Below are 144,179 nucleotides of genomic sequence, written 5' to 3' on the forward strand. Positions count from 1 at the left end.
TATGAATGGGTGAATGTGACCTGCAGTGTCAAGAGCTTTGAGTGGTGGCTCGATAAATGCAGAATCTTTTTTTACTCCTTTTTTCCGGCTGGATGAAATTCCTTTAAACCTGGAAACATGTGATCGGACTTTGCCATCATTTTTGACATTTCACAAAATAAATGATTAATCGGAAGAAGCAGCAGATTTGGTGATAAAGAAAATGGCTGCTTTTCTTACGGACCTGCGGCTCTACTAATCTGAATGGATTTGTGTAGGAAGGAGATGAGTTTCAATCTTCCCGGCTCCTGGTACTATCAACAGTTGTTCTTCTTTTTCACACCACTAATGAACACCTCTAGATGGTGTTCTCTGGAGATGGTAAGGTGTGTGCTCGGGTGGGGGGGGGGGGGGGGGGTTTGAAGCAAACAGCTCCAGCTGCAGCCTCTCTCCGCCACCCCATCACTCCCCATCTTCCTCCTGTCCTGTCCTTCATCCTCCCTCCTCCTCTCGTTTTTCTCTGTCCTAGGTGGTGTCGCTACTGAACATGAGTAATGATGTTGTCATCGCTGTAAGTCTCCATTTATCAATGTCAGATGGAAGAGCAGGAGTGTAGTGGATGTGTGTGTGTGGTGATGGTGGAGAGGAGAAACAAGGCACCTAAGGATCGGGGGGGAGGAACGATACAGCAGGAATATGAAGAGAAGAAGAGGAAGGTGGAGAGGAGGGATGAAGAAAAGGGGTGTGGCAGACGGAGGATGAGGAGGAGTGGGTTTGAAAGGGGTGGATTGTGAAAGAGATGAATTACAGTCAAAAGGTCTGGGCCCTGCGTGTGTCCTGTCTGTGTGTCTGTCTGCTGCCACCAACAGGCAGCCTGTGATTCATCATGGCGACGACTGCCAGACAGAATTAAGGCTCTGCTCTTTAGCATATGCAAGTCTAATTATGCAAATCAGGTCTGTTAGACAAAACATTACTGCAGCAGTTAGTCAGTCTGGTTTTCGGCGCTACATGAATGTTTGTGCATTCGTCTCTTACACTTCCATGACCCTGAAATGAAATGACGGCTTGTCTGCTAACTGGGTGAGTATCGATGTTGTTGTGTGTGGAGGCCTGAAACAGACGATAGACTACCAGCTAATACAATAGGTTGAAACTCCTTTATTTATCCTTCGCTAGCTCCTATTCGTCCTCAATCCAGGTTTTGTTGGTTGTGTTTAACGCCAGCCGAGAATGCTGTGGGGCTAGCTTGCTTAACTGAGCTGGTGGCTCAACACGGTGATCTTTCAGCGAGCTTTCTTGCTGAAGCTAACTTTCGTCTCAAAGAGACACCAGCCCTTTCAGGTCATGCCATGCATCCATATAATATATTACACAGATCTAAAACCCTTGTATAAAGTCAGCGAACAGCATTTTAGCAATGTTCGCTAGCTACTGACACTTAGCATGGTCAACAAAAACAGGTTGGAGAAAACTGTTAAACTTTGTCAAAACTATTGGCACAAATAGGAACGATTTCGGCCATGTTTACCCAGTTAGGGCCACTAGGAGGGCAAAGCTCATCTTTGTCATCGCGTGTTTCCTCATCAAGGACAATGGTGGAAATTGATCTTGAACATGGACATTTTGTGGGTGTGAGTGGTTTAAGGTTCTTGTGTGTGATTTAATTAAAACAATACTTAATGTTAGTTTGCTAACTTTGTCAGCCTATATCTTCTTTTATTAAGTGATTTATTTTTTAATAGTTTCTATGCATTCAGTTCTATTTAGCATTTAATCAGTTCTAGTTTGACATAGTTATATTAGAAATATGTTTTTTCAGTTTGGGGACTCCATAGGTGTGGTGTATTGACCGTACTTACAAATAAACCCAATGAACAACAAACGTTCATTTAATATGATCAGCGAGAACATTCTCTCTTTATTGTATCTTTTTGAAAAACAAACAAACAAAAAGTCCTTTGTAACTCTCTTTTGTTAACATTTCAGAATTCTGTACAGGATAAAAAGAAATAAGCACTGCTCAAGAACAGAGTCGATCTCAAACTAGAAAAAAAACAAAAAACGAATGAAAACAAATTCCAATAAAGAGAGGAGGTTTACAATACAAATTAGTAGTAAGACATTGTCTGAAGTGCAATGGCATAGCTCAGATGGGTTAAAAGTGGAAACAAAAAAACTTCAAAATAAAAATACTTCTCTATTTTTCCAACAAACAGTAAATTCTTTACAGAGTAGAGACTGTATTATCTGATGTATTTAAACCTGTAAAAACATATTTACAAATAGCCATTATCTTTTATATAGTTTTCTCATAATCACATATATGTCAGCACCAGTAAAAAAACAAAAAAAAAACAGAATAAAACAAACAACATCAACAACAACAACTTTGTTAAAATGTTGTCTACAGACTTGGTCCCGGTACATAAAGATTTTTGGAGGAAGCTTCCTCTCTTCCTGAAGGGATTTCAAACCATATCACGAATCCTCACTCTGAAGAAATACAAAAGGGTCGCAGCAGCTGTGACCTTTACTCTAACCCAGAAGTTTTTGTCTACCTTCTTGCCTCTTGGTCGGAGTGGTTAACCTCAGGTGTTTTCCTACACACCACCTCCTTTTCATCTGAATTTATACACGAGCCTGCCTGTGGTGCTGCAGTACTATCAAAGTTTTGGAAGTATAAGCAGTGGAGCCACGTTGAAGGCTCAAACATTCAAAGAGTTTATCCAGACACTGACACAGGGTTTCACTTGCTTTTTACCATTCTCCCCTGATAGAACCTGGGAACGCTGCAACCTATACTTCTGTCTGTCATTGACCTTCAACTCCACACAGTGAGACGGAGCACTTCTACCCCACCGAGCATGACAAAAAAAAAAGTACAGAACCTCATTCGGGGGTGCTACCAAACGCAGCAACACCTACGGGACAAACGGGCATGGTGGTTAGAGTTTGTATTTAAAGGGTTGATTTGTACATCGGTAACAACCATGAGAACAGATGCGTTGATGGCAAGGAGAGTTAGTTTACAGAGAAGAAGGCTTTTTGGTTCGTTGATTACAGCATCATCCTCCAAACGTTCACTCTGATGAACTAAATACAAAGTAATGCACGCGCAGACTCATTTTCATTCATCTTTTAACCAAGATTGCAAAACAGCGAGAGGAGTAAGGTGTTATCTCACCAACGACTACTGTATTAAAACCTATCCAACAGATATTTATGACTCAACCATGAGGGCGAAGGAGTGGACAGACTACAGTTTACTGAGAGGAGGGGATACACTGACTTCAGTGGAAGCACTGCTTGGTTTAATGCTAACTGGCGCTAACTGTAGTCACCCTATAAGCCCTGATCAGCTGTCTGAAGCTTCTCTACTTCCTCTAAAACTTTCTGCAGTGATTCGTTTTCTTAGTAAAGCGCTGCAAGGGGACAACTCGTATTTCTTCACAGTAGTGTTACAGTATAGCACAGTTATGTTCTAGTCTGGAGCGAGGGTGTTTTATAGCTGCGGTAAGAGAAGCCGTGATGCAAAGCAGGGCCACGGTGACTTGACAACCAGCTGCGCCACGATCGGAAGAGAAGGCTGAGGTGCGAGGGGAGGACAAACAGATATTAAAAGGACAACACAAACTAAAAGAGGGCTAATTTCAACTTCTTTTTTTTGGTGCTTTTTAAGCAAAAAAGACACAACCAGCATCGTTGTTAGAGATAAAACACAGCAACGAACAAAACGATATGTAGGTGGTTTTTTTTGATGAGCATTTTTTTCCCTTAAAAAGAAGAAGTCACTTGTGGTGCTTGAATACATTCAGTGCCCAGCGAATCATTCTGCTTCGTGTCAGCCTGATGCATGTGATGTGGTTTGTGTCACACAGGGAGAGGGTTTCATGTTATATTAGCTCTGTTAGCTGCCTCTCACACATCTGCTCATCCTCCCGGGCTGATGTTTGTTTGTTGGGTGATTGGTGTGTGTTTGTGTGTGTGTGTGTGTGTGTGTGTGAGAGCTTTTGAGACCAAATGCTTGCTTTAGCTGCCTATCCTCTTTGTCTTCCTTTATGTGCATACCCGTCATCCACAGCCACACACAGGAAATGAACCCCCTCATCAAAAATAAAAGGAAAAAAATAGACAAATAACGCCACCCAGGTCGGTTGCCTAGCAAAAACACTAGAGGGCAGAGTGTGCTTGTCTGGCACAATAGAGGAACATCATTTGTTCTGTTGTGATGTTCACAATTTAAACAGAGAAAGGAGTGTTGAGAGTGAGGAACGAGTCTCCGGAGAGAGGGTGGGAAAGACGGGAGGAAAGAGAGAAGTAATGAGGATGAGAGAGAGACAGAGAGATCAAGTGAAAAGAAGAGAGAGTGTGTGGGAGAGAGATTTGTGTATGTTGTGTGTGTGTGTGTGTGTGTATATATGGGGGACACAAATCTAAGAGAGGAAATGGGAGCATTGAGAGTGCTTTCTACTCCCTTCAGCTCCTCACACAGTTGAGAGATCTGAGCAGCACTGAGCTGGGTGGCACAAACACACAAACACAAATAAATTGCTGTCTTGAGAACAAGTCTTCCTTCCCCTTCATCAGTCCGTGGTGTTCAATCAGCCTCTGCTGAATCTCGGGCTCAAGGCGCTGCTGTGTAAACGGGGCTCGCTTTCAAACACTGGAACATGAGAAAAAATTCATTCCGCGAAAAAAAAGAAGGAAACTAATGAAACACACCTCTTAATCTCTATATTGGTTTTTCATTAATATGCACAAGACATAATGATTGCTCTCTCTCCATCACACAATCGCACACATACACATACACGAAATGGAACACAAGAACCCATTTATAACCTTGCCCATGTTTTACAAAACAAAAACATGCCAGTCTACGTCGTGTCGCCTTTTTTTACTTTCTCAGGTTTTAACTTTTGTCCTACTTTAATGTTTAGTTCATCCAGTAAAAACTCTTCTCCACTTTCCCCGATGGCTATTGGCTCGGGAAAAACTCCTCCATCCACCCATCGCTTGAGTCCAGCTCCGCCCCTGAGCCATCGCCCATTCCGAAGGCTGCGCCACCTGAGGGCCCGCCCCCATATCCATAAGATGACATGTCCTGATTGGCTGTCCTCTGGTAGCCCTGCGGCTGACCTCCAACCCCAACTCCTGCGGGTCCATAGGGTCCACCTCCCCCTGTCCCGATTCCTGGTCCCCCCGGTCCTGGCCCGAAACTCCCCATCCCAGTCATCCCCTGGCCCATCACCCCCGGGTTCATTCCCTGGTTCATGACCATGGGCCGGGGCTGGTTGGTCCTGGGCTGACCGCCCATGTGAGGGCCCATCATGGGTCCACCCATACCTGCAGCTGGGTTGCCCACCCTTGGGTCCATCCCCTGGCTCATCCCCTGTCCCGGGCCCTGAAAGTGTTGCTTGGCCATGCGAGGGGGTTGACCTGGCTGCATCCCATAACCCTGGGCTGAGTTGAACCCAACCATGTCTCCACCACTTCCTGTAGTCCTTCCGACTCCTCCCCCCATGGCCTGCAGACTCTGTCCTTGCTGCTGCGGCCAGCCGCCCGCTCCCATCACCCCGCCACCTCCTCCTGCTCCAAGCATGCTTTGCAGTCTCTGTGCCTGAGCTTTGGCATTGGGAGGAGGGCCTTTGAGGGGTTGCTGGGTCATGGAGTTCATTAACATGCCCTGTCCCCCGTACCCTCCAGCTCCACCACCTCCGGGGCCTCCTGGCATACCTCCTACCCCAGGACCTGCACCTGCTTGCCTTGGAGGCCCTCCAGCAGGGTTGTGCTGTGGTTGAAGACCAATTGAGGCTTGGACGCTTTGGCTCTGGTGCTGCTGCTGGTGGATCATTTGGCTCATGGAGGGGTTGAGCCCATACAGGGAACCCTGGTTAGACCCCTGGTTGCCATAGGGTAGGCCCATGTCAGCTTGGGGTCCCACAGAGCCACCCTGGCTCTGAACAGAACTCATCTGGACCATCTGCTGCTGGCTCTGCTGTTGCTGCTGTAAGAGTCGGGCAGCTCGGATGTTCTGGAGAGCCTGGCTCCTGGATGCCAGATCCTGAGGAGGACCTGGTAATGGAGAACAAGATGCGTTAAAACAAGAGAACAGACACTATGGAGTTAGGAAATAATTAAGCCATTTTCAGAAATGAACTCTGGAGGATCTTAGCATAGTTGGGTCTGGACCTTCTCCAGATTTTGCCTTCACACATGGACAACGCAGCAATAGATCCTCTGCTCAGACACATTCAAAACAACACAGACATTTCATGGAGAGTTCAGGTGAGGGGTGTTGCCGCAGGCAGAGGCAGGATGTAGCGTATCAATTCTGCTGCGGAAATCATATGCTTTTGTTTACAGCACATAGACACTGGCGTCGGCCCTTATCACCAAAAGTTCTCCTGTCATTGGTGGGGGGCTAGGGGTCTGGTCCAGGAAACTCCACATAAACTCCAGAGGCTCTCACTTTGACGTTTAAGTTCTCACATAGAGCCCCTACGGGGAATGTCCGGAGATTCTCCAGAGTTCAGTGCGTGTCTAAAACAGCTTTACAGAGACAGAGCTCATCGAGAAACAGGACTTTGTGAAATAGCTTTGGTGCCTGTTTACCAGACCCACTAAATGGCACATAAGACCGATAAAATAAGTCAGGATAAGATTTATGTTCCCTGACAACCCGTTTACTCTGAAAACAATGGTTGTCTCCCTGTTTATTTCAAATCCTGCCACAGGAAAATAAAACTTAACACACTTAAGCACAAACACTTTACTTTCCTGCTTTTTCCTATTAGTGACTCGCGAGTGGCAGAGCTGAGGAGGTCTGCTAGCGTGGAAATGGCTCTCTAATAAATCCACTTCTGTACACTAATCCCTAACCTCACAGCTCGGACTGTAACTGTAACAGCGGAGTGAGAGTGAAGAGGATCACACACTCCTGACTTGTATAAGTAAGCAGGTGGAGGTAGCATAACACAGCAAAACAGCTATGCATATTCTATGTATCGCTTCATAGAAATATGAGTATGTTCTCATTGCAGGTGGCACTGATACACTACAGGACAGCTGAACTAATATATATATATATCCGGGCCAGGGTTTCATGCTGGAGTCCCGTCTTCCTCTCCACATTATCTCCCAGACTTGCAGAGAGTCTCTCTGATGGCTATAAAAGGCTTTTAACTTGACTCTCCTCCTCCCTCCCTGCATTTTCTTTATCCCTCAATCATACACTCACCCACTCGTCTCTTTCTCTCGTCTTTCTTCCCTCCTTCTACCTACCAGACTATCTATCTATTCTGCTTGTTGCCAGCCCCCCCCCCTCTCTCTTTCCCACTTCTCTCCTCTCATCCATCTCTCTGACTTCACCGGAACTCTAGGGGGATCCAGGACAGACAAGTTGCCGTGGTAACAGGCAGAGAAGGAATATTCTATATTTTTTTGGGGGGAGAGGGGGAGAGAGTGAAAAAGGGAGCGAGAGAGAGGAAGAGAGAAGCTGAGGAGTGTCTGAGTGCCAACTGATGTATCTGACAGAGACAGACAGTGAAGACGAGGTTTGGTTTCAGGGCGACTGCTGTTTGCTTCATGTTTTCATGAGTCTATCTGTCTGTGAATATGTCACAGAGTGAACTGTAAAATCTGTCTTGGCACTTGACCATCTATACCATACTTCTTGCAGACCGAGTACACATATGTGATTTTATTTTGTTTAACCATCTGGATAATCTGCAAAGAAATGGAAAATGTTTGGCCAAAAATCCATTTACTAATGTGGACATCAATAGAAATGCTGAAGAATTTAGGTCAGTCTTGCCTCCTTCATTAGAAAATCTATTGAGGTGCTGCCATTCTTTTGTTTTTGCATACATTGTGTGCATTGTGTTGCACAGATAGAGTAAATGCAAGCATTTGTGTCTCTCACCTTGGTATTGATTGACTTGGGGGTATGGATTCCTCTGGCCTTGGCCCATCTGTCTGGGGAGGTGCTGCTGCTGTTGGAGCTACAGACACAGACATATACCCATTTTTAATTCCAGTGCCCCAGGTATTTGGTGTATTAAGGATTTAGTATCATCATAGGAGACACACAGAAACAGCAGATTTCCTTAAAAGAGTGGAGAAGCATTCCAACATGCAGACAGAGGAAAATAAGGCTACAATACAATAATTGAAGGATACATAAAAGCTTTCAGTCTCTAGATTTCAATTTGATACAGATGTTGCATACAGCTGAGGCAGGGCAGATGTTTGTATACATATCACCAAGGCACCCAGAAAAACCTGAGAGCACATTGTTTGGAGCTATCAAATTGCAAATGCAGGCATGCCAAAGACTCCAGTTGTATATAGTATTTTTTTAATGTGCAGGTGTCGAGTATTGAGTGATCCTCTAATTCAGTGCCAGTGACAACAGGATAATCCCTTCGTATCCACACCATGTAAACACAACACAAAGTGTAGTGTCTCTCTGCTGCTCATTGCTGAAAAGTTCAGACTTGACTCAACTGAAGTCAGTATTTTTCAAGAAACGCAAAATATCAAGCCACTTTAACATAACTATGATGTTTCATTGAAAATAAAAACCCAAATGGGTAATGGATGGACGGACCAGTGGACATACTGAGCACTACATCCTCATATGTTATGTTTTGGTACAGCAGAAGTGAGACAGATGTTTACTCAAGGTGAGACAGGTGTTTTTGGTACAGCAGATGTGGGTCGGATGTTTTGGTACTGGAGAAGCAAGACAGATGTTTTTTGTATAGCTGTGGTGAGACAGAAGTTTTTGGTACACCAGGGGTTAGACAAGTATATTTGGTATTGGATGAGTCAAACAGGTGTGTGCTGGTGGGAATAAACAAATAAACCAAATTCAGCCTAGACACTCTTGTATTGCTGATACAGTAAACGATTGGAGAAAACTTTAAGGTTTTTAATTTGTAGTAAAGAATCTGGGTCTTGTAGCATAAAAAACAACTGCTGATTGTGAGCTTGGACAGGAGAGGGTGTTGCTTGTTTAAAGAGAGGTATTATATCCAGTTAACAGTTTACACTAAACCCCAGCAGGATGTGTTTCCCTTCAGACACCTATATATTGTGTGTCTGTGTATGTTTTAGCAGATCCAATTAAAGCCAACATGGTGGGTGGTGACTTCAGAGTTCAGAACTCTTTAGTATTTGATTCCCTCACAGAGAGAGGAATGAGAAGAAAACACCACATTATCACAGCAGGCAGCCACACACACACACACACACATGCGCAAGCGCACACAAACGCAAATGCACACACACACACACACACACACACACACACACATAGATGAAAAGGAAGTAGGAAAGAGGGGGCTGGTAGAGGGTAATTATACATGCAACCAGACAACAGTAAAGAAGACAAGAGGATGGGGATGCTCTTGTTAGAGCTGCAGACACATACAAATATACAGGGCTGTATGAACAAACCATGTTCACACACAAATTATAATTTAATGAGCAACAGATGAATCACTCTGCTTTTTAATCCCCACACATACACACTGACATATAAAAGCCTCACCTGCTCAGCCAGTAGCTGCTGCTGCTGCTGCTGCCTCTGTTCTCTGAAGAGCTGCTGTTTCTGTTGCTCCATCATGAGCATCTGCACCCGCTTCTCCTGCTCCATCGCCATCATCTGTTTCATCATGGCCGCCTGCTGCTGATTGCCCGCATAGCCCGGAGGTGGTCCTGACCCCTGGTTGGGTCCAACCCCTGAGGCCACACCTCCACCAGGATGAGGAGGAGGGATAGCGCCAGGTGGTCGTGACATTCCCACCACACCTTGCTCCTGCACAGACAGAAAGAAGGGCACAGTTGGTAAGACGGAGGGTTGGCCAATCACCTCTCAATCATTAATAATGAAAATAATATTTCAAGATTGTGTCATATAGGCCGATTTGCTTTCTAGTGACAGTACATCCGTACTACTTTTTGTCTGATAATGCATCAACTCTGCTACTGATGTCCTACGCCTGATGTCCACACTACTGGCTACACTAGCCGCTAAAAAACACTGCTGACCCCTATTTAGTTTGAAAACTCAGAGGCCGCACTTCAGTTTGGAGGGCAGAAACGGAGATGCTTCAAATGATGACATAGACACTCACAACCGCTAGCTGATTAGGGCTTTCAGTCACGACATAGCCTTCGCATTATCAGTCAGGCTCATATCACATGAACCTCATGAAAAGAACTGGCATCAGCCTCGGCTACCAGTATAGAATGCTGCAGGGATAATCAATTACAAGCATTGCTGACTATTTTATTTGCTTACAGCTTGACTATTTTATTTGCGTACAGCTTTTGTGCACTTAAATTCAGCATTTTACAATGATACAACTACTTACATAGAAGACAAGCTATCCTTCGCACAATTTGCGTAGACCGGCACGTGCATGTCCAGTGTAAATGAGTGGTCGAAAACGCCGTTTTCAAACATAGCAGTATGGATGTAGCCTTAGAGAAGATTAATAGTAAATAAATAATAAATAATAATAATAAAGAGGCTTAGCTTCTAAAAACTACTAGAAAACCTAAAAACTAGAAACAGCCATCTTAGATCTAATAAAAGATAACAAAAACTACTCAGCAGCAGTCCAACTAACTTAACTACTTTATTTTAAGAGACTTGCGTTTTTGAGTGGATTAAACAAGATACAATTAGCTAACTAGTGGGGTTTTGGGGTGCTGGCAAGCAGAATTAGTGTCTTTGTGCTAGGCTAACCTGCAGTGAGGGATTGCTTCATTCGTACCAGACAGATATCAGAGTGGTTCTTTTCTTCTCATATGACTCTTTGCAAGAAAGCAAACAAATGTATTTCCAAACTATCCAACTCTTGCTTGAAAGTCTATTTAAGTCAAAAACTAAACCAAAAAAGGCCAAATTATCTTTTACACGACAAAACAAAGACTCTTCAATTCCTCTTCACTGTCATTGTTACAGCTCTGTATCACAAGTGAAGGTAACATCATTACAGGTCCAGAGGGTTTGCATATTCAACACACTCCCAGCATTGTAGGCATCTACATCTCTTCAGGCACTACACTGCAGTCAAGCTTTTTGCTTTAAAGGAGCTCACAAAGACACAGTCCAGGTGTCTGTGAATGAGACTGAGGAGCCAGATAAAGACAGGACTGCTTCAAGATTCCGCACATCAGGCCACCCTGAGTCCTCCAAACAGAGCTTTGGTGGCTCGGTGCTGCATACATTATCTCCTCATTAGCATATAAAGAGCACTTCCTGCTCCACTCAGCCTTATGCAAATCTTTAATAGGATGAAATGGCCTGCTCTGGCCAATGGGAGAGGAGCGTTTATGAATCCATTAAAGGTTAGACAGCTGAACGAGAGTGGACATTGTTTAGGAAATAAGAGAGGGAGAATGACTGAGAGGAGCGGAGAGGACGAGTCAGGCCTGTACAGTGTTTGCACATATAAAAATAGTACCACACGCTGCCACGCAGAGCACACAAACTACAACAAAACACAGTTTCTAACTGCAGGGAGAGAATCAAAACATCAATAGCAGGATTGTGAATCGTGGCGTTGGCTATAGTCTGCAACACACCTCTATACTCGATATGTTTTGAAAGAGCCAAAGCCTCATAATCCGTACTGAGGCTCCGCTTCTTAGAAAGGAGTTAGGTGGAGATAAACCTCATATATTAGAGCACAAGGAAAACCCTGTGGAGCAAACAGAATTGGCTGCTTAAGACTGGCTCACCAGACAGCCAGACGAGACTGATCGATGTTCAGAGCTACGTGGTTCATCTCTGGTTGGCATGTTCCTGCTGGATGGTAGCAGAGCACGGAGACGGGTAGGAACGGAGCTTGGTAGGAGAGGAGTAGTGTAAGGATTTGACCAACGGGTGGCAGTGGTGATCTTTAAGTGTGTGTGTGTGTGTGTGTGTGGGTCTCTCTCTTTCTTCTCAGCAGATGGCTCAATCATGACGGTTCTGATCTACGATCTCTCCCTCTCCCCCACTCACTCTCTCTACGTCTTTTCTTCCTCTCCCTCTAAACACCCCATCATCAAACTCCTTTCTTCACTCTTTCTCCCTTCTCTCACTCAGTAGGTGTGTGTGTGCGTGTGTTTTCTGGGGGGGGGGGTCCTGAGTCATGTCCACACATTTTCCAGAGAACAAGGAATGAGGAAAGGAAAGGTGTGAGACAATTAAAGATTTTGGTGAAGGTGGTGTGTGTTAAAGTGTCAGTTGGTGAAATGACAGAGAGTATAGTGTATAAATTAATACTGTGTTTTCGTTAATAAAGATACATAAAGACAGTAAAGATGAAAAAAGAGCAAGTGCATTAGCAGAAGTATAACTGTAGTGTTGCTAATATACAATGAATTGAATGTCATGCCAATAATGCTCATTGAATACAGAGCAGGTATCCTCTTTAGAAGGAAAAAAGCTAATTAAATTAACAGAAGAGAAAAGAAAAGAGCATGTGTGAACAAATAAGGAACAGACGAGAGCAGACAAGAGGAGGAGAGGAGCAAAGCCGGGCAGGTCTTCTTAAAGAAGGGGAAGCTGTTGGGGGGGGGGGGTTCCAGCCAAAAGAGGAGGATTAAAAGGTGGGACTGGGGAGATAGGAGGAGAGAAGAGTGCAGGTACCCTGGCAACAGTTGCTGCGGCGAGGAGCAGATGGCCCTTGGAGGAGCAGTTATGGCCGCCACGCCTGGTCACCCTCAGCAACGCCGGGCTGACCCGGATGAGGCATACTCTTACACACAAACACATTTTTACTACTTCTTCCTTTCTTTCCATCCGCTTTGTCCTTATTCATGATCGTGGTCGAATAATGTAACAAAGAGCATCCACACTGTCTGCTCTGCTGTGTCCTTCACCCCTGTCCCTCCAACTCAATCTTTCGTTTCCTCTAAATCCCTGACACTCCTCTCACGCTTCATTCTGGCACCTTGGTTTTGGGAACTGGCTCGCGCCAGTTCCCCAAAACTCTGCGAGATTTGACATGGATGGGTCAGTGACTAATACTTAACTAATAACAACACAAACTCCAGAAGCTAGGGTTTAAAACTCTAACAGCTGCTGTGGTCCGTCTCAAAGTAACTTTGCAGGAAAGACAGAAAGGCAGAGGAAAGGAAAAAGAGGATGAAATGAAAGGAGAGGTATTGGTATCACATGGTGTTCCGGAGGATGTGTGTGTCTGTTTTTCAGTGTGTGTGTGTGTGTGTGTGTGTGTGTGTGTGTGTGTGTGTGTGTGTGTGTGTGTGTATCAGAGGCTGTCAGCTTTATTGGGTTAGGAGGCATGGAGAGCCTAGGTGATTACATTACATGTGAGGTAAGCGGAAATGTGCGTGTGCATGTTTGTAAGTGGGGTTGACCATTTTATTCCTGCATCTCATGGGGCAGAAATGTATGTCTACTCTGTGTGTCTAAAATGTTCTGTTCAAACTAATGTTATTTTTGATGATATTTTTCTCTAGGTTTGGTCTCCTCCACACTTTTTACAAAAACTCTTCTGTGAGTGTTTGGGGGTAAAAAAAGTGTTTTCTTACTGTGTTTCTCTCTCTGTTTGGTTAGCACTTCTAGCTAAACATAACATTACTGCACCAAATTATCGACATTCACAGGCCTCTGCCTCACCCAATTTATAATCAGAGATAGTAAGTATAAAAATGATGAGCAGCTATTGGTTTTGACCTAATGCTGCCAAAGGAAGAATACTGAGCATGCTCAGAAATTCTTCTCTTGGATTTGACCGACTGTTGATGTAGACTTTATCGCCCCCAATTGGCCCGGCATGCTTGTTTGAGTGTTTGTAGTCGTTCTGGGCGATATTTAATGAAAACAAAGGTCGTGTCGACAGAGGTTTAAAAAAATTAAATAAAAAAAATGACTGGAAAATATTCATTCAAAAAGTATACACAGTTATGTAGACAAGGCCAAAATGTGTATCTGCAAACCCAACACACTCTTAAAGACAAATATAGCATCACTTGATGCCTGCCTTACAGTTCTTGCATGAGGGCATCACAACTACACATCAACACGGACACACACTGCCAATGAGAGCAGTGGTGCCTGACAGCAGAGCACTAGCTGTCTGTGTGCTCTCCAAAGTAGCTCACATCTGTCACCCACTTGTATAAGAGAAAGGAGGGAGGACGTGTGAAGAGGAGGAGAGCAGCCATGGTGTAAGATAGAAAGCAGAGTGATGGATGAATGGATGGATGGATGGAATGGTTCATTAGACTCTCACATAAACTACGGGTGCAGTTAGACTGAGGAGGTGACCAGGAAGTGAATCTGCCCACATTATCTCTGGATTGTGTGTTCAGACAAAGGTCGTAGTTGCAGCAATTGATAGTTTACGTTGCGGATGCTCTGAGGGTGTTGAAGCTGCGTCTGGTTCATGTGTCCAGCTTGAAGGTCACAGGCCTGATCTCTTTTAACAGCTGGAGCTTATCAATGTCTGAATGTCCTTGAGTTTCACACTGGCTGACCTTGCTCTCTGACCCCTGTGATGTCTGAGATGTGGAGAAATATGCTAATGAAATAAGATCTAAAAATATTGGTAGTAACATGATGAGATGCAACAGAAGTGGTGTGTCTACAAGTTTAAAGGTGCCAGCATGAATGAATCAACACATTGATAGCAAAAAATTTGCCATTGTGATATGAACTTCAGGGCCACCGTATGAAAAAAGCAAGCTTTAATGTGAAGCTCATAATACCAAACCCAGAGATTTAAATTACCTACATTATAATCCCAATTAAAGGTGGCATGAAAATAATATTTCCAAGTTATTAAGTGTTTACAAATCATTTTTTTCTACGTATATTTAACAATACCAAAAGTTGTATCATAGTATTTTCCCATCTTAATTTCTGTCTTTCCTGTTAAACAGCTTCAACTCATGTCTCATCCTTTTTTCTATACATTTTTGCGAAGAATGATATGATTTCAAATTGGAACTCCCTCTCGCTACTAAGTCTTACAGAGAGTGACTTGTGCACAGGGTCCTACGCCGTCCAATTCGTTGGTTAAATCTGCAGGAGTAGGCGAGGGTGTCGGTTTAAAGTCCTCGTCATGATTTTCCCTGCTGAACAGCTGGATACTGTCAACTCAGAGCGGGGGAGTAACGCTTCAACGCTACTCACTGGAGTAAACTCCAATCAATATCTCTGACACCTTCTCCATAACGTTGTGTTTTCCGCCTGACGCGTAAACACATGGAATCGAATAGTGCTCTGACATAGGTATCACGGCTTCTTTTAGCAACAACCGCTGACATTTCAAGAATTTTGACAGTTAGCTAACTTTGCCAACTGATGGTGACTGAAGATGACCAGAAACTGGAAGGTTTTCAAAACATTTTAGAGAAGGAAGGAAGAAAAGTACACCAGATAAACAATCCAAATTAAAATGATCCCCTAAAAATAGGAAAAACCCCAGAATTTTTTTCGTAAAACTTAAAAAATAAAACTTGAAAAAATTACCAGAAAAACCCACATTGATTAAACTAATGAATCTACAGCCCCTGTACAATGTTGTAAAGCCAGTCTTACTAACTATTCGGGATTCTATGTGATTGTACAAGAAGGTAACCATAAAGAAGAGAAACACAACCTGCTGCATGTTTTTAGTTTCTTACTGCTGAACATGGTCAACGTAAAGTGGAGGAATCAAGTAAGTGTACTGAAAAACTCACAGGTGTAATGTGCATTAGAGCACATGGTTAAGATATTATTATGCAGCACCAGCTGACTGATCCATAACGACACATGCACATACGAAAACACACATGCACACTAACCCCGAGCAGATGGTGGAGCCAGACCTCATAGTATTAAACTATCCCCACGGCACCAAAGGTAAAAGAAGACATCACTTTGACACACACACACGCGCATAGTAACAATGAAACGTGGAAGTATGAAGCCAGTGGTTTTGATTCATAGCCATCAGGTTTTCATTTGTACAAGAACACAACCACTCTACCTATCTTAACCCCTCCCTCTCTCTCTCTCTGACACACACACACACACACACACACACACACACACACACACACACACACACACACACACACACACACACACACACACACACACACACACACACACACACACACACACACACACACACACACACACACACACACACACACACACACACACACACACACACACACACACACTCCCTGAAGAGAGTTATATTTAAACTGCTGGAGAGGAGTCTTGCTCCCCACAGAGGTCTGTTTAATCTCTAACATCTCTCTGCTCTAAACCCTAACTGGCCTATTTCTGAATCTTCTCTCTACACACACACGAACAAGCCACACACACATACATACAGCAAAATCCCCCCACATCGGCTCAAAAACAATGGTGTGGGTTAACAGGGTTTCTTGAGATCATCCTTTCACCATAACTGAACCAACTCGATGCCATACAGCGCTGCTGTGAAATGCATGTAGGCATGCAGGAGTGGATCAATTTAAGTAAATGAATCCCTGCAGGATGAATACTGTTTGGAAGCACTGTGCTTAACCAAGGGATTTGCATACACAGGATTGCCACCCACAGACAGCACAGAGCCTGCGATGTCAGTTCATGCTTGTTTGCAATAGCATAGCATGGAATTCTTTAAATTACAGTTAACCCAACAAAAACGTTGAATCATTTAATTCAATTCAATTCGTTCAATTCATTTGTTTACTTTCATTCTTAGGGATAAGATACTTTATCGTAATACAGACTATACTGTTGAAGCATTTAAAGCTAAAGCTGATTTTTACCACTTGTTCCATAAATCCATGTTCCATTAGCAGGATATTATAGCTTGTAACTGCCTCGCCCGACTGTTCTCATTGACGACACATTTAGTTGTGCTGGTTTCACCATCCTGACTTCACTACTGCTCCACCCAAGCTCCAACACCTACTGTAAATTATGATTATACAGCAGACACAGTGGCAGGATGTGGAAAACAGGCTTCAACATGTACTCTCAGAAATCTAAAGACTGAATTAACTCCACAGACATTGAATGGACTACAATGAAATGTTGTACAAGCATTCACAGCCTGTGGAGGATGATGCTTGCTGACCTTGGTGTTACACCAGGGGGGTTTTGGTGAAATGTCTGGATGAATTGTCATTTTGTACAGACTTTCATGTTTTGTTCCCTTATAGATGAAATGGTGAACCTTTGAGGTCCCAACCATATTTAACACCGTTTTGATGCCCATAATAATATAGATTTGTAAAATTTCCTCAAGCAAAGGTCTGAAACATCATAATGCACATGTGTTATGATTCACTGCCTTACATTTTGAAGAAGCCTGGTAGTTGTGTCAAGGTCTGTATGAAGTCAAAAACAAATCAAATAAAGAAAGTACAATTCAATAGTATTTTAACAATGTTTGTTATTAATTATCAAGTTGAACTGGAGGGTACTGTAATGCAGCTTTAAGCTTTTCTCTTTGTTACCACTTTCTCTTGTTAACTCTCCTGTGTGCTGCCAGGATTTACTACTGTAGAGAAAAAAAAGCTGCACAGGTTGAAATAAGTCTACTGTAAATGTGAGAAAAGTTGCGCAGGTTAAAAAAGAAACGCTCCGTCAAAATCTAATAATAGGTGAGGGTCCAAATAGAGCGGCGCCTGGATCCGGATCCTGACTAATAGGTGACGTCAATTAAGTAGACTCGTCGCTCCAGCCCTATCCAGTGGTAGTTAACATCATCTAGTGGGGTCAAAACAACTTCTACTATGCAAACCATATTCACAACAGAACTTCAGGTGGAAGCTCCTTGGTTCATTTTGTATCGTCAGTCTTTCTCTGGTTCCCAATTACACAGTTGTACTTTCTTTTCATGTCAATATATTTAGTCCTCTAATATTAGATAATGTTAAAAAAACACTTTCTTAAAGCACAAAGTGACAACTTCAAATTGTTTTATTTCTCAGGCACCAAAAGTATTTAACTAATAATGATTAAGACGATAGTGTAAAAAATGTTGTGCATACATTTTAGGACAAACAGCTCATGACTGAAACGACTGTTTGAGCACGACTATACAATAATGTTTGATGGATCTCAGACAGCAGTTTACAAGCTTTTCTTAAGAGCTGCTTCATTCTCATATCCGCACAAGTTGCCTCTTGTGAATACCATTAGTGAGGAGGATAAATGGCCACAGACGGCAGACTATGACGTGCAGTGAGAGGACAGAAGACAGGAGTAAATCATGTTCATGACAACAAGCCAGGAGGAGGAAGACGAGGAGGAGGAGGGAGCGAAGGCATGAGATCACTGGTGGCCGGGGAGTGATTGTGGCGAGCAGACGAGTGTACCACCCTGAGAGGGACCAGGTGCTACAGTGAATCACCTTGGAAACGGTAGCCATGGTGACCTTAAAGACACACGTGCAGACACTCGCAAGCGAGAAAGAGAGAGGCCATTGCGGCGAGTGTGTGAGAAATAAATGTGTGTATTCTACATAAAAAAAAGGAAAAATAGTGTGTGAGAGAGAGAAGGGGGGAGGTTGATGGGCTTCCATATAATCTCATCATGGCGGCTGAGAATGGTGAGTCTGAGTGACAAGCTGGAATCACAGAGGGCGGACCATACGCTTTCTCTTCCTCTCTCTATCTTTTCTCTCAGGTCTCCATTACTCTCTCTTGTGCACTTTATATCACACACTCCTTTATTACCACTGTGTGTACTTGCACACACAAGTATGTGTATTGACGGTAATATACAAAGCTTGTAGCTGAGAAGTAGCAATAAACAGAGGGGGCCAGGAAATCAAACTCTTTTGTAAGAGCGTCCTGTTGTGTGTGTGTGTGTGTGCGTGCGTGAGAGGTTATCACATTCGGGTTCTTCCCGGAGAGAATTCCCAACTAGAGGTTTGAATTATTCACAGCTGCGATCAGTGCTATTACACGGCTGTTAACGGAGGTAAAGATATGTTCCACACATCCGTCCAACCGTGCATCTCTGTTTACCTCCCTCCCTCTCTCACGTCATATGACAGTAAACTGCCTTTTCCTATCATCCTCCACCTCTGTGAACATCCTCTTCTCCAGCTTCCTCTTGCCTCACTCTGCGCTCACTCAAAATATCCCTCCATCTCCTCCTCACCTCATTCAATCTCTTTTCACCATTCATTCATCTCTATTTCCCTCCCTATCTTTTTTAAGATTCCTCCATCAGCCACTCCTCTTCTGCCTGCCCTCCCTCCCTCTTTCTCCATCCACCCTTCCACTCCATCCATCTTCCCCCTCATTCCTCTCTTCTTTGTTCACCTCAAGGGCTGATCCCTCCTCTTCTCGCCCGCCTCATTTCGCCCGCGGCACCTCTCGCTCTGCTCCTCCTCACTTCACCCCTGCTTTATTTGTTTTTCTACCTGTTTCACATTTGTTTTTCTGCGTCCACCCTCATCCATCTTTATTGTCGCTGCTAAGCATTTAACGTCTGGATCCATCCATGCCTCAGCAGCTATCATTCTGCCCCCTACCCTATATCTCTCCATTTACCGTTTTTCACTCTCCCCCCGTTGTCTTTGACACCGTCTTTACAGAATGGCCATGCAACCTCCACCTCTCTTTGTCTCTCCCTCAATCCACCTCTCTAAATCTATCTCTGCCTCTGTCATAGCCCCCTCATTATGCCTTGTCGTCCTCTGCACTCCCTTCCTCTCCTTCTCTCCAGAGAAGCCATTAGGTGCTGCTGTAGGGCTATCACTCTTTTGCACTCTCCCTCTCTTTTTCTCTCTCTGCCGTAGTCTCATGGCAATAGGCTCCCCCCTTCCCTGTGCCGTTCCTCCACGGTCTCTCCATCTTCCTGTATTTCTTCAGGCACTCTTTTCTCTGCTCTCCCCTCGCCTTCATATCATCTCACTCCCTTCCTCTTTGCCCTCCCTCCATCTTGATTTCTCCACCCCTCTAACTACCCCCACCTTTTCCTCTATACCCTATCATATTCCAGTGAGATACAGAAGTGGATCTGCTGCCACATATCCAGCTGCTTCACATTTACATACTGAAGCTACAATTGGGCAGGGTAACAACTAAATAATGATCAACTAAGAATTCTCTCACAAGTCCTCCCAAATGAAGGACAAAATGTGACATTGCTATGGTAAATGTTTGATTAGGTTTATGAACAATGATAAATTGGTTATGGTTTGGGTTAAAATGTGTACTTTCTTGTACACATTTTGTTCAGGTTTATCATGATGTATCTTAATGTTGTGGTACCTTTGCTATCATAGTCAGAATAATAATACTTGAGCCCCTTTTCTACTAATATCTGGCCTTTGTCGACAATGTAAATTGCTACAATCAGCATTCACTACCAGGTCAAATTACTGTGCAGTAGATACAGTTTTTTTATCATCACACCTAAGGTCCTGGGTTTAAAAAACCTGCATATACCTGCTAATTTTGGTGTTGAAGATGCATTGGTTACAATTATGGCACATATATCCATGACTCGCTCTCGGGAAGAAATGGGAAGTAAACAAGTGTCGCCCTTGTTTAAGTCTGTCTTGTTGTTCAACCATCCACTCCAACCTCTATTACAACAATACAGTATTTCCTCCTTTGATTCGGATGGACAAGAGTCATGGTAACTATGACTGTTAACCATATGTTGTTTTAGGGGACTTGCTGCAATAACTGGTGCTGTCATATACCTTGAGAAGACTGAACCTGAAGGTGACTCCTTCAAATTGTTTGTTTGGTTTAACTCCAAAATCCAAATTTACTCACGTAAAAGACAAAGTAAACACAACTGAGAAGTTGAAACTGATAAATTTGGGTTATTTTTGCTTAAAAACACTAGAATTATAAACAGTTTTTAAAATTAGTCCTGTTACTATCAGCTTATTTATTAATTTGTTTATAAACCATTAAATAATATGCTGTTTTGATAATCTATTAAATGTGGATTTTTGCTGCCTTTTTTGTCTTACATTCAAATTTAATTTTCCAAGGTTTTAGATTAAAGGACTGCTTATGAAATGCAAATTCTCATCAAGTCTTTCATTTAATTTTCATTCTCTCTATTTAAGAAATATTTGTAAAAAAAAATTGTTGGAACAAGAGTTAACAAAAAGATCGACTCATCTTCGCCGCTCAAAATCTAAGAGTTTCTGTAGATATGATCAACAAAAGAAAGCTGTGGTTGTTTTTTCAGACACAATGCAGGGTTTCAGGAATACAGCTGCTGTAGAGTTCTGGCTGGTTCATTCCCTCTGGAGAATTGATATAATGATGCAGAAATCCAATTTTCTTATCCACTTATTGTAATAGAAGCAAACATTCACAAATCAGTAAGCACACACATGCAGACAAAACACTAGCTGCAGAGCACAACCTATCCTAACTTCCTTTTGTCTTACACATTTTCGCTGCCTCTCTATGGGCTGCACCTTCAGCTATCTCCATCGCCCCAACTCTGCCCATCTTTGTATGCCATTAATCTCTCCTCCTCCTCCTTTAACTCCTCTGCCTCAGCTCTCCCTCGCTAACGCAGGGGAGAGACTGAGCGAGGGAGAGAGATATGGAGACGGAGAGAAAGAGAATGACCATTATCTAAGCCAGCATCTCCAATAATTCCACAGCAGCCTATTATCCACAAAAGAGCCAAAATGGCCTTTAGTAATATGATGAAATCTGCAGTAAAAAGTAGAAATGGGACTAAAAGCGTCAGAGTGTAGAAAAACCTCCATTCCTCAGCTGCTTTATCACATTATTGCATTCTACTCATCTCTTCCTCTGACTGCCTCCCTCCCTCCCACATTCGGTGCATTACTCTGTCATTCTCTAAATTCTCTCTCTCTCCTCTGTTTGTCGCTTTCTCTCTGCTTGTTTGGTTATACCCTTCATTCCATCAATCACACACTCAGCTCCTATCTATTGCTTTCCTCGTCTTTCACTTTTTCTCTCAGTCTCCTTATCACTGTCTCTCTTTCTCTCTCTCTGTGTATGTGACTCTTGATGGGTGTGAGTCGATCCGTCGTCAGATAAGACCATGTTCTAAAAAAGGAGAAAATGGAAATTCCATTAAACTAAGTGTTGGTCTCAGACTCTTCCTGATGCGCGCACGCACACGCACGCACACACACCCTCCACAGAACGGACCTTCCAATCAGTAGGGTACCACAAATAAGCACAGGAAAAACAATTTGCAGTTATTGCTAACAGCTGCTGCTGCTTGTGGTGTGTGTTTGTGTTAAAGAGAGTGAGAGAACACCAGGCCGATCTACCCCCTCCCCTTCCTTTTCTCCCGTCCTCCACTGCGTTGTCCCAAGGGAAGTGGAGAGGTGATGTATAGACCCTTTCCTGATCGCACGACTCAGCAGAACAGATGGACAGAGAGAAAGACAGACAGAGAGAGAGAGAGAGAGAGAGAGAGAGAGAGAGAGAGGGGGGGGGGGGGGGGGGACAGAGAAAGAGAGGTATACAGTGGTAGACAGAACACAAAGGCTATGAGATCGTGTGTGTAGGTGTGCAAATGCAGACAGACTATGGAAAAAGCTTTTGTACTGTTTCAGTCATCTCTAAAGCCGGTGTTTATCTATGTGGTGGCAATGGTCACACCTTTACTGTATCTGAAGAGGTTCTCTACACCAGTGATTTTCAACCAGTGTGCCGCGGCACACTAGTGTGCCGTGAGAGATCGTCAGGTGTGCCGTGGGAAATTATCTAATATCTAGTGTTGCACCGAAGTATCGGCCGAACATCGGTAGCGGCAGATATTTGCCTCGTTTACCGACATCTGCACATCGGTAATAAACTTGACTTCACCGATATCATTGGTATTTGTGGTTAAACCGCTGGGCAGGTGCCGCGGCTGGGGGAGCAGTCGCCCTCCTCTCCACGCCGCCGGAGACTCGGCGTGCGGCACGCCTCAACGTTTTTTTTGGGGGGGAGGTCCTATTCCGCTGTGCCTCACGGCGTCAGTGGTGCGGGGTGCTTTCTTTCTCTTGGACCGTGGGGCGGTGTCCGTCGCCGGTGCGGAAGGCGGGCCGTTGGAGGGGACCGGGTACGGCGGTCGGCGGCAGCGACTCTGGACGCGTGTCGGGCCCTTCTCGCGGATCACCTCAGCTACGGCGCCCGCTGGGGGAACCCTCCGTTCGCGCGGGGGGCCCCTTCCGGCGGTGCGCCTCGGCTGGCGCCTAGCAGCCAGAACCGGTGCGGACCAGGGGAATCCGACTGTTTAATTAAAACAAAGCATCGCGAAGGCCCACGGTGGGTGTTGACGCGATGTGATTTCTGCCCAGTGCTCTGAATGTCAAAGTGAAGAAATTCAATGAAGCGCGGGTAAACGGCGGGAGTAACTATTGGCACTCAAAACAGGTCAATCTGTTTTAGACAGGGTTAAAAGGTCCTGTTTTAAATGATCCTTGTGGTATTTTGACCAAAATATGTTACAGACATTTCAATAAGACCCCAAGGAACCATATCAAATGTGATAAAATGGGTATAATATGTCTCCGTTAAATAAAGTTTAGTTAAATCAAAGATTGTTGCATAAATCTGATTCAATTTGTGCTCATTAAAAGGTAAGAGTAATAAAGGGCTGAAATAATTTAAAATAGTGCTTTTAAATACATTTAGAAATTATATTACAAACTATATGTATTATATGTACTGTGTTCGTCCATAGAGTGTCATTTTGGTTGGTGGTGTGCCCCAGGATTTTGTAAATGTAAAAAATGTGCCGCGGCTCAAAAAAGGTTGAAATTCACTGCTCTACACAACCCTCCAGAAAAATATAGATTCAGCTTGTCAGGTCGGTCGTTTCCTGGTGGACAAACCAGAGTGCTTGTTCTTTTCTCTATGCTCATGTTTTCCTGCAGCACTAACAGACAGAGTATAGGCATTATGGTATCGCACCTAACTTCTACAGAGGCTGTTTCAGAGAAATAACTGTTTACGACCAGTAGCATGACCCTATTCGCAGCAGTTTCAAAAAAATCTTTTCAATTACTGTACCGCCACTGAAAAGGACAGATCACCTATGGATTTGATATTCCTTATCTGCGGCAGTGTTACATTCAAGCTAGGGTGGATAGTAAAGGTGTTCACGTGTGTGAAATAAATATAAAAGAGACCAGAAACCATTCAACCTATCCCTCGACTGAGACCAGAGGATTTATAAGACCAGATCCTAAACAAAGACACAAGATATTTGATGCAGTTATTACAATGACTTGCAATTGTGACGAGCTAATATTGGCCTGGTAGATTTTCATTCTAGCCATTACCAAAGAGGCCAAATAATCTACAAAGGCATTAGCATTACGAATCACTGCTAGACAAGTGGTCAAAACAAAAAAATCCACTATTGCCGATTGCCTTTCCTTGTTACCTTTAACTCTATCTGACATTTGAAGACCTGTGGATCAAAAGGCTTCTGAAAAGACGTTTATTTAAGAGGACACAAGACTCTTCTGAAATATAAGATAACTTTGCTGATGCTAACATAATGCTAATATTGCTTTTCAAAAAGCTGCTAGTAACACAAATTCCATATAAGATACCTTGATACTAATCATGAGTTTCAATAACAAGCTGCTAGTAACAAACACCTTGCCATCGAACATACCATCATAAATATATTTTAAAGCTACATTAATTGGGTTCTTTACTACTCGAGGGCAGCGTAACAAGCTGTAAACACAACGCTGACATTTTCCCTCATAAAGTTGCTAGGGCAGATGTGTTACTAAACAATCACCGATCTATATGTCCAGAAAATGAAGGACAAAATCCGCACTAATTTGGCTCAATGCAGTATCTAGCTCTTTAGAGTTTAGATGTGATATTCACCAGCTAGTTACTACCTGCAAACATATTGTGAGCTGCTGCAGATGAAGTCGATGAGAGCAGAGTATGAGCAGACAGTAGACACAGAACTGGTCTTTCAAAGAGTGTCATTCTATTCATGTAAGCTCTCACTTTACGTCTTTGAAAGTCTACCCCTGTAGATAATGGCAGAGCTTCACTGTGGTTCAGCTCCCATGATGTTGTGGGGCTTCGGCACTGAGACTGCTAAGCCAGACTAAACCGGAGCGCTCTCGGCACAAAACTGAGCCATAAAGAGCCAATTACCTCGGCTGTGACCAGAGACCCTTCTTCCCGCCACCTTATCATTTCTACAAAACAAGAGCAATTGAGGAGTGGTTAAGAGGGAGGGAGCAAGCGGAGTGATGGGTGGGTAGAGGAATGACACAAGGAGGGGTAGAAAGGAAAGTTGTAGATAAGAGAAGGGAGCAAACAGTCATCCAGAGGAGATGAAGAGAAACAGCCAAGGGAGGGAGAGAGGGATATATAGGGGAAATCGTTTTTTGAAGGAGTAGACTGTCGACTAACCTAGAGGGAGAAAAAGATGTGTAAACAAACACTGGCTATAGGGACAAACAAGAGTGAGCTGGAGAGAGAGAGGGAGAGAGAGAAGAGAAAAGAGGGCGGGGAAGATGGAAGCAGAGTGGGAGGAAGACACAGAGTGAGAAAACAAGCTCGACCATGTGTTTAAGTCAACAACAGCAAGAGAAACCTCAATAGAGAAAAAGGTGTGGGCGGGAAACACTCCACGGGGAGAGAGGAGACAGATGTAGAGGGGACGCAGGCACTGTGAGATGTAGAGGGGAAGAAGATACTTCAGAAAGATTCAGAGAGAGGAATAAAGAGAGGGTGAGACGTTGGAGTGAAAGAAGCAACAAGAACGTGCCAATAACTCAGTGACAGTGGTGACTCTTGACAGCAGAATAACTAAGCAGAGGTGGGAGGAGAGGGATGGGGTGATGGGGGGCGGTGGGAATTAAACGACAAGAAGGAAAACTAATTATTCTGTGATTCTGCTAATTAGCTCTGGCTTTATTGACAAGCTCTGCAAGGCACCAGACGTTTACCAGAGGATTCACACTACACTGGCGGCCCAGGTGGGAGGGACCGGAGGACAGCCGGAAGGAGGGAGGGAAACGACAGAGGGAAGAAGAGGTGGAGAAGAAAGAAGGGAGAGGGAGGAAGTGATGGAGGTGGACGGATGCAATGAGAGATGGATGAACGGAGACGGACAGAAGAGGAGACTGGAAGGGGCGGAGGAAGGAGGTGGCAGTAATGTGGGTCTGAAGTTATCTGAAACCACTCCATCAAAAAAGAGAGAGAGAGAGAGAGAGAGAGAGAGAGAAAGAGAGAGAGAGAGAGAGGAAGAAAGAAAGAGCAAAATCCCAGAAGAGGAGCTTGTGACGTCTGTTTACCCATGCAATGAGTAGCTTTTACATAAACTAATAATTAAAATGCCTCATTTAGGCTCTTACCATTGCAGATAATGCACATGCTGGCATGTTAATGAGGGGAAGTCAACTTTAACACAGACTTATTTCAATAATTTGTACCAGACAAAAGCATGGAAGGTGTGTGTGTGTGTGTGTGTGTGTGTGTTTGTGTGTGTGTGTGTGTCTGTCTGTCTGTCTGTCTGTCTGTCTGTCTGTCTGTCTGTCTGTCTGTCTGTCTGTCTGTCTGTCTGTCTGTCTGTCTGTCTGTCTGTCTGTCGTAACAATGACAAGTGCACCACAATTCCCAAGTTTCGTTTTTCTGGGATTTCTTGTATTAAAAAGACTGTGTATAACCACTGATCTTGGCCTTTGATTAGGCAACGAGAGTTGTGACATATTTAGGGTTTGAAGAAAGCCTCTTTGTTGCAGTACACATATGATAGTCTTCGGTATGTGAGCACACGTAAATATCCATGGTTACTATATTTTAACCTGGAAAACATGAGAACATTTTTGGAAAGAATTCACAGATTCAGACATCCCTCTTCAAACTGTGCACAACTGGACTTGCTTACGTACATGTTTGCTGAAGACTTATATTCTATACTGTTTTACATTTACGTGTGCGAGAGAAGAAGAAGTAGATGTAAGTGTGTGTGTGTGTCTGTTTGTGCGCGTGTTAGTGCTGAAAGCTCATTTGTAGTTCCTATGTTTCACTCTGTGTGCAGTGATGTACGCCACGCGCCGGGAACGTGGCACTTAAGAAAGCATTAGTTTACTGATCACATACACACACATACACACACACACAGACATGCTGCAGCTAATGGTTACTGGTAGATCCAAGCACGAGTGAAGGGGGCGAAATGAAAGTGAGGGGTTAAGTCGCTGAGTATGGTGGGATTTAGATCTCAAACAGTTAGAGGAAAAGAGGGAGAGAGAGAGAGAGAGAGAGAGAGAGAAAGAAGGGGGGTTGGGGGAGTAGAAGAGTGCAGTAAATGACTCACTGAGCATGTAAGTGTTTAACTGTGCCATACTGGTGTTAGTAAGTGATAGAGAAACCTACAGGGACCAACAGTGAATGTAATGCTACCACAGCGCCTGTAACATCTTTCTTTCTCTTAATTTTCCTCCTCTGTTTCCAATTTTTCTGCCTCTTTCTGTGCCTCAAGAGAAAGAGGAAGAGAAAAACATGCTGTGGAAGAAAGGCTGGAAATCTCTGCATCTTATACTGCCTCTCCCAGAATCTCACATTGTATCCTTCCCTCCATCCTGTGGCAAAAACGGATGCTTCTTTAAACAGATGAGATATCCAAGATTATTGACCCTGTATATTGATATGTTCCACATTACTTTGTGAGCATGCACGTGTGTGTTTTTGTCCAGCGAGTCTAATGTTATGCCTCCAGTTTCTGCTGCAGAGAAATCAATAAGAACACAGCCCCTCCACCTTGGAAAACCAATGATGGGGTGGTTAGCAACACAAGTGTGCGTATGTGTACTTATAAATGTTTATGGGAAGTTGTTAGTGGATATTTGCACATGCTCTTCACCGATGCAACACTGTGGGGATAACAAGAAGATTCATTGCTACAGCTATAAAATATGCTCACCTACCCTCTAATCCTCAATAGTGACAGTTTCTTTTAAAGCTGGAGGTGTTCATTAGCACTAGCTAATGGCGGCTGAAGTGGGCTAATGCGTCAGGTTCTCCGAGAGACCAGGGAGGGCCATTTGTGCCGTGGCTGCCGGGATTGATCGAGGGTGGGCTAGAACGGCATATTGTAGTGTCGTTAGCCTTGCTTATTGACCATATGGAGATCAATACTTAGAGCAGCCCGAGGACAGTCAAAAACACACACACACGCAGGTATTGCAAAGCTTGACACACAGGAACACACACACACACAAGTGTATTTAAAGACATGATTGCACAAACATTCCACCAACAGCCTGTGGTCAAAAAGTTCTGAAAAAATGATTTGAGCATTTTGGAAGAAACAAAGATTAGTCATGTTCTGCCACTTTGAGACCCCAATCAGCAGCTGGTTTGAGTAAAGCTACAGCTAAAAACATATTTGAATGGACAGCACTGTGCATTACCAAAATGTATCTGTGAAGATTCTCTGTCATCCAGGTCAAGGTATCTTCAGGAGTTGTAGGAGAGTCCATATAGTCAACTGGACTTACTGATGTATTCATATTTTATTAATCTATAATTTTATATGAATCTGTTTAGTATTTTGATCTTTTGACACCCCCCTTTTCGCGCTTTGGTACGTGCGCACAGGAATTGCTCTCTCATTCTGTAATTGGAGCAGTGAGAGACAGTGGACTGACAAGAGGATGTAAACTGATGTAGTCCTTGTTATATCATTACAATAAAAACTATCTAAAGATGAAAATGAAAATGAAATGTTCCTTGTAGGAGCTTTAAGCTGAGAACTTCTGTTTTCAAGGTCGACATGAACATCAGATTTCCACTGTTTAGCCTAGCTTAGCATAAAGACTAGGAGCAAGGGGAAACAGCTAGCAGAGTAGGACCAAAGGGAAAATACACCCTCAGGTACTAAGAATTCACAGTCACATGAATATGACGAGGCTGCAAAGTCAGTATCAGTGCCAAGCTCTCTGGTACAGAAGTTGCCCGGCTGAGGGGAGGTAGAGAACGACAGGAGCGTTTAGGGCCTGTATTCCCAGGTGTGTCTCAAGACACAACGCCGGCTATTTCAGTCTCATCTGAAAAGAGGGAGAAAAGGAGGAGCAGGAGAGGAGGAGAAGGAAGAACGGAAACTAAGCCTCTAAATTTAGCCTGATGCGACATTCCAGTGAAGAATAACAACGCTTCCTCCTAGTGCTGCTGCTAGTGACGGAGTACAGAGAGAGAGAGAGAGGGATCAGAGGTGGGGTTATGTGAAGGGGCGCCGATGAGGCGGACATTTTTAAACATATGCCTAAAAGTACTAAACTTAAGACAAGGAAACAGTGTTACAGTGTGATAAAGAGTCCACTTGTTGGTTTGCTGGTGAATGTCAGAGTCTTTGGAGTCTGAATACTCAGGGAAACTATCATGTGATTCCACGCTCGTCCTCATATCCCTGACCTTCTGCAGAGGGAGGAGAGAGACGAGAGGTTAGTGAGGGGAGGAAGAAGGAAGAAGGAGATGGGGGAGGCATACCGAGAGGGAGTAGAGCTATTGGAAGAAAAGAGGCACAGAGAACAGTGAAGGGAAGATGAGAGGGAGGATAGTTGAGGGGAAAAAAAACCCTAACCGGAATAAAAACAAAACCCTCACCCCAAACTGCATTCTGCGGACGCACACAAGACATTAGTTGATGATGTGGCTCCCAAAGTTTGTTTGCTTTGTGTGTGTGCATGCCTGCGTGTTTTAGACTCATAGATTACACACACAGCTTATGGCTGGTTTATGGTCGCCATAGTGTCTCATGTCATCTAAGGAAGACTGTGCCATGGTGTTTATATACACCAATACCAATAAACTCTATCTGGTATAGACCAATATCAGGCCCTATGAGACATACAACCAAATGTGACAGTGTGGGTCTGTGAGTAAATTAGCATGTTTGTTTATTACCCTTTTGTTTAAAGGATAATTCCAGTTTAATGCAAAACATCTAAATCAGCAAGGTAGGTGCATGTTGTTGTGTTCTTCTACAGTGTATACAAATGAGACAAGAAACACAAGCAATACAATGACTGTGCAGGTTACAAGCCAAAGGTTATGCCAGATTATTCTCATTAATTAACATCAATATCATATGTTTAATATGAAAAAAAGGGGCAAATTGTGGCTCTAGAGGGTCACAGTTTATCAATCAACTCAGTACTCCTGTGCAGCTAGATTTCAACTATCAACTATTCAACTACCTATTGAATAGTAGTTCTTCTATTAACACACCTTAAGTGAGCTGGAGTGGTCGGGTGACAGAATGATACATCAGACCACTGCAGTGTTGACTCCACTACTGAGCAGAGTATCAGTGTATGAGAAGGTAAGGGGGAGGAAAGAAAGTGACAGAGAGAGGATGAGAGAACGGTCCAGAGAACTGGGAAGGGGAGGGCAGGTTTGTGCAATTTCAGCAGGAACTGTTCGTGCCATTCCAGACCGGGGTGACACAATGTCGACATGCATCAACAAACGATCAGAAGCTCCAGAAAAATCTAACCTGGGATCAATTTAAGTCATGTTACGAAAGTTGACTCAAGGTTCGGCGAAGGAATGACTGGCGAATGGGTTCAAGTGTGTGTATACCAGTGACCCCTTTTTACATGTAGACAAACAACCCCACCCAAACAATCACACTCGGAGGTGGAGCGACGGCAGGGCCCACCCACAGCGAGGTCAAAGAGAGATTTACTTCTTTATCAACTGGACGAGACAGCTGCCTGTCAGAGGAAAGCGAGACAGAAAGATGGGCGAGATGACAGGTGGAAGCACGGGCGAGATGGAGGGCTGCGGTGGGCAAGGTCACGTTACTATGGAGATTTTTACAGCAGCATGACGTCGAAGGCAACTGTTAAGACTATCTGACACAGACGCACACATCAAGGTCTCAAGTCCAGAGTGCAAAAGATAGACAGGAGGAAAAAAGAGGAGGGGCGTGATAGATGGAAAATAAGACAGATTTCGTCTCAGCTACGACCGTGATGGCGAGAGTTCAGTGTGTGTATGTGAGTGAGTGTGTTTGTCAGTGTGTGTGTGTGTGCTGCTGCAGCCCTCCTCTGCCAGATTACAGAGTGACGTAGTGTTATCATTTCTCTGATACGAGCTCTGCCACAAGAGGAGGATGAAGAGGAGGGAGGGGGAGGACAGAAAGGGGGAGGGGTGACGAGCCTCATTGCTGGAAAAATGGTCTGATAGCCAAGAAAAAGGCAGGGAGGGAGGGAGGGTGCGAGGGAGGGAGGGAAAAGGAAAAGAAGCAGAGAGAGCAGAGATAGAGACATAGTGCCACACAAAGGAACAGAGCAGACACAAAGAAAGGGAGACAGGCAGAGGAAAAAGAGGGCAAGACGGAAAGAGAGAGAGCAGGAGAAAAAATGAAAGAAGAGGTGAAAAAAGGCAGGGAGCTTGAGCAGCAAGAGTTCTTTGTGTACAAGGGGGTGACAGAGAGGTGAAAAGACTACAGAAGAGTGAAATGCACAAAAGAAAGAAAGAGCGAGGGAAAGACAGAAAGAAAGAAAGAAAGAAAGAAAGAAAGAAAGAAAGAAAGAAAGAAAGATAGAAAGAAGAGGGCAAGACACGATGAGGTGCCCTGAGTGACTGGTGGGTCACAGAAAGTGTGTGTGTTCCGTTCATGCGTCCACATGGCAGCAGCAAGCAACATTTACAAAGAGGCAGCTGTTCCATTAGCTACTGCCATTGTGTCTAATTACATCCTGGTCTCCTTAGACACACACTCACACTCAACCCCCCCACACACACAAACAGCATATGTGCATAAAATACACAATCGCTGCTCTCCAGCCAACCAAGAAACCCCTACCATGCACACTAACAAGGAGAGGAACTTGGAGCAACAGAGCCACAGTGTGTGTGTGCGTGTGTGTGTTAATCACAGTGTCAGGCACGCTCCCTTTCAACCCCACCCCCCTCAACACAAGAACAGGAGGCAGTGAAATGACACTTAAGATCCATGAGTGTCTGTGCCTGTGTGTGTGTATTTGTGCTAGCCAGCATCTTTCACTTGCTCAAATTGCCCCCCCCCCCCCCCCACACACGCACACGCACACACACACACACACACACACACACACCCCTCCCCCAGCCTTTGAGGAGAGGAGGATCTGAGGCTTTGTGAAATACCAAACATACCAGAGAAGCCACATGAGAGAAAAAAAGGCAGCTTTTGAGGAGCCTCAAAAGGCACACACACACACACACACACACGCGCGCACACGCACGCACACGCACACGCACTCACTCTCTCTCTCACTAACTGAGACACAGGGCGTGCAGTTGTTACAAGAAAGAAGCAGACTAAGAAACACACATTAAACTAATATGATATAAACGTTGATAGAATGGTGCGGTAACATACAAATATACTCTCGCTCACACAGACGTACACACAGAAACGCGTACACACACAGACTTCCTCACTAATCAGCTCAGTGGTGTAGCATTTGGATAAGAAGCATTCCTAAAGCTCCTTGACAATAGTGAGACAGGAGAGCTTACATTGTATTAAAGCAGACAAACCGTACACAAGCATCCTTCAAGCTAAGCACTGACTAACCTGCTGTCTGAGGAACACAACAGCACAGAGAGAGAGAGAGAGAGAGAGAGAGAGAGAGAGAGAGAGAGAGAGAGAGAACATTTAGATATTGACAATGTAGTTGTAACAATATGTCCAGAGAAATGGACTGAAAAAGGTTGTTGACGTTTTTTGTATTTGTTAATATGTGACAATATCAAATGTCATGGAAGAGCAACAAACAGCTAGTCTTTTCTGCTCTGTGCACTCTGCCCCTACTTCATAGGCATAGAGCTATAAACAGCTTTCAACATATGTAGCCACAAACAAAGCAGGTATTAAGTGAGACAGACATTTTCTGCCATAACAAAACTGTTGTGATCATAGAGTGCATCCAAAGATGGCCGACATGACTGCTTCAAAAAAGTAAAGCCAAACCATACTGATGGCATGAGGTCTGCAATCAGGGTAATACAAGCCTATGTTAGGGGATGGGGCATGGTCCAAACTATAAAATAATTTCCCCAAAGATGGTTTATGAAATTTCAGGTATAAATATTAATTTATTAATTTAATTATTCACTTCTCAGATTGGTTTGGTTTAACTCATTGGGATTAATGTAATAATTGACAGCTGATACTAACTGGTGATTGGTCGAGTTCGTGCATTGGTACATTCCACACCAAATTCACAAATGGTTGTAACTATCACTCTCAAAACAAGTTCAGAAGATGCCCAAAGAAAAACTTGTTTTATCTGCTAGACAATCCGAGCCATTATGAAACAAGTCACAGAGTTTTACATCATCAATTCCCGCCCACCTCAAATGTCAAACTGTGTGTTTTCATATCTGAAGCACAAAGTCAACAGGATGAGAGCAGGACAGGGAGAGACAGAAAGAGAGAGGAGGATGAGACAGGTCACCTAACTGAGCGTGTTATCAACTAATCCAGACAATGTTCGCTCTCCTTCACTCATACACACAAACACACACACACACACTACATGTTTCTCTCCTCTCACACTTAAGTCCGGCGCATGCTTCTGCAACTGCATCTGCGCCTTTTTCACGCAGCTGTGTCGAAGAACACTAGGCGGAGTAACGTTTTTTTGTTGAAGACGGCCTTACAGACGCCTTCTTTGTGTGTGGCAGTTGTCGTCGACTGTTTAATTACATCGCCACTGCGGGTCCTCATAGCCTTTTTCTGGCGGACAAATCCACCAGTCAGTGACGGGATATACAAGTGATCATACTTTCGGATCTCTTCTGCCTTCTAAATCTTCCGTTGTTTCTGCCGGTATTTTGTGGCATGAAACTGGAAATGCGACTCCGGAAAGGATGTAGTTAGCAGACCAATCACAGCCTTGCGGGCTGCGTGAGGTTCGCAGAGCTTTGCCGTATAGTTAGAAAAATTGGGCAACGCATGTAAGCACGTAAGAAGGGATACATAAGCACGTAAGGGGCCCGGAAGGGCTCTTGCGCTTGCGGGCCCGTGAAAATGCAGAAGCATGCGCCGGCCTTTAGGAGGGAAATGGGAGGAGTTTGCCTCATGAGTGACTGCATTACCGTTACCTCTGAGGACAGCTTATTAGTTTCCCAAATCACTATTCATTTTGAACGTTGTTCTCTGTGGTCTTATCCCGCCATGAGGAGGAAAAAGGAGGCCACACAGGAAGGGAAGAGAACGGTCATATCATGGACAAAGAGGCTGACCTGTCTACATCAGGCAAAGCAAACATTACATCTGAGGAGATGCGCATACCTCCACCAGTGCCCCTGCCCCAGCCCCACCGATTGCAGGTACGAGCTTGTTGATAAAGTCACATATTCACACACTCACAAAAGCCCTTTTCAGACATGACTGAAGGAATGGGCTACGGAGTAGTACCTACCCTGAGTCTGACTTTCACACATGCAAGAAAGAGCGGGAGGTTCTCTACACACACACGTTCACAACAGCAACAATTCCTCCGCATTATTGAGGCGAGAGGTGCAGCAGCCGGGTGCAGCTGACGTCAGGAAGTGACGTATTAACTGTGCTGTGTAGATCACATGATCTTGTTTACGTCATCAGCTCTTATCATCACAAACTCTCTTGACATCGTCGTCTGTGTCTTCTATGTGGTTGACTTCACTTTTTTTACTGGGAGATATTCACTTTTTTTTCTTTTTTTTCCCACTTTTGCAACGTCGTTTGTTACAAGCATCATCAACCGACCTGTTATGGAAATTTTCTGGAAGCTGGTGAAAGGGGAACTCAGGCAGCAGCTGATGTCTTATGCAGAATGTTTTAATTTAGACTTGATGCATCAAGGAGATCAGAAGATGAAATAATATACAAACGCTAACAGAGTAACATGACCTATTGTCACCCCCCCCAAGTCTAAAGATGTCTCCTACAGCATCCCAGTACATCTTCCTCTACTTGTATTACCCATTCTAACAGCACATCCATGAATGGCTAGAATTGCTGTCACTCTCTTTGTAACATTTGGCTTTACATATTTTATTGGATGGTTAAGTCTAAAGTATGAATCCTAAATAACATTGTGTCCAATCCTGCCACTTGTGAAATATGTAAAAGAGTTAAAGATGTTGCCTCTCTGTCTGGAGCCTCTTAGTTAGATATGAAAGTCCATGAGCGTAGGCACTACAATGTACTGTTGGCTGGTCCTTTATCTATAAGCTGACCTTGGGTACTGCTTGGAGTAAGGGAGTATCTATGGAGTTAGACAGGCTCTATTCTCCTTTACAAATATAGTGTAATATACAGTGGCATATGCGGTAATGTGTGAGGCTGGTCAAAAGTTCCTTAACAACCTCCACCCGCTTGCGGTGAATCCAGGGGGATCCCCCGCTGGTTTCTCACATCGAATTCTCCTGGATTTCAACGAACATTCTACTAAGCGGCCAGGTTAAAGTCAAAAGAAACAGCAGGGCGTATCACTCGGAAATTTGCCTTCACACATGCCCCTCCTCTCGAGAAAATACAGAGGAACTGCAGAGTCCAGTGCATGTCTGAAAGCAGCTAAAGTCTTCATCCCCATTTCCATCCCCCACCTTGATTTATGAGCTCAACCTGGGAGATTGCTTTTCACAAGAGAACGGAGAAGAAGCCTGCCTTTAGAAAGACGCACATGCGCGCTGGCACACGCACACGCACACGCACACACACAATGTCATAAACCCACGGCTGCCATCCATGTCAAGGTGCAATGGAGTGGGAAAACAAATAGATGTGCTAGTGGCAAACCATTGGTCCGGTGAGTAGTGACTCTGGAGTAACTGTCTGAGACACACACACACACACACAGTAACACTATTCATTATTTATTTTCCCCATCTACATCCAGCAATAAGCAAGTCAATAGGGATATAGAGGTGTGCTGATCTGCAGACTGTACTGGATTTTTACCTATAAAATACAAAAGTTCCTTAATTCTTGAAAAAGTAAATTCGTTCTGGGAAAATATCCCTCTGGTGGAGAAAGACTAATTTAAATCACTGTGGCAGGCAAGTATGTCACTACCCCAAACTTAAGCTAGCTAATGCTCCTGGTGTGTTGATTAATGGCTACAGTGAGATGGCTCATCCTCAGGAGCAGGATGGGGAAACAATGATGAGGTTGCTAGGGTTTGCAATATTTTGTGCTTACTGGTCCATGCACAGTTCAAGAGACATGGAACTTAATGACATGAGATGAAATTTGGTGTCTACATGTCCATTTACTGTGTGTGTGTGTGTGCATATGTATGTCGACACGTGGACAGCAGTTGCTACTGCAATATTTCTATTTCAGGCCTTTAAGGATGACGGGTGTGATATATACCAGGATGAGTGCCTGCGTGTGTGTGTGTGTGTTTATGCGATGTGACATTGTCCAGAACAGGTCAAAAGAGACACAAATGCCCTTGTGTGTGACACAAAATAGCAGCCAGCCAAGAGCAAATGAAGCAGCTACTGAAGACTGATGGATGGTTGTTTGTGTTTCTTTCTATTTGTGCCTGTGTGTGTGTGTTGTCGGTCCTAATACAGAAACATATAACCTCAAATGCCCAGAAATAGTCTTCTGAATAATTCTGTCAGCATGATCTGCAGTCTATTATCACCCTACCAGCTGGCTGGCAGAGCTACGATCTGTACCAATGGACTGTGCTGATGTGGATTAGCCTACATAACTGTATGTGTGTAATGCAGGTATTTAGCATTTCTGGAATTACCTCTGCTTCTCTGCTGTCAACTACATTTCGCTCTCTCTGGATTCTAAAATTCCAGACACAAAACAGGGTATCCAGATGTCCTCCTACATTTGCCATCATGCAGGAAATACATTTAGTGCCCCTAATACCACATGCACAGAAACTATATAGGACAGTGTTCAGTGTGATCATAATCGCTGTTTTTCTACCTGAGTAGGTTTACACAACATTGTTATGAATTAATTATCATAATTTCGACTAAAGTTAAAGTTGATCAACAGATAATAATTGAACCCAAACACTTCTAATGAGTTGATTTTAAACAGTTAGAGAGCTGGTTGTATGTTTTTAATATAACACGGACACTTAAAGGCTCAGTGTGTAGAATATAGCGGTGAAGTTACATCTCAGCTGAATACCCCTCACCTCAGCCTCCCCTTCCAAACATGAAGGAGAACCTGTGTCTGAACAGGATTTGAGTTTGTCCTGTTCCAGAAAAACTGTAAAAACATGGTGGCCTCCGTAGAGAGGACCCGCTCAAGATGTAAATATATAGTATTTAAATATAAAGGGCCCCCTCTAGGGTAAAGAAAACAACAAAACTTACAATTTAGATGGAACACACTAGTGAAAACATCACAAGGATTAATTTATAGTCAATTTCTGCCAATAGATCCCTTTCACCTAAATCTTACACACTGGATCTTTCACTATTTCGTCGTTGCAGATTATATTTTTAGCAGGTCACGGACATGGGTCCATGTTTATGTGACTCTGGCAAATTGAAAACTCTCCTGACGTTCAGCTGTGATGTGGTTGTGCGTACAGATCAGGCTGCAGTCTGCCTCTTTCTCACCTTACGGCTCTCCAGCTCAGCTCAGGTGCATCATTTATAATATTGTGAGTCACCACCGCTGTCCGGGGTGCTGATCACGGGACCACCAGGGATGTGGGAGCTGTCCCGGGTGCTCGCCATCATCAATTTGGCGAAAGGGGCATTTCAATGACCAAATACTAACGCGTAGGTGATTTGCTGTTCTACACACTTTTGGAAGCGTGGCGATAAACTCTGCTCCTCTATCATGACTAATTTTGGTCAGTTCCCTGGTGCTTGATCTGTACTAAAGACTGATGGTTCAGCATTGCAATACTTTGACCAAAGAGCGACCATGATTTCACCTTCTAACATGCTGCAAGTTTTCTAAAAGATGAAGAAAAGAGTCTGAAACGTCAATTGAGAAAAATGAATCGGAAATTAACTTCCAGAACCAGAGCTGTTTTAAAAGTGGGAGGTCAATGTTTGGCTCTATTGGCTGCCAGATGTATCAATTTGACTAAAATACAGTCACACAGAGGATGTGTATTAAACAGATATCTGACAAAAAATTTGAATGATCAATATTGTCCCATAAAATACCTTCAGTGTGTGAGCCTTATTTTACTTTAATATATTTCACAGTGGGTCTGAGCTTCTATTATTTTACAGTTCAGCAGGCTATCTAGATTTATTCTCTTTTGCACTCAACATAATAGATTAACAAAATGTGACATGACTGAGTACCACATTATGTAACAACATAAACATTTCATCTGAAGCTCAAGGCAGAAGAAACCTGTTCTAGTGAACACAGAGGAAGAGCCACAATCACACAAAAACATGTACAGGTGTTGTTTACTGTACTCAAACAGAGCCACAGGAGAGAATATACACGCATACACACACATACATAGACACACACACACTCATAGACACACACAGGTTGGCTGTTGATAGTGCAGGTAAAGCTGTGTTTTCCAAAGCAGTTTGAACTTTGTGGGAGACTGACAAACATCCCTGTGTGTGGGGTAAGCAGATTTTCTGCCTTCTTGTGCAAAAACTACAATACGGGAGGATGGGGTGGATGAGGGAGGGAGGGAGGGAGGTAAGGAGGTAGGTAAGGAAGGAGGGAGGGAGACAGGGAGGGATAAGGAGAATGACTGAATGTGTTTTAGTGCTTACCTTCAACAAAATGAAGGTAGACGAGGGAAGAAGGTCAGAAGATATATGAGAAAGGTGAGATATCAGACAGAGCACTCACTACTTTATATTATTCACAGGTAGAGCTAAATCATGTGACAGCATACCTGCCTCAAGGCAAAGCTGTTTACACAGCCCACCACAGCCTCTGCTCAGCTCCATGCTGAAGCACTGACTAAGAAATGTCAGGAAACACATTTCCACAAATAAGGTACAAGAATCAAAATATAGAGGAAAAAATGTTTCTAAAATAATAATTCCAAACACATTGTACATTTTACAAAGTCATGAGTGCTATTGATTTTGCATATTTGAACATATACTATAAAAGGTTTAAAGTCCAAACAGACAGACAGCTTATACAATGCGATCATCTGAGTTAAATAAGGTGATTAGTAGACTGCAGAGGGACATCACTTTCATGTGATCCTAAATCTTCTTAACATTCAAAACAAGATCAAATAACAAGTGCACCTTAAGAAGAGCTCATTAAATGGATGTGTAATTCCTCAAGCATTGTGACTACGTTAATCCTTCAAAATCTTTGCAACATATATGAGTATATAGACAGACATGGATGTAGACTGCAGCTCGACTGTTTGGCAGAGGTATACACCGCAATGTGGTAATTCTAATTATTTATTCATTCTATAGACCACTAATACAAAATGTTGTGAAATTGGTTACAAATATCAAAGTCTGTGTGGCATTTATAATGTCTGCACTGATGCATATGAGACAAAACAGGGAACTAGAGAAACTAAAGAGGAGCTGATGATAAAGTGACGAGGAATCCACCCATTACCTCATAACTCTGCATCTGGCAATATAAGAGATCCTTTAAAATACATAAGAGAACATTCAGCTAGAGAAACTGTTAAAAAGTTGAAACATACTATTAACATACTCACACACATACATACAACAGACATACCAGGCAATTGGATTATGCTGAAGCAGAAGGCAAGTGAAGCATGTGAGACTGATACTCAGTGCCATCAATTTGAAACGCTGTGTCTTAAATGAATTATCTGTGGATCGCCCTGGCTGCTTCTCTGCTGTGGGTGTGTATGAATGTGTGCGAGAAATGTGACAGCGCATCTTTCCTGGTAAAGGGTGTGTGTGTTTGTTTGTGCAACTGGACGCGATGTTGGGAAGCTTGAGAAATAATGATATAAGGCTGAGAAACCACAGACGGGGGGAGGAGAGCTAAAGTAAATACACACACGGTCACCTAACTCGCATGTGCAGACACCACTGGTATGTGCTAGCTTGTCTGAATGTTTCTTTTTGCTGAGGTCTATGGATGTACTGTACAAGCACAAAATCACAAAATCTTTAAGATGTGACATTTTATTGTAAAGATATTATTTTTGTTTTCGTCCCTTATATCTCGTTCATCAGTATTGCCACAACTGGAAGCGCTGCTCTGCAAAAATTAGCTTGAACTGTTTGATTTTGTAAAATGCTAACTTTAAACTACATCGTCACCCTTATTTCTGCATTGAGACATTTTCCATTTATTCCCCTTCATCCTGTGTGAGCGCGTTCAGCTTTGCATTTTTGTCGTCAACATCACAATGTTTCCCTGTGACAGCCCTTCCCTTCTCCTTTTACCCCATCTTTCAATCTTTCCCTCTCTCTCTTTCTGTGTCTTATCATAGCGGATGTGACAATAGGACCACTGATAGGTGTCCTGTGCCTTGCCTGATAACAGCGCCTCCCTCCAATGCAGCTGTCATGCCAGCTGATAGATGGACCCGGTACAGTCACACATGTAAGAACCCATGGAGGGTGTACGGCACACATGCATACACACACACACTTGCACAAACATACAAGTGCGATGCATGCGTGCGTGCACGCACCTACTTTTATTGCAACCACATTTTTGAACTTACTTAAATAGGAGCGATTTTTGACTCTACTGCCTATGAGAGTCAAGGTAAAATAAAGGTAACGACGTCTGATCTACTGAGCTGGACACATGGCTTTCAAAGTACTGCCACACAAGCCAGTAGCCAGTAAGATTTTCCTTTAGCCTCAGTTTACCATCAGGTACAGCTCTTTTCTCTCCCCTCTCTACCACACACCCATCCTCTCTTCCCCGCTTTTCCCTGAAATTGATAATTATAATGACGAATAGATTAATAACCCCATCAACAAAGGTATTTTGCACTGTTCTGTTGAATTAATCAAAAGATAATATTGAATCTGACACTACAGCTCTACAATTACTAAACTGTAATTTTCTTTCGGTGCATAATGTTAATAAAGTGTGTAATAATGTTATAAATCCTCAAATATTTAGTGAAATGACAAATTGCTAAATCAAACCTTCTGTTTGTGACATTGGTCAAAGACTTTTTCTTTAAAATCAAAACAAAACAATAAAAAAAAATAGAGTAGGTTTCTTTTTCTTTTAAATCTATGCAAATTTACTAAGTTGTAATGTAAAATCTGTTAGTTAAATTATGTAGCACTGTCAAAACAACCACTGCTGACCAAATGCTTAAAAAACTGAAACTGAAAATTTATTGAAAATACAAAATCAGTAGATCGTTTGAGGATTTAAATATTGCATAATAACAGTTAAACTTGCACTAACTGGCATCTATAATAATATAATGCATAAATGCAAAATGTTCAACCTGAATAATATTAAAAATATTGATAAGATAATTTTCCAGCATTATTTGACTTAAATATGACAGCTCTAATATGGTCTGAAAATAGATGTTGTAATTCTATATATAGTATGTTTTATCCAGGCCACTATAAAGTGAAAGTAAACACAAAAGCATGATTTGCGTTTGTTAAAAATAAATGGATCAATTATTTTTTGCAATTTTGGGTTTCATGACAAAATAAATCTTCCTGTTTGATAAAACATATCAGCTCAATTACTACTGTATTGCATGAAATGGAATGACTCTAGATAATGTTAACCTACATGAGCTTGGATTAAATATTGATAAACTTTCCATAATTCCATTATTATGAAAGGATTTAATTTGTTGCCATTACTGAATTCCGTGAAGGGAGAGATAAAGTTAATCTTTTGTCATTTCAACTACTTGGATACAGGAGGTGGCGTCATTCTGTGAACAGGTTAGTCTGATCTAAAAGCAGATGATGGGGCATAAAACAGAGGAATTAACTCTCAGTGTTCAGGCCCACAGAACTGTGAACAGTATGGATTTCTCAGAAGGTGGCGGCAGAGAAATACTCCAGTTGAAGTGAAAATGTATACATTTTTAGACTGATGTTGCAGAAGTTAGAACAAGAAAAATATGTTTTGTCCCACACCACAGTTAAAGATATTATTAAAGGATGTATTGTTGGTATTTTACCTCAGGGAATTAAAAAAAATGTGTCTAGCCAGTGCTGTGTCACCTTTTCTTTCTTGCATTCTTCCGTGAAAAACCTTCTGTAGGTGGCGCTCTTGCCTATTCAGTTCATACATATCTGACATTGCATCTTTGTTGAGCTGGATGAGCATTCAGCAGCGACGGGGCAGAGAGCAGTGAATGGACATTTATTTATTCACTAATGTTTCAGATCATTACTTTTACCAACTAAGCATGGGTTTTATTATCAGTAGCATCTGAGATCATTGTGCGTGTTGTAGCAAAAAACCCAGAACATAAAATGACTTACATGAGCGGAGCTGTATCCTGTGGACCCAAATAATTAATCAAATTGTACGGACTGTGTGTGTGTTTTTATGTGTATTCTGTGTGTGAATGAGAAGGAGTCACAGTGCCAGTGGGAGAGGGGAGAGGTAGGCAGGGAGTGTGGGAATAAAGACAGGGGAAAAGGGAAAGAGATCAAGAGCGGGAGCTTTGCGCAACCATCAATCACCTTCTTGGGGTTCAAGTTTATTTGGCTTCATTTTTCTTCAAAATACACAGAGCACAGGAGAGGGAGCGGAGCAGGGGTATGGAGAGAAAATATGGGGGTGGCTGGAAAGAGGAGAGGAGACAGAGAGATATATGGTCGGGGGAAACTACCTGGGTGTGAGAGAATAAGGAGGGAGGCAGTGAGAGAGGGAAAGGAGACGATATGTGCACCGAGAACACAAGAGAATAATGTTTAGGAACAGCTACTAATCCCAAACACCATGAAACAAATCTCTAAAAGCAGAAAAGCACACAACATGAGCCTAGCACACATGTCGAGGTATCTCTTCTCTGTGTGAGTGCCTGCCTCTGGGCCTGTCTCAGCTCTAATGAGAGACCAGAGCTCCCTACGTTGTCTCCATCTCCTCAATGATTCCTCATCAATTTGTACAACCGTTCGTAGGTTCCTTTCACTTTCTCTCTCAGTCACATTTTTTCCTCCCTGTCTCTTCCTGAGGGTCATGTGATCGTTCTCTCTACCTTCTCTGCCCTTTAAACGAATACAGTCCATGAGCCTGTCTTCCCCTTGCTCTCATTATCCAGTCCTCTTTTTTCTTTTCCAGTCTTCTCTATATGCCATATTGCTCTACTAACATATGACTCACAATTCATCCTGGCCACTCAGCTCATTTATTCCTTCTGTTTTAGCCTTTCTTTCTATCCGTAGAGATCTACTCCTCTGCAAAAGAAATGATCTTGTGATTAAATCTGGCAAAAAACTGAATAAAGCAGTTTCATATACGTATTCTGTTTTTCTCTGATGCTGTTAGGCGGATGCAGAAAGCCAGCCAACTTGCTCCTCAGTTCGTTTCTCTGATAACTTGATATTTGTGATGACTAAAGTCCTTAAAGTCCATCTGGATACAATATATAATTAAAAACAACTAAGCTCTAAAAGGAGTATCATAAGAACTTAGTTATTTTTTATGCTTCTGAATTATGACCACAATTCTGTAACATGCACAAAGGGGATCTGACTCCATTCAAAGACAATCACATTAAATTTACAGATTAACCTTGGTTTGAAAATTACTGGAAACATTTGCGATGATTTAATAAAGCAGACAATTTATGTATATATATAATCACCTGTATAAGTGCTGCACAGAGCAGTGGAACCGTAGAAAAGCACCATGCTGCCTCAACACTGATGATATAATTTATCAGGCAAAGACCCTGACTCATGAAGCATTTTTATAAGACAACACTTAAACTGCATTACAGTAAACAGACGACAAGATGCCTTAATGATGGAGGAACAGGTAACCGAAGAATATAAACCATTCGAAGCTATCGTAGCTTGTTATCTGTTATCAAATCCATTAAATTTTACTTTTCTTCTGTGATGACAGAAACGAGTGGATGCCATAATGTTGTACTGCTCTTAAATAAATGATGCAAACCTTTTATTCCCATTGGCATTTGAGCTAATAAGCATAACTGACTGTTGGGAAGGTTTGCTAGCATTAGCATCTTAGCTAAAGTAGTTCACAAGCTTACCCTGCAGCTAGTCTTTTGGGAGTGCTTTCACACCTCAATGTGCAAATCAAGTTTATTATATTTGTTACATTGTTTACATTTAATCTGGTATGGCATCACCAATTTCAGGCATAGTACTCAACAGTAGTTTGAATGTGCAAAATGAACATCCTCATCGTCCAAACATTTTATTGACTGAGGCGAAGACTGAAAGCAATCCTGTGTGCCTAGTCATCTCCGTTTCTGGAGAGATGAGTAAGGCATCTACTTGTTTTTCTTCTTCTATTGTTAATTGCTGTCTCACAACGGAAAGGTCGAAATTAACCTGCTTGTCCAGACTGTGGTCCAATCTGGTGTTTAGCTAACTATAGGAGTAAAAGCACCAATTGCTACAATAAACAGCTTTGTACTGACAACAAACCCGTTTGACTAAAAGTGTTTCTATATACTCTGAACATTCACATCTAATGTGCTTCACACTTGGCATGTGTATGTTAAGAAGAAGGAAGAGAAGGGTGAGATTCAGTGCGACTCAGTCAGGCAATCCATTCGATATGAATGAACTTTGAATAAACAGGAAAACAGCGCTCTGTAGCAGCAGCGGCTGGAACTCATCAATGAAAGTGATCACTACAGCATTCTATCGAAAATGGCAACAACAACAAATTCTTCATTGTGGGGTTCTGTGTACGGAGATTTACTGAACTTTAAGTCAAGCTTGTGCATCAGTGGTGGTGCAGCTTAGGTCTTTACTCCACCGCGGCTCAATTACTGCAGGTCACGTTTACAGTTTCGGTATGAAAGCTGCAACCAGCTTCCCCACGGGCCAAGCAAACAGCCCATTCCAAACATGCACTTTTAGAAAGGGCACCGAATTAGTTATTTAAAAACCAACAATTCTCTAATCTATCAGGACCAGCAGGAAAAAATGAAGTAAAACAGCAGAGTTCCTGCCTACACTGAGACAAAGTGTTAGTGTACTCACTCCAACTGGAAGTTTGATGCCCTTGCCACAGAATCACTATCTGTAGCAGATGTAACTTAAAAGTTCCTAAAACTAAGACACCAGGGAGTAAATCAGAATAAAAACCCAAAGCAATATGGTAAAAACTGCTGCTGACAGATACTGCTGAATTTCAGGTTACGGTGTACAATGTGAAAAAACTTTGGCAATTCTGACCGGCCAACTTTTCCACTGTGTCCATTGCTTTTAAATGGCAAATAAGCAGCAAATCTGATTCTGTTTGGAGCATACAGAGAGACTAACATACATCACTCTCTCTCCCGGTGCATCTACAACACCCTCCCTCCCTTTTTCTCTCAGTGTTCCTGTCTTCTTTCTGCCACTCTCTTTTCTCTCAGGTACAAACTGCTGGATTAGGCTCCTTTAAGAGCGGATTAGCTGTGCTGGAGCCATTTGAGGTAAATTGCTCCAAGGAGTCGATCTACCAGCACCACCACCACCGACACCACCTCCTTCCTCCTCTGTAAGACAGAGTCAAAATTCTTCACCTAATCCTCAAAGAGCCTCGCTGAACCTCCCCCCGTCCTACACCCCTCTGTCTGCCTTCTCCAGCCTTTTTGTTTTTTCCTACTCCATTCTCTCTCCCACCTTCCACCCCCCCCCCCCTCTATACACACACACACACACACACACACACACACACACACACACACACACACACACACACACACACACACACACACACACACACACACACACACACACACACACACACACACACACACACACACACACACACACAGGAATGATGAGGAGTGGAAGAGTGATAGACTTGAGAGAAGGGTGAGGCAGGGTTGGGGTTGAGAAGAAGGGATGGCTTGCAAATGCAGAGGCTCCAACAGACCATGTGTGAGTGTGAGGGTGTGCATGTTTGTATACCTGCTGGAGTGTGTCACTTAGCAGTGGTGACTGGTGTTAACGGGAAGTTGCAACGTGTGTGTGTGTGTGTGTGTATGTGTGTGTGTGTGTGTGTATGTGTTTGTGTGTGCGTGTGTGATAGCATCTGAATGAGCAGATGGGGAGGATGGGGTGCATTTTAGGGACAAGGGCGGGGTCACATCTGTGTCGTCCCTTGCGATAGTCTGTGTGTGTGTGTATGTGACACTTGGCATGGTGGCCACATTTAAAGCCAACAACACAAACAAGGTGATTAGCAAGTGGGGACAAACACATTATTACTCTAAATTAATGGACTGACCTCATACTCTTTCTAATAGCCAACTGTTCTCTTCTCTCTCTCATCTCCCTCAACATGTTGGAAAACATTGTATTCTGTTTATTCTAGGCTTCATTCCAATTTGTGCAACATTGATAGTGCGCTGTTAATACAATCTGCAGCTGAGCCTTATGCCATAAGGCTCAAACTCAGTACAACCTGCTCATAGCCTTGAACATTTGGACAGAGAGAGACACATGTACATACAGATACACGCTCAAAACACAGTTTCACTCACAAGCACACACACACTACCCTAGTCTTGGAGCTGCCATTGATTTGGTCTGCAAGGTGCTGTGGGCAATGGTTGCCATGGAAACCGGCAGCCAGGCAAGACAGCCAAAGTTTAAGCTAGCATGAGGAGTGTGTGTGTCTGCATCATGTCTGAGTATTGTGGACATAAATGTGTTTGTGTGTGTGTGTGGGGGGGGGCCTGTTTGTGAGTGTGTTTATAAGAGGTAGAGCAACCAAGCGTGCTTTTAGTGTGTGTGTGTGTGTGTGTGTGTGCGTGCGTTTGTGTGCATGAGATGCTGGCGGGGTGACAGCAGTCTGTTTAGTATGCAGCCTTCTGACTACATCTCCCTTCCTCCCTCCTTTTGGCCCACAGACACAGCATAAGAATGATCTACGCCCCCCCCTCCCCTCCTCCTCAAACACACACTCTTGTTCATATGCACATACCAGAGTCACATACATATGCGCTCAGACACCATGTGCCTACAGACATATTGTGTCACGACTGGTTTCCAACACAGTGAGGCCTGTAGGTCAGTATTGTAGATTGTAGTTAATATTAGAGAGGGCTTAATTCCAGCCAGACACTCACAGATGTAATAAACACTCCACCATACAATGACAATGCTCAGAACAAGCAGCCTGTTGGCGGAGGTGAGCTTTGACATTTGCTCTCCAGCCTTGTTTTCACACCCCATGGGCGTGTCGAATGGGTGGGGATGGTCTGTCTCAGTATATTTTCTCTGGAACTGTCAGAGTGAAACCAACAGCTTCAGTTGGTGGAGTCTGCGTGTGTTATGTTATGGGGGGGATCACTTTCCCCTCATGCTGCTGCCAATGCAGCTCAAATAAATACAAAACAAAGAGGATTCAAATATTTGAAAGTATATAAAAGACCTGTGTGTGTGTGTGTGTGTGTGTGTGTGTCGGTGGGACACATTTCAATGTGACCTTTAAAGTTGTTCTTATTTGGCAGAGAAGATATCCATATTTATGGATCAGGAACTATGTCAATCGTGTGTTTTCCCCTTTCTCTTCCTATCACCCACCTTCCATCCTTCACCATGTAGTTTGAAATATACCCTGACAGTAACAGGATTTTCTTTTGAAATAATAACCCTCACCCTCACAGATATTTAGAAGGATATTCTTTAGATAGTTAACATAAACACAGACAATATAATCATTTAATTTTGTCTTACATTTCTGAGCATTTAACTAGATTAGGATATTATTAGGTAATAGAGACTGTTTAAAGTTCATGTGTCATAATTTAGAGAAATAATCTTAACTGGAAATAAAATTTGTATGAATACCATAATGTCTCAAGAGGGCAAGCAGTCATTGGTCAGTAAACCCAGTCCTGTCAGAGGGCTGGTGTTGTGCTGACTTCTGCTTACCTGTTGAGGATGGTAAAAACATTATGGACTCTTTGATGGTCCACCAGCCCAAGACTGTGTAAGGATTTCTCCTGATACCATCATTGGCCAGTCTGACTATGACAGACAGATCAGTTGTGATCAAAGCAATGGTGCAAAACACTGCTTTGGAGACAGTCTATTATGAGAAAGGTAAAATCACATTATGTGTGAGTGTGCGTGCGCGCAAAGACAGTGTACCACTCCTGAGACCTTGTTGAGGTCAGAGCTCTCAGAAAAGGAGGATAGAAAAGGGGAGGAAGAAGAGAGAGGATGATGAGAGACTGAGTTAGCTCTGGAGACAGAGCGGGTAAGGGAAGGTAGAGCCCAGGAAAAGGCTTTAACAAAGTGTTAAGTTGTGCGTGTGTGGGGGGGAGTCGTGACTCAGAGGGCTATTAGCACGAGTATCGTTTACTTTGTGCACTGCAGTCGGGACGACACCATGACAGTCCTACAGTACATGCACACACGCAGGCGTAGGCACAGGCGCACACACACACGCACACACAAAACTCCTGCTCTATTTTATCATGTCTGTTAAGAACATGCTTGTTATGTCATTAATGGTTCAATAGGTTATTCAGTCATTTAATTATCATCAAGTTATTTTGTCACTGTTGTGTTATGATATTCCTAATAATAATGGATCACCATCAAAAGCATTGCTGTAACACGTACACTCACCAGTTTATTAGGTACATCTAGATAAAACTAATGTAGCGTAACACAACCTGTCTGCGATGACTCCTCCTTCATGAGGATAATTTAATTATAATGTTCACTTTATAATGAATGTGTTGATTGAAAGTTGATTTGTTTGAATGTCAATCCCATTTATATGAATAAAGGCTTACAAAAGATTAGGAACACCTCTCACTAAAAACCCTGCACTTCAACAGCACAACAATTCTAGCATCCAAAATAACCATTAAAATAAATCAACATCCTCTTCAGCAGATTTAATAACAAATAAACACTTAGATCTTCATGAAGGAGGATTTATTTCAGGTCTGTTGTATTATAGTGCATTAGTTCAATCTAGGTGGACCTAAGAAATAGGAAGTGTATTGCAACCCTTCCCCTGAATTGAATAATCAGTATTTTTACCGAAATGCTTTTGCTAAACAATGTAATGGTATGGATTTATTACCCTGCACGCCTGTGTAGCTAAATGCAGGGTACTTTTTTTCGCCACTGACTGTGTGTGTATACAACAAAGTAAGTCAACCACGCATGGACTGATTTCATCAAACTTGGTAAGATTATTACTTTGTTGTGTGTGTGTTTATTTGTGTTTATGAGGGGTCTCCAGATAATTAACTTTCAGATCTGATCGGTCAAAGGTCAAGGTCAAGGCAAATAATAGACACGTACTGAAGCTTATTTAGAATGAAAAATAATTCATGATTACATCATAGGAATGATGTAATCATGCTTCAAAATAGGTTTTTAATAAGATTGTGGTGTATATACAGCGTATATGCAGCGTCCCTCTGATGCTTTCATAACTGGAGAAATGTGCGGTTAAGAAAATCCCTGGAAGATGTATTTTGACATCAGCATGGACAATGTTTTAAAGAGTACACGTACATGACAACAGTCTAATGTTATTTGGATCATTGTCAATAAATGAAAATATACCAATGCTTGTTAAATGGTGCAAGGTGTTATGTATGTTGCTTTAACAGCAGCCGTGCATTAATGACAAGTTCTGCTTGCTAATAATCCTAATATTAGAAACTTGGCAGAGGATAAGAAGTAAAGTCAAATTAAAAGGCTGTTTTTCTGTTTTGTTCTGAGATTCTTTCACAGTGAATTGCTGTTGAGCTGCTGTGAAAAGCCAAACTGTAAAAGTGGACTCCAACACTTAACTTGATCATATGTAGTTTTAGTGGCTGCATGCCTATGTGGCTTTTTCCACTGCTTTGACCCAGTGCAACTATGTTTGCAATATACCATTGTTGTGATGGATGATGTTGGTTATGTGGATCCGACAACACGGCCTTAACCAACTGTTGAATGTTTATATTTTTAAGTTTTTCAAGAACCACTCATTCTAAAATCGAAGGAACGTCAGAAGGAAAGAAAGAAAGAAAGATATTTCTCCATTAATAGTTAGACGACACCAACAGCCCTCCTCTGAGGCCAACACCTGTCAATCTATTCTTATCCAATCATCACCCAGATAATCCCAAAGACCCGACCCAGTGCTGCTAGCTCCACACAGCTGCAAACACGCTTGTGTAACAAGTCACATCCATCTCACAATCATTCTGTCTCACATACACAAACACACACACTGAGGCCACTGCATCATCCGTCACATGCAGACTATCACATAAACATCTTCCACAGACTTGTGCACACGCCTTTGCTCCCACTTGCTGCTTCCACTGAGACATCCACCACCGTGGCGACGGTAACCGCGACAACAGGCATAAATTAGCGTCATGGTGATATGCAAAGCAAGGGAGCAACAATTAAAGCTTGACTAACGAGCTTCTGAGGAGCGAGGCTGAAGTTTCCCCGAGCAGCTGCTAACTGGATTAGCCTGCACACACACACAAAGAGATGAGCGAGGGAGGAAGAGCAGAGGGACTGATGTTCAAGCACCACCTGTGAGACACACACACACACACACACACACACACACACACACACACACACACACACACACACACACACACACACACACACACACACACACACACACACACACACACACACACACACACACACACACACACACACACACACACACACACACACACACAGGCTAATGTATACGTAGCAAAAGCGGACAAAGAAAACAGCATCTAAACAGCCAATATCCCTTCACCCAAACATCATTAACCAGCTTGTCCCAGGGTAGATCACCATAGCAGGACAAATTACTCAATCATCAAACATACATCCATTCTAACACATATAAACCTTAACTTTTTAAGATGAGCCCTGACAGTCACCAAAACATAAGGGCAGATGTATGTCTACATGAAGAGTCCAACCAAGGATCTGTAAAGTGAACAGCTAATTAGTCTTAGAAAACATAGAGTGTGAAATGATGGAAGGTGTTCTGTAAACACAGCAGAAATAGTAAACAGCCATTTAACAGGTTTTTCTAGGGCAGAGGGAAAATATTATGAACCATGGGATCTGATGAAGGTATTGCTAATGCAGCCAGTTAATCAGGCAATATACTAACTGCTGTTCGGAAACCTTCACAATACAATAATTAAAAATGATTAAACACAGCCTACTATCAGTCTCTGAGGGGTATGTCCATCTACGAAATCATCTGAACCAACCAGTCAAAGATCCAGTATAATGGGATAGGACACTGTGACTAATTTTTCTATTGGTTCAACTAATTTTCTAGCTGCAGCACCTCCTCATTTGTTACATTTGGCATATGTTCTCTTTATTTTCACGATTTCTTACCGTGACAAGTTTAGTATTGTTTTTGTCCATTGTGTGTACAATTTACCTATTAAGACCAGATGCAATATATGTGTACATCTACCTTTAAGACCAGATGCGACATATGAATGCTTCTCCTGTTAGAGCTGGGTGAGACTCTAACACGATGTCATCATGTTCAGGACATGTGACTGCTCAAATACATCTCAATTCACTCAAATACTTGCAGTAATGGTAAAATGTATTCTGGGAAACGTAGTCTATTTGTTTTGCAGTAGCAGTATTTCTAACAGCATTTCAACGGCTGAGAATCTAAGGTCTCTACCTGCTTCAGAGGCTGAGAAGTTTTTGTAAATTTTGTCAATTTTGTCAATTTTTCAGGAAACCCTCTATCTTAATGGGGTCATTTTCAAATAACGCTTAAACGCGTTTTTATATGCCAGCCAAGGGCTTAATGGTTTAAAGCACAAATGGAAATGGAAACTAAAAAGCTAATTTCCATGACATGTCTTACAGCTGACAAATAATAAAAGAGTTAGAGAATACATTAGCTGAATTGGCAACACAATGTAAGGGGTCTGCAAACCAACCCATCGATGTCAAATATACAGTCAATGTTGGTGATGACGACAGGACCTATGTATGTCATACAGGGGTCTTTAGTCTGCTCCCTAAAATATAATGTGACACAAAACTAACCAGCTCAAATATAAACATTTGTGTGAAAACAAAACGCCCTTAAAAAATCCTTAGTATAACATACCCCACAATAACTACATACTACACATAATTCCATATGAGGATTTTCCTATCTGTTTTATTCAACAATCGTTCTGATTGACATCACCCTGACAATGAGCGACTGTTTTCACAGACCTGATAACTCCTGTTGATGTAAAAGTCATTATGTTGTATTTTTCAATGCTTGACAGTTGCTGGTGTTTTAGTGACCTCAGTCACCACACACTAAAAATAAATCTAATTTTACATTACACTAATTATAATTGTGCTAAATGTAAGTACAATAGAGAGTATCTAATATTTCAGACACTCCAATTCGGCATCGCTCTCTTATTTTTCTCTTAAAATGAAAGTCAGGGGACTTTCTATTTAATATGCTCCATCCAAACTCCACAATAAATCTCTCTTTTTATGCATTTGCCTTTCTTCTTTAAATGGTTCTTTTTCTTCCCTTAACATCCCTCTCCTCTCTCTCTTCCCAGTCTCCAATTCTCCCCTGCTCACTCAAATAAATCCACCCCCCTCCCATAAACACACACACCCCTTCCACCCACCGCCCCTTAAATCTATGACACACACACGAACATACATGTGCACGGCCTCGCACTCACTCATGCACACAAACACACAGCCCTCCAGGCAGGAGCCACAAAGGCCCCATATTAATAAATCTGCTCCTTTATTGGTGCTGAGTGTCTCTGAGAGGGAGGGAGGAAGGAAGAGAGAGAGAGAGAGAGAGAGAGAGAGAGAGAGAGAGAGAGAGAGAGAGAGAGAGAGAGAGTGTGAGGGAGAGAGAGAGAGAGAGAGAGAGAGAGAGAGAGAGAGAGAGAGAGAGAGAGAGAGAGAGAGAGAGAGAGAGAGGGAGGGAGGGAGGGAGGGAGGAAGGAGGAGCAGGAGCAGGACAGGAGACGCAGAGATCACCAGAAGGGAGAATGAGGAGGAGGTGACTGACTGTTGTCATATCATAAACACAAGGGAGGCAGAAGGAGAGAGACAGAAAGATAAAGAGATAGGGAGACAACATCGACAAGTGCACCATCAACACACACGCACACACACACTTCCTATTGAGGATTATACCATGCCCTGAGATAATGAGCAGCTCCATGAGAAGAAACACACAAGGGAGAATTTCACTTGTTAAGGTACAGTCCACCCACACCTCCTTAACTTCCACTGCCGAGTGGATTATTGAGGACACCTGACACCTGGCAGAGCGACCGAAGCATGCAGAGTGGGCTGTGCTGGTCGCTGGGCTCAGGAAACAAACTGCCCGGGGTGGGCTCTCTGTAATGACAGCAGCTAGCTTGGCTTAGTGGTCCAATCTCAGCCATCAGTCAGCTGTGACAGATTGGGGATATGAGCAAAGGAGCCGTTTAGCTTTGGTGTTTGGTGTGGTGTGTGAGTGCATGCTCTTGTGTGTCTGGGGGAGGTGGAGGAGTGGGATGGGGTGGGTGGGGGCTATCAGTGCTGCTAGTGTTGCAGAGGCATCAATACACTCTCGACAGGCCATTTTCCTATGCCTATTCCAAGCCCTGGTTTGTTGCTTGGGCAACAACCGCCATTTTACCTTCCCTGGCTGCACCTCTGGAAGATTTTATAAAACCACAGCTCATGTTTTGGTTGTAATAAAGTGTTTGAATATGCTTCGCTCCTGCTATTAAGTCTGAACCATTGTCTTTGGGCATTTGGTGTATCAGCTCAAGTTATCAGTACATTTTATTGATAACCTGCAGTGGACAGCCTGTTTCATACAGCTACTCAAGGATTGACAGGAAAAGGCTGAATGGTGTTTTATACTCCTCCCAAGGTTAAAGGTTTAGTATTCTATAACACCACCAGGCATCTGAAGAAAGACCCTGGAATCAGAGCTCAAGGCGAATGAAACTGTTTATCAGAGCCAAAGCAGGGGCAACAGTATTTGCTACATTTCATCTGCACCAAAACAACATTGCACAGCCAACACGAAGGCTTGAAATTGTTCCCTTACCTGTCCATGAGGCTGCATGGCGCTGTAGGGCATGTTCTGGTTCAACACTTTCTGCTTCATCAGCAACATCCTCTTCTGCTCGTCACTAAGGTGGGCTGTCTGTCCCGGGATTGGGCCCTGGGTCTGCCCTGGCCCCGCCCCCTGGCCCCCACCACCCATGTAGGGAGGCATCATGGGGTTCTTGACCTGATTGTTCCCTGCCATTGGTGGAGTCATTCTCTGACCTAAGTGATCCAAACCGCTGCCGCTGAAGTGACTCAGTGGTTTGGTGTTGCTATAGGACAACATGGCTGCTGTTTGCTGCTGCTGCTGCTGCTGTTGCTTGGACAGGGTGTTTTGGTTGATACTGTTTGGCTGTTGCTGTCCCATCATGCCTATGTGGTTGTGAGGGAGGTAGTTGCTCATTGGGGCTTTGGGCCCATTGTTTGGGGTCATCCCTGCCACTAGAGGGCCCTGTGGTGTGTTAAAGGCTTGTGGTGGATACATCATGGGGCTGTTGGGTTTGTCCTGGTTAAAGGGACCAGAGTTATAGGGACTAGTTGGAGCGCCTGCAGGGGACCAGTTAGCTGCTTGTTGTTGTTGTTGCTGCTGCTGCTGCTTCTGCTGCAGCAGTTTAGCACGTTGCTGAGCCATTGCTTTTAACTGCTCGGCTGGAGAAAGTTCTGGCGTCACTGGCCCTACAGGCTGACCTCCGGGGGCGACCCCAGCTGCTCCGGATCCTGTTCCTGCCTGACTGACCCCCGGGCCTGGGTTCATTATGTAACCATTCGCAGGCCTTGAGACTGCTTGTGTCTGAGCCTGGGCAGGGGTTTGAGGGGAACGAGCCACGCAGTTGTGCAATGGTGAACCCGAGGCCATGGCAACGGCCGGAGACTGCTGCAAAGGTTGCTGCGGAGGTGTTCCATTGGCAGTGGTGGCAAACTGAGGGCCAGACGACGATGGTCGGACCTGAAAAGACGTGTCCAAACACAAAAAGATCTGATGAGACTTATGTACAATCAACTCTTGTATAAATAGTTTAACATGGTGCTGGGCAGGGGTGGGGGAGGGGGGGAAAGAAACAGGAGGAAAGCCAGGCTTACTCTAAAGTTCAAACAAACATCAATCAACACCTCTTAATCTATCTAATTGACACACTGTTAACGGTTTGGTACCATCTTGTCTGTACAGTAGTACAGCCTGAGCTCAGCCAAGACACAAAATCATTGAAAAGATGGTGACGCTGCAGTTTGTCAAATAATAGTCATAGCCTATAACTCCCACTATACTCACCACTTGCTGTTTTACATTTCTATTTGTATACATGAGTTTAAATAGATTGCAAGTAACTCATCAGATCACTTTGAACGTGATAGTATGTGTCATTATTAACCTTAGCGGCGAGTCAGGCTAGATGCTTGCCCCTGGTCTTTATGCTAAAGTAAGCTAATCGCCTTCAGGCTTCAGCTACACAGATACAGTACAGACATGGTAGCTGATCATCTCCCACTTCAAAAGCAAAGAGGGTATTTCCCAAGAATTCAGTCTTACTCAATCTCATTCTTCTACCTCTCACTGCAGAGCCATAACCGTCCCCTAAACTAAACAATTTATATATAAATAACAAATCTCTAACTATTATTCCTGTTATGTTATCAGACTTGAAAGTTGCTAAGTGATGTTTTGATTAAAGAATAAAAATATCAATTTAACTTTTTATTCATAACATAATGTCCATGACACCAATTACTAAAGCCCTTTCAATATTCATAAAATCTCATTATAACAAGAGACTGTTTTCAGTCTTGCTGGAAGGCATATTGTCTCAAAACACCTCACAGCTAACCAATTAAACTTTATTTCATGTTGTTCTGCTTATCTACTATAAAATACAGCTTTATTCATGTATCCGCGTTCAGAAACAATAAACTGAAGGACGCATCTCTGTAAAAGTATCACTTTGTATTGTAATGGGTTTCTACTTTCATGAGAAAAGTGGATGAAAAGGTAGGAATGATCAGGAAAGTAATCGAATAAATCTTTCAACAGGATGTTATCTTTGCAACACAATTTAGATGTAATTTGAATTAAATGCAGTTTAAACATGGTTTATGTACTGTTGCTGTTTGGACACAGTGACAATGAGCTTTATTGTGTCTGTTACAAGCACATGCTAACAATCCCCTTAACTAGTACTAACAAGTGAGTTACAAGTTACGAGTTCAACTACTATGTGATTGATCTCGGGGCAAGTCATAAGACATCATGTTGACCCTTTAAACACTGACCTGTGGCGAACCTATGGGAACCTGTGGACCTCCCTGTTGGGGCTGAGGAGGAGGAGGCAGGGCTGCGGCCGGCGCTGTCCCCCCTCCAGGTGCCGTCGTATTCCCTGCTGCTTCCTGCGGGCCGGGTGTCTGATTGTTTGCAGGCCTGCCAAACTCTGCCTCCTTCTTATCCTCAAAGTCCTCATTGAAGAGGTCATGCATGTCATCCTCTGGCACAGTGTTGGCAAGCTCATCGATCAGCTCCTGCCACTCCTGGTCATTAAGGTTGATGTCAGAGAACAGTTTGTTCTGATTGGACAGAGACTGGGGATCCGAGGACTCCATCCCGCTTGCATCATCCAACGGCTCCTGTTTCAGATCTTTGAGGAGGCCGAAGCTGTCCTCCAGGTCAAGTGAGCCGTTCAGCTTCATGTCTGGCAGATGGCTGCCACCGTTCTTCCCCAGCTCATCTGATGCTCTGCCAACATGGTTGCCATTGCTGCTTGTAGTGTTGTTTCCGGTGGAAGTGTTGGGCCCACCAAGTAATGGCTTAATGTCCATTTGGTGATGCAAAGGCGAAATGGGTGGTACACTGTTGCTGTTGTTCGGGAGGCCTGTTAGTGAGTCCAAACCACCAGAGCCCTCCTTCCGTACCCGTTTGGTGGTCGGTGAGTAGCTGCCTCCATCACAGATGCCGTTCTGGTCTCCATTAAGGGGCGATCGTGCACTATCAAGTTTCCTCTTTACAGTTTCCTGGAGCTGAAACAAAGAAGAAAAAGAAAAGAGATTAGGACCAAAAGTGTTCACAGTACGAAAAATGTTTTGGGTCTTCAGGTGCTAGGGATGGTAACAACATGAGATACCAAATCAATTAGGCAACTGGCTGCTTCCTCTCTACACGACTGTCATTAGAATACAAGAGGTGTGCTGGAAATCACAATATCCCTAAGACAAATCAATTGTTCTTTCAGCAAGGACTCAATCTGGCTGAATTCTCATATGGAGCACATCCTTTAAACACGGTACACATATGCATGTGTGCAGATAGGCATGAAGTATAGGACAAGGTAAAGCAATGAGAAAACTTGCAACCTAGCAAGTTGGACTCCGGGTTATCAGTGGAGGGAAGGAAAGATGAAAAAGAACAGCTACAGTATTCTTGCCATCCATTAGAATTGGCCAATAAGCGACTAAGCTGCCCCAGCTAAATCCACACCCGTTCTTAGCCTAGACGTAAGTGCCTCTGCCATGGCACAGACAAGATAACAACAGGGTGCTAATGGACGGTGGCTGGCAGTTAAGGTAATCACTATCATAGACCTGGGTGGGAGAGGAGTGGAGGCATGGAGGGACAGCAAAAATAAACTGAGAACCAACAGGAGAGGTGCGAGGCACAGTTAACAGAAACAGAATCTAGGATCAACCAAGTCCATGTCCACATGAGAAATCTAAAGATCTAACTACGTTAACCTTTAATCTACAACAAACAAGTATTGTCCTTCACCAACACAACCTTTTAGTGGATATATTTGAAAACAGCAATCACACATGGTGATGCTGATAGGGGAAACTGTCTCATTTCAGCAGGGGCTAGCTTGACAGTTAGCCACCAAATCTGTTTGACTGCTGATGGATGGAAGTGTGAAGTATCTAAAGCTCCTTTCACGAATCAAAAAGCACAGCAACATCTGGCTTTTGCCTGCAGCGTGAATGGATACAATCAGAATTGTAGAATATAAGAAGATATATAGACTGGGATAAACAATGGAAAATTACAACAAATAGAGTATGACGAAAAAAAGTAAAACGATAAAAACTGAAGTTCCTGTGCAATTTAGTAAGCTCTCAATCTCAATTTCTCTCCTAACTCTCGCTAATTTCAAACCCTAATGGAGTTGGCAAAGAAATAGTGGATGCTATTAAAGTGAAGGATGGGAAGCAGGGACCTCATTTATGAAAGGTTCCCAGGGCACACATTTCATCCATCCACCCAAATCTGAGCCCATATTTAAGATTCACACCTTTGGTAAAGGCTCAAACTAAATTCATTGTACAATGAATGAATTCTATGGACAGGGTTTTATTTAATCCTTTTTATTAGAGCTGTGAAAAATAACGCGTTAACGCGTTATGATTAAATTACAGGATTAATTCGGGTTTTTTTTTAACGCATTTAACGCATGCGCAGAAGGACCTTCCAATTCCGCCGCCTCTGCACTAGTCGCCGCTCTAATGCAGTCAGACGGCAGCTGCCATTCAAACAAACAAACAACATGGATAATTCTGATGAACCTGAGGACCTTCTGGACGGGAAGATCGTGTTCCAAAAAAACAAAGATCGAACATTCAGTAAAACCAAGGTGATATGCACACTCTGCGAGAAGACGTTATCGTTTCACCATAGCAATACCCGCCTAACCACCGCAACGCGAAGCATGTGTTGGTCGGCGAGGGGCGTTCAAGTGGAATGCGCCAAACCAGACTCATTCGCCGGACACATTGTGCAAAAGAAGCGGTCAGCTTTACTGTCAGAGAATTTGAACAAGTTAGTTTGCCTCACCAACTGGCTAAAGACCGAGTAGCTAAGAGGGCCTTTAGAGGCATTAGATTGTATCATGGTGTGGTTAATGGTTGTGTGACAAAAAATATAAAAAATGTCAACCATCCTATGGCTAAGAAGCTCAAATAATTTCTGTTTAATTTTTAAAAAAAAGTTTTATTCAACCACACAATGGCTAAGGAGCCCGAATTCTGTTTAGGATGAAGATTATATTAATGTTCCATATGGAAAAGCAATGATAACTGCTGAAGAACTGCTGAGTTGCAGCACAAAAGAAAAGTTAAATGTCATAAATCTTGTTTTCACAAAAATATTCCGAAAAAATCGGTAATGTGATTAATCATGATTAATCCATAGAAACCTGTGATTAATTTGATTAAAATTTGTAATCATTTCACAGCCCTACTTTTTATATTCTTGCAAGGACATGTGTAGGCAGATAAGGGCTCCTCATTTAGAGCTAAATGTCCTAATTTACAAAACAAGAACTACGTTAATGGTCGTCCGAAGCCCATGTGATGAAGATACAAGATGTTTCAGCACACAGAGAAGAAAAAATCATTTGTAATGTTTCTAAATTACTCAACCCTTCTTACTCTGAAATGCCCTTCCTATCTCATCCTCTCATTCAATTTACTGTACACACACACACAAATGCAGAGAAGTGTTCCAAATGCATCTAAACTCACTTAGTTAGTTTTCATACATACAGTATATACAGAACAGATCTACATTTCAAACAGCCTTGTGTGTTTAAAGAAGCTGCAGAATCTTCTTCAAATCTTCAAATATATCATAACATTTACACTCCCAGCGTTCACATGTGAAAGAGTCAAACACAGACACAAAGGCAGCACCACTGATACGTGTGTGTGTGTGTGTGTGTGTGTGTAAACGCATGCTTAGCTCTTTGTTATTCAGATGGAACAACAAAATATATTCAGATTGTATTCTGACCCTGAGGTGGACCCACTCAAGCTGGCAGACGTACGTACGTACACACACACACACAACACATCACAAAAACAGACACACACCACATCACAAGCACACAAATCATCATATTTTTGTCTTTCTTGGTTTAGTGGTGTGTGAGTTGTGTGTGTTTGTGTGTTGGTGATGGGGGCTATCAAGTTGTCTTTCCCCTGTGTGCTTCACTATGACTGACAGTCAGCCTAATTATCAATACTAATTGTTATTGGTATTGACAGCCAAAAACTACAAAGATTTTGTGTGGGTTCCTTTACCTTACAGCATGAGGATATTTTGGCCAGCAGAAGTAGAAGTACACGTGTGTGTGTGTGTGTGTGTGTGTGTGTGTGTGTGTGTGTGTGTGTGTGGCTTTGACGCTCACAGAGAAAAACACAGGAAAACACGAATCTCCACTGTCACGACATAGCTTTATCAACTTTGTGTGTTTGTGCATTTGCGTGTCTGAGCATTTGTGTGTGTGTGGTCCTGCAATCAATGTGTTTAAATAATTCAAGTCTCCTGTATGCAGGCTTGTGGGCTTGTGTGTGCGTGCGTGCGTGTCTGTGTTGCAGGCTTTCCCTAAATGCCAGTGACTCATGTTGATAATAACAGACTCGTCTTTCAAAGCCCACCTATAAAAACTCCCATAATTATCCAGGTGGTGTGAACTATAGCACCCTCCCACACAGACGCATGTGTGCTAACATGCACACAGAGGTTGCACATACACACACACACACCTATAAAAGAACACATTATCATTTTAACCTTCTTGATAAAATGCTGTATATCGAGACCGAAACAATGAAATAGAAATAATGTATTCAGACGGGAGAAAAAAAGATGGACTGTGCTTCCGTCTGCACAGTCCTGTATGAGTCAGCACGCCATAGCCTGAGGGAACGTGAGAGAGTGAATGACAATATTGCGAGCTGCTAACAAAATGCTTTATGTTAACTGTAGTTAATTAATCATTTGTTTCCTTTAGCACAATTACCAACCTAATTACACCTCTGAATTACACAGTAATATACCTGTCATGCACTGCAAACAGAACCTGACAATATTTTCATTCCTTTGACAATCACAGCGATAAAACACGTTTAAAGTGAAGTGAATTGAGTGGAACGAGCACTTGCACGCGCGAGGGAACGAGTCCAAGAAGATAGAGAGTCGCAGAGACAAAGAATTTTGAAGTAGTTTAATCAAGCTGGAGTGCTCGAGAGAAGAGGGAGAAAAAAAGAGCATCGGCGTCAAAAGGACGAGAGGATGTAAAAGAGCAAAGACAGGGGGAAGAGAAAAAGGAAGAGAGCGCCGCTTGTTTCCCTTTCCGTGTCTCTCTCTGTGTACTCTTTGACATAAACACCTGCTGACTGCTCCTCTGTCGGCTCCCACAACAGACACACACAGAGGGAAAATGACAAAGATAGAGAGAGACAAAGGTAAGAGGCACACGCACACATGTGGGGAGGAAGAAGGGATTTATTTGTCAGGCAGATGGTCTTTTCTCCTTTGAATGGAGGAGCCACCAGAACATGATGATGAAGAGGAGGAGAGACTGTGAAGGAGAGAAGAGGTGGAGGGGGGAGGAGGAGATAGGTGGCTTGATGGAAAGCCATAGCGCGCAAGATGACAGCGGGAAGCAAACGATGAGAGGGTGATCAGAGTGGGAGAGGGAGGGAGAGAATAGAGACAGAGATGGAACCACTAAGGTGCTGTTGTTATAGCAACCTGCTGCTCTGGTGCTTTCTGCGCTGCATCCTTCTTCCTGCTCCTCCTCCTCTCCTCTCGCTCACTTACTCACTCTCAACCACCCTTCCTCCTTTCCTTCCTCAGACCTTCATTGCTTTAAAGGTTGAGCATCATGTCGAATTCAAACCAAAGTCCCAAAATTAAAAGAAGACATCTGCGTCGACAAAATATGGGGATTTGTTTTTCTCCGCGTTACAAACTAAATGTAAAGGAATCTGACAGACACGTCTCTCAATATGAAGGTAACAGGTAACATTGGACACCTAGGATTACCCACGTTTCATCAAAAACATATTCTTATATCATTACTGATATGAATCACTGAAACTGGAGTAAATCTAATCAGCAGTTTCATGCTTTGTGAAGATAATGTATTTCATTAATGCCATATGGCCATTCCTCGCGCCCTCCTTCCTTACTTCTATCCCTCCTTTTCTCTCTTTCACTCTGCCTCTCTCATCGCTACATCATCTCCTCACTGTTCTGACCGCAGGGGACAGTCCGTCAAAAAACCAAGCAGGATATAGCCACGCGCGCACACGCACACACACACACACTATATATATATATATAGATATATATATATAGTCTCAACCATCAAAAAGCTAGTTAAACTTTTGTGGCACAGCATTTTGGTCGCCACAAAGCTGTCGGACCCCACATGTATAGTGGGCTTCTGATTTACAGACCAAGTAAGTAATTTAAAAAAAGGCCCAGACAAACTACAGGTGATTACCATAATCCAAGAAAACTCACTTTACCAGACGGTGTTTACCAGACACACAAACTTAGCAGGCACACATTCTATTATGATATTCTTCAGACTCTCTCTGCTGGCTGGTTGGTCAAAACAAATAAACATACAAGCTTTTAGATATTTTTGTGTATTTCAACATCAGGATTTTCGTGGGGCTCTTCTAAAGGGTTCGCTGCTAAAGAAGATAAAAATTCATGATAACTGAAAGCCAGTTTAGAAAATCAACACAACAACATGAAATTGTATAAGACTTCTCTGGTGCAGTCCACTGTGAACTATTTATGGACCGTATGTGTGTGTGTTTCTAGTTTGGCCCACTAGACTGTGAAATGAGTCAATTAAATCAAACAAGTTTTTAATGAGTAAATGTGTTTGTGTGTATGTATGAGAGTATTGGTGAGAAGGTTTACAGTAAAAAGCTCAGGTCTGTCTCCACCTTTTAGGAATCATCAGATGCTGTTCGGCTTTAAAGGTTCAATGTGTAGAATTTAGTGACATCTAGTGGTGACGTCTCATGTTGCAGCTGAATACCTCTCACCTCATCCACCCCTTCCCAAAACAAACATGAAAGATAACCTGTGGTAACCTTCAGTTGTCATAAAACCTCCAAAAGGTGTTTAGTTTGTCCAGTTTGGGCTACTGTAAAAAACACATGGCGGCCTCCGTAGAGAGGACCCGCTACCAAGATAAATCAAAAGTATTTAAATATAAAGGGCCCTTTTTAGGGTAAACAACAATTCGTACAATTTAGATGAAACACACTAGTGAAAACATACAGGATTATTTTATATTGAATTTCTGCAAATAGATCCCTTTCACCTAAATCTGACAAACTGAACCATCAAGATTTCTTCCATGACAACAGCAGTTTTGAAACCTTTGCTTCGTCCATATCGCTAAATTTGATACACCTGGTGTCCGCGCTACTCTGGAGTTGTAGAGCCTTTAAAGGAGAAGTTTGAAAACTACAGCGCAGTGTTTTAGTCTTGGGCAGAAATAGAGATGTTTAGCAAGAATGACTCAAAACCGCTTGCTGATTGGGTCTTTTGGGGTACAACGTAGCCTTCGCTGATTTGTCGTGTTAAACACAACATGGATAATCAATTCCAAACGTTGCTGAACCTGTTGCTAACAGCTGTTGTGTGGTTAAATTCTGCATTTTACAATGAAACAACTGTTAACTTGTGTAGAACATAAGCTATTATTCGAGCAATTTGCGACAATCCCCCCCGTCCAGAGTGACATGCATACCTTACTGTTTACCTCGAAACTCATTTCCTCTATAGAAAAGTGACAAGAGTGACAAGATGACCTGAGTGAACGATTGTCTGGTTTCTTTTAAAGAAACCACAAGCAGTTGCCAATGATGATATCTCACTGTTCCTTGGTAAATCCTCTGAATGTGACCAGAGGTTGGGGGGGGGAGTGTTTTGTCTGGGCTTGCAGCGAGACAGAGTCTGTCATCCATTTTTAAAATATCGAGCTGTGTTATTTCATTACTACTCACTTCAGTGACCAGAAGAGGATTGTATGAGGGTAAATCAAAAGGCCAAACAGGCAGGAGAGTCTGTCCTTCATCTCAAGGACACAGTTTCAAGCACGTGTCAGCAAGCATCCATCCTGCTGAAGTGTCCTTGAGCAAGATACTGGAATATGGCAAGGGGGTTGCTCTGTAAATGATCAAGACATTAAGGGTTTGAAACTTTGCCCAACACTGAAAGCACTTGTTGGCATTAAGAATTTTGGGCCTGATTCTGTGGTCATAGAGCAGAAGGTAAAATACATGTAATTGCTTTCTAGTCAGGAAGTTTAATATCACTCTCATGTCTTTAAACATGTAGCTAAACCATGCTGTTAGCTTAGCTTAGCATAAAGACTGAAAACATAGGGGAAACACTTGCCTATACCTTTGTCTTCTTCGTACATCGAGGCATATAGGTTAGGTACAACACAGGATTTGTGAAGAGGCCCACAGATTCTAGGCAAACTTTACACTATTGTACGACTATTGATGTAAGACTGAAATTTTCTTCATGAATGTCGACCTTTTCAGAAACACGGTTTTTAGTTTTCCCAACCAGATCCCTGAACACTGAGCATTGAAGGAACACAAAAAAAAGAGTCTGTGGGAGTGAAGGACAGAAAACTCTGAGTGACAAGAGGAAGGTACAAACAAAAGAACGATTTGGCCGTCGTCCCAGAGAAGGGTGTGTGTGTGCGTGTGAGTATTTGTGTGTGTGTGTTAAAGAGAGTGAGAGAGAGAAAGCGCCTGCCTGTCTGTCTCCTGTACACCGGGGACCTGTACACCCCTGATTTGAATACACACACACACTCTTCAAAACAATTAAAGCCTTAGATACTTTTTTTAACCTAATTTCACTTCTGCAAATAAGATTATTTTTATTTTGATGTTAGTTGATTGTTTATTATTCAGTCAAAATAAAAACTTTATTAAAAGCACAATGATGTTCTTATGCAAATGCTCTGAGCTGAGATATTAAGGTGTCTTCTTAACAAGTAAGGGTTGTGGGGGGAGATGGAGCCAATCCCAGCTGACATTGGGAAAAGGGTGGGTTACACCCTGGCCATGTTGCCAGGGTATCACAGTGTCAACATACAGAGACAAACAACTATCCACACTCTTATTCAAAACTATGGTCAATTTAAAAGACTCATATTAAACTAACCCCAATCTACCACAGTACGACGAGAACTGAGGAACATTCTTGCCGTGAGGCAACCGTGCTAATCACTGCAGCACCATGCCACCCAAACACAAAGATGAGGAATGTTATCACACTGTTATTCAGGAGGAGTTGATATCAGACAACTATCAGTAACTGTACTACACTACAGGGCCAGGTAGAAGCCTGACACACACACACACAATATAATACACTGTTGTGATGTGGTTTATTGCAGCTCTTTCTCATATATATTATAAGTGTGTGTGCAGTAAGGTCGGGTAGTGAGCATGCACATTTAAGTGTGTCATCAGCACTTTCAAACCTGCTGACCTGTCATAAAAACCTAGTGGCCACCAACACCCCTCTACTCTCTCTATCCCTAACCCCACAATTCAATATCAGAGACCTGTGTGTCTGTCTGTGTGTGTGTGTCTGTGTGCGTGTGTGTGTGTGTGAGGGGGGATAAAGAGCAATATGTATAAACTATTACCACTGAACGCACAACTAATTACAATCAGAGCCAAGGACTGTGTGCATGTTTGTCTTTTAGTGTGTGTATGTATATTCCTGGGACTCTGCATGTGTGAGTGTCTGCGTGTGTGAGTTTGTGTGTTGGAGTGTTTACATTATAGAGATGAAGTGTAAGTAAGAAAAAGGGCAAGCAGAGAGAGCAGAGAAACAACAAAGAGAGAGGTGGGGGGAAGAAAGAGAGAGAGGGAGAGAACAAGAGAGGGTAAACTGTGTGTGTGTGCCTGTGCACGAGTGTGTGTTTGGTTCCTGACTGAGCAGCTTCTCTCTATTTATAGAGCTGCGGCTCCTTCCTGTTTCTGGAGCTGTACCATCACACTAGGAGGGGATGGGGGGGGGGAAGAGAGAGAGAGAGAGAGAGAGAGAGAGAGAGAGAGAGAGAGAGAGAGAGAGAGAGAGAGAGAGAGAGAGAGACAGAGGGAGGAAGAGAGGAAAGGGGACTGATGGGGAGAAGGAGGAAGTGTGAGTGGGTGTGTGGGAGGGGAGACTGGTCATGTTTGAGTCTTTAGTAAATCAACAGATCCACCCCCTCTCTTTCTCTCGCTCTCTCATCCCCCCCTCCCACCACATCCCTTCTTCCTCCCCTTCCCTCTCTTACTCAACAACATGGGCTCAGCCAGCAGCTACAAACAAAACACACACAGCAGAGAAGGAGACAGAGGGAAAAAGGACTAAACTAAACACTGCATGATTAGTGGGACAAGTTTGCATCAGATGGTGAAATTACATATTTCTGGTCCAGAATGGGAAAATTGTTAAAAAACTCTGTTGAGAGACATGAAAGCACAGTTCCCACCACAACAACTGTTGACCTAATAGCGCTTTAAAAACATTGGGTATCTGTGTAAAAGAAACCACTCCAATCTTCTTCCTGATTTGATACCAGACAAACTGGGTCCCAAAGTGGAATCTGCTAATCCCAACACAAACATTTTATCTCTAAAGCACTTGAGAAGTGTGGACGCAAGGCATATCCATAGCAGACTGATGTGTTTTCAAACAAAAAAATAGTAGTAGTATGGATATAAATTGACTTATGCTATCGCGTTCTAGGAACAGACTAATGGCCGCGTCCTTTTACACATACACGGATCCAGATTGGTGTCCACTGGTATCTGCATTAAAAGTAGAACATTGATGCTCATCCAACTGTGTTTGTTTCTCATTTTTGCAAGCTTGGAAAAAGGTACAACATTACCTCAAGGAATAGCTCTTTCATCTGAGACCAAATAACATTTAGACTAGCTAAATATTAGAATGCTGTGATTGCAAGGTTAACAGTAGGGGACAACACTCTGGAATACTGCATAAACACTCCCATACTGGAATAATTCCTGTTCCTCCCTTTCTCCTGACAATGCTTTCATGTAGTGTTGGCCAAACAGATGACAACTGAGCCATGATGATAAATAAAATAAGTTAATGAAGACCATGGCATGTGGTTGAGAAATCCAGCAAAGGTTCAGAGTGTGCTTGGATTATTCTGCCAAACAAATGATATTGCCTGTTTGTGAGAAGCCAGTGGGGGATCATGTCCTTGTTTGAGAACTGGTGGCAGGTTGTGGTAGAGGGTAAGCCGGTGACAGTGAATCTCTGCCTATACTCTACCCAGGCTAACAGTGGTTTTATCATTGACAGGATGCCAATAAAAGAGATTCAGACACCTCATTAACATAGAATTGTCTTAAAAGGGTATAAAAAAAAAAAAATCCTATTTGCTGTTCTGTTCAAATCTTGTCACACTTACATTCCCAAATAAACATTTGACCTTGTTTCTGCGGATGATAAAGAAAGTCTGTGCACATCCTGTCCAAACTTTCATGGCACAACAGACACTAATCTACTCTCCTCTCTCCATTTATATTATAGTAACCACTGGGGGACACAGTAATTTTTTAAGTAAAAAAATTACAAAAAAATACATTATATGAACGCTATACAGGTTTAAAGTCTTCCCTTGATTTAGACAAATCCAGCGCCAGAAGAAGGTAAATTCACTTTAGCTGAGACCGGTGGAGCCAATACGTCACTTCCTGCCTCTTTCCCTGTCGCTGTTCTGATGGTGTCTGTTCAGAAAACCTCCATCTGCGTTTTGCATGTGTGAAAGGCAAACTCCGCAAAAACTCAGGGCCCAATTCTCCAGACTTTCATGTCTGAAAATGGCCTAAGTGATCTGCCTGCCTGTGTGCACCCTCCTCTTGCTGGCTCATCTTGGATAACCAACCCTTGCTTTAAATTAATTAGATTGGGAAGAGGTTAAAAAAATGATTGGGACGTTTCTACTAGTATACATTGCTGGTCACCTGATCTGTTCATTTCGAATCTGGCCACATTTTGGAAGGTGGCCAATCATTGTCTGGAATGTCTATCAAACTGTTCATATCATGCTGCATGGGAAAGTAATCAAATCCATAGTTTATGATCTGCTGCAGATACGAAAAAAAGATTAGCACAACAGGAGAGGAAAAGAGCGGAGAGAAAGAAAGAGTGAAGGGGGGGTGGCTCCTGGTTTCGTGGCCAGATGGTCACCAGGAGGGGCCTGACAGCTGTGTACGAGTGTGTGTGTGTGCATTCACAGAGAGAGAGAAAGATAAAGACAGATTGTGTCTAACACCTGTCCTCAACAACAAAAGAGGAAAACTCTACATGGGCAACATCAAATAGAGAGCGAGACACAGAGATAGGGTGAATGAACGACTAGAAAGACAGACAGCGTACAGTGCGTATACATCTGTGTGGGTTTCATACACACTCCTCTGATTGGCTGGGTCAGGCAATATGCCACAGAAGGCGAGTGTACCATTTGCTGCGCCTAAACCAGTTGGATTGTGCCTCTGCCAGAGTCTGTCGTGAAGGCAGACGGGGGTGCGCACACACACACACACACACACACACACACACACACACACACACACACACACACACACACACACACACACACACACACACACACACACACACACACACACACACACACACACACACACACACACACACACACACACACACACACACACACACACACACACAGAGAGATTTATGGATGCTCTAGTAGCAGGAATGGCAGTTTTTTCCTGCTCTATTTCAACAGTTTTCCCTCTCTCCACTGTTGCCTGTGAGCTGAGGGGGAAGAGACGGAGCAAGAGAGCAAGAGCCACAGTGGTGAGGGAGGGCGGCTGCTATGGTTACAGATCACTGTGGCGGCCAGTGGAGGGGCCCTGATGGCTACTTGGCAGCGATGCCAGGATCTCACTGGCTGCACACACATGCATCAGTGTGAATGAGTGTGTGTTAAGTGTGTGTGTTGACATACTGAAAGGGGAGTTTTGTGTGTCTTTCTGGGAGGAATGAACCCACTGAGCGGGTGTGTATGTGTGTGTGAGCCTGTGTGCTCTGTGCTCCAGATGTCCTTAGTTGTGCAGATCGATGGCCACACCAGAGCACATCCCACTAACTGAAGTCACAACAGCCTCTCGTTATTTCTCTCTCTCTGCCTCTTGTATATCCAGGCTCTGTCTCTCACTTCTTGTTTCAGAATCAACTATTTGCCTGTGAACTGACCAATCAGATGATCAACGAGCCTCATCGCTTCAGTCAGGATAAATCACCTGATGAGTCTGAATAGAACCGTTCCACTCCACTCTTTTCCTTGTGCCGTCTTCAGTCTCTCTTCAATTTTCCTGTGTGCATAACTAGGTCACACAGTAGTAGACTGCTGTTGCCTTGCCTCTGTGCAAGTCTTTGAATGTGTGTGTGTGTGTGTGTGTGTGTGTGTGTTTACATAGCCTGAACACACACTTCAACTAGACCTGGAGAGAACAAAGTCTAACTCAGTCTGCGCGTTCAGAAAACAAATACAAGATCCAAGACAAGAATGCGTGCTCACACACACACACAGATAATTTATGTCCTTTACAATGGGTTAGCATGTGGAGGAGGTAGTATACCTGGCTGAAAGCCTGTATGTGTCTGTGCTGCACATGTGTTTGTCACTGAAGACATATATGAATCGGAATATAAAAAAAAACCATATGTGGTAGAACTGTACTTAAATATAATCTAGGGTTTGAATGACTTTTCAGATGGAATCAGTTATTCTTTTATTCTGTGTCTTAAGGCTAGGTCACTTGTTACTTTGGTCAGGTTAACTTATTTATGTGAAACGGCTGCAGTTAGAGACTATTCAAGGTCACATATAACATCAAACTTTTATTTTACAGGTTAATGCATCCGTATTTTAAAGCCCCTACACAGCCTTTGTTCACCCACATACTGTGTCGACAATGTTGTGAACAGCTTCCTAATGGCTTGATTAGACCGACATGAACAGTGGCTAAATTTGGTAATGACATTCATTAATTTCAATGGAATCGCATATAGAAGCTCAAGTCCTTTTGCAGCAGCAGTGGTTCAGTTTGGTTCTCAACCAGCCCTTTGCTGTGTCTTCCACAACTTGTTCCTTCCTGTTGATAACGTCGAAATGCCCCAAAAATATATATGAAAAAATAAATTGTGGCTCACACTGGATCTGTTTCCGAAAGACTGAGTAAATCCACATAGGGCTTTTGGAAAACTCTTTCATTTGGATTTGACACGTGAATTTAACAAAACTGGTTTGACTGTGTCAACCTTTCAAGGAAAGGGAAATCTCAAGCCCAACTTGTCAAATACATTTTATTATTATATTAGCAGCTGTACTGTTCACTTTATACTTGTTAGAAACAGAGACCGCATGCTTGCCAACTCACACTCATGAAATCAGCTGGCTTGGCAGGCCACAGCTGTTTACTCACCGGCAAACCTGCATCAGATCACCCACTAACTCCACAAGGACTAACTGCAGCTGATTCTAAAACCACTCATTAACACAGTTACGACTTCATATATAGAAATCTCTTGGTAGTTTAGGGAGAAATTATGGTGATATGAAAACCTTATTGCTTTCTGCTATCATTTACAGGTGTAGTGTTGCAATACTTTAATATTTGAATCTATGAAATGCAATTATTTAGATTTTGTGTTAAATTAATATACAATATCAGCAGCGTTTTTTAATATTGCAGTTTTTACTTAGGAAAGATACAAGTTTTACACCTGTACAGTGTGAATGGATCTCAGTCAGGCTTGTGTGTTTGTGTTGCAACTAGATAGATATCGTAATACTCAGCTGTTAAAGGTAGTAGTATCTGTACTTTATGAATGACAACCGGGGAACACCAGCTTTAATAACATGTCTATTTGTGTATTTAAGTTAACAAGTTATGACCTTGATCGTTACAATAATCCAAATTATAGTCTAATGCTGTAAAATGAAGGCTACTTGTACATTGTCAGAAACCCACCTACATGCATGAATATTAAACAAACAGACAAGGAAGCAGTCAACAGAAACACTTTTTATCTGATTGCATTGAAATAATGAACATAAATGACATCGTAAGTCTGGCATTTCATGGCGATGAAGCTCAAATCCAGGATTAGCTTGCACAATACTGGTAGCCTCACAAACTAATTAGGCTCTCTGCTATGACAAATTTATCACTCTAATTTTTCTAGACCATTTTTACTACAGAAGTCTGGTACCACAGGCTCAGATAGAGTGAATCGCTTTATTAAGAAAAGTATTGAAAAAGTATAAGTATGGAAATTCATGACTTGGTGTCTTAACTAGAGCTGTGAAAAATAACGCGTTAACGCGTTATGATTAAATTACAGGATTAATTCGTGGTTTTTTTTTAACGCATTTAACGCATGCGCAGAAGGACCTTCCAATTCCGCCGCCTCTGCATTAGTCGCCGCTCTAATGCAGTCAGACGGCAGCTGCCATTCAAACAAACAAACAACATGGATAATTCTGATGAACCTGAGGACCTTCTGGACGGGAAGATCGTGTTCCAAAAAAACAAAGATCGAACATTCAGTAAAACCAAGGTGATATGCACACTCTGCGTGAAGACGTTATCGTTTCACCGTAGCAATACCCGCCTAACCACCGCAACGCGAAGCATGTGTTGGTCGGCGAGGGGCGTTCAAGTGGAATGCGCCAAACCAGACTCACTCGCCGGACACATTGTGCAAAAGAAGCGGTCAGCTTTACTGTCAGAGAATTTGAAAAAGTTAGTTTGCCTCACAAACTGGCTAAAGAACGAGTAGCTAAGAGGGCCTTTAGAGGCATTAGATTGTATCATGGTGTGGTTAATGGTTGTGTGACAAAAAAGCTCAAATAATTTCTGTTTGATTTAAAAAAAAAAAAAAAGTTTTATTCAACCACACAATGGCTGAGGAGCCCGAATTCTGTTTAGGATGAAGATTATATTAATGTCCCATATGGAAAAGCAATTACAACTGCTGAAGAACTGTTGAGTTGCAGCACAAAAGAAAAGTTAAATGTCATAAATCTTGTTTTCACAAAAATATTCCGAGAAAATCGGTAATGTGATTAATCATGATTAATCCATAGAAACCTGTGATTAATTTGATTAAAAATTGTAATCATTTCACAGCTCTAGTCTTAACGAAACAAAACTTTTGGTATTGTGACAAGACTTGTGTTTGTGTTGTTCACCTCCCTGCCTCAGGGCAGAATTAGTGAGGGGGCCAGCAGAAAGAAAGTCTTCTATCAAGACCTCTCTATCTACATATCTCTGCCTCTACTTCTCACGCAGTACTTCATCCCCTTGATCCCATCTCATGGCAAAGTAATCTTCATTTAAGGTAAAAACTAGGGCTGTGAAATGATTACAATTTTTAATCAAATTAATCACAGGTTTCTATGGATTAATCATGATTAATCACATTACCGATTTTTTCGGAATATTTTTGTGAAAACAAGATTTATGACATTTAACTTTTCTTTCGTGCTGCAACTCAGCAGTTCTTCAGCAGTTATCATTGCTTTTCCATATGCAACATTAATATAATCTTCATCCTAAACAGAATTCGGGCTCCTTAGCCATTGTGTGGTTGAGTAAAACTTTTTTTTTTTAATTAAACAGAAATTATTTGAGCTTCTTAGCCATAGGATGGTTGACATTTTTTATATTTTTTGTCACACAACCATTAACCACACCATGATACAATCTAATGCCTCTAAAGGCCCTCTTAGCTACTCGGTCTTTAGCCAGTTGGTGAGGCAAACTAACTTGTTCCAATTCTCTGACAGTAAAGCTGACCGCTTCTTTTGCACAATGTGTCCGGCGAGTGAGTCTGGTTTGGCGCATTCCACTTGAACGCCCCTCGCCGACCAACACATGCTTCGCGTTGCGGTGGTTAGGCGGGTATTGCTACGGTGAAACGATAACGTCTTCTCGCAGAGTGTGCATATCACCTTGGTTTTACTGAATGTTCGATCTTTGTTTTTTTGGAACACGATCTTCCCGTCCAGAAGGTCCTCAGGTTCATCAGAATTATCCATGTTGTTTGTTTGTTTGAATGGCAGCTGCCGTCTGACTGCATTACGCCGGGTTCACACCGGACGCGGAAGCGACGCCGAAGCGTGGCGTAAGCGCTAATCCCTGGCGCGCCGGTGCTTGGCTGGTCACACCGGACGCGGTAGCGACGCCGAAGCGCCGCGCATTACTAATAATATCACATACTTCTGCTGTTATCAGCCTGCAGTAAAAACAGCATTTAATCATTTTTTTCAAGCATATACTTACTTGTTGCTCCAACATTAAGCAACAGCATCCCAACATGTGTCTTTTTTGGTGTTGTATTTATACAACATATGCTGAGAATCAACAACTCAAGTTACTTCTCCACTTCAATGATTAATTTAATGTCATCCATGTTGAAGAACTTCTCCGCTGTTAGCTCCGGTAAATGTCGGGTGTCGAGGGTAAATTACGTATTCTCCACTCAAGCCTATGTGGAGAATACGTAGCCCCCCCTCTCTCTTTTTATCTTTATGACTGCTTGTGTGGCTGTAGTGGATGGGCAGAGGGGGACATTAAATAATGTGGTTGGTAAAAGTGGTAAAATTAAAACTCCAAGACAACAGAACGTGAATACAAAGTATGGGATGCATATTTGATCATTTATATCATATAAAATATGTCATCTATATCGTTTAAAATCATTTTTCAGTGTGTTTCCTGTCGCGATATGCTCGCGTCAAGCGGAAAAAATAGACTCGACGCCGAAACGATCGCTTCACGGCGCTAGGCAGCCGCGGCACAACGCTACGCTTCAGCCTCCGGTGTGTTCAGCGCTGCGGTTTAACATGGGAGTGGATGGGAGCCAGAGGATTGGCACTGCGCTTACGCCTCGCTTCCGCGTCGCTTCCGCGTCCGGTGTGAACCCGGCTTTAGAGCGGCGACTAGTGCAGAGGCGGCGGAATTGGAAGGTCCTTCTGCGCATGCGTTAAATGCGTTAAAAAAAAAAAACGAATTAATCCTGTAATTTAATCATAACGCGTTAACGCGTTATTTTTCACAGCTCTAGTAAAAACAAATATGTGCTGTGTTATTTTGTTTCCATGCCTGCGCTTGCTGTGTTTACATGTCTGTGGTCATTCTTGATTCGCTCATGTAAACTCATGAATTCAGCAGACGTTTATCCGCCCTCTAAAACTCTAAAAATGTAATTACTCTCTATTCAGTTTTCTTTACGCTCAACCATAGTCTACTACTTTTTTTTTGTACCTATCCCCTGCTCCTTCTCTCTTCCTCCTTCCATCCCATCCCGCGTTATGCATCATCTCTCTCATCAGTTGCGGAGCCGGCAGACCCATCATTACCACAGCATGCAAGTATTGATCCACTGCCCCAGTGTGTACGTGTTATTTTAAGATGCTCAGACGTATAATCAGTGTGTTAATGATAGTTATTGCCAAAGCGACCAGCTCGGCGCGATTATGCGAGGCCTGTGGATAGCAGCGAGAGGCTGTCGGCCTGGACTCGACTGCTGTTCTTGGGCTCATTGGGTCAAATCTGCAGTGAGGATCACTTCCTGCTGTCTGTCCATCATAAAATGGGAGCTCATAGCTCACACACGTCCTCATTTTCTCCATGGGATTCTTTAGCCCGAGTGTGTATCTAATTATGTATTATGTGATAACTGACAGAGACATCTGAAAAAGGTGATTTCATCTCTACCCATGAAAACTGTTGCTGTAAAGATTTTGAATATCTGCTTCAGTTTCTGGGCTTGCAGCTTGTTAAGGTTGTATCTGTGTGTGGTTATGTTCGTGATGGCCATGCAAGTGTGCAGACTGTTGCCCATCAGCTAGAGGGAAGTGAGGCTTTGTAGCAACAGGCTTTGACTCACTAAGGACGGATGACGTCTGCATTTCCCCAAATCATGGCAATTCCACATTCCTATGAACACAAGGTAAACCACACACACACAAATAGATACAAATCATCTTGATATTGGATACAGGTGTTGTGCCACCACACCATCCTTCCGAAAGGCAAATTCATATTCTCTCGCTCTCAGAAACACACACACACACACACACACACACACACACACACACACACACACACACACACACACACACACACACACACACACACACACACACACACACACACACACACACACACACACACACACACACACACACACACACACACACACACACACACACACACACACAGCTTTGCCAGTATGGATAAGCCCTATTTCGCAGTATTGAAAAAGATGCATTTCAGAGGTAAATTACATCATTTCCATATAAATTACTTTCAGCCAAACACATCTGCTAACACACACATACAGACTTTTAGGTTTATGTTTGCTCCCTTAACTAAAAAACTGTCCACATCACTCAAGCTGCTTTCAGACATACACTGAATGCCGCAGATCCGTTGTATTTTATTCGGAGAAGGTGCATACGTGAACGCAACACTCAGAGTAAGAGGCTCCACCGTTTCTGCAGACTTTCTCCGCCTGGCATCCTAGTGTAGAGACCTTAGCAATTTAGGAAACTCTGATGTGAGGACACAGCAGGGGATCCCCACTGCATTCACCACAAGCAAGTGGGGGTGTTGATGACGCTTCTAACACGCGACAGACACAAGAGAACCTCACGCTGTGTTGTGCGCAAACATACATGCACACACACAGACACACGGAGACACACACACACACACACACTTAAGCCTCTGATGGGGTTGAATGCAACAGGATGGAAGGCCAACCTTGAGCTATGGAAATAATGCCTACAAACACAACAACAAAATGGAGGGAAACTGAAACAGGTGAGTCAAAAGCCCAAATTAATTTACACATGCTAGTGATGTGGAGAAGGCTGACTGTAAAACAGTACAAGTGAAATGTCTCCTCTGTTTTTCTGTGTTTTGTACCATAGCATGGGAGCTACTGGCCTTAGTTTTTCCTTATACATCGTACTCAGCTGCAGTGCTCATGCTGCAAACATTTATTAACTGTTGTATGAATGACGTGATGGTACAAACCTTGGTAATACGCTTCACTGCAATGCCAATACCTTATATTTCTGACAACATATCAATCACCTAACACACCACAGAAACAAGATGTGGTGTGTTAGGATTCATATGGCCAGCCCTGAGTAACAAACTCAATTGAGTTCTATCTGTGTGATTTCTATGGTATAAAAATCCAGGAAACCAGTAGCAGGAATATTTAATACAAGCACACATTAACACGTTAAAAACTAATTGTCTATCCGCTAGCATAAACATTGCTACATAGCGCTAATAGCAATTGAAATAGATTCCAGTTGATTTGACGAAGGTCTATTACTATCGGTATCGGGAGGTAAGATGTTTGTTTTCATGCAGACGAAGCTTGAGGTAAGAGTGAACAGAATAATCTCCAACAAAGAAAGAAAGCAAAGAAAAAAATGCTTTGTATCAAATGTAGTCACCAGCTAAAGGACTTCTTTATGAGCAGAGGATGACAAACACAAAAAATCTCAGGTAGATTAATTATTAAATCAGTTCTTCATCCTCACAGCACAATGCAAAAGCATTAATTGATATATATTATATTGACATTACATTTGGTTATTTTACTATTGATAAAAATGATTGATTATGCGTTATTGCCAAGCCCTAATTTAATCGATAATCTAGTTTTTGTACTCCCTAAAATTGACCCCAAAACCTGTTGTGCTTTTGTCTAAAATTCCACAGTGTCAATTTTAAGTCAGACAAAAAGCAGTTTGGTGATGAACATTGCTTATTTCACACATTTCTTGTGCAAATACATTTTGGAAACAAAAACTAATTCTATCTGAAGCCTCCCTATGAAATAAAACACTAAGTGCAAAACAGCAGCAATTAGACCCTGGAACATGAAGTGAGGTACTCCAGCGTTTCCCCCAGAACACATTCCATCTATGTCGGTAGATGGGGTGCAGATACACATGAATGACGCGCTCTGACCGGTACTCAGACTAAAGAGTGAAAGGCAGGTGAGATAGAACTGGATTCTGTGCCATTGAGTGAAAGATAACTGATTACTTTTGTCTTTAAATCTATTTAAATACATTTTGAATTTTTAGATCATGCAATCTTTTCCAGGTCTGACTATTAGCGAATTTTAAGCTTAAGAGACTGTTACTAAACAAAAATATTACCTTCAATTAATTATGTATATTATATTGAATTGAATTATATAAAACCGTTACTGTTATTGAGGCTTTTATGATGCTCATCATGAAACTGTCTGGTATTAGCCCGATTTGTATAGTCTTGGAAAACATATGTAAGATTTACAATCATCTTCTTCTGTTTTGTCTCTATTTCCAGACTGCTGCTGTTCTCGAAGTGTGCTGCCCCCTGTGGTGAATAGAAAAAATGCCTCTTCAGTCAAGAGTCGTACTGTAACGGAAGAACAGACTGAATGTCTTTTCATGCACGAGTAAGAACAAAGAAAAGTGCTACATTACTCAGATACTGAACCCTGCAATGTTGCAGCCGTGTGTGAGAGGAGGTCATGTGCCGAGTACAAAGCAGCAGGAAGGTTTGTAAGACTGTAAGCTCGAATGGAAGCAGCACAGCACATACACAGACAGTCAGTGAGCTGTGGGCAGCAGGCGATAACATAAAGCTGGCACTGGAGACACTATCTCATTCTATAAAGACAAGAGAAGGCAGGTAGGCGACACTGACTGCAGCAAAGCTGTGATGGCCGTTATTGTCCACGAGACTAGGACAGCTTTTATCTGCTCTCCAGGCTCACAAAGAGGAGTGAGAAAGAAAGCTGGGGTATGTGTGTGTGTCTGCTCTCTTGTGAGAGCAGACACACACACAAACTGCCTGCGGCTCGCTTTCAACATCTCAATGCCTACACACACTCGTCTCTCTCTCTCTCTTTTTCACCCTGTTCTCTTCACTGGTCCTCCTCTCCCTCCCTATTTGTAGTTCTGCCTTTTTTTTCTCCAACTTGCTCTCTCCTCTCATGCCCCCGGGCCATAAACATCCGCATGTCACACACACATGCCACGAAACACAATGAACACACACACACACACACCAATGAGGCACACCAGCAGTTGGCTTTGTTCCAGAGCGCTGGTTCTGGGATCCTGAGGAACCGTTCATGCACAAAATAAGCGCGTATGTGTTAGTGTATGCGTGTGTGTGTCTGCATGCACATACACACTCACACCCTTAACCCCCCCCAACCCCACCGCCTGACGACCCTCCCACCCAGACTGTCGCTTCTCAACACCATCACTTATTCATGTGAGGGAACATTAGAACAGAACTCTCCCTCTCTGTATCCGTCTCTCGATCTCACTAGTGTGTGTGTGTGTGTGTGTGTGTGTGTGTGTGTGTCAGTACTTATGAGCAGTGTCTAAATGGGTTCCTGAATGTCAAGAGTGTGTGTGTTTGTGTGGTGGGCGACAGAGAAAAAGAACCAGAGAGGGAAAGTGACAGAGGAAGTTATTAATTATTTTAGCTCCTATTAGGAGGACCATGTCAAGTCGATACCCCTGGAGACGTGTCATAAACGGCTCTTATTGTTTTCTAGCTGACATACGCCGCTCTCTTCCTCCTCCCTGTCACATGTACCTTTTCTTTCTTCCCTCACTCCCTCCGTTCCCCCTCTCGTTCGCTCCGGCTGTAACATGCACATCTCTCCTCTTACCTCCCTCATTTTCTCAGTGTTTCTTTGCGTCTTTTGTGCTCTTACATCTCCAATATAACCTTTCTCCTGTCTTGTTCTAATTACTTGTAATTTTTTCCTTCTATTTATCATATCACCGTCCTACCTTGAAATCTTCATTGGAGCTAGCTATCCTGCCCCTCCCTCCATTTCTATTCCATATTCACTTAATTTCTGTAGAATTTCCTCCGGTTCACCCACACAGACGCAGCTCACTCATTTCTGTTGAACTGTCTGTGTGTGTCTGTGTGTGTGCGTGTGTGTGCGTGTGTCTGTGTCTGCTGTTAAGAGATCATCTGGAAACTCACAGCCTGCATCGGCTCAGAAGCCACTGTGGCTTTTATCCCTGGCTTAGTCGCAATGATTATGACCCGCCCACAGTCACTAAAGCAGCCAATGAAAGATGGCTGGCCACTTCCTGATTTCAAACGCCATGTGGTTTAAAGAGGCATTGGACATTTACACAGAAGGGAGAGAGAGAGGGAAATAGCCAAACGGAGACAGAGAGATGGAGACAAAGAAAGAGGAATTCCCACTAAGTACGAAATGCTTTCACTTAATATGAAGCAGAAAAATTTATTCTGAGGATGCTATGATTGGGTCAACATGGGTTAAACAATTGTGGCTCTGCAGCCCTGATTGTGACTGAGGTATGAATCTGAAAAAGGGAACACAGCTTTCTACAGGAAACCATAACTATTCTATAGCGTGCAACTATCCACTATAACCCATTTAATGATAACATATTAACAACAATGTCTGGCAGCTTATTCTTAAACCACTAATTCATCATAAAATCAATGATTCATTTACAGTCATAAGTTGACTGAAAGATCCAAAATAATAACATAGTGGACTCTAAAACATTTTTTACAGGTTCGGTCTGCCAGGGAAACCATCATTTTTGAGAATTTAGTAAATTATAACCAACATTTCCAGGCTGACACCTGATCAGCATGTACACATTAAGGTCTAACCGATGATAATATCGGCTGACACAAGCATTTCACATTAGTTTGTGATTGTTGAAACCTATATTGAAACTTGTTCTATACAATAAAGATTGCAGAAAGGATGTGCATTTATATTTCCATTTTAAGAAAAAAAATGTGTTTTCTTTTATATGGTTGTATTTGTGTTTTCTTTTTTATTTATATTTAGTTAGTTTCTTTTGGACCAAGCACTCATTCTTTATCGCTAGTTATTATACGTGGGATTTGAAATTAATGGTTACTTTAGCTCAACAGGTAGCAATGTCTTTTTTCTCTTCCTCTCACGTTTGGAATGATCTGGTTCAACATATGAACATCTTTCAATAGCGGTGTTGTGGAGAAACAGAACACATGTAATGAGTTATGTTAAAACAATACAAAATATGAGTAACTGTATTTACCTTCCTCTGCCAAGGAGGTTATGTCTTCACCCGTGTCTACTTTTTGTTGGTTGAATTGTTGTGTTTGTAAGCACGACTACTCAAAAACAACAGCACAGATAATGAGTTAACTTGGTGAAAGGATGCTGTAAGGGTGGGGGAAGAAAACATCAAATTTATTTGATCATTTTCTCTAACTTTGCAAAATAGGACATTTTTCATCAACATTTCCACCATTATCCAGGGAATAATTCATAGATCTTGATGAAAAAGGATTTAGGAAAATGATATTTATGATTCAAATGGTGAAATTTGGTGCAGCTTGAGACTGTTTGGTCTGGGTGAAGATATGTGTTGTACTGAGTGTCATTCTGCAAAAGTCAGCTTACTTTTGGTGTGTGAGCTATCTACCTCACTCTGTGCCCCAGTGCAGATGTCATTCTTAATATTGATATACTTTTTACCCATTTGACACTGTGGGTAAACAGAGAAAGTAAAAGTGTTTAACTGAACTGTAAATTCACACTGATTTATTTTCATCTTGTTTACTGGCTTTCACACTAAACACAAAGCTGTGGGAGTCACTAAAGATCACTCCTGGGTTCAGTGCTGTGTGAATGACGCATAACAGACTCATTCAGTGTTATTGATATGCAATAGTAATGTAATATAACAGAATACCTTAAAGTTACACTATTGTATTGTAGTCTGTATATGCAGCTTAATATATTTTAATCATAACTTTGATGTTTTTGCAACTTTAGCATAATATAGCATTTTTTTTTAACTTAAGTACTATCTGCAGCTTACAAGGAAAACATATTTTCCTTCAGAGAAAATGGATTTGAGTTCATCCGCTGAGTTCTGTGCATGTCTCTGCATCTTGCATCTTGTGAGTCACGATGTTGGGGAATTTGTCGTCAATCCCCAATCTCTGGTGTAAACATTAAGATACAAGTTTAGCATCTAGCAAACAAACAAACTACTCTCTAATAAACAGTTTGCAGGATACAAGTCAAGGCAGGGAGATCTTTGACCTTGAAATCTGTTAGGAGTTACCAGTCTAAGACACAAACGACACACTAATTAACTGTGTGCACACTCGCAGGCACTCAGAGTCTGTATATGCGCGCGCACAATCACATACAGAGAGACACATGGAAACAGGAATCAAAACCATGCACATGTGATGTCTATGAACACGCATGTACACACACATTACACACAGCTTTCTATTGTCCCTCAGACAAAGATGGGAGTGCATCCCTCTGCAAGTGCCCCTGGGGGAGACCTGATTCTGCACCCACCCCTTAACTCCAACAACACTCACGTGCACACAAACACACAGAGAGAGAGAGAGAGAGAGAGAGAGAGAGAGAGAGAGAGAGATATTAACCCACCCCCATACTTGATGGCCTGTTTTGAAGAGTAACAAACAGGCTAGCAGACAGGAGTGGGGGTGGGGCAAAAGGGTCTCTCTATGGTAACAAGGGCATTATAAGCCAATTAGGAGTGCTGCCTGAGTGACTGAAAGACAGGGTGGTGAGCACAACACGACTTGCTGTCTGATGTGTAGAAGGTGTGTGTGTTTGTGTGCGAGTCTTTGTATCAAATTGCATTCCCCTCTTTTTTTGGGGCTAAACGGCTGTAAACAGCCTGACACACATGCGCACACACACATGCACATGGGGCAAATATCCACACGATCCCCTCCCTTGAGGTCAACCTCCTACACGCGAAGGCATTCAAAAGATCCCTTTGTCTCGTCTCTGTATCGTGCCAGAGAAATTGAGGAGAAAGACGACAGAGAGGGAGAAGGAGAGCGAGTTAGAAAAAAAGAGAGAGCAGAGAGAAGAAAAAGAGCAGCAAAAGGGAAAGGATTTGCAGGAAAGCAAGGAGTGAAGAGGGAAACCTGGGGAGGGGGGCAGAGAGAAAACATGGAACAGGAGACAGGGGAACGGAAGGAGGAGTGTGGAGGAAGACAAGGGGAGAGCGGGAGCGGAGATGGAGGCTGGGAGAGAGCAAGAGACAACCGGGCTCCACTGCTGCTCTGAACTCGTTTGATCCAGTTCGTCTCGCCAGGCGTTCCTCGAGATACATTCCTGTGGCTAGCTGGGCGCAGAGTGCGCGCGAGAGAGACAGAGAGATAGTGAGAGAGAAAAGCTGGTAGGTAATTTGCGAGAAGAGTAAAATAAATTAAAAGAAAAGGAAAGCAAGGGAGCAAAATGAACAGAGAGACTTATTCAAGAAAGAACAGCTGCAACAAAAGTTCCCAAAGGGCTATAATGTTACCTACTACTAAAGTCCAACCCCCAAACACACACACCCTCTTGCTCTTTTATGTTTTTTTGTCTTCTCACTGCTGGAAACCTAAAGGCCGAATTATAGTCGGGTTGCACCACGCACGCATGCACGCAAGACACGCATCACGCCCCTTTTGTGCCCTCTGGCGGCTTGCGTGCGTCCGCCAATTTTTCTAACTATATGACAAAACGACGCGAGCCTCACGCAGCCCGCAAGGCTTGTGATTGGTCGGCTTGCTACATCCCGTCTGGAGTCTAGTTTCCGGTTTCATGCCCCACAATACGCGGAAATCACGGAAGATTTAAAAGAACGAATATGGACCAAATAGATGAGCACTTGGCAGAAGAGATCCGAAAGTATGACCACTTGTATAAAGCCTGAAACATGCTTCTGCGTTTTTACGGGCCCGTAAGCGCAAGAGCCCTTTCCGGGTGCCTTACGTGCTTATGTATCCCTTCTTACGTGCTGACGGGCGTCGCCCCACTTTTCTAAAATTTACAGCAAAGCTCCGCAAGCTCACTCAGCCCGCAAGGCTGTGATTGGTCTGCTCTACATCCCTTCTGGAGCTGCATTACCGGTTTCATGCCCCATAATACAGGCAGAAACAACGGGAGATTTAGAAGAATGAATATGGACCAAATAGAAGAGCGTTTGGCAGAAGAGATCCGAAAGTATGTCCACTTGTATAACCCGTCACTGACTGGCGTATTTGTCCGCCTGAAAAAGGCTACAAGGAGCCGCAGTAGCTATGTAAATAAACAATCGATGAAGAAGAAAGAAGGCGTCTCTCAGGTCGTCTTCGACAAAAAGCATTACTCCGCCTAGTGTTCTGGCGCGGAATTGCTTTGTAAGACGCGCAACGGTTGGGGAAGCATGAATGACAACGAGTCTAGCTTAACCCGTCACTGACTGGCCGATTTGTCCGCCAGAAATAGGCTATGAGGATCCGGAGTGGCGATCTAAATAAACAGTCGACGAAGAAGAAGACGTCTCTTCTTTGTGTGTTTTGTCTTCGACAAACAACGTTACTCCGCCTAGTGTTCTGGCGGTGAATTGCGTTGCAACACGTTAGAAAAGCATAAATCAAAACGAGTCCGTCGATGCAACTGCGTGGCCTTCCGCGGTTGCAGTCGCAGGACTATGATTCGGCCTTCAGTCCTACAGTAAGGGACGCAAGACATAACGAGAGGAGACGAGACGAGAGGGAAAGGAGGAGAGGATACAAGATGAGACGAGAGGGGAGAAGAGGAAGAGGAGAGGCAAACATAGGCACAGAGACAGTCACATTTAAAACAATTGAAAAAAGTCTAAAGTATAAGCAACAAGCGGCCGAGAGCAGATGTGAGTGTGTATGTGTGAGAGAAAAGCATACTTCAGTGCTGCACATACTCACGGCCTGCAGATTGCAGAGTGAAAAAGGGACTGAATGAGAAGGAATGGAAAACCGGGAAGGAAAGATTTATGTTTTTCTGTTAAGTCGGTCAATTAGAAGTAGAAGAAATGGAAGTTTTCTTCGGTTTAAATTCCATGTATCAAACTATGGAAAGATTTTCGAGTATAGAATCATATATGACATTAAATACATGTAAGCTCTGTAATAGCTGTATTACTGAAAATGAATTGTATTCGCTGATCACGAGGCCATTCATCCCAGACGGGATGCCTCCCACCCAAAGGAGGGTTCCACAGTTTCAGTGTTTCTACCTCGACAGGAAATATTAAACTCAAAGGGCTGAAGTCATGCTACATTGGATGTTCCTAAGGGCTCAAAAAAACATGTGTAACCAATAAATGAACTCACTGTTTTGCATTTTAAAAATTCCATTGTGTTTTTTTACTGTGTTGGTTGGTTGGTTGAAGAGACTCTGGTCCACGTTTGTGCTAGACAGACGTTGACGTGGTTTGTAATTCGACTGGTGCAGTCGCCATTAGCTCTGTTGTGTCACTGGGGTTTATCACTGATCCAGGCTCCTTAGCAGATGGTGGCAGCAATGCACCATTTTGTAGTTTTACCCCATGTGTAGGTGTGTCTTCCCCCCCGATGTTTAACTTCATACACACATGGGAGTCACTCTTCCATGCGAGGACTCTGATCAGATTCTACACATGTAATGTCACAGCTCTCCTCCCTGAACACGCATCTCCTCCTGGAGTCCGCCCTCTTCCCACTCATCTCTACACTCACCATCCCTCTTTTTTCCCCTCTCTCCTCTCCCACTCGCTCTCGCTCACAACTGGGGACAGGTCACAGAATGGCCATCAATTGTATGTGTGTGTGTAAGGGTGGTCAAATTGAGGGGATAAAGGAGATACGAAAAGAGATGGGTCAATTACTGCAGGAAATGGAGAGCGAGTGTGTGTGTACATACAGAGAGGTGGGGGAGGACCTGGTCTGTCATTACTTCCTTCCTTCAGGGTCCCTTATAACACATCTATAAAATGCCTGAGCTGCTCCTCCCCCTGTTACCTCTGTGTCTTTCTTCCACACTCATTCACTCTCTGTCCTACCCCCGAGCTACCTTTTTTGACCACGCCAGCCATGCAATCACACACAGGCGTACAGGCACCCCCACCCGACTTGTTGGCAAACATGCAACATATAGAGATAATAGCCTCATACACAAACTGTCCCCAGAATTGCAAAGGGATGGGGGAGGAAGACGACTCCAATTAAACAAGTTCAAAAGGTCTGGTAGCCATGGGGACACATACAGTATTCATACCTGTCAATATGCATGTATACGAACTATAACAGTATTTGAGTAAACACGCAAATGACAAGTGTGTTCAAAGATGCAAACTATCAAGTAAGCATTCTAGCACTCAAGTTTTGAAGGGTGAGAGGTGGGGCAGCGCGGTGCAGCAGGCAGAGGTAGGAGGTAATGTATTCCGCAGCAGAGATCACATGAACACACAGGAACTGGTATCTGCTCTTATCGCCACAATCTCTCTTGACATCTTTGTCTGCGTTTTCCACACGTATTACACCGCTTCACTCACAGTGAATCAAGGGAGGGATCCCCCATGGGTTCTCAAATGGGATTCTCCTGACATCATGCAGACTTTCTTTTAGAGGGCCAGGTGGGGAGAGTCCGCAGATAATCTGGAGGCTCTCAATCTGACGTTGGTGTTCACATGTGCACCTTCTCCAGAGAAAGTGCAGAGAATCTCTGGAGTTCACTGTATGTTTGAATGCAACTCATGATGCATGTTTGTGATGACTGCAGGGGGGCAGTAACTTGTCTAGTGACGCACCACCAATAATAATAGAAGAAGAAAACAGCAAGCAGATTCACGTCTTTAAATAATGTAGTTCCGGGAACACCGGGAGAAGTTGTCTCGCAGCCCTTTTAGCTTGGGGTAATTTCTTCCCCTCGTAGCAGGACCTTGGGGCCTCCGCCACGACCGCGGGCCATGGAATCTTCAGTCTCTCTGCGGCGCGTTTACACACATCATTCATATCGCCGTTAGGCTGGGGCATAATTGCCCCAACTGAGCCCTTTGCAGGGCTTGGAGAGCTGAGAGCCTGTGCAGGTGGAACGAAGCAGGATTCATAATCCTCGTATTCACCGTCCGACCCAAGACAATCAGGTAGGCGATGTGATGTAATATCTCCAAAACTTTAAAAACATTTTTTCTCTAAGAATTTGAACACCAACACAACATTCTTGTATATGTTTTGACTGATATAATCATTTGGTCGAAAATTTAGTTTTATTTATTTTTCTGTGGTGGTTGGTGCAACAGTAGTAGTAGTAAGTAGTGCTTGTGTGAGTATGCGATGAAGTAAATTTCAGTTTAACGTACAGGCAGTGTTACTGCTGGGGACATGATCTCTTATGTTGTGGCTCTGTGGCTCTTTTCAGACATGAACTGAATATCCATAAAAATGTATCCACACATTTTCCAGAGATTGTCGTTGTCGATTGACATCCCCCTAACACTTACCATATATATATGTATATATTTGCCTATCTGATCTATCCCTTCAGCAGTACCACTGACTCATTTGATTGAGTGGACCATTTTTTTGAGTAACAGCTAACAAGGAATGCTATAAATCTGACATGCAACCAGTCAACAAATCAAAATTCAAATAGTCTGACCTATAGTAGCTGTTTGGTAGTGAAGGGCCTACCTTACACCAGCATCACTGACAAAAATGACAAACAAGTCTTCATAAGCATACAAATGATAGCACCTTTATCCATAGCAAGTAGTCTCTAAGTTATTGATTATCCATCATTCAATTGTTGAACAGTAATATAATAATAAATTATGTGTCGGGAAGTCATTGATGCACTGGTATGCAAATGCAAAATTCTACTAAACAGCTACTTCAATTAGGGTATAATCATGTAAAAATCAATTATTTAGTTAGCAGCCATTGGACACCCATTTGGAAGTTGTAAACAAACATTTTAACACTTAATAAACAATCAAACGATCAATATAATTTGAAATGTAATCAGAAGGTAGCAACTGAACTTATAAAGGAGAAGCCTACAAACCAAACTCTAACCAACCAATCTAATGACAAGAAGAATGTGTGTTTGAAAGGACAAATACACATTCACAGTCGTGTAGGAACATTTATTAAAACGCCAATCCTCACGAAACACAAAACAGCCCCCACTTAGTTACACACCTAGACTTAGAGAAAATTGTGGGCTAAGACAAACTCCAGTGGTGTATGAGATAAGAACTTGTTGTTTCGTGGCTTTGCAGGACAATGTTGTTCATGACAATAAGGCACAAAACACGTGTGCGTTTACTTAGTTAAACCATCTCGTGGCATAATAAAGTAATGTTGTACAATAGTTAAACATAGGAAGAAAGTATCAAACTTACATCAACCTTGATGGCCGCTGAAGTAACTCGGGTTAAATAGTTGACTAGAACACCTAGTCGATTTTATTTAGCCTCGGAAACTAAATCTTTGGAATTCTAGAAATTTATGATAAAAATCGATGGAGAGCTGGCAACGGACACAATAGAATACAAATAAAGAATTACTATTTAGTACTTTAAATGTAACTTTTTAATGAATGTCTAATAAATACTGCTCATGCCTGGCTGGCGTCTTCTAAAAGTATGACACGTCTTTTTCACCCCGAGACATTTGTGCTCTTCTTTTTTCTCCCAGCTTTGCGTTCATTGCATGTTAGAAACTTCACCGACATTCCCGCTTGTTGGATGGAAATTCCCTGCTGCATTCTCACATGAGTTTACACCTTTTTCCACAGCAACGGACTCCGACATTTGCATTCTTGCATATATCCCATAAAGAGTCAGGACTTCAGTGTATGTCTGAAAGACAGCTTCTGTGACTCATACATACATTTCCCTAGCCGCTTTCAGATATGACCTGCGGGTAAAATCCGGAGAGTTGGCTCCGGAGTCGGCCTTTCTCAAATGCACAACACACCAGGAGACTTTCTGCACAGACACAAGAGGTGGAGCAGGAAGTGATTATTAACTCCGCTGCAGAGATCACATGATTTTCTTAACAACACACAGACAGTGTCGGCCATTCACCACAAACTCTCTTGACATATTTGTCGGTGTCTTCTACTTGTATGACACCACTTTTTCTGATATTTATTTTCTTTTAGTTTTGTGTCTTTTTACGTCTGTTGCATGTTAGAAGCGTCAGCGTCACCTGCAGAGTTCCTGTCTGAAAGCAGCTCATGTGTTTTGATCTGAATCAGCAGCTAATGTATGGAGCCCTGTGGTTACAGGACTACCTGTGGCTGTTAGTTTTGACAGTCTAGTTATTTGCCATCATTATTACTGAACCACCAACAGTGATTGCTGAAATAACATAACAAGAGGTGTTGACTGGAAATGTCTAATATTACACTGGTATAAACCACTTCAATTGCTAAGGGTTTGTAACCATATTGAAATAAAAGAAAAATAGTTCTGCCTTATGTCAGCGCTCATTTCCTCTGGCATTGTGGTCTTCACTCAGACTTGCACCGTAGTCTCCTGGCAACTCTCAACATAAATGTCAATCCAACACTACCATGGGAAACGCCCACTTTGGGAATAGAAGCGTGGACCAAATTTTTATTGTAATATGTCTAAAAACTGTATCTGTATCAACATTTTATTTGATATTATAGGGAGAGCGTGGCCTAGGGGATAGAGCGGGTGCTCTGCAACAAGAAGGTTGCCAGTTCGAATCCCACTCTATCCCATCTGCATGCCTAAGTGTCCTTGGCAAGATACTGAACCCCTAAATGGCCCGTCATAAATGCTGAGTGTTCTAAAAATGTAAGTCGCTTTGGATAAAAGCGTCAGCTAAATGACATGTAATGTAATGTAATATTTTCTGCTATTATGTCACAAAAAAACCTTTTGGTGATAAACTAAAATTTGAACTAAAATAATAGCAATGACACAAGGTGACATGTAGCACTGGCTGCATGGCAGTCAGCCTCCAATGAGGCTGGTTAGTTTGTCTCTGACATGGCTCTACCTCATTTTTCGGTAACCAACCTTTATTCTACTGGGCCCAGTTTCTGGTTGACAATCGTCGGTGCAGAGGGTGCCACAGCGGTTTCCTTGTGTTTCCTTAAAACCATCAGTCGTGGCTGGTGGACGCAAACCAACGTTTGTTGCCTACTGAAGACCAGATGAGCGAGATGAGAAGCCCACTATTGCATAACACCAGTCAGAGGTATGCTCTGTGTGGGTTGTGTGTGTGTGTGTGTGTGTGTGTGTGTGTGTGTGTGTGTGTGTGTGTGTGTGTGTGTGTGTGTGTGTGTGTGTGTGTGTGTGTGTCTGGATGGTTAGTGTGTGCACCCAATCAAATCACTCAAGCTGTGTATAAAATCTGACTTTAGTGTGTGTGTGTGTGTGTGTACTTGCACACTTACTGTACATGGAATTGAACACTATATTTGAGTGTGCAGTTACACAACATCACAATGTGTATGTGTGTGCGTGCGTGTCTGCATGCATGCATGTGCGAGCAGGCGTGTCTGTGGACCAGTGTCTTTAGTAGACTTGTGGTAATCCTCTTATCGTATGCTGCTTGAAGCTCAGAGCGCATTATGTAACCCCTCTAATCCAGCACCACATCAAGACAGACAGCAAAAGACCACAACCCGTGCTCCATCTCACACACACACACAACCAACAGACTACTTTCCCTCTAAATACCAAGCATAAAATGAAAAAAAAATAAACACCATAAAGAAATTGATGATCAACACTTGTTTGAGTTTTTCCTGTCTATGTCCACAGTGAGACGACAGAGAAACTGAACCAACAGTTTCTCTCTGTGTGTCCCTGCTGCCCTCTTCACATTCAGAGCATCTCCTTGATAACCTGAACATCCGACCAAAAAAGAAAAAAATATCTCTCACTCTCTCCTCCCACTCTCCATTCTGTTGCCTGGGCAACAGCGGCCATCTTGCCGTGCCCCTTCGGTCTCGGGTACACATCACAGGCCGGTCATAAATGTGGAATGACAGTCAGGGAGGGGAAGCAGAGGGGAAGCAGAGAGAAACAGAAAGAGAGAGAGAGAGCCAGAGAGCCAGAGGAAGAGGAGGGAGGGTAACAGAAGGATTGAGGAGGACACTGACCAGAACTCACAGATTGTCTCTGGTTAATAACACAATAGAAAGCAGGACTGGTCTTCTCTATTCACAACTCTAATCACAAATATACTCCGATATGGGCTTGGTATATCTATCTAATCTGTCAAGCAATATGTCTTCAGCAACTAAATTTGAGAAACAAATGCTTTTTTATAGAAAACCTCACAAAGAAGCTTAGAATATATTAATTGTTAATAAACAAAACAACCTTGCTTCCAAAAATACCAATCACATAAAGCAATCAAAAACAATCGGATCAAAATTAGGATAATAAATATAATCACCTAGCCATACATCTGAGTGCCAGAATCTAGATGGATTTATCACGAATTACACAAAACATGTAGCCTGACGTTGTCAGATTCACAATTCTAGTCAGAATGTGAGTCTGAGACCGCTCCATTGGGCTGTGATTATGGGGCGTGTTTCAACTGACCAGGAAGTAAAATTCTTCTTCGCTCAATTGGATAGACCTACAACCAATCAGAGCAACGTAGTATGTGACGTATGCTAAGCAACGCATTGTGAGTTATTTACTAACGCCGGGTTCACACCGGACGCTTCAGCGCAGCGCCAAGCCTTAAATAACAGCTGGCTCCCATCCACTCCCATGTTAAAACTTTGTGCCGGTCACACCGGAGGCTGAAGCACCGCGAGGCAGCCTTGGCGCAGCGCGGTGCTTCAGCCTCCGGTGTGACTGGCACAAAGCCGTGCAGCGATCTACTGGATCAACGGGTGATATTATTAGCGCTGCCCGGCGGTTCAGCGTCGCTTCAGTGTCCGTTGTGAACAGCCAAGCGCCGGGGCGATAGGGATTAGCGCGGTGCTTTGGCGTCGCCTCCACGTTCTGTGTTCCTCTTTCAAAATGAATGCGCTGTCGATGTCTTCTAAAACAGACTCAATGGCAGCATCTACACATCTCAGCTCGCCAGCGGCAGGCATGTTTGTTGAAAACGAATTCAACCCAAGGGCACTTTGATGACGTGGTTGATTACGTTACCGTTGATCATCTGTCAATCATCGCATAAAGCCCGCCCTGACAATCTGATTGGCCCGGTTGGGCATAATTTTTTCACAACAATAATACAGTTGTTGATGATGTGGCGGATCAGTCTGTTGCCTTTTGAAAGATTTGTGTTCCATGGCTTCATGATCTCAAAAGCCTATGAAATTGGTAATATTATCCCAACTTTTTTCATTATGCATCAATGTTAATAAGTTAATAAGTCAAAGCTTTGTGCGTCAGAGCTCTCATCTAGCGTTAGCAGCACTAACACATGGGACAGTGACACATGACAAGTTACAACACCAGAAGGATGTGGAAAAAGTTAATCTCCTGGAATAACTTTCTAACTTTTGAGGATGAAAACCAAAAAGTTCAGTACCAGATGGGCCAAAGGAAACTGGCAAATCTACAAGTTTGGCAAATCGCTTGAAAACTACAAAACTGCTTTCAGACATGCACTGAACTTTGGATAATCATCTGAAATTAACTGCAGGGGCTTTATATGAGGCTCTCGAGTTTCTCAAGAATTTTACCTGTCAGCCCCCATGGTAAAAACATCAGATAATTTCCAAATGAGCCTCTGTGAGAAAAGAGGTCCTCTGAAATTCCCTGTTGGCTAATTGCCGTATTGGGAACGTTTCTAACAAAACATATAAAGACTAAATAAAGATATAAACTGAATTAAACACAAAAATCTGAAAATCTCATGATGAAAAAGTAACAGCTTGTCAAAAAACACTATATGCAAACAAAGTGCTCATCCTGTGACACGGAAGGCTCTACTAATGATCAGTGCTGTGAAGGTATTTACAATCGCCAATAATACGTTGAGCAATGGCTGCTGGAAAATTGGCTAATCACTGGACACCCAGCCCCACTGAGCCTAAAGGCATTGACACAATGACCTCAACACACAAACGCATATTTATAACTGAATTTCTTTTTTTGTTTTTTGTTTCCATATCAAACCAGGCAATGTAGATAAAGGTAACGACCTGTTGACTACATCTGTTAATAGTGCTATAACTAGGGCCCCAATACAAACACAATATGTACTTATCTTAAAACTTTTTGTTAGAAGACACCAGCAAGATCACTTGAACAACCTTACGCACACCTGCCAGTTGCAGACTGTGTGTGGACAACAGCCTCACATTCATTACAACTGCTAAGTGTTGAAGCCACATTCGAGGCTGGGGCAACCTCACACGACCTGGAGCTCGGGAGGACGTGACAGAGTGGTTTCTCTCTGCCAGTGAGGAAAGTGAGACAAAATCCTCCTGGTGGATGCACAGACAGAGGAAACAATAAACATAAAAACATCAGGAAAGCATGTATGAAATTTAAGTGGGATGAAAGAGAAGAACATAATGCAGAATGTTAGTTGCAAAAAAACTAAGAAAGAAGATGAGAAAAATGATAAGAAAACAAGTTAGAGCAAAACAAAATGTAACCAAAACACAAATTTGAAGGCTGATAGGAAGAAATAGACACGGCAGGCCCAGTGAGAGATAGAGAGAATAATGCGTGTTACACTCTGGTCCTTCACAAGGCTGAGTTGGGTGTTGGGTTACTGTACATGGACAAATACAAATGATGAGTCACTTTCTAAAAAAACCCAGGAACCAGCACACACACAACTTTAAATATAGACTCATTACACTCAAATTCACTGGAAGTCCACCACTCTCTCTGTGACTTTACAGCCTATCTCAGTCCTGACAACACATATAGCTCCAGACCTCAACTCATGAGCTACATCCATATACGTTTGAACACAGCGTTTCCATACCAACGACCCTGAAAACAAAAAGGCTTGCGGCTGAAAAGACCCAATCAGGGAGTGATTGTAAATGTCTACGTTATCATATCCAAATGTCTCCATTTCTGCCGGACCAGACTAAAATGCTGCCTCAGAGTTTTAAAACTAAAATGGGGCAAGCAGTGTTTTCAGACTTCTCAGTTTAAAACTATGGAGTAGTGTGAACAGCAGGCATATCGGTAGCAGAGTTAATGTAGTTATGTGGATGTAGCAATAGACATGTATTAAGGAATGACTATTCATTCACCAGCTGCAAGATATCTGTGACCTTCCTCCCAAACCTCAGAGAGAAAAGAGGGTTTAAAAAAAAAGAAAACTGAGAGACAGTTTATTTTTTCACTTTTTTTCCACCGCCTTCATGTGCACATCCATGCCTGCTCTTTTTTTAACATTTACTCAGAATTTTTGTCATCCTAAAGAGCACTAATTACAGGGTAAAACATGCGGGCACCCATGTGTGTGAGTGTACACACTCACTCCCACCCTCCCCACTCACTCAGCAAGTGAACATAATTAGAGACTTGAGGGGAGCCATGAACGAGTGGAGAGAAGTGAGGGGTTGGAGTAGAGGAGATTAGAAGACATGAAAAAGTTTATCTTAAGAGTTGAAGATCAGGAGGAAAACTTCACGCTGAGTTCCCTTCAGACCAGCGTTTCCTCGCTAGATTCAAAGCTTTCATTTGACATTAGCAAGCATATTATCCACCTCATGGCAATCACTGCTTTTCATTTTTCTCTCTATGTTGTTACTTGTAGGGATAAGACTCTTGCTGAGACATTTAATCCATCACAATACATATTTAATTTTGTTTGTTATCAGAGATATGTTATCCAGCAGTGAGTGTTTAACAATCCATCCTCATACAGCAACCTTTTGTTGCAAGTAATTACTACACACTAACATTATCTGTTTTGTTTTTCTTTTTGTTTATGACAGAGCAGCAGAAATTCAACTTCAAGTTACGTTTTTTTATTTTACTCAGATTAGTTTGTCGATGAGAGCTGTGCGGAGGAACATATGGAGGTTAAAAAAATTCTCACACAAACTAATCTCTGCTAGCGGGTAATGAAGATAAGTGTTGAGAAAGATGAGGAAATCTGTTTTAACTGTCAACAGACTCTGAGAGCAGGTCTGTGAAGTCTGTTCAGACAACTGGTATTTTTAAAATACCACATCTTTCAATTATGCAATATACATTCAGTGGCAAGTATGTTAGAAACAGCAAGTAAAAAAGTAATGCAGACAGAATCCATTGTATCTCTGTGAGGTTTAGAATTAGAGAGGACTATGGTTCTATTAGATGTCTGTGGTGCTCTTTCATTGAATTGTGTTCCACTGAGAGGCTCCTTCTCTCAGGATCAAAAGATTGGTCATCTCTCGATCCATCGATCTACCTACCTACCAACCCATTCATATATTTACTTTCTACCCATCAACCTACTCATTCTTCTATCTACCTACCCATCTATCGTACGATACACTACCTACCTACCCACCGTCGCGTGAGGTAAGTAACGTCAAACTCTTCTCACTGATCTAAAGTGAAACTGGTGACATCTCTGAGGTATTTTTTTATCATTTACTTACTTCTTAACAACAGCATTAAAAAAAAAGTAAAACCATTAATTTTTCTAGACTAATTTTTCAGATTCTTGTCTTGATATGAAACTGCAAAAAAATGTTTTAGCTTTAAAGCTGTACTGCTTTGTGTACAACTCTAAATCACCAAATTCATCACCAATACATCTCTTGACCCCCCTTCACTCTGTTTGCCTCTCGCTATTTTTAGCTCTCTCTTTCGTAGATTATGGGCCTATTTATAGACCTCACCATGTTGTCCAATAAGAGGGTTCTCTGCTGGAGAATGGCGGCGTCACAACGATTCACACACCTCCCACTTGGCACTGGGCCCATGCTCCCTCCCTTCTCTCTCTCTCCCCCATTGAGTTCATCCCACCCTCTACTCTCTTTTTGCTTTCTCCTCCCATCCGATCCCTGTGTTCTCCTCCTCCTTTCTGCCCCATTCCCCTCCCTCTTCCCCCTCTATGCACACAGGGTGGCTACCAACAGCTTCAGTGGAAACTTTACACACAGGAAAGAGCCTCACGTCAGCCCCCTGCTGCCTGTGTGTGTTTAAAAACACCATCCTACTTTCAAAAAGACACAGTAAAGACAAAATATTCTACACCAAGCTACGTAGGCAACAGGCACAATTAAATATGATGGCCTCAAAGGTTTGGAAATATGCCAATAGAGAAACATAGGATTTATTTCCTCTCCTTCTTCTTGACTTTTCCCCACATTAAAAAAAGAGGACATTACATAATTCTCCAAACACTTTCCCTCCAAGCCAAGAGCTCTCTGACGTTTTATCAGACACACACACACACACACTTGACATATCCAAGCAGACAGGCAGCCTGTTCGGGCTGTCTGCATCACAGTCGCTATGACAACGGCGGGAGAACAATCCACAAAAAAACAGGCACTTTGGAGGATGAGGGGAGGGGGCAGAGGAAGAGAGGGACATGCAGACGGACAAAGGGAGAGGCGTGAAGAGAGAGAGAGAGAGAGAGAGAGAGAGAGAGAGAGAGAGAGAGAGAGAGAGAGAGAGAGAATGGTAAGCTCATGTGTACGTGCAGCTCGACCAACTCAAAATGCGTGCCATTTCTTTAGTGGATTCTCTATGACTTTGCTTTAGATATCAGCATGTGTCAGAAAAAACAATAAATCAAAGATATCTAAATGCTGTATGCTGCCTTAAAATTCTTACTGATCCTACACTATCATACACACTACAGACTGCAGGATAGGTCACACTTTATAGTATTTTTCTACAGTACAAACCTGGATCACTTGCTCAAGGCAATCGAGTCTGACAATCAGTGCAGATTATGTTGCAGAATGAAAGGGCTCAGACCAGAGTGTGGCTGTCACGACCACCTGAGTCCACAGCAGTCGCAGTCCAGTGAGACACGTTTTGAGATGTGCATGCTGTCACTGGTTATATTTTGGCTTATTTAGGTCTAGCAGATAAAGCTAATTTACCTATGTCACAGTGTCCGTAATGTATCTAAATGCAGGGACCTTGAAGATATATTTTTCTTCCAGCATCTTTGAAGCCACTTCTATTGCAGTCTCATATTATCATTATCAAAGACGCAATACGCAGGCAAACTGATTTTTATATTCATGAAAACAAGACAACGATTCTATAGAAATGCAAGATGCAACACTAGCATCCTAATGTTCAAAAGAAATGTTTACTATGTTCACTATCTTTGTTTAATCAGATAATTGTAATATTTCATTACCATTATTATTACTCCTCCTTATTCACTTCCTCTTCATCAACTGTTAGTAAACAAAAGGTGTATAAAGGATATTTCTGAACATTGCTTTACATCTATGAATACAACGCTTGGAACCACCACTGTTCAGTCTGAGACAGTCCAGTCATCTAAGCTACAGGGTGAATTTCCTGAGCCTGATTCCAGCACGACTGAAGTTGTTAAAAGTAGGAGAATACATAATTTTCTTTCTGTATCTGTCTACTTTACTGAAAGGAGCTTACGTTTGCAAGTTGTTCTTTTTTTCATGCCCATTTGCTCAGCACACTGGTGTAATGAACTGGAAAGGCAATGGTGTGAAAAATACACTGTTAATGTTCCAAAAATATAAGTATGAGCATAACAAAGATTAGGACTTTTCCGTCTCTCTCGGGACCGCCGCTGGCTGTTAGGATCCCCAAGGGGCTCTCTTTGTGCAGCAGTCATTAAGTATCCATTAAAAATCTCAATGGCTCCTTAAACTGTCAACAAGATGAAATAAAAGAAGAATCCCAGACTTTCCGTTTCCATGAAAAGGGACAAGTGACAAGCTTAAAGGAAGCGTGATCAGTCCCTCTGCCTGCAATGGAAGTGCCGAATTTAAAATCAGTGCAACTTTTCCCAGACAAAAGATCTTTTAGAACGTTAACACTGAAGAGTTTCAGCTGAGCTTTATGCCACTGACTCCACAAAGCTTGCTTGGCAAAAAGTCATACCCAGTCTGACCCAAATCTGCTCAAAATCTTCAGGGAAATTAAGTTTTTCCTGTTTTTTTTCCTCTCTGCTTCGCACTCGTCCTATGACTTCCAGTGTATTGCGTGATAAACTGAAGAACAGTTTGTGACAGCAGAGACAGGGTGAACATCTGCCGATCTTGTCTCCTCAGTAAAGTCCACAGTCTCTGCTGGAGGAGGCTGAACGGCAGAGAGAGACAGCAAAGGAGGCGGGGTGGGGGAAGATACTGGGATATGCCAAGGTTGACAGGTAGAGAGACTGAGCTGAGGAGGGAGGGAGAAAAAGTGAGCCTGGAAGGTAAAAAACAGGAAAAGAAGAGGTGCTCAGTGTTGAGAAGGATGTACTAGAATTTGTGTTAAGTACGGACAACAGAGACTGTAGATAACAGAGACATGCAAATTGTGCAAACAATTTTAATGGGTTATTTTCATTTAAAATGACACTACCACTTGTTCATAAGTACTATTCAATGTAGTATTGAGTGTTATTAAAGTACACAATAACATCTTAAATATTTCCACCGCAGTCCAGCATGGTCACTGCTTCAAGCAGGACTGCAGTGAGGCAACAGCCAATGCTGCCTGTTTACATTCTGCACGTTCTCCTGACAACTTTCTACTGAACATGATCCCTGAAAGGCATAGTTCAACACTCATATTTGCTTTCTTCCCAGAGGAAGATCAGAAGATTGATTCTAAGTCCATGGCTGTTCTTTGAATAATAGCTGAATCCAGCAGCCAGTTTGCTAGCTTAGCATAAAGACTGGAAACAAGTGGAAACAGTTAGCTTTGCTCTGTCGATGAGACTCAGTTTGTTACTTGAGGTTTTGCAGAGCCTAGCTGGCTGCTTCCAGTTCTTATGCTAAGCGTGGTTATGCTAACAGAAGCTGCGTTCTAACATGCACTGACATCTTGACATTATCCAGATGGGCTACATGAGAAAAAGAAAAAAATTTTTTTAACTTTCTTGCCTTCTCTGACTGTTTTGGAACACGGTCGATAATTTTACTGCTTCTATTAATTTGAGACATTGTATTTACATTGCCTGTCCAAAGATACTGAGACGCAGACAAGCAAACAAAAGGGAGCTTTATTTTCCAAGTAGCTTTGTGGGCGAGAGCCGGTTTGAGTGTAAAATGAACGGGTCAATGTTGGCCATAGGTCTTAACTAGAGCTGTTTTTATTACCTCAACCAAGTAGGTTATGTTTTTGTCCGCATTTGTTTGTTTGTCTGTTTGACTATTAGACTGCAGGATTACACAAACAATACTGCACAGATTACATCGACAATTGAAGAAAGGATGTGGGATGAGTCCAGGAAGAACAATTAAATGTTGGTGCAGATCCAGGATGAATTGTTTTCCACTTTCTTTAGTATTTTTTTTATAGCAACTATTATGATTTCTCAGAGAATTCACTGTTTGGCTTTGGTGGAGGTATGCACTCTACTGAGTGCCCATCTAGTTAACTATTAATTTGGTGCAAAGGCACAACTTTTATTGTATGTTGTGTTGTAAAATGTCTTGAAAGTGCAGAAAATCTCCTGACTTGTAATTAAAAAAGAATGTTAGAATAATAAAGCAACATAATCCCTGATTGAAGCACAGCTGCTGAAGTAAACGGTTTGACAACTTTTGATAAAAAAAACAATAAATTATTAGCGTGAGCGAGAGAGAGAGAGAGAGAGAGAGAGAGAGAGCAGAAAGTGAGTGTGGTTTTGAAAAGAGCAGCTGGTGTATTTCCTTGGTTGTGATCGTTTTTGCTGCTATTTTAGGAACCATTCAGGAAGTGATCTGCAGAAAGGGTAGTGCTGGAGTATTCACACAAGTGTAATGACGATGAGATTTCTGTAGGTGGAGAGATCTATGACAGGAGCAAATGATTACTATAGTCGTTAATAAAACACTCCAGAAGAAAAGACATCCAGTTTATTTAGTTCCAGCTCGTGATGTAGCAGGGGGATAAGGGAACGAGGGACAGAGTTAAGCTGCACTTGCTCTGCGTGAACCCTCCTAGTGTGCTCTGATTGGACACTCAGACCCATCTCCAAGGTTTACTATGAAAACATAATGCCTGAAACAGCTCACAGCATCGGCTGGACCAGTCTCTGATCTACTCGAAGTAGAGGATGTGGGGATTGGAATGGATATTACTGCATTGTAATGACTCAGATCTAAGAAATTTAAATTAAATTAAACACCTCATTTGAAAGCTCCCGAAAAACATGAGTGGACATTTTGTAAAACTACATTGAAAAGCAGTAGGTTAAATGATCAACAGAGAATATTTCATTTTGGCCCTGGTGTGAGAGGAAAAATAAATCAGCCGACAGTGACAGCAGAGCCATTGTTTCAACCAGATGTGTTGGCTTCTTGAATTTCAATGGGACAATTGTTGTTTGCTGCACCACCAATGGACCAACTGCGTTCAATCACCTGGTATAAATCAGTTATCAGACAATAGCGTAGCAACAATGACGCTAACTGTCTGACCATACCGTTAATATCCTCCCTAACGCTGTCCAGCTCTGCTACACTGAGTCCTCGCTCCATCTTTTCCTTCCTATTGCCCTCTGCAATATTATCAGATAATGTGTTTTTTCCCCCCTCCTGCACTGCAGCCACTGTGGCACAATTACCCCGGCTGCTGCACTAATGGCTATTGATGCAGCTGAGGGCCCCGCACCACACACACACACACTTGCACACGCAAACAGTCATAAACAATTCATGACGCTGGCTCAATAGGAAGGTGTGGGGGGTCTGGCCGGCTCTCAAAAGAACAAATGTCATTTAACAAAGGTGGGAAGAGGCAGATGATACCAGTGTCCACATTATTGGGTAAAGTGATATATAGAAAACCCTGACACGTATGAAAACACAGATTTTTGCAGATTAATTATGTGAAGAAGCGTTGTAGGTATGGCTAAGGTCATACCTACAACTGAGCAGATATCTCTGTTGCAGATCTGTGTACAGTAACAGTCTGTGTCTCCTGTGTGTTGCAGGAGTCTGTGTAGTAGGTAATTCCATCTTAGCGCCGGATTTCTTCCTGGCACTGGCCTACACGGAGAGAGCTTTAGCTAAGCCTGCTAGCTGAGACTGAACCATGGAGACGAGGAGCAAAGAGATGGAGGAAGGGAGAGGTCTGAAAGGAAAGACGGGAGGGCAGATTACAAGGTGGAAAACTGAAAGGTCAAATGGAAGTAGGAATGGAAGGGTGAGGTAAAGGGAGAGGATGACAAAAAAGAAAAGGATCCCGTCTGTGACCAAGTGGAAGCTCCTTCTTGAGGAGTAGATGTAGAAATTAGGGGTATAGGAGGAAGGGTGGAGGACGGACAGACTACAATTTAAAAGGCAGAAAATGATTTTTCAGAGGGACCGTTTTCAACTGATCCTGACTGACCCTGAGTTCAAACCGCCAGTAACAGGAAGGTCAAGGGGTGGTTGTCTGGCACTGACAGGAAGCTGAAAACTGGCTGTTACACAGGAGGTGATAAAACAATATTCACCACTAACCGTGTACTATTTACAGTATCTGAATAAAACTAGGCGACAAAAAGTCCCATGCCAAGACTTTTATTAATTCTAATTTTAGTTTTTGTGGAAGAATGAGTCAGATCATAACATATTGTATCGTCCCCATTAAAACATAACACATCATCAATATTACTAGTGCTAAACAATTAACTCAGTACACCTTCTCAAGCTACAATTCACAAGTTGGATTGGACATGAAGTCTTGTTTCAGGTCAATTCTGCTTACATGCTGATGCCAGCGTTATAGTGCAATAATATATCAACGACAGAAATAATTTCCCTTTTGATACTTTAGATAAGTTTTCCTGAATTTTTACTGCAGGAGTTTAAATGCAGGATTTGCAGTGGAGTAGTTTTCATTATTGTATTTGTACTTTTTCTGAAGTGCTTCTCTCCTCACTTTCAATAACTTTATAATACTATAACTACATATTTGATACCAAAAGGTTGTCAAGCATTATGTGCTGAACTACGTATCAGTGGAAATAGAAGGGATGAAAGTGTTGGAGTCCTAGTACAATTGATGGAGAGCAAGTATAGCTCGAGATAATAGAAAATAATTTGAGCTAAGACCAAAGATTCAGTAGAACTAGAAGGTCACTCAAAGAGTGCATTCCTCTAGCAAGGGACAGCCATCATTGGCACATTTAGGCAGTAAAAAACATATTTTTGGGGACAACATTGGCTCCCATTATGTAGAATTGCCATTTTGGAGGTTTCTTGACATTGCATGGTTGATTTTAGGAATCATTTAATATCCTCTATATTTATGAAACCCTCCATATCTGGTCGGTACTTACCTGACAAACTGAAATTTATTCAGCTGTGTAATAGGTACAGATGAAATGAACCTGTCCGGTGTTCACAGGTAGTAGTTATTTGCTGTCACTCAAACCGTCACATATGCACATGCACAACACATTCACTCTACTCGCACATTAATGAGCAATGCAGCACACGTATGCACAAAAACACACTTGTGTAGTATCACAATGGACTTAGGCATCTTTAATAACAACATCATCCATATTTTACAGTTTGTGTGTGTGTGTGTGTAAGTACATGAGGGGTGAAAGGAACCCAGATGAGTTCCCTCCATGCTACTATCAATAATGTCAAATCTTAACTGCTGTTCAAATGCTTCATTAAGGCCAAGCTACCAATTGTATGCATAGAAGTGGTCTAGCAAGCAGCCTTCTGACTAAATCCAAACAATAAGAAAGCACCAGTGCACGAGAGATAAGATACAAGAGACCTCCAACTGCTTCTGTGTTTATTGAAGAACATTTCTACACGCAATTAAATCTGTCAGTGTATCGGTAGCTTTGTATTGTAGCTACTGGGCTACATATGTTTAAAAAACCAAGTTGCATTAACTCTTTCTCGTCATGCCCAACTTCAGTTCTTGTGCAACAGCAATAAGGGCTGAATGAGCTGGTGACGCAGATCTCGGAAAGTTTCGGAGTTTTGATAGTTGGATGTTAAATGGTAAATGCAAAGACGCGATAGGACTTTTACTACAACTTCTGTATCACTAGTATTAATTTCAGAACTGTGAGTGAATAACTAATACTTTTGGAACTGTACAGGAGTTTGTTATCACTCCAACTGCTTAAACGGAGGGAAAACTGTTCCCTCACTTATTCAAGGGTCTCTGCTGAAAGTGTGTGCACTCCTGTAGAACATGTGAACAAGCGTGGGTGTAAGGGAATGTGGTCACAGCCGCCCCAAATCAAAAACATCCAGAGTTTGTGCGTGCATGTGTGTGTATGTGCAGGGCCTGAGGGAAAAAAAGTGAGAACAAGCTTAAAAAAAATTGTGACAACAAGTTAGTAAAGTGCACAGCGATCACGGAGATAAACACTTAAAAATCAGGTCGTGTCAACAAAAAAAGCAAAAATGAAAGCAAAATCAGTGAGTAATGAGTCAAAACAGCCGTCTGTGATGTCACAGTGTTTGTCGACGTCACACTCTACGTCTGAGCGCGTACGCACTGGTGATCGTCAGCTCCGTGCCAGCTCTGCAGTTTAAATATAGCACTTGGGCAGCAGTCCCAGCTGACATTAACAATGCTATAGCCACCAAGACCCATCCACACTACATTAGCGCTATGCTAACGCTGAAACCAGAGAAGTGGTGAACAGAGGGAGGGAGGGAGGAGAGGAAGGGAGGGAAGAGGGAAGAGGGCAGGCCTCGGATTCATGAAAACTCAGCCGCCCACACTTCGGCCTCTGCTGCCAAGAGTTGAGCAGGACAACTTTGTGTGTGTGTGTGTGTGTGTGTGTGTGTGTGTGTGTGTGTGTGTGTGTGTGTGACATTCCTCGGTGAGGTGCATGCCAGGGAGAGAGCACAGTCGAAGACAGACTGTCCTAAGCTACTGTGTTTTAGTGGAACTAACGAGCCCCCACACTGTGCACCTCGGCCTCGCAGCTGTAAACTTGTTAGCGATAAGGTAATCAGATCTGACTGCATGTTATGTCAAAAAGGAAAGTCTGACAGGATTCAGCTTTTTGCGCTACATCGTAGGCCATTGGTTTGGAAACATGTGCCTGTAACTGAGAGGTCACAGATTTTATCCTCACCGTAGCCAATGTGCTTCCGTCAGCAACCAAGAAACCTTGCTGCTTACACAACAGCCACTTCTGAACATGTTTCTATCGTTTGTCTGCATGTAATTCTCACATTCAGGCTTTATTCATACAACTACGTTTTCATTGAAAATGAAATATTTTCTTGATAAAACAATCACATGAGCGTTTTGGTTCCGTGTCAGTTTGAATCCCTGTCCATATTAACATACCTGAAAGCTCAATTCACTTGACCACTTTTGTATATTGAGCATGTGCTTGCTACTGTTAACAGGAAGCATTTGGTTGTTAATGGCAAAAAGAACAAGGCTACAAACAAGAAGCGGCAATGGTTAAAAGTAAGAGCACAGTAGCTGTTAGCACAGACAACAGGATCATGTTGTGTTCTACACTGTTGGACAAGGCAAATTATAGTTGTTCTAGAAGAAAGGGGTCATGTGATAGAAACCTGATTAGAGCCAATCAGCAAGCTGTTGTAAGTGTCTAAGTCACAGTTTCTGTCCGTCTAGTCTAAAACTCAGCACTGGAGTTTTCAGACTAAAGCAGGGCCAGTGGGGTTTCAAAATGTCTCTGTTTTTAGCAGCTCTAAAACTCTGGAGTAGAGTGGAAGCCAAGTGTATCAGTAGCACAACTGATGAGTTTTCAAGTCTCATCATGAGCACAGCTGAGTTTCACAGCAAAACTCTCTCCAACAAGAAAAGACATTCGTAGACAATTATATAAAAAGGGAAAGAGATCAATACAAATAATTTCTCAAACCAACAGCAACATCAACTGGCTGAACTTCAAAACACTTATAGGACATGATGCGGTGCGAGGCGTTTGTGGCCATCTCAAATAATTTCTCCACCAGTGGATTTAATCACCAAGCTCACACACCTGCTCCCTGTCGGTTGTCTGATGTCATTCTAGAAAGACGAACACACTTTCCATGTCAAGACACATCATCAACAATGCACAAGCTAATAATACTTAAGAGAAAAGGAGTAGGGATGATTCTGTGGAATTGGCATTCCAGTCATTATGTGGTCAAACTCTCATGGAGAGAAACTGGTCTAACTTAAAAGCAAAGAGGAGCAGAGGTGTCTTAAACTTAATACAGCAAAATGTCAATCTCACACTAGAATTATGACCCAACAAACCCAGCTCAGCCTTGTGTTTCCCTCAACTCATCACTATTTATAGCCTTAATCAGGTATTGTCATTCAGATCTCTAATCTCTGTTGCAAAAACAGATGTAAGCCCAGAAGAGAAAATACAAATAAAACAGAGAACAGACAGACAACAGCCAGTCAAGCACTAGCAGACAACATCAGTTACAATAAGAGACATCCCAAAAAAGGTCCAAAGTTAAAGGTTTTAGATTTGCCATAATGACCTTGCAGAACGCTGAACTGGTTCAACTGGATTAATACTTGACATAAGGGGTGGACGACAGTCCTGAAAAAGCTACCCACGGCGTAGGATTTCACTCGCTGATAGCTGCGCAGCAACACCAGATGGTTGTGTGACAGATGACTGAAAAGATTGCTAGGCCTTTTCTTGCTTAATCTTATCTTCACTCTCATCAATCTCCAGGAGCTTCGGACACTTGTTCAAGTCCAAGAAATCTAATCACAGGTGGTGTCCATGGGGTGTTACTATTTTTCCCTCAGGAGGTGTACATTAGCCCCAGCATAGCTTACAGTGGCTGTGTCCATGAGTTTTTCACCATATTTGTAAACTCAAAACGGTAGATTTACACAGGAGAGCTCAGATTTCACTTGTGTGTGTCCGTATAGTCATGAGGGTCGATGTTTCGTCATTTGACAATGTCCGTGAGAGTCTGCACGGACCTCTGAGCATATGTCTGTGTTAGTGACACAATATTTACAACCCTGTGCTTCACGTGTGTGAACAGTCCTAATCTTACTAAGGCTGTTTCCTGTTAAAGTTTTTTAGATAAATTAATTGATAAATCTAACAATCAACACAGCTCAGGTTATGGGGTCATTGCCCTGAGATTTATAAATCAGGAACAATTGAAAATATTTTTTTCTGTGTATTTGTGTGTGTGTATATGCATTGGATAGGCAGCCAACAACAGACCTCCAGAATAAGTCAAAGAAGTGGAATAATTGGCTGTTGCAATGTGCCTGTAGGTCGTACTCTTGTCTGTTTGCTCCTGAGCTCTTATATGATCTGTCTTGTCCGTGCTGATTATCAACATACCGCATAAGGTTGACATCTTGTCCATAGTATATATAATGTATCATCTCTATAGAGATTTCTTTAAGTAAAGACCACCTACCTATGCCAGTTTTGGTGCAACATGATACCTGTCAGGGTGGCAGAGAGCAGAAAAAAGCTACCCAGTGCTGAGATAGAAACCCTCCCATTATCAGACAATTTTAAGTTTGCAAGTGTCCATTCTGTGAAAGTGTATATTAGCAAGAAATGCAAATGTTGCCTGCATCAAATCTCCTTTTCTCACCTGGAGAAAATCTTAATCTGTAAGTGGTGGCACTGGTAATGTCATACCCCAGTTCTCCTTGACCTGCACCTTCTGCTCTCGATGCTTGCAGACATAGTTGTCAAATTATCAAAATGTCAAAGAAATGGCAGAGCAGCAGACAAAGTGAGCTCCTTACTGTCTTCTACTCCTAATAGTCAGCCTATGAACACAAACACACACTTTCCATAATTACAGGCCAGCCCCTGCCCCAACGTGGGTGTGTCTGAGAACCATAAGACCAGGGCTCAGTGAACTGGGCTGCACATTACAATATGAAATCCTCAAGAACATTGCACTTATTAAACCGTTGCACTTTTGGAATGCAAACCTAACATTTCTAACTTAAGTTATAATCTGCAATGATTTCTTGCCACTTATCTCAAACACGGTTTGCTGATCTTGTCACTTAGAAACACTTGTTTTGTTACATTGGCCATTCTCACATGATTCTCTATCATTTGCAACTCAATCATGACATGAGCATGATTGCAACCATGCTCATCCTTTAGGTGAAGATGAATCTGTACTGAGGCTCAACTTCTCCATTCTATGTCCATTAAAATTCTGTGACAAAATAATATAATAAAAGGACCTACTGGGTACTTGTGTATGCATGCATGCGATGTGTGTAGTCACATCATACTTGGCTTTCCTAGAATTCCTGCTTCTATAGTGAATACATACAGCCATCTAGCTGCAGCTCTTCTGAGGAATAAAATGGGAGAGCGCAGACAGATTCTACTCTAGTTTCCATTCATCTCCTTTACAATTCATACCTAAACAATGCCAAGATCTTACAATGAAGCGTAAAAATATTAACACCTACATTTCTGTATTGTAGCAAGTAAATGCTGTGACTGCATACAATGTGTCACCACAAGTGACTGGGCAGAGGGGTGTGACTGTGTCTTTAAGCAGTAATTCCTCCCTTCTAGGAGCATTTGTTGCCGACCAAGGGCCATAGGCAGTTTGGTTTAATGTCCACAAGGGCCACAGGGATGTCCTGCACAATTAAAACTAGGGATGTCCCGATACAACTTTTTCACTTCCGATACGATACCGATATTGTAGCCTTGAGTATTGGCCGATACCGATATCAATACGATACGATATAGGCACAAATCATACATATATTTATTCCTTATTTTGTTGTGTGGAATGTTAGAAAAGGCTTGATAAAGTGATGTTACTGTTACGGATGTTGTAGTGATATAACAGAAAACAATAGTCAGCAACAGTAGGTATAGGAACCCTCCATGGCGTGCATGATTGCATCAGCTGTGTGCGATCCCCTGAATTCACGTGCATGTAACACTGCTCTCTGCAGTGTGAAGTCAGTGTCCACCCAGTGCGCAGTCAGGCTCAACAGAGACAGCGGACGATGGTCTGAGCTCCAGATGTCGGTGGTGAAGCTTATAGCATTTGCCTTCTCCACGTGTGCGGCAATACACTTTTTAACCTCTTCGTGCATCCGGGGTATAGTTTTGTCTACAATGTAGTGGCGGCTAGGAATAATGTAGCGAGGTTCGAGGTGCTCCATTAAGCGTTTAAACCCGACATTACTCACCACCGACAGGGGCTGGTCATCAAGCACAATAAACTGGGCTATCTTTTCTGTTATGGCCATTGCCTTTTTGCTGTCCCGTGGTAGTTTGTCACGTCTTGCAAAGCTTTCGGCCAGCGTGGGTTGCTGAACGAGCCAGAGGCTTGTTGCTTCGCCTTGCTGCTCTCGCGAAAATCCTCATGTTCTTTTTTGTGGTGTTTTTTCAAATGTGCGATGAGGTTGCTTGTATTGAACCTTCCCGGTTCTGTCCCTCCACGGGACACTTGCGCCTGACAAATGTTGCATTTAGCTGCAACGTCTTTGTCCGAGTTTACGGTAAAATACTTCCACACAGCCGACATCACTACACCTTGCTGCAGGCACACACGTTGTCGTTGTTGTGATCACGTGGGCTGTGCATGCTGGATCAGAGACGCTCTTCTTCCGCGGCCGGCACCAACGTTAATTAAGGGGCATTACCACCTACTGTGTTGGAGTGTGATCAAACCAGAGTCACCTATTATAGAAGTCCTGGAGCGGTAAATGGACAGCTTATATCGGAGCGCTTATATCGGAGTTTTTAGATTCAGTCCGATAAAATCCGATATTCACTTTTTTGGCTGATATCGGACTGATTTCCGATATCAATATCGGATCGGGACATCCCTAATTAAAACCACTGCGGCTCTCTCAAGCTGTAGCTGATCAGGCTTGTGAGGCTCTTAAATAATGACTGAGGCAGCCTCCAAAATTAAAGAAGTTCTGATTTTGCATTTGAAAGGGGAGGAACTTGGCTCATTGCAGCAACAAAAGGGATGACAATGTTGACATTCCCCCGACATGTATCCTTTTTCTAAAAGGAACCCAGAGCTTTCCCACAGGAGATGTGCTGTGAGCAGGGTACATTGCACATTTGGTCTGTGTGAATTCCAAACAAGCAACCTCAGTATATCTTCTTTTGAAATGATTTCATCTGATAATATACAGATTTTGTCTGCAAACTTGCTCATCAGTGAAATAACACAAAAAAAGGCAAACCAAGATCCTCATTCGACAGTCACCAATTCTCTATGTTACCACTGCCCCCTATCCACAGGAAATCATTGTAGCATTCCTATAAAATCTACTGTGAGTTTCTAGACTCAGCCTTTTTTGAGACGATATCATGTGACTACTGCACTTTTTTGAGTGAGGGTCCTTGGTTTATGTGAATGTGTATTCAAAAGTTACTACTACAACAAAAACAATTCAGTAACTACTGTTCAGCCATCTCAGGTGATTTTTAAGTGTGGTGGCAGGTAACCTGCAGTTAGGAGAGGGTTGTGATGAGGTGTTTGCAACCCTGGACTGGCTGTTAATTTTGAGAGTAGGTTACACAGGTTAGGGAACAGGCTGGAGCACAAACTGCTTCTGCAGAGACCAAGAAAGCAATGTTGCAATGCAAATGCTGGCCCATCTTGCAGAATGTTTTGCATCCATACACATATAACAAGAAAGAAGAAGTTGTTTGTATGTAAAAAAGAAAAAAAAGAAAAGAGAGCAGACCTCCACCAGAAGATGGCCAGAAGAGCCTGAGCTGATAATCTTAAATTGACTGTTGACAGTCACTTGCATAAACGCAGAGCTGATGGTGCAAAACATGACAGGTCTCTTGTCATTTCCAGATCTTGCAGCACTGCAGCTCCAGCAAACAGTTTTCTGGACTTCCTTGTTAACAAGAGCAGTAGTTGACACTGCTTGAAACAAAGTGTGTGTGTGTGTGTTTCCAAATAATTAGCAGCGCTCAGTGAACGTGTTTTTAACAAGTTTTCACCGAGCTGAACAAGTAGTAGTACGAGTGCAGCTTGCAGCATGATGGGGGTCCAAGAATTTGGGGCGGGGGGCAGAAATGGAGGGGAAATGAAAGAGGGGGGAGTGTGTAGTGAAGTGTGTGTAGTGGCCATGTGTAGCTGTGTGAGAAAGGGGGGACTCTGCGAAGTCTTGGCCCTGATGGAGTGCGCATTCTTACCGCGATCAGCGTGTTATTCCTCTGTTCCGCGGAGGAGGCAGAGTCCGGGTCGGGCTGCTTGCTCTGCGGCTGCTTGCTGGTGCCGCTGCCGCCGGCGGACTTCTTGGCCCTCTGCTCCAGACTCCGCTGGTACAAGCTGACCGTCTCCCTGCGATCTATCTCCAGCTGCTCGGCGTGTGCTTGCTGGTACCTGTTCTCGCAGTTGACGTGGTGTCTCCGGCAGCCCTCTATCCGCTGCCTCAGCCTCTCCACCACGGTGCTGTGCTTAGGTATGCCCGCCGTCCCGGCGGGCACCACGCTCCCGGCGGCCGGGTTCATGCTGTTGTTGATGCAGATACTGCCGTTGGGTCCGGCAGCGGGGGAGGCAAAGTCCCCCATCACTGGGCCGGGTGGCTTCTATTTTGGAAGAACTTTCCCCCCCGTCGCGCTCAACGACAACGCCGCCACCTCCACCACCGAGTTCCCCCCTCTGTCCTCCCCGGCGAAGGGTCCCAGTCAGCCGGGCGGTGAACGACAGAAACGACCAACAGCCGCTGAAGGGAGAAACAAACCGGGCACGTTTAAAGGGTTGCGAGCCCGGCAGTGACCGTCTCTTCTTCCCCTCGTACTCTGTTTCCAAACAAACCGCTCCCGGGAACACAAATAACAGGCAGCCCGAGTGAGAGCCGGGCAAGCCCCGCACAGAATCCAACAATACACCCGCTGCCACGCTGCTAACAACAACTCCACCGGGAAACCAACACAACGACACGGCGGAGGTCCGGACGTGAGCAGGCGCTCAGCGGTTACACACACACAAACCGTCCCGCGGAGCGGCGGCGGCGGCGGCAGCAGTAACAGTCCACTCGCCGTCTCACGGTGTTGTCCTTGGAGAAAAAGTTTTGCTGCCTGAACCGAACGGGCTCCGGAGTTTCCCAGTGAACTTGCATCTCATATGGTTTTGGTTTGAAAGAAATCCCGGGGAAGAGGTTGAGTTGTGGGGGTTGCAAGTGCTCAGGCGCCCGCGGTAGTCCGGTAGAGAGGCTATTCGAGCAGCCCAGACGGCGCAAAACGCGGATATGGGAAGCAGCGGCGGAAGTGTATAGTCAGCGGCTGCCTCCTGCCACCATCACAACAATCAGGTCCGCTTCTCCACCATGCTAGCGGAGTGATATCAGGACAGGAGCTCAGTGAAAACCAGCGAGCGGCTGTGAGGAGCCCGTGGTGGACACCCGCAAAACCCGGCCCGGAGTCCAGAGTGTAACCCGGAGAGGACCGGGATCGTCACAACTTCGACTATCTGTGTGTTGTGGTCACGAGTTTTTACACACATTATTATTATTATTAACAACATTATTATTATTTAAAAAGCCACTAATTTTGTTATTATTATACATATTCATGTTAATATTATTATTATAGATATTAATTGTATCATTATAAGTAGTACTAGTGTAGTAAGTGAAACCTTGAATTCAGTAACTTGTCTAACCTTCTTTTGTCAACATAACACTTATCTCATCTCTTTCAGATTTCTTTGCAACCCTTTCCTGCTTGGAGCAAATCAACAAGTTCTGATTGTGTATCCTTTGAGATCGCATCTGGGTTCTTTGTCCACATCAGCAGAAGAGTCTTGTGAATAATAAACTCAAACGGTCTTACTGTTTTCTATGAGTCAGCCGACACCTCAAGTCCTGTTTTATTGAATGGACTTGAGTTTTGCAGATTCCTGACTCCACTTAGCTTTTTTTCATTTCAGTCGCAACCTAAACGTCATAGAATGTATTTGAGTGTGTGAATCTGATCTGGGTGTTCCTATAAACGAGAAGCTGCTTCTCACTTCAACTACCCTGAATAAATAAAAGGTTGAAAACTATGAGCTTAGGGGTTCATATCCTTTTTACAACCTATGTGTATGTTTGAATAACGTATTTAACATATATACAACAATACAAGATAATAATTTGTTTGTTATTACCTACATTAAATTGTGTTTTCAATAATTGTTACTGAAGCCTTTTTCTCTGGATCTCTGGAGAATTGGAGATCTGAATTTTCTCCAAAGTTTGTGTCTCACACATGAACAACGTAGCAGGAGATTCTCGCTCGGACGTGTTCTCAACAGTAACAAATCCACTGCAGGATTCAGGTGAGGGGTTGTGTTGCAGGCAGAGGCAGGACGCAATGTATTCATTCTTCTGGAGATCAACTGATTTACCTGCAGCACATTGACAACAGATCGGCCCTTATCCCCTCAAACTAACTTTTCGGTGAATTCTATGTGTGTGATCAAGCCCCCCCATCTATATATAAATGTTGATCGTTACAAATTGTTCACTCACTGTGTCTTACCAGTCTTGTAATATCCAAGTTCTTAACACTTGCAGTTGAAGGCTTTGACTCCCCAACAGTTTGATCTTCCAGTTCTTAGTAAAATGTGCAAGCTTTAACAATCTGGTCATCAACAACTCTCCCATTATATTAAAACTACACAGCAGAGTAGAAACCTTTCTGTCTAGCCTTTACAATCAAACATTTTAATAAGGAAATTGCAAACAGATTATTTCAAATCAGTCTGTAAATAGACTCAAATGGTCAAGTTCAGCTTATGCTACTATAGCGAGAATAAAATCGCTGAATAGATGATGACTGTTTTTATTATCCTGATATAATCACATATACTGTATGCAGGCAGCTTGATATCAGCGGGCAAAAAGATGTAGAGGTGAAGAGGCAAAATGTTATGTTTTATGTTGAAACATTTCATCAACTGCATAGAGAGATTTTTAACACCGCAGAGCAGAATTTTTCCCTTTGAGAACAACTGAGAAAAGGTTCAGCATTATAATAAGTTTCAGTTTTATTTAAAGACCCCAATAAGTAGAAGTACAAACCCATAGTGTGTTAATAAAAGCTGGTAAAAATACTTGTGTCAAAGAGAGAGAGTCGTAAGAAGAAAGAAAAGGAAATAAGCCGTGAGAAGAAATAGTTTTTTTTCAAATCAGAGCAATTGCAAGGTTATCACTCGTGTGATTCAACCATGTGTTTCATATGTAGCCATTAGATTTAGGGATATAACGTTTGAATATCTCTTCAAGTAATGTGACCTGAATGGTTGTAATTTTACAAATCACAGGCTTTTTTACATTGCATGGTTAAAACAAAAGGCTACACTCCACCAAGTCACCGCTGTCACGATCACAGGGACGCGAGCATGTTTACTCTCACAAATGGACAAAAACTGTGAACCATAACCTCACAAATGCAAGTGGTTTATTTCAATGTTATGTCGCAGCAGAGGCGAGCTTGCTGCCATTTTTATTTTTATCTGCTATGTCATGTGGGAGTTCTGAGTTCCATCCCCGACTGTTCAGGCCATATGCGCTCCCTTGTCTCGTTCTAGCCAACAGACATGCACACACACGCACACACACACACACACACACACACACACACACACACACACACACACACACACACACACACACACACACACACACACACACACACACACACTCTACTACACTAGAGGCGTAGACCTGTGCGCTCACACACATACACACACATTCACACAATCTGCAAGGCAATTAAAACACAGCCAGCATGTGTCTCTGCTTCCACTCCATTGGGTGTTATTCATTTCTGTTTCCTGTGTCAGTGTTAAAAGATTATTAAAGGAGGTGATTCTTGCATCAAGGTTAATTCACTCACATTTTCTTTCTGGCGTTGTAGAAACTCTGAAGTCATTTTGTCCCTTTTGGTGTCATAGATGATCTACACATGCTCCGTCTCAATTTCCCAAACATTTACACATCTCACTTTTAATGTCTCCAAACCAGTTGCTCATGATGTCAAGATTCATTGAGGCAATTCCCTCTTTGATAGGAAGACCTGTAGGACAGAAGCAAAGATTGGATGAGATCTTTTTGTGTGTATCAGCAAATCTATAACTGATAATGATCTTTTGATCCAATAACACACCAAAGGAATGTGTACATTTTCAGGTTATTATGAAACTGTAGTGGATTAGAGGATGTCAGTTGAGTAAGTGCTCCTTCAAAGTGGTCCAACACATATTTGGGTTCAGACAAATGTAGAAACTTCAGACAGAGCCTTAGGTGAGGGATCCCTTTCCCAGGACGGACAGAAGTGTGGGCAAGACACTGAACCCTAAATTGTATATTATGGCAACTAGCAACAACAGTATATAGAGTGAAGTAAAGAGTAACTAAACATTTTTAATACGTGTCTGCATATGTGGGTTTGTAAAATGATGGTACTTGCACAAATTTAGGGAATCTGTCCAGTAGATGGCCCTCTGTCGGTAGCTACAACACGGTGGCATCTCGGTGGCTCTCAAGTCTCGTGAGACTTGCCTTGTTGCAAGGGGGTGGAATCTACTGAGAGAAACTATTAATGACTGAATCCATAGATGGACGAAGAGCTCCTATAAATTGAAGGCGAACGAGGGGAGAGGGGGAGAGAGAGAGAGAGAGAGAGAGAGAGAGAGAGAGAGAGAGAGAGAGAGAGAGAGAGAGATGTATTATTGAGTGAGACGTGTAATGTTGCCAGACTCTCCCAGAGTTACCATTTAAGCTTTTTATTGGTGGACATGTTGTGGACTGTTGCTGTTGCACCATAAGATTACATTGTGGCCAGTACAGTCGAGTTGTGGCTGCCAGTGGATACAAATTACTGCAGCGATTCGAGTGCTTACCATTAGAAAACATGCCCAGTCACAATTCCCCTTAAGTAGAGTACTACTTAGTAACAACTACTCAATAACAGCGAAAACAATGAAACTGTTAAGGTAAACAGAGAGGAGAAATCGTCCAACTGAAGTAATCCCAAAAATATATGTTTTAAATTTCATACAAAGAAAATCTCATCGAAAACCCCTTTTTCTCAACACATAGTCATTCAGTCGCTGAGCATGGGTGTCACAGTCTGCTCATCTCCTGTCTGCCAGTATTTTTCCACTCACCTGTCTCTGTTCCACTCTGCCAGTCAGCCACACCTCCTCATCAGGTCAACTCTCCACACCTGTTACAGCCCTGGCTGCATTTAAGCCTGCTCCTGTCTCTGCTTCAGTGCCAGATTGTTCTTGTGTCATGCCTGACTTTCCAGCGTTCTTTCCCCGGACTGATCACCTGTTGCCGACCTGCCTGCCTCGTCTCTGCCCTGGATATTACCTCAGCCTTCTGTCTTCGACCACGAGTTTCGCCTATTCCCTCCGGGTTACGTTCCTGCTCTGCTCTGTGGCTACACAGCTCACCACTGGACCTGTCTGCCAGCTAGGTAACTCATCAGCTGTGGACTTTACCTTTAGTCAGCGACACCAGGCTCGCTCCTGCTCAGATCACGCAGATCACTGTGAGCAAAGACTGTTCACCCTGCCACTGCTTGAACTGTTAAAGACTGCAGTGAACAATAAAAGTCATTACCGACTGGTATTTCGTCTGCCTGTGCTGCTTTTGGGTCCTCACCATATCCGTGACAGTACAATCTGGCCAGACATGGACCCAGCACACACGCCGATGGATCGCCTGGAGAAGGTAGAGGCGATGCTCCAGCACCACGGGGCGCTGCTGCTTTCAAACTCAGCAGAGGTTCAACAAGCGGTGGCTAAACAAGAGCAGGCGTTTACCTCGCTAGCCTCGCAGGTCCAACAGCTCGCCTCAGCTTTTGCTCAAGCTGTTCCTCTGCCTCCAGAACCAGTCCAGCCTCCACCAGCCCCGTCTGCCTCTGCCTCTGCCTCCGCTTTCGTCTCGGAGCCTCGTGTGGGGGTCCCTGAATGCTACGCCAGGGAAGCGGAGGGCTGCCGCCCGTTCCTCACGAACTGTTCCATCCTGTTCGCCCTCCAGCCCCACACCTTCGCTTCTGAGGACGCCCAGGTGGCGTTCACCGTGAATCATCTGACGGGGCACGCTCGGCTGTGGGGAACAGCCGAGTGGGAGCGTCGCACTCCAGCGTTCTCCTCTTTCCAAGCCTTCGCCGCTGAGCTCCGCAAAGTGTTCGGAGAAGCTTCCCGAGGTCCGGACGCTTCAGGAGGGCTTCTGGGTCTGAACCAAGGGTCTCGTTCAGTGGCTGATTACTCCATCCACTTCCGCACCCAGGCTAGCTCCAGCGAGTGGAACCAGGCTGCCCAGTGCGACGCATTCCTGATGGGGCTCGCTGACTACATTAAGAACGAACTGATTTCATACGAACTCCCCTCCACTCTCGACGGCATCATCGAGCTGGCTTCCCGCATCGACCGTCGCATTCGATTGAGACAGCGGGAGAGACATCAGGGGCTTGCGGGACGACGCCAGCCCGCCCCGTCACCAGCGGCTTCCGGGGTATCGATGCTTTCTGGCAGCCGGTCTTCAGGGGAGCCTGAACCCATGCAGGTGGGTCGGGCCAGTCTAACTCCAGAAGAGAGGAGGAGACGCCGCGAGGGGAACCTCTGCCTGTATTGTGGCCAAGTGGGACACTTTATCTCCGGGTGTCCGCTAAAAGGGTCGGGCTCACCAGGAAGGAAGGAGTTCCTGGTGAGTCATTCATCTAACTCCTCCTCCCACCCACGATCTCTGTGCCAGGTCCGCCTGCTACTGCCTGAGGGATCCCAGACCCTCGCCACCCTCATTGACTCTGGCTCTGATGCCAACATTATGGATTCGAACCTAGCTCTGCAGCTGGGTGTCGGTCAGATTCCCCTGCCAGCTCCAGTCTCCACCAACGCGCTGGATGGCCAACTTCTGGGAACTGTTACCCACCAGACAGCGCCTATACGGATGTTAATCTCCGGGAACCACCACGAAACACTCCAGTTTCACATCCTGCACTCTCCTCGTCATCCTCTCCTTCTGGGGTTCCCATGGCTCCGACGTCACAATCCACACCTTGATTGGACCACAGGGGCGATCCTGGGGTGGAGTTCTTCCTGTCACCAGGTCTGCCTCAAGCAAGCCGCCGCACCACGATCTTCTGCCTGGACCAGTTCTTCCACCGATGTACTGGGAGTCCCGGCTGCGTATCTGGACTTCAGGGAGGTCTTCAGTAAGGCCAAGGCGACCTCCCTTCCCCCACATCGGCCCTATGACTGCGCCATCAACCTCCAGCCCGGTGCCACGCCGCCCAGAGGACGCCTGTATTCCCTGTCCATTCCTGAGAGGGGGGCGATGGAGACTTACATCAATGACGGTCTAGCGGCGGGCATCATCCGCCCTTCCTCGTCTTCGGCTGGAGCCGGTTTCTTCTTCGTGGAGAAGAAAGACAAGACACTCCGCCCCTGCATTGATTATCGTGGATTAAATGACATAACAATCAAGAACCGGTATCCCCTGCCTCTCATCTCCTCAGCTTTCGAGCTCCTAGAGGGGGCCACCATATTCACCAAGCTTGACCTGCGCAACGCCTATCATTTGGTCCGGATCCGCGAGGGGGACGAGTGGAAGACAGCGTTCAATACCCCCACCGGTCACTACGAGTACCTGGTGATGCCCTTCGGCCCCACCAACGCCCCTCCTGTATTCCAGGCTCTGGTGAATGAAGTGCTCAGGGACATGCTGAACAGGTTCGTCTTTGTGTACCTTGACGACATTCTGATCTTCTCCCGCTCCAGAGAGGAACATGTGCATCACGTCCAGAAGGTCCTCCAACGCCTCCTGGAAAACTCCCTGTTCGTCAAGGCCGAGAAGTGTGTGTTTCACGCCTCGTCTGTCTCCTTCCTGGGGTACGTCGTAGGGAGAGGGACCGTGGAGATGGACTCAGCCAAGGTTCCTGCCGTCACCACTTGGCCCACCCCTGATTCCCGGAAGCAGCTTCAACGTTTCCTGGGCTTCGCCAACTTCTACCGGAGGTTCATCAGGGGCTACAGTTCGGTGGCGGCCCCCCTCACTGCTCTTACCTCCTCCAAGGTGCCTTTTCTCTGGTCCACGGCCGCCAATGACTCTTTTCAGGCTTTGAAAACACGATTCACCTCGGCCCCCATCCTCCGAATGCCAGACCCTGAACGGCAGTTCGTGGTCGAGGTGGACGCTTCTGACTTGGGAGTGGGGGCCATCTTGTCCCAGAGAGCAGCCTCCGACCAGAAGTTGCACCCCTGCGCCTTCTATTCCCGACGTTTGACCCCGGCAGAGAGGAATTACGACATTGGGAACCGAGAACTCCTCGCCGTCAAGTTGGCTTTGGAGGAGTGGCGACACTGGCTCGAGGGGACTAAATTGCCGTTTCTGGTTTGGACAGACCATAAGAACCTGGAGTACCTCCGCTCCGCTAAAAGACTGAACTCCCGCCAGGCTCGATGGGCACTCTTCCTGACCCGTTTCAACTTTTCCCTCTCCTATCGACCGGGGTCCCGCAACGTCAAGCCCGACGCCCTGTCACATCGGTTCTTGGAAGAGGAGGGGGACAGGACCGACCCAGACACTATCCTGCCTTCTTCCCGTCTGGTGGCCACACTCACATGGGAGATGGAGGAGAGGGTCAGGGCCGCCGCCCAAGACCAGGCTGGACCCAGTGCTTGCCCTCCCGACCGTCTGTTCGTCCCGCCGGACCTCTGGTCCGAGGTCCTACAATGGGCCCACAGCACTCAACTTACATGTCATCGGAGTGACAACCAAAAAACTGGAGTACCTCCGCTCCGCTAAAAGACTGAACTCCCGCCAGGCTCGATGGGCACTCTTCCTGACCCGTTTCAACTTTTCCCTCTCCTATCGACCGGGGTCCCGCAACGTCAAGCCCGACGCCCTGTCACATCGGTTCTTGGAAGAGGAGGGGGACAGGACCGACCCAGACACTATCCTGCCTTCTTCCCGTCTGGTGGCCACACTCACATGGGAGATGGAGGAGAGGGTCAGGGCCGCCGCCCAAGACCAGGCTGGACCCAGTGCTTGCCCTCCCGACCGTCTGTTCGTCCCGCCGGACCTCTGGTCCGAGGTCCTACAATGGGCCCACAGCACTCAACTTACATGTCATCCAGGGATCCAACGGACCAAGGACGTCGTGCAGCGCCGGTTCTGGTGGACGTCACTGGATGAGGACATTCGGGGTTTCATCAATGCCTGTCCCACCTGCAACCAGCACAAGCCGGCTCACCATGCCCCTGCCGGTCTTCTACATCCTCTGCCTGTGCCTCATCGTCCCTGGTCGCACATTTCTTTGGACTTTGTCACCGGTCTACCACCATCCAGCGGCTACACTACTATCCTGACGGTGGTAGATCGGTTCAGCAAGATGGCACATTTCGTGCCCCTGCCCAAACTTCCATCTGCCAAGGAGACGGCTAAACTACTCCTTCTCCACGTCATCCGTCTCCATGGCATCCCGGTGGATGTGGTCTCTGATCGGGGTCCCCAGTTCGCCTCAGTGTTCTGGAGGGAGTTCTGCTCGCTCCTGGGAGCCACCGTCAGCCTGTCCTCAGGGTACCACCCCCAGTCCAACGGCCAGACCGAACGCAAGAATCAGGAGATGGAAACTGCACTCCGCTGCATGACATCCCAAGACCCTACTTCCTGGTCCGAACAACTTCTATGGGTAGAATATGCCCACAACACTTTGACCAGTTCCGCCACCGGTCTCTCCCCCTTTGAGTGCACCTATGGGTTCCAGCCACCGCTTTTTCCGGCACTGGAGAAAGAAGCATCCTGCCCCTCTGTCCAGAGCTTCATCCGCCGTTGTCGAAGGACTTGGACCCGAGCCAGGGCAGCTCTACTCCGGGCCGCTGACCGCTACACCACGGCATCCAATCGCCACCGCTCCAAGGCCCCGGACTACCAGCCGGGTCAGAAGGTTTGGCTCTCCACCCGTGACATTCCCCTCCGGGTGGAATCCAAGAAACTGGCTCCTCGCTTCATCGGCCCGTTCGAGATCCAGGAGATCGTCAACCCGGTGGCAGTGAGGCTAAAACTCCCTAGATCCATGCGGGTTCATCCCACGTTTCATGTTTCCAAGGTCAAACCAGTCCGAGAAAGCGCCCTGGTCCCTGCCGCGCCGCCTCCACCGCCTCCTCGCCTCATCGATGGAGGTCCCTCCTACACTCTCCGTCGCATCCTGCAGTCTCGCCGGCGTGGGAGGGGATTCCAGTACTTGGTGGACTGGGAGGGTTACGGTCCTGAAGAAAGGTCCTGGGTCCCCGGGAGGAACATCGTGGACCGCACCCTCATCACGGACTTCCATCGACGCAACCTCACACAGACGTCCAGAACCAGGCCACCTCCCAGACCACATCCTCCGACAGAGTCCCCGAACGACAGCGACGACGCCGAGGACAGGGCAGGGCCCCCCTACTCTGAGGAAGACGACGACACTATCCCCGGGACCATGGAGGAGGAGATGGATGCTGGAATCTCGGACGAGTATTAGCCCTCCTCCAGGCCCCCGCCTCCCACCCGGTTTGGTCCATTCGTCTTGGGACGTCGAGAGCCGTCCCTTGAGGGGGGGGTTCTGTCACAGTCTGCTCATCTCCTGTCTGCCAGTATTTTTCCACTCACCTGTCTCTGCTCCACTCTGCCAGTCAGCCACACCTCCTCATCAGGTCAACTCTCCACACCTGTTACAGCCCTGGCTGCATTTAAGCCTGCTCCTGTCTCTGCTTCAGTGCCAGATTGTTCTTGTGTCATGCCTGACTTTCCAGCGTTCTTTCCCCGGACTGATCACCTGTTGCCGACCTGCCTGCCTCGTCTCTGCCCTGGATATTACCTCAGCCTTCTGTCTTCGACCACGAGTTTCGCCTATTCCCTCCGGGTTACGTTCCTGCTCTGCTCTGTGGCTACACAGCTCACCACTGGACCTGTCTGCCAGCTAGGTAACTCATCAGCTGTGGACTTTACCTTCAGTCAGCGACACCAGGCTCGCTACTGCTCAGATCACGCAGACGATCACTGTGAGCAAAGACTGTTCACCCTGCCACTGCTTGAACTGTTAAAGACTGCAGTGAACAATAAAAGTCATTACCGACTGGTATTTCGTCTGCCTGTGCTGCTTTTGGGTCCTCACCATATCCGTGACAATGGGGGGTCTTTCCTGGGGTAATAAAGGCATAAACATCCCCATTACCAGTTTGTTGAGTCTAAATAGAGGGAGAAATTTCAACAAATGATACAGAGCCGAACAAACTTCATTTTTTTACAGAAGTGAAGATGCTGTTTGATCATCAAATGAACTGTCATCACTCCAATGGAAAACCACAACAACAAATACATCAATCACCAAACAAATTATTTTTATTTGCGACAAAAAGTCGCAGTGGCAGAAGTAATTCATAACTACACTGTTTCTGACTCTTTCATCATCCCACCATCTGCCAGACCTGAAGCCACGAGTATTTTCCTGGAACATCTTGCTTTTCTCGCTGCTTGGAGGAAAAGCTTTGGTTCTCTTGTTATTGTTCTAGGTTGAGTAAGAAAATGTCTCCATCGGCCCTGGGCTGAATATTGATTCAAATACTGTTGCTTCTTTTTATGTGAGAGAGAAATGCCATAACTAAGAGAGCACCTTTCAGCCAGTGTCTATTAAAAGTAAATTCAGCAGTTGACCTTTCTACCAATGATTGTTATGCTTATTGTTACACTATGCATCAGAATTAGCAGGTATACCGTATGTTGGTTTTCTAAATGTTGGTAAACTTGCTAAAAAGGTGACTGACTTTTTCCCACACCCAGTGGAGGAGTTTGCATTTCTGTTTATTGCCCCTCTGATGAGTGACTCAAAGTCATGAACGAGCAAGACACTGAGAAGCTCTTTCACCTCACTCTCTTGCCAGTGTTGCATTTTACACAAAACAAAAAAAATAATTATGTTGTTGCACGTTGTTCCGAAGAAGTAAAGAAAAATAAATTCACAAATATTCATGTGCCTGAAAAGTGTCAAAAGCGACACTGCTAAAATAAAGAAGAAGAAATTGTCACTTTCAGATTGGTGTCTCGTTTCCATCACTGCCTTTCGTATCCACTGCAGAGAAATTTAACCTGGGAGCTAAAGCTGATTGTCTCCATTACCATCACAGACAAAAGCCAGATATTAGTAAGTGTTAGTGGATTATTTGAGCAATGGAAAAGGAGCTGCAGTTGTTCTGACTAACAAATGAAAACAGCCCCATGGACCTTTCCTTCAGACCTGATTATAAACGTCAAATAACTAATTAAGGTAAAAAAAATGACATTTCTCATTAACTAAAGTATCCAGTAATCATTACTTTGTTGAAGTACGGCATTCTTACCGATCAGATAAGTCAGATCCCCTCAGACTCAGACTGATTGGACCGGAGGCACTTGTGAACAGACATCTGAGGTTAAGTCTGAGCTTGGGTTGGACCAGAAGGACAGTAAGAGACTTGTCCTGATGCCACCCCACTGTTATCTTGGCTGTTTGTTTCATTACATTACATTACATTACATTTCATTTAGCTGACGCTTTTATCCAAAGCGACTTACGATAAGTGCATCAACCCCGAGGGTACAGACCCAGGACGACAAGAATCAAGAAAGTACAATTTCTTCAAAATAAAGCAAAACTACAAAGTGCTATAAGTAAGTGCCATTGTAAGTGCTACTAAAGTGTTAGTTTCAAAGAGTTGTTAGTGTGTTTTTTTTTTATTCAAGGTAAAGTCGGAAGAGTGTGTTTTTAGTTTTCGGCGGAAGATGTGTAGACTTTCAGATGTCCGGATGTCGATGGGGAGCTCATTCCACCATTTAAGAGCCAGGACAGCAAACAGTCATGCTTTTGATGAGTGTTTAGCTTGCAGTGAGGGAGCAACGAGCCGATTAGCCGAAGCAGAGCGGAGTGAACGAGCTGGGGTGTAACGTTTGACCATGTCCTGGATGTAGACTGGACCTGATCCGTTCACAGCATGGTACGCAAGTACTAATGTTTTGAACTGGATACGAGCAGCCACTGGTAACCCTGGTAACCCTAACCCTAACCCTAACCCTAACCCTTCTGAGTGAGAAGGGGGCGTATTCTCCTGATGTTGTACAGCATGAATCTACAGGACCGTGTTGTTGCAGTAATGTTGGCGGTAAGGGAGAGTTGGCTATCGAGTGTCACACCCAGGTTCCTAGCAGTCTGAGTGGGGGTTAACACAGAGTTGTCAAAGTTAATAGTCAGGTCGTGGATGGGAGAGTCTTTCCCTGGAAGGAAAAGTACTTCAGTCTTGTCAAGGTTAATCTTTAGATGGTGTGCAGACATCCACTGAGAGATGTCGGTCAGACAGGCAGAGATTCGTGCTGCTACCTGTGTTTCAGATCGGGGAAAAGACAGAATTAGTTGGGTGTCATCAGCATAGCTATGGTAGGAAAAGCCATGTGAGTGAATGACAGAGCTGAGAGAGTTGGTGTACACAGAGAAGAGGAGAGGACCAAGGACTGAACCTTGAGGGACCCCAGTAGTGAGAGGACAAGGTTCAGACACAGATCCTCTCCAAGTTACCCTATAAGTGCGTTCATTGAGGTAGGAAGAGAGCACCTTTCAGTCAAAGTCATGCTGAAAAAGGTGAGTTGTAACATTTTCAGATCACATACACTCTCGAGCAGGGTTTCTCAAGGACCTCTTCACGTTTGTCTTTCTTCATTCTTCCCTTCTGACCATTCACCCTATCCCTGCCACTGAAGCTCCATCCCTATAGCATGACGCTGCTAGCACCGGGGGCGCTGCTATAAATTTGGGGTGTTGTGAAAGAATATAAACCCCAACCCTAAACCACCCAGCAGCCTGGAAAATCCATTTCACGATGTCATAGTTTAGTAATATACCGACTAGTAGCTCTAGTGTTGTGTAGTGCTAGTTACCAACTAGCAATAATAAAACAGTTTTGAGGAATTCATTCAAAGTAATTCACAAGTAATGCCCTGCTGGCTCTAAACACCTCTGTAAAAGACATAGACCTCATCATACCCTGCTTTTATTTTTCACCTCTGCTTGTCTCTCTCTGGTTGCATGGCTTGAAGAGGGCTGTGGCTCGTATGTATCCATAAGGTAAAAAAGCACAATCTGTCCTTTAATAGTAGTGACATAATAATACATATAAATGCAGCTATCATAATACGCTAACAATCTGCTGATTACGAATGAGTTGGCCTACTTCATCAATAGCAGTGGTTTACTGGAAAATATCCAAAATCATAAACAGGATGACAAAAGGGGCAACACCCCTTTACACCAGAAGCTACCTAGAAGAAACAGAGACAAGCATGAGTAACAAAATAAAGCAGGAAGTGACATAGATATTCAGCATGAAATGGTGAGCGTGTGTGTGTTACCATGACAGTACCCCCCCCCCCCCCCCAAATTGGTCAATGATAGTGATTACCATACTCAGAATTAGGTAACCCGGTGACAAAATCCAGGGAGATGTCGGACTAGGGATGTAAGATAAGATACATTTATTAGTCCCACACACATGCACAGACACACTCATACAAATGGGGGGGAATTTGTCCTCTGCTTTTGACCCATCACAGCAGGACACATACAGCAGTGGGCAGCCATGCCTGGCGCCCGGGGAGCAGATGTTGGGGGAGTAAGCTGCCTTGCTCAGGGGCACTTAGACAGTGGGTAGGGAGAGTCCTCTTTTTTTGGAAAGATCCAGGTGTTGGCCATCCAGGTATGTTTTTTGGTTGTCACTCCGTGGAGTCGAACCAGAGACCATCCAGCCAAGTTTTCTGCCCATAGTCCAATTTTTCTGCCACTAGTCCACCGCCTCTCCATGATGTGATGGGATGGGCAGTCATTGGAGCTGACCAGCTGGAGTCTGGTGAGAGTGTTTGCAGTTGGCACAAGTAGGGCAGGCTGACACCTACTCGTTGATCTCCTTTTCTACTCTAGCCCTCCAAAAAACGTTGAACTGACCATGAATAAGGTGTGCTTGATTCCTGGATGACAGGCAAGAGAAGAGGTATGACACCAGTGGATTACCTTGGAACGAAGCTGAGGAGGCACAGACAGGCGATTTTCGGGGCAGCCCTCAGGAACCTGCAGGTTCTCTTGGGCAAGAATCACTCTCTCCTCCACCTCCCAGGAGATAAGAGACAGGGCATCTGCCTTGACATTTTTTTAACCTGGGCGTTATGTAACAATAACATTTAACCGGTTAAAAAAGGGGTTCCATCTTGCTTGTCTGCGTTTCAGTCTTTTGGCGGAACAAAGGAAAGCAAGATTTTTGTGGTCAGTCCAAACCAGAAATGGAAGCCCAGCTCCCTCCCACCAGTGCCTCCACTCCTCCAGGGCAATCTTAATGGCGAGTAGCTCTCGGTCTCACATCGTAGTTCCTTTCGGCGTTGGACAGTTTTCTAGACAGAAACGCACACGGATGAACTTTTTTATCAGACACTGACCTCTATGATAGGACTGCTCCATCGCCTACGCCCGAGGCATCCACCTCTTCATTGAACTGAGATATGGAGTCCTGGAGTATGAGAATGTCATCCAGATATACAAAAACAAATCGGTTAAGCATATCTCTCAGTACGTCATTGACGAAAGCTTGGAAAACTGCAGGTGCTTTAGTAAGGCCGAAAGGAATCACCAAATACTAAATACTGACCAGTGGAGGTGTTGAAAGCTGTTTTCTACTCATCAACTTCTATGATTCTAACCAGGTGATAAGCATTCTTTAAATCAAGTTTGGTGAAAAGCCTGGGGCTCATGATTCAAAGGCAGATGCCATAAGGGGAAGAGGGTATCTTTTCTTAACCGTGGTGTCGTTGAGTCCCCTGTAGTCAAAGCACGGGCGAAGCGAACCATCCTTCTTTCTTACAAAGAGGAATCCAGCTTCAGCCAAAGTCAAGGAGAGTCTGATGATTCCTGCCATTAGAGACTTGATAACATACTGGTCCATGGTTACCTACTCAGGGGAACGCAGGGAATAGAGACGGCCTCTGGGTGGACTCGTCCATGGCAGAAGGTCACAGGAGCAGTCCTAGGGTCTGTGAGAAGAGAGGTGGCTTGGGCCTTGTTAAAGACCTCCTTAAGGTCTAGATAGTTCTTAGGGACTTGGGTAATGTTAGGATAAAGAGAGTCATCAACATGATTAGTCGTAGACATGGCACACACAGAATGGATTCAGACTTGGCGTGAGTAGCAAAACAATCCTTGACACAGTTAGTTCCCTACTGCACCACCCGAACTGTCTCCCAGTCTATGCAGGGTTGTGGATCTTGAGCCAGGTATATCCCAAAACTAACAGGTATTGCAGGGATTTAAAAATAAAAAAAACTAGCCTGCTGGATGTGGTGATCAGGGAACGCTACCTGGACAGGGCGCTTGCAGACAGTGAGTGAGTTGCAGTTCTGTCTGGTGTCCGAGTTTTCAGCCAGTTCACGGTCTATGAGTTTAGTGTCGGAACCTGAATCCGACAACACCGGCAACTGCAGAGAAAAATAGGGAGCGGACAGGGTTGTCAGTACCTTGGGATGTGAGGGATTAAAGTTAATTCAACACAATTGTCAAACTGACAAAAATGTGCGTTTTATATCAGGTTGATGAGCCAGGTTCTGCTACAGGCGAAGCGATAGCTTCACAAAATTACATAATAGAAAGCTTTGCCGATTTACAAAGAACTGAAATCTCACATGTCCAATGTATTCAGATCCCTGATTCAGTACTTTGTAGAAGCCCCATTAGCATCAATTACAGCTGTGAGTCGTCATTAGGTCCTTATAAGCTTTGCATGCCTGGATTTGAGCAAATCTAATAAGATCAAACTGGATACTCCTGACCATAATTTTGAGTCCAAAAGCAAAGGGTCAGAATACTTTCACAAGTGAGATTAGGGTTTTTCATTTTCTACAACTTGTTATAAGTTATTGAGTGGAGATTGATGGGTTACAGTCTCAGTTTTATCTATTTAATATTTATCTAAATGAAATGAATCTGTGTAAAAAGTGAGAGGGTCTGAGGACCTTCTGAAGCGACTGTTTGAGCTCAATGCTACTGGCGGTCATGGCAGATGTTCACCCACTGAGTCCAGCTCACACAGTCCAACACTATCTACAGTTTTGTCTGTGGAAGGTTTTTCCACCATCCCATGTACTTGAAAGGTCTCCACCAGTGGTGGCCACACCGTCAGGAGGACCTTGACATCTCTGTGACTAACCCGTGCATGAAGGCTAACTCACTGAACTATGGCACTGCTAATTCCAACTCTATCTCTGTAGGTCGAGTTTGCCTTGGATAATGGTCATCAATGATAATAATCATATATCATTGATGACCAGATTGGAGCCAGAAAGCAGTCGCATGTTTTTGTTTACTCTTGCTCAAAGAGAGAGCAAGAAAGAGAGAGAGAGAGAGGAGGGGGGGGGGGTGGAAATGAAAACATTTAACATTCTAACATATGCAAATCAGTAATAAACAGAGTACAGATGAGCTTAAAGAAAATGTGTTAACTGTATATAAAGATGGACGACATGACAGCTCCTAAGAGTGAAGCCAAAGCGTCTAGATTGTGTGTGTGTGTTTGGTTGTAAGTTGTGCTCTGGTGCTGTGCTGCCCAGTCTGGCTGGCTTAGTGCTTCAGGAATGAATGGAATGTTGTTTTACACACACACACACACCACACACACTTGTACTTGTGTCTTTCTGAGGACACTCACCGATCCAAGTTCTACCCTTCACCATCAGAACTAAATCCCTTACTTCAAATCCTACTTGTACCATAACCTAAACCTAGAGCTTATTCTAACCTGAACCTTCAAACCAAGTCATCACCATTAAACAGACAAAATGTCCTCACTCTATAATGGCTACAATTCAACTGGGGTTCACTCTGTTTTCTCTTTTTCTTTTCCATCTATTGCTTGTAAATTATTTTAAACATTTCTTTGTTTTCCAATTGTTTAATTTGTTTAAAAGTGCAATTGATATATTTTCCATTCATCTTGGTTGATTGACAGCACTGAAACTGTGGGAGTGAGCAGGATTTTGAGACAAGGGAGGGACCAACTGAATTTAACACTAAAGGCCGGCGCATGCTTCTGCGTTTTCAGGGACATGCAAGCGCAAGAGCCCCTTGCGGGCTTGCGTACACCTTCTTGCGTGCGTCGCCCAATTTTTCTAACTATACGACAAAAATACACAAGTCTCATGCAGCCCGCAAGGCTGTGATTGGTCTGCTAACTACATCCTTTCCGGAGTCACATTTCCGGTTTCATGCCCCATAATACCGGCAGAAACCAAGTTTTAGAAGAACGAATATGGAGCAAATAGAAGAGTGTTTGGCAGAAGAGATCCAAAAGTATGACCACTTGTTTATCGAAAGATATGGGAAAAATTTCTCCGCCAGAAAAGGCTATGAGGAGCCGCAGTGGCGATGTAAATAAACAGTTGAGACGACTGCCAAAAACAAAGAACGTTACTCCCCCTAGTGTTCTGGCGGTGAATTGCTTTGCATCATGCGCATTCTTGGAGAACCATAAATTTAAACGTGTCCATCGACACAACTGTGTGAAAAGCCACAGCCGCAGTTGCAGAAGCATGCGCCTGCCTTAAAACAGCTGTTAAACAGCAAGCTACGAGGCACAAGCATGAATCTTGGCCCTGTATCTACAACTGAGCTGACAAGCCAGAGCCCATTGACCACCTTACCAGAGAAAAGACTGGAGAGAATATGAAAAGAATATTTATTGCCCTTTCATTTCATCTCCACATCGATACAAGTTTGTCGAATGATAGAAGGGTCATCCACACCGAGTGATTAGGGATCTCTCATTGTATTCTCCTGACTCTCTACGGACTTTATACTAGGAGGCCAGGCGGAGAAGTTCTACATGTGTGTGATAAGAAAAGAGCAGAGGAGCAGAGTCTCTTGTTGACCGATGCAAACTAAAGCGCCTCAGTGGGGTTGCAGATGGGGGGCCAGGCAGGGTCAGCCTGATACAATAACACCCAGGCCAGACTGGATGCGTGAGCAACGCTTGTGCAACGCAGAACGTCTTTCTTTTTATTTCTGAAATGAAGAGCATCCACACTGCTTGTGTGAAAGTCAAGGTCCTACCAAGGGGCTAGTTTAGACTGAAACAGGCTTTTTCAATAATGAATGATGAAAACATAGTAGTATGGATGTAGCCTAAAACAAAGCTATATGGAGTCTGAGAGATTAACATTCATTTCTTGTCCATGCATGTGACTCTGAAGGTTATTGTAAACTTATAATATGGGTATCCCACCATGAGTAAACAGTTACAGCTTGGATATGATGCATCAGAACTGTGTTTTCCTTCAGTATACTTGAAAACATAGTAAATATACAGTACTGTATACTTTACTGAGCAAAGGTATAATAGTACTGTCAAAGACCTGAAGCATTCTCAGACATCCAGTGGTCCCTATTAATAGAGTAAACTTGTTTGGAGAAGTTAAGTGACCATTAAGAGATGTTAATAGCTAATTTCACTGGATCTGCCTCTTTGTGGTTCAGATACACAAAAGCACAAAGGATAATTGGTTGTTTCCTTTGAACAAGGCAGAGACATACTTATTTTCTTACTACATACAGTGTGGGAGGTAAAGAACGAGTTTAAACAAAAGGTACGGACACACACACACACACACAGATAGACACACACTCAGGGTTGTGAAATAAGAGCTGGGATGAAGCAATGAGCAGGGCAAACAGTGATGTATGTGTACGTGTCTGACTGCTCTGTTTGTTACTTCGACCAGATTCAGACCAAGCACACAAGGATAAGAGAAATGTGTTTCACCTAGTTTGAGGATTTCCTCCCACACTGACACCACATATCTCCTCAACCACTTACTTTTCTCTGCACACGCCACATCGACTTCCATGGATTTGACATTCAGACCGCAGTGCTCACCCTGCGATGACCCCTAACACATGCTCGCAATACCCAAAGGGGGAGAAAGGGGGCTCCCCTACCCTTTCCGGCTCTTCCGGAGACTCCCCTCCCTGGAGTGGCAGAGAGAGAGAGAGAACGAGAGAGAGAGAGAAAGGGTTCACCCTGACTCACTCTCTCTCCCTCAGTGGAGGTTGCCGGGCTGTTGCACTAGACTGTCTGTCTCTAAATATTTAATGCACACGGCACTGTCTCGGAGAGTGAGATAAAGAGAGAATCAGGGAGGTTGATATATTGATGAGCCAGGGAGGGCAGAGGATTGAATGGGAGGATGGAGGAGGGTGGAGAAATGGAGGAATAAAAGGACGAGGGAGGACAGAGGGATGGGAGGGACAACCTTGTCAAGGACACACTGATGGTAGTTATTATGAAAGGGGAGGGAATAACTTTTTTGGCGTTCACTCCAATATTTATATAATAGTTTAATTTATATAATAGTTATAGCACCTTTACAACAATTTTACAATGCTGCAAACACATTTCAAATAAACTGTTTCTGCACTTTTATCTAAACAAAGAAGTGAAGAGATATTTCAAACTCCACGGGGGAACGTGACCAAACAACTAGTCCTTAGGAATCATCCTCAAGGGACCATGCATGTCTTCTTCTTAATTCAACTTAACTTTAACAGGACAAGAGACAAGACTTTGACAAAATAGTATAAATGTATTTCTTTAAATGTCATTTAAGCCAGGACCATGAATGTCTCGATGATGTTTCATGGCAATACAACCAATGTCTGTCAAGATCCTTCAGTCTTAACAGCTGTGGATCCATACCAGTAGCGCTGCTTAAAATCCATCCTGAACCATTAGTCTGCAGTCACAGGACGACAGCTCAAGGCTGTAATGCACTGTACTGTCTGCATTTCAGTTGCCCTTTGTGTGATGTAGGCTCCCTATTTGGAAGAATATGAGTAAGGAAGAAGAATTTGTCAAATAAAATAGATGTCATCTATTGAGCTGTTGCATTTATTTTGATTGTAACCGTCCATTATGAGACTGACTGTGTTGGGAATGCAGTTCTGAATCAATGGATTACTTTCTGGTATTTTATTCAGTAGGAAGATGAGGCATCACACACATTAGCTTCACCTTCACAGCATGTTCTCTCAAAATGAATACAATAATTGTATTTCTAATAACAATATAACATAAATAGCCTAGGCTATAATATTAAATGGTGAATTAAGCAAATTAGGTATCGAAAGAGACCGTCATTGCACGTGTACTTGTTGAACTTTTGTGTTATGCTTTACTCTTAGACGACTGTTTTACTCTACATTCATATTCTGCGCTTGTTCAGATGCATATTTTCATGTTATTGCATTACCTGCTATATAAGTGCTGTGCGTGTTGTCGGTTCATTAGAGACAAGTCGGAGCGTGTCTGGTCTGAGACGACTACAGAGGACAATCAATGACTGTAAATAGAAGCAAGCAGGCCCACTACACAACACAATACAGAGTATAGAGGTCATTCTCACAAATATTGTTTTACATTCTTCAGAGAGATTCGTCCTTTCCAGAGCAAATGTGATAATTAGACAGCACCAGCAGGTCAAGATTTTCTGAAATGGAAACACATCTCAAGAGAATTATGTTACTCCTGCATCATCATTTGTTGATTAGATCCTTTTCCCTTTAGGGAGGCGGAAATCACAAAGATTAAATAACCCACTGAACTGTAAGACTTGCAACTCAACTAATAAATTTGGTTTTAAAGTTCCAGTAGTCATCGAATCATGTTTCTACAGTAGCCTACATTGGACAAACCAAACCCTAGCGCTCTTATGTTACTTGAAGGCAAATGTATAGGTTCTCCTCATTGACTGTTAATAATGATGGACAATATGATAGCTCCTAAAAATTGAAGCCAAAGCATCTTGATTAGTAAGTTTGGTTTTAATGAGTTATTTGATGCTATGAAAATGGGGGGAGATCAATAAAAATTATATTACAGCTGTTGGGTCTGGAATTAGCACTGGATTATAATATCAGCCCATTCACAAATTGTCTTGAAAATATCAAAGTAAGCAAATGTGTAACCTGTGATAGTCAGGATGAAAAAGAGGTGGTATACATGGCGACTAACATGTCAACTTGGAAAGACAACAAGCTTTTGGTTATAAGGACCGAGACTGGTGCAGATGAGTTGTAAACAAGAACACTTCTGCAACGGACACTATATGTATATTTAGTATATATGCATGTTCTGCCCGTGGGACCTGCCTCCGACATGCAGTATCCTGGCACAACCCCCTCGGCTGAATGTTCCAAACATTTTCCTGTGTATGTGTCTGACAAATTCTCTGAACACTTTCATGTCTGAAAATAGCATAAGGCCGATTTTTAGACTCGATTTATGACAGCCTTGCAGGTCTCATCTTAGGTCTGATATCTTCATGTCTTCATGTCATGTTGCTCGTGGACTCATGGGAAATGGTGAAAAAGATCAGGATAACGTCAACAAAAAATAAATAAATCGACAGCTCATTGAGTCTGTGAGTTGGACTCTGACGTGCTGCAATAACCAAAACTTAGGAATGCTATTGTTACCCAGACATACACATACATTTACCACAATGTCTCCTTTTTTTGCACGGGCCGCGACAGTTGAAGAACTCTGGGAGAGAGGAGGAGGCGACCGCACTCACTGTTAGGGCTGGAGATGAGATTGTTTTCTACCTAATCAGCTGTTTGAGAGGAGTCAAGAAGCAAAACAGAAAGGATTTGTTCGCTGAAAAATACAAAGTCACCGGAGAGTATCTCTTTTTTTTTATTGTGACTGCTGATTATGGTGTGAGGAAGGTAAGATAGGGAACGTGGGGGTGGACTATTAATGACAAGAAAGAGGCAGAGAAAAATTATTTCCCCAGTAGGTACAAACACACACACAAATAGGCACTTCCACTTGTGTGTGTCATGATGACAAAGGATGCTGGGTAATTATGCTAATGATGCCATAATGAGATGCATATGCCCTCACTCATTAAGAAATGACATCTTCTTTCCTTTCAAAATATGTTAATTTCCTAAGTACCATGTACATGCCACTGAGACATGCAAGGACACACACACACACACACACACACACACACACACACACACACACACACACACACACACACACACACACACACACACACACATCTCTTTTGATAGTTGCCTGCATCTTAGCCCTTTATATATACACACATACACAAAAATAAAGTGGCTTCACCTTTACAAACACAGAGATATTGTATAAATAAGAAACACTATTTGCACATGAGACTGATGCATTGATGGACAAATGGAGTCAATGGATTTGCAAGGCTGTAACATTGGAGTTTTGCGGAAAGCACACAAACAGACACACACACACACACACACACACACATACACACCCATACTGAAAAATCAATGGATAAAATAGAATTTACAATAAATTTCAGTGATAACTTTTTTACTCGACAAAGTCGGTGAAAAACCTAAGTTGGCCTGTCTGTGTCAAAACATCATGGATTTCTGAGACACACAATTACACACATGCTGACACAGGACGATAATGATGTCAGACTCCTAGATTTAGAATATAATATCTGTTTATGACCTCACGTGCGTTTATGACTTTGTGACACCATCGAGACATTCCGTGTCCACATAGGTCAGCTGAAGCAAAGACACTACTGACTGATGTCACTAACTCTAACCACAGGCCCACACAGACACACACAGACACACACACACATGCACACACACACACACACACACACACACACACACACTCATTGACTAACCAAATGCTCCCAGAATATCCCCTAATTACTGTTATTTGGCACTTTCTTGCTATGTCACGATGACACAACGCGGGGAGAACAATAAAATACGACTGCTCAGTCTATGCAAAACAGAAAAACAGAGAGGAGGGTCACACTGTGCAGCACTGAGGCCAAGATGAATCATTCATCATTTATTTTTTATTCCAGATTTAATGATTTCAAACACCATTTTTTGACAGTGTTGAACCTTACATCTAATCGCACAGCATGACAAAAACAGGTGTACACAGATGGCTGCCAAATGCCGTCAAATAGAATGGGAGATCCCACTTTCGTGAGGTTTGAAAGAGCACCTGTTTTTACCATAAAACCAGGAAAGTGGGTTGATGGTGAAGGAACTAGGATCAATGAGAGTAAAGTGCCAAACCTTTCTACCTGCCAAAATCTTGAAGAATCGGAAATTAACAATTTTGTAATAACAATTACATAAAAATACATAACAATTCAGTAACTTTAGCCTTTTTTAACAGACTCAACAGTGTTTTCATGCACAAACGTGAAATCAAAAAATAGTTTAAAAAAGACTCAAATTATGTAGCTTTACCTGAGGATACTCACTCACTGAATCTATGACAACCAACAAAACTGATCCTATTCACACACTAAAAAATCCCCTTCAAAATAAAAGCACAGGATTTTTTTCTTAACATTTTCTTTGCCCAGGCAAAGTCCCAATACCCACTGAAAACGGGTCTGCGACCCACTTTTGGGTCGCGACCCACCAGTTGAGAATCACTGGACTAGGCCAACTGATCTAAAGGGGAGATTTCACTCAAATATGACAGGTTTGAAATGTCTTCACCTGGGTTCTGATAATAAACTTGAGTCGCCAAATTCTCTTACACAGCATATCAGCACAAAAACACTGTGTTTGCATCTTTTGGCCTAGAAGGAAATATGCTTATATATTGAGTCTTGTTCGGTTTCTTACTCAGTCACTTCCTCTTTTGCTCTTCTTCCAACAACGTCCCAATTTTCTTTGGTGCCTCTGCCATGATGTCCACTAGACAATGATGAGTTACTTATAGCTAGCTACTAGCTCCAACCTTGGTTGTTGGTGGGTGGCATTTGTTTTAAAGTATATCCTTAAGTTCTAGCATGGTGTGTTATATTGTGCAAATCCGGGTGTCCAGGGGGCACTGTGGCACTGCGGTGGTTTGTGTACCATCACAATAATTTTTCTCACAATTCACAATTATCTCAAGTGCATTCACACCTGCTTGGCTGTGATCACCCTGAACGACTAGGAGACTTGTAGGTAAAATACTTTTAGATACGTTTATAGACAGGACCGTTTTCGATCCAGTCACGCTCTGGGATACAGTTGTTATAGTCATTCAACACCATGCAGCTAATGGTGGGTGATGGATAAAAGGGCCCCGGCCCCTGAATCTTAGGGGCCCTACATGCATCTGTTGTCTTTGTGGAAACCTTTGTGGTTTCTAAATGTCACCTTTTTAAGCAATGAGATAAACAGTCTTGTTTTTTTAGCTCATCAAACATGTCTGATTAAGTTCACTTGACAAGTCATCCACCATAAAGAAGGTATGAGAGTTGTCTTATTCAGTTGACGGTATAACATGAGATCTGTCAGTGACGTTGCAGTGACCAGAAAGATGATCTTGGTTCTGAGGACAGGTGTGCTGTTGACTTTATAGCATATACTTTATCTTTAATTGATATTAATGGGGAACAAGGAAAAACTCTGCATTACATTTCCAAATCAATTACTTCCCACAAGTTGTATCAAAAATAACCTGTGGTTTTAACCCTAACCCTTATTGTGAAAGTAAAATACAAACATGGTATTCTTCAATTTTGTGTAATTTGAATAAAAGCCATTACTGGTTTCAAAATGTTCCAACAAGTCCTCTAAATTAAACAACAACCCACCTACATCATTGTCCATGCCCTTTAGAATAATACAGCTTATTATCTGATGCATCAGCGGGATAATATCAATATAAAAGAACAACTGTTTGGTTAGTTTAGGTGCAAAACAATTTGTTAGGTTTAAGTAAGATCGTGGTTTGAGTTTAAATAGGTATTTTTACAGAATCCACAAAAAGATGGCGAAATAGGATGAACAAGAAAACAGCCATAGTAACAACATTGTACTAAAGCTATTCAAAATTGTTATCCCTATAGCTAACCTCACACTCTATAAAGAGCACAAATTTATATTTTTTGTTGAGTTTTATTTGTAGCAATATTAACCAAGTGAATCAAACAGCTTATGGCCCTCATTTACTGAGCTGAATGGATTTTATTAATGTTGATAATGGATTTGATCGAGTTTTAAGTGTGGAGCTTTTGCCATTCTGCCAACAATTTGTTGATGTGTGTAACTCAGACATTACTGTTAGAACTTAGTTTTATTCAACTCAGAATTACAAGTGCAGAGGTTGACACATCAGATCTCAGCTCTTGGCTGTTAAGGTTACCTTTTGTTTCAAGTTGTCTAAATTAGGGTACCTTTTAGGACAACGCTTTCTTGGTTGGTTCAGTAAAATAATGAGGAGGCATCTTAACGGCAATAGAGTAGGATCTTCTTTGAAAAGAAATTGCCATCAACTTCTTTTCACTTCCGTTTTTGCACTAACTCCTAACTTCGACAGCCACTAGAGGGCTCTGTCCTTTGAATGTACTGTAATGTTAACTTATTGCACATGGACCAATGTCACAGTTTTTTAATCAATACGAGAGGAACACAAAAATAACAAAAGTTTCTAAAATATCAGTGCTGCATCTTACACTCTTTCATTAGTTCTATGGAAAATCTGTTTGATATGTGAAATGAATGCTGATTCTACATTATGTGTGTGTGTGTGTTTGTGGTCCAGGTATTACTCTTGTTGTGGGGACCTGGATCTGCTTTAATAGTCACATTATGGGGTCTTACTTCTGGGGACAAAAGGTAATTAGCCATAGCTTTGGCAAGCAGTAGTTATAGTTAAGGTTAAAGTAAATCTTTACGAATTGAATGTAAGTCATTGTTATGTCCTCTGAAGTCATGAAAAGATTTGTGTGTGTGTGTGTGTGTGTGTGTGTGTGTGTGTGTGTGTGTGTGTGTGTGTGTGACATTGTGATTGGGCTCCCCCAGCAGAGTGTGTGCGAGTGAGATGAGATTCAGGCATGGAGAATAGAACAAGGGAGAAGGGGGGAGAGGGGAGAGGGGAGGTGAAGGGACAACACATAAACCAACACTGTAGCCTCTCAAGGCTGCCTGCAAAGCCTGGAGGGAATTTTTACTGGACCAGGATTGATAGTAAAATAACTATTTATGTTTAGGATATATGACACTACATATAGTATAAAGATAAATGGCTGTATTTTGAAGTTAACATTTTCTGTTGCATGTTTCTTTTGTACAAGACGGCCAAGATATATTAGACAACATCTGCTGTTTCAAAATTGCTCCTTGTTCTTCCTTTTTCGGAGGAAAGAAGATGGAAAGAAAAAAAATATGATAATGGAAACAATATGCCATTATATCCTCACAGAGTAATCTGCCCCTGCAAAACTCCTTCTCATTGATCCTGACAAATATCAGACTGTAGACTGCATTTAAAGATCAACGACACATCTCCACTTCCTCCCACTATATAGAAATGAGACCACAATCTCCAGTATATGGGCACTGCCATCTTATTCCGCTGAAATAATTTGGAGCTAGAGTCTGCTCTCTCCTGAATGTGAGTGATCTGTATCTCCTACCTGAGGGTAAGTGGCTGTCTCGGCCGTGTGCTACTGTTTGTGTGTGGTGCCCTAGGCTTTGACATACAGTTTCTGTCTCTTCTGCCGTAACCTGAACCATCTCCTCATTATGAATCATAAGAAAATGAAATTAATATATCAGCAGGTAGCAGCTTTTTGAAAGTGTCTCATCTCACAGTCTCTCCTAAGGAAAAGAGGAACAACTGTTTAAAAAACAACCAGCAAATCAGTGAAAAGAGGAACAAGAAGAAAATACAATTATTATTTATCACTCTCTGTAGAATATGCTTGTATTGCTGAAGTTAACCCTTAGGGCACTATGGGGACAGTTTTATAATAAAGGGCAGATATCCAGTATCCAGAGGCAGAAAACTCAGATAAATAATATTGTTCAATGTTATAATTCTCACACAAACATGCATGTGCACGTGTGAACTCAATGGGATATTACAAATGAAATCCCAATTTTGCTGTGAATTTCTGAGTATGCTTAGCTCTCAGTGTGTGTGTGTGTTTGTGTGTATGTGGCTAATCAGTGACATATACAAGGCTGTGATCATTTCAAAAATATATTACACATATTTCCCCCTAGTATTTGTGTTTGTTTTTCATAAGACATATTGTATTTATTACGTAAAATACTGAAGATGAATGATTATAGAGTATTAATGACCAGTAGGGGGGGGGGGGGGGGGGGGGGGGGGGTGTTGAACACAACATTTTTGTTACTTTCCCTCTTTCTTTGTTTAAACTTAGCACTTGCTCCTTCACTCTGTCTCTCCTGTCATCCCTTTGGCCCTGCCTCCTCACAAAACCATAACACAAGATGGACTGCCCCAGCAGAGAGGGGGTCAAAGTTTATGCTCAAGTAAAGTCCCGAGAAAACGAAGACCTCAAGATACACACACACACACACACACACACACACACACACACACACACACACACACACACACACACACACACACACACACACACACACACACACACACACACACACACACACACACACACACAGTAGTTTGTCGTTCAAACCAAAAGGCTTCAGTGTGGAGTTGACCTACAATGGCTGTGAATGAAAAACTGCAATCATTGTTTGAGGTGGAGCAGGCTTCCCTCTTGTGGTTACTGCTGAGCACTGCAGACAATGACAGCCAAAGGACTCAGAAGCTCCATCATGTTTCAACTTTTGAGTCGCCTGCAGTGACAAACACTTCAATGAAGAAAACCTCTTTTTGCTCTCAATAAAATCTGTCCCCTAAACTTGTACCAATCACAGCAGAATGTGCTGTTGTGATCTGGGTTTGGGTTTCTCTGTGCAGGTTATGTTTTTATGGTTCTTCATACTATGTCGGCCATTGTAAAACTGATCTGAGATCAGCAGCAGTGCTCAGAGAGTCTCTGTACGGCCTGCAGAGGGAAGATTTGGAATACCAGCAAACTGTGTCCCTTCTCTGTGATATTGTTAAAATAACCGGTGAATCCTGTGCAAACACACAGGCACACAACTGACCATAAGCACAGACAATCACATGTGATCAAGCAAACAGTAAAGAGCACAAATTTCAGATTCCTGGGGACTATAATTTCACAGGACCTGAGGTGGACGGAGAACATCACCTCCACCATCAAGAAGGCCTAGCAGAGGATGTTCTTCCTGCGGCAACTGAAGAAATTTAACATGCCGTGGAAAGTGATGGTTGAGTTCTACACAGCCATCATTGAGTCCATCCTCACCTCAACAATCACCATCTGGTTTGCTGCCTCCACTGCCAAGGACAAGGGCAGACTGCAGCGGATCATTCGGTCAGCTGAGAAGGTCATCGGCTGTGACTTGCCGGCTCTCCTAGTCCTGTTCATCTCCAGGACCAGTAGGAGAGCATGCAAGATCATTGCTTATCCTTCCCATCCCGGTCACAACCTTTTCCAGAGACTCCCGTCCGGAAAAAGGTTCCGGGCCATCAGGACTAAAACCTCGCGTCACCTGAACAGTTTTATCCCTATGGCAGTGGGGCTCACAAACAAGCCCCCTGCAATCACACTGACTCTGCATCACACTGACTCTGCCCCCCCCCCCCCCCCCCCTCCACATGATTTATAATTGATATATTATTGGCATTATTGATTGAATATTTTATTTAGACCTCGGAAAACACATTGAGGGATAAGACCCTCATTTTCAATGGTGCCGAGGGTACAATAAAGAGTTGATACATAGAAGAGTTAATACATTGAATAAATAAGAATGAAATAAATATGCATATATATATACATACAGTAATACAAGGTATAAAACAATTCGTCAGTATAAAATAATATGGCCAAGTCAACTAGTAGTTACAATCAATGCAGGAGAAGTCAGCTGTACATGAGACCAGACTTGAGAACTCCGTCAATGAGACAAATGAGGACAACTTTAAAGATTTTTGGACCTCATTCCAAATGTATGGTGCTTTAAAACAGAAGGCTGTCTTCCCCAAGTTAGACCTAACACGCGGCAGATATAGTGAAAGCCAGCTCTGGGAGCGGGTATTGTGGGTACTACAGTTCCAGCTGATGAGAGAGGAGAGATAGACTGGCAGTAGCCCAATGATTGTTTTATAAATATAAATCTTCCAGTGACCATCCCTTTTGTCAGACAGGGCTGGCCAGCCAACCTTGTTGTAAAGAGTACAGTGGTGAGTACCATAGCGGTCTCCGGTGATAAAACGCAGAGCAGAATGGTATACCGCATCCAGAGGTTTCAATGTGCTTTTGGATGTGTTCCCATAAATAACATCACCATAATCTAAAACTGATATAAAAACAGACTCAATAATTCGTTTTCTTGCTTGGAAAGTGAAACATAACCTATTTCTAAAGAGAAATCCCAATTTTGTTCTTAGCTTTTTTACGAGTTGATTCACATGTGGTTTAAAATCGAGCTTCTCATCAACCCAAATGCCTAGGTACTTATAGCTGGTGACCCTTTCCAGAGTGGTACCATTTCTAGAGCAGAGTTTTAAACTGTTAAAATCAGTGCTTCTAGCTTTAGTAAAAATAATCCATTTGGTTTTGGCACAATTCAGGACTAGCTTCAAGTCACTTAATTGCTTCTCTAGCATGTGGAAGGAGAGCTGCAGTCTATTTATAGCGGAGTCAATGTTGGAGGCACTACAATACAGAACTGTGTCATCCGCATAAAGATGAACTTGAGAAAGTGGAGTAAGTGTGGAGGCAATTTCATTGATATATATTATAAAAAGTAAAGGTCCAAGGACAGAGCCTTGGGGTACCCCCTTGTCGATATCTAAAAAAAGGGATGTTATTTTGCCCACCTTTACACATTGGGAGCGACCAGTGAGATAACTGTTAAACCACTGTAGGCTCAAATGATCAAAGCCGATAAGTGATAATTTGTGTAAAAGCAGTTGATGGTCAACCGTGTCAAAGGCCTTTGAGAGGTCCACAAATAGTGCGGCACAATGTTGCTTATTGTCCAGCGCAGTAATGAAATCATTGACCACAAGGGAGGCTGCAGAAATAGTGCTATGTCGGGCTCTAAAACCTGATTGAGATGGACTCAAGAAAGACGATAGTGATAAAAATGATTTTAGCTGGGTATTAATAAAGGATTCAAGAATTTTTGAGAGACATGATAATTTTGAAATTGGCCTGTAGTTGTTCATATTATTCGTGCTACCACCCTTGTGCAGTGGGAGAACATGGGCTGTTTTCCAGGTTGAAGGGATAACACCAGTCGTTATGGAGAGATTGAGGATGTAAGTGATATATTCAAAAATTACAGTAGCTGAGGTTTTCAGAAAGAAAGGGTCAAGCTTGTCGTCACCGGTCGTTTTCTTTGGATCAATTTTGATCAGGGCATTGCAGACCTGAACTGAGTCTAATGTTGTCAGACTAAAGCTGCTTTCTGAAAGTGGAACTGACAAAGCGGGGGTTATGCAGGGATCTGCTTGAAGATCAGTAGTATGCACAGTATTATCAAAAAAGTGCCCAGCAGCAGCAAAATGTCTGTTAAAAGCAGAGCAGATGTCAGAGGGTTCAGTTAAAACAGTGGAGTCTGCTAAAATGCTAGCAGGCAAGCATGAACTGCGTTCTCCTTTTAGACTTTTAATTGCTTTCCAGAAATCACCTGGTCTATTGGACGATTCAGTGAATTTTTTCAAATAAAAATCGGCTTTCCCTCTCCTGACTGCTGATGTGCATTTATTTCGCAATTGTCTAAATTTAAGCCAGTGGGCATGGTCATTTGTCTGCCTTGCTAAATTCCATGCCTTGTTCCTGGAACAATGCAGTTTTGCAAGTTCATTGCAGTACCAAGGGTTGACTCTGTTCTTAGTCCTGCATTTTTTATAGGGAACATGTTTGTCAACTATAAAGTTGAAAGCTGTGGTGAAGTGTTTTAGGGCCAGATCAACATCAGGTATTTTGACAGTATCTGCTATGTCACTGTAAAAAAGGTCGTGTAAGAAGGCCTGCTCATCAAAGAGCTTAAAATTCCTTTTCATTACTACCCGAGAACCACATTTCTGCAACCTCATGTCACGGATGCATATTATGGGACAATGATCACTGATCCCCAAGTCTAAAACCCCATTTGCAACATATTTTTCCGGTTTGTTGCAAAAAATTAGATCAATTAAAGTTGATTTAGAAAAGTCTTTCAGATTAGGACGAGTGGGCACAGAAATTAGCTGGGTAAAATGCAGGTCAGAGGACAGCTCCTTAAGAGCTTCGGAGGCATCAGTTGACCAATCTAAATTAAAATCACCCAACACAATTAGTTCTGAGTCCGAAAGAGGAAAAGTTCTGCCATCTTTTTTAGGGCCATAGTCGGGGCACTAGGGGGTCTGTAAACTCCAATGACAATAATAGAATTTTTGTGACCAAGGTCAATCTTTAGGGAAATGAATTCAAAGCATTTTGGGATTGATACAGCGTTTAAAATAGCAGCAGCATAAGTGTTTTTAACATAGACAGCTACACCGCCACCCCTGCTGGCCCTATCAGATCTGAAAATATTATATCCCTGAATAAACACTGTTTGGTCGTCTATATCTTTATGTAGCCATGTCTCCGATAAGACCAATATATCAGGGTTTGCTTGGTTTACTAAAATATTAATGTGATCAAGTTTGTGATGGCTCAACAGACTTCTTATGTTTAAGTGTAGGAAACCCACCCCTTTCCTATTTCTAAATTCTTGGGGGTCACTTATAAAGGTAGAGATATTTTGATTGACTGTACGTGTGTTGAGGGGCGGAGAAATGTCTTGTATCTGCAACAAGCACCTGAGAGTTCGTGTTCTGAGACGTCGCGGCGGGCGTGTTCTCCTCCGGGAGATCATTGTTGAAATGTCATGTTGATCAGGAAAAATAACAGAAGTTGTTATCATGACAGGAATGTCGGAGGCACTGTTGATGCAGGACATAGAGTTGGGGGACAGCACCTCGTCGTAGAAGCTAGGGGCGCAGGAGGAGCCGGTGTGGGGGGGCGGCGGGGTCCGGGACGTGGGGCTGTCCAGCAGCGGGGACTCCAGCCTGTGGTGGGTGGAGAAGCCGGAGAAGCTGAGACTGTGGTGGAGCTTGGGTCGGTCCCGCTGGCTGTAGCCGAGGTGCTGCGGGGGGAGGAGGTCTCTCTGCCTGTAGCCGCCCAGCTCGCGGGTCGACCGGGGCTCCCCCGGCTGCATGTTGGTGTTGGCGGCCGGAGCGGGCCGGCGCTCGTCGGCGTTGTGGATGAAGTGACAGCGGGGCCCGTAGGGGCAGAAGCCGATGGTGTGGAAGGAGCGGCACGGCTCCGTCTTGTACTTCGGGTGGCGGGACAGGCTCCTCAGCTCGTGGTAGCCGTGCGCGAACTGACACTTCTCCCCGTACTTGCAGGAGCCGTTCTCCTCGAAGGGCCGGCACAGCTCGGTCTTGTAGCGGGTGGAGTTGATCTGGGAGCCGGCTTTCTGCTGCTGCACGCCCCGCTCCCCGCTCGCACTCGATGTAGGCATTGTATTTAACCGCTCACATTCGAGACAACGCTGCAGACAAAAGGCTCCTGAGCATCGAGCACATGTGAGACGCTGCAAAAGGGAAACGAGCCAACGAAGCTGTCAAAACAACCGGCGGCTGCAGACGGCGACTCGTCACGAGTCGCCTCCTCTGTGGGAGAACCGGTGTAAAACCTAAAAACTACACAAAGCTCACTCCCCTACCAGGCCTGGAGATTATCACCAATCTCTGCACCTTAGCACCGCACGTGCCCATAACTCTGTTACTGTATATATTGTGTTCTATATTGTTGTTTTTATATTTTTGTTTTATGTTGAGTGCACCAACGAACGACACCAAAGCAATTTCCTGTATGTGCAAACATACTTGGCAAATAAAATAATTCAGATTCTGATTCTGTTTCTGATTCTGAAACGCATCAAAGACTGAACCTGTGGTGTCATTGTCTGCAGTGTTCAGCAGTAACCATCAGGGGGCAGCCTGCTCCAACACAACCAATGACCGCAGTTTTTCATTCACAGCCATTGTAGGTCAACTCTGCACTGAAGCCTTTCGGTTTGAACATTAAACTACAGTGAGTGTGTCTGTGTCTGTGTGTGTGTGTGTGTGTGTGTGTGTGTGCGTGTGTGTCTTTAAGGCCCTCGTTTTCACTTGAATTTACTGGAGTATAACCTTTGACCCCTGATAGTTCTTCTGCTGGGTCAGTCCGTCTTATGTTTTGGTCCAGCTGTCACCATGGTGACCAATTCCCATGACGACTCAATAACCTGAGGCACCAGACAGGTAGGGCAGGTAAACGTGATGATGTGAATTATTCAGGGAGCAGGTTTGTGGGGAGGCAGGGCCAAAGGGATGACAGGAGACAGAGTGAAGGAGCAAGGGCAAAGTTAAAACAGAGAAAGAGGGAAAGTAGCAAAGGCAAGAAAATTGAAACACGACTGAGCGACTCTGGGAGGTTAAAAGAAGACAAAAGCAAACCAAGCTGGAGGAAGACAAGGGGAGTCAGAACATGGAGGCTGCCGTAGACGAGGATGATGGTACATTCACTTACATCTCTCTGATAGACAACACATGTAAAACCTCAAGGGACAATTCATCAATTATTTTTCACCACTTAGCACTTATAAAGTCGCCCTTGTTCTCTACAGTAAAAATATATCAGGTTCTAATCAATCTCATCATTTTAATGTACTTTTTGCTGTTGTCAACCACAGCACACATGACAGATGGTTAAAGTATGTGAGCCAGAAAAGCAGAGTGGTTATGTGGGTGTGTTGTGACAGGACTGAGGTGTGGCTCCGATTGATTTCACATTGCTGTGTTGGCATAAATACAGCATTTAACTGGTAAGTTATGAACTTAGAACGTCCTTTCCCTGTTAGCACATACACACATACACACTTTTCAGTCTTTGTGTCTGTTTATTTCCATCCAATATGAGTGACACACTGAAACAAACAGGTATAAGTTTGAGGTGATGTTAAGGTGAACTCCGATTGGTGATACAGGTTGTAAAGTGTGTCTGCTCATGAGCCTGGTTATTAATTTCCAGTTAACTTATCACTAACTGACCTATACACCTTATTTTCACGGCAGTCGTTGTTTTTCTGTGATGTTATGGTAAGGGTGGGAAGCTCAAATTCCATTGTGAACAGAGTAATGTTGTGCTGCAGTGATATTTATTAGTCATGTTACCGCAAAGAAATTCATCAAACTGTTTTCATTTCACAGATTTTAG

The 144,179-nt window shown here is 43.3% G+C and overlaps 3 protein-coding genes across 3 annotated transcripts; 1 reads left to right on the top strand and 2 right to left on the bottom strand.

The window, feature by feature from the left end:
- Positions 1-1,870: 1,870 nt before the first annotated feature.
- maml3 (mastermind-like transcriptional coactivator 3) lies at positions 1,871-110,253 on the bottom strand. Its single transcript, XM_053418378.1, has 6 exons — positions 109,093-110,253; positions 56,404-57,141; positions 54,137-55,084; positions 9,539-9,805; positions 7,907-7,985; positions 1,871-6,057 (listed from the first exon to the last, which is right to left on the bottom strand). Exons 1-6 carry the CDS (start codon positions 109,468-109,470, stop codon positions 4,961-4,963), a joined length of 3,507 nt encoding a protein of 1,168 aa, XP_053274353.1. The 5' UTR covers positions 109,471-110,253; the 3' UTR covers positions 1,871-4,960.
- An 8,721-nt stretch (positions 110,254-118,974) lies between these two features.
- LOC128436488 (chromobox protein homolog 2-like) lies at positions 118,975-119,418 on the top strand. The gene has a single exon (XM_053418212.1). It carries the CDS (start codon positions 118,975-118,977, stop codon positions 119,416-119,418), a length of 444 nt encoding a protein of 147 aa, XP_053274187.1.
- A 20,919-nt stretch (positions 119,419-140,337) lies between these two features.
- On the bottom strand, positions 140,338-142,440 carry LOC128436489 (mRNA decay activator protein ZFP36L2-like). Its single transcript, XM_053418214.1, has 2 exons — positions 141,844-142,440; positions 140,338-140,355 (listed from the first exon to the last, which is right to left on the bottom strand). The coding sequence occupies exons 1-2, from the start codon at positions 142,438-142,440 to the stop codon at positions 140,338-140,340; spliced, it is 615 nt and encodes a 204-aa protein (XP_053274189.1).
- Between the last annotated feature and the right edge of the window lie 1,739 nt (positions 142,441-144,179).

This window comes from Pleuronectes platessa, chromosome 3 (genome assembly GCF_947347685.1).
Source record: "Pleuronectes platessa chromosome 3, fPlePla1.1, whole genome shotgun sequence".
Classification (NCBI taxonomy): domain Eukaryota; kingdom Metazoa; phylum Chordata; class Actinopteri; order Pleuronectiformes; family Pleuronectidae; genus Pleuronectes; species Pleuronectes platessa.

Coding starts and splice junctions, on each gene's coding strand:
- maml3 (XM_053418378.1), bottom strand. CDS start 109,470: ATGGGGGACTTTGCCTCCCCCGCTGCCGGACCCAACGGCAGTATCTGC. Junction 57,142..109,092: donor GGAATAACACGCTGATCGCG/GTAAGAATGCGC, acceptor TCTTTGTTTCAG/CTCCAGGAAACTGTAAAGAG. Junction 6,058..7,906: donor CCAAGTCAATCAATACCAAG/GTGAGAGACACA, acceptor CTCCATTACCAG/GTCCTCCTCAGGATCTGGCA.
- LOC128436488 (XM_053418212.1), top strand. CDS start 118,975: ATGCGGGTTCATCCCACGTTTCATGTTTCCAAGGTCAAACCAGTCCGA.
- LOC128436489 (XM_053418214.1), bottom strand. CDS start 142,440: ATGCCTACATCGAGTGCGAGCGGGGAGCGGGGCGTGCAGCAGCAGAAA.